We start from the raw sequence: 144,179 nt of genomic DNA, 5'->3' as shown, positions 1-144,179 counted from the left end.
GTGGACAGGCACAGGCTGGGCTCTGAGGCTGCAGTCCCGTCCTCACTGCCCTGGGAGGAAGCCCCACTGACTGTCCTGGGACTGGCTTCTGAGCGGACAGGCACAGGCTGGGCTCTGAGGCTGCAGTCCCGTCCACACTGCCCTGGGAGGAAGCCCCACTGACTGTCCTGGGACTGGCTTCTGAGTAGACAGGCACAGGGTGGGCTCTGAGGCTGCAGTCCCGTCCTCACTGCCATGGGAGGAAGCCCCTCTGACTCTCATGGGACTGGCTTCTAAGGAGACAGGCACTGACTGGGCTCTGAGGCTGCAGTCCTGTCCTCACTGCCCTGGGAGGCTGAAATCCCATCCTCGCTGCCCTGGGAGGAAGCCCCACTGACTGTCCTGGACTGGCTTCTGAGTGGACAGGCACAGGCTGGGCTCTGAGGCTGCAGTCCCTTCCACACTGCCCTGGGAGGAAGCCCCACTGACTGTCCTTGGACTGGCTTCTGAGTGGACAGGCACAGGCTGGGCTCTGAGGCTGCAGTCCCTTCCTCACTGCCCTGGGAGGAAGCCCCACTGACTGTCCTGGGACTGGCTTCTGAGTGGACAGGCACAGGCTGGGCTCTGAGGCTCCAGGTTCATCCTCACTGCCCTGGGAGGAAGCCCCACTGACTGTCCTGGGACTGGCTTCTGAGTGGACAGGCACAGGCTGGGCTCTGAGGCTGCAGTCCCATCCTCACTGCCCTGGGAGGAAGCCCCACTGACTGTCCTGGGACTGGCTTCTGAGTGGACAGGCACAGGCTGGGCTCTGAGGCTGCAGTCCCGTCCTCACTGCCCTGGGAGGAAGCCCCACTGACTGTCCTGGGACTGGCTTCTGAGTGGACAGGCACAGGCTGGGCTCTGAGGCTGCAGTCCCGTCCTCACTGCCCTGGGAGGAAGCCCCACTGACTGTCCTGGGACTGGCTTCTGAGTGGACAGGCACAGGCTGGGCTCTGAGGCTGCAGTCCCGTCCTCACTGCCCTGGGAGGAAGCCCCACTGACTGTCCTGGGACTGGCTTCTGAGTGGACAGGCACAGGCTGGGCTCTGAGGCTGCAGTCCCTTCCTCACTGCCCTGGGAGGAAGCCCCACTGACTGTCCTGGGACTGGCTTCTGAGTGGACAGGCACAGGCTGGGCTCTGAGGCTCCAGGTTCATCCTCACTGCCCTGGGAGGAAGCCCCACTGACTGTCCTGGGACTGGCTTCTGAGTGGACAGGCACAGGCTGGGCTCTGAGGCTGCAGTACCTTCCTCACTGCCCTGGGAGGAAGCCCCACTGACTGTCCTGGGACTGGCTTCTGAGTGGACAGGCACAGGCTGGGCTCTGAGGCTGCAGTCCCTTCCTCACTGCCATGGGAGGAAGCCCCACTGACTGTCCTGGGACTGGCTTCTGAGTGGACAGGCACAGGCTGGGCTCTGAGGCTGCAGTCCCGTCCTCACTGCCATGGGAGGAAGCCCCTCTGACTCTCATGGGACTGGCTTCTAAGGAGACAGGCACTGACTGGGCTCTGAGGCTGCAGTCCTGTCCTCACTGCCCTGGGAGGCTGAAATCCCATCCTCGCTGCCCTGGGAGGAAGCCCCACTGACTGTCCTGGGACTGGCTTCTGAGTAGACAGGCACAGGGTGGGCTCTGAGGCTGCAGTCCCGTCCTCACTGCCATGGGAGGAAGCCCCTCTGACTCTCATGGGACTGGCTTCTAAGGAGACAGGCACTGACTGGGCTCTGAGGCTGCAGTCCTGTCCTCACTGCCCTGGGAGGCTGAAATCCCATCCTCGCTGCCCTGGGAGGAAGCCCCACTGACTGTCCTGGGACTGGCTTCTGAGTGGACAGGCACAGGCTGGGCTCTGAGGCTGCAGTCCCGTCCTCACTGCCCTGGGAGGAAGCCCCACTGACTGTCCTGGGACTGGCTTCTGAGTGGACAGGCACAGGCTGGGCTCTGAGGCTGCAGTCCCGTCCTCACTGCCCTGGGAGGAAGCCCCACTGACTGTCCTGGGACTGGCTTCTGAGTGGACAGGCACAGGCTGGGCTCTGAGGCTGCAGTCCCGTCCTCACTGCCCTGGGAGGAAGCCCCACTGACTGTCCTGGGACTGGCTTCTGAGCGGACAGGCACAGGCTGGGCTCTGAGGCTGCAGTCCCGTCCACACTGCCCTGGGAGGAAGCCCCACTGACAGTCCTGGGACTGGCTTCTGAGTGGACAGGCACAGGCTGGGCTCTGAGGCTCCAGGTTCATCCTCACTGCCCTGGGAGGAAGCCCCACTGACTGTCCTGGGACTGGCTTCTGAGTGGACAGGCACAGGCCGGGCTCTGAGGCTCCAGGTTCATCCTCACTGCCCTGGGAGGAAGCCCCACTGACTGTCCTGGGACTGGCTTCTGAGTGGACAGGCACAGGCTGGGCTCTGAGGCTGCAGTCCCGTCCTCACTGCCCTGGGAGGAAGCCCCACTGACTGTCCTGGGACTGGCTTCTGAGTGGACAGGCACAGGCTGGGCTCTGAGGCTGCAGTCCCGTCCTCACTGCCCTGGGAGGAAGCCCCACTGACTGTCCTGGGACTGGCTTCTGAGCGGACAGGCACAGGCTGGGCTCTGAGGCTGCAGTCCCGTCCACACTGCCCTGGGAGGAAGCCCCACTGACAGTCCTGGGACTGGCTTCTGAGTGGACAGGCACAGGCTGGGCTCTGAGGCTCCAGGTTCATCCTCACTGCCCTGGGAGGAAGCCCCACTGACTGTCCTGGGACTGGCTTCTGAGTGGACAGGCACAGGCCGGGCTCTGAGGCTCCAGGTTCATCCTCACTGCCCTGGGAGGAAGCCCCACTGACTGTCCTGGGACTGGCTTCTGAGTGGACAGCACAGGCTGGGCTCTGAGGCTGCAGTCCCTTCCTCACTGCCCTGGGAGGAAGCCCCACTGACTGTCCTGGGACTGGCTTCTTAGCGGACAGGCACAGGCTGGGCTCTGAGCCTGCAGTCCCGTCCTCACTGCCCTGGGAGGAAGCCCCACTGACTGTCCTGGGACTGGCTTCTGAGTGGACAGGCACAGGCTGGGCTCTGAGGCTCCAGGTTCATCCTCACTGCCCTGGGAGGAAGCCCCACTGACTGTCCTGGGACTGGCTTCTGAGTGGACAGCACAGGCTGGGCTCTGAGGCTGCAGTCCCTTCCTCACTGCCATGGCAGGAAGCCCCACTGACTGTCCTGGGACTGGCTTCTGAGTGGACAGGCACAGGCTGGGCTCTGAGGCTGCAGTCCCTTCCTCACTGCCCTGGGAGGAAGCCCCACTGACTGTCCTGGGACTGGCTTCTGAGTAGACAGGCACAGGCTGGGCTCTGAGGCTGCAGTCCCTTCCTCACTGCCCTGGGAGGAAGCCCCACTGACTGTCCTGGGACTGGCTTCTGAGTGGACAGGCACAGGCTGGGCTCTGAGGCTCCAGGTTCATCCTCACTGCCCTGGGAGGAAGCCCACTGACTGTCCTGGGACTGGCTTCTGAGTGGACAGGCACATGCCGGGCTCTGAGGCTGCAGTCCCTTCCTCACTGCCACGGCAGGAAGCCCCACTGACTGTCCTGGGACTGGCTTCTGAGTGGACAGGCACAGGCTGGGCTCTGAGGCTCCAGGCTCATCCTCACTGCCCTGGGAGGAAGCCCCACTGACTGTCCTGGGACTGGCTTCTGAGTGGACAGGCACAGGCTGGGCTCTGAGGCTGCAGTCCCATCCACACTGCCATGGCAGGAAGCCCCACTGACTGTCCTGGGACTGGCTTCTGAGTGGACAGGCACAGGCTGGGCTCTGAGGCTGCAGTACCTTCCTCACTGCCCTGGGAGGAAGCCCCACTGACTGTCCTGGGACTGGCTTCTGAGTGGACAGGCACAGGCTGGGCTCTGAGGCTGCAGTACCTTCCTCACTGCCATGGGAGGAAGCCCCACTGACTGTCCTGGGACTGGCTTCTGAGTAGACAGGCACAGGGTGGGCTCTGAGGCTGCAGTCCCGTCCTCACTGCCATGGGAGGAAGCCCCACTGACTGTCCTGGGACTGGCTTCTGAGTAGACAGGCACAGGCTGGGCTCTGAGGCTGCAGTCCCTTCCTCACTGCCATGGGAGGAAGCCCCACTGACTGTCCTGGGACTGGCTTCTGAGTGGACAGGCACAGGCTGGGCTCTGAGGCTGCAGTACCTTCCTCACTGCCCTGGGAGGAAGCCCCACTGACTGTCCTGGGACTGGCTTCTGAGTGGACAGGCACAGGCTGGGCTCTGAGGCTGCAGTCCCGTCCTCAATGCCATGGGAGGAAGCCCCACTGACTGTCCTGGGACTGGCTTCTGAGTGGACAGGCACAGGCTGGGCTCTGAGCCTGCAGTCCCGTCCTCACTGCCCTGGGAGGAAGCACCACTGACTGTCCTGGGACTGGCTTCTGAGTGGACAGGCACAGGCTGGGCTCTGAGGCTGCAGTCCCGTCCTCACTGCCCTGGGAGGAAGCCCCACTGACTGTCCTGGGACTGGCTTCTGAGTGAACAGGCACAGGCTGGGCTCTGAGGCTGCAGTCCCATCCTCACTGCCCTGGGAGGAAGCCCCACTGACTCTCCTGGGACTGGCTTCTGAGTGGACAGGCACAGGCTGGGCTCTGAGGCTGCAGTCCCATCCTCACTGCCCTGGGAGGAAGCCCCACTGACTGTCCTGGGACTGGCTTCTGAGTGAACAGGCACAGGCTGGGCTCTGAGGCTGCAGTCCCATCCTCACTGCCCTGGGAGGAAGCCCCACTGACTCTCCTGGGACTGGCTTCTGAGTGGACAGGCACAGGCTGGGCTCTGAGGCTGCAGTCCCATCCTCACTGCCCTGGGAGGAAGCCCCACTGACTCTCCTGGGACTGGCTTCTGAGTGGACAGGCACAGGCTGGGCTCTGAGGCTGCAGTCCCGTCCACACTGCCCTGGGATGAAGCCCCACTGACTGTCCTGGGACTGGCTTCTGAGTGGACAGGCACAGGCTGGGCTCTGAGGCTGCAGTCCCGTCCACACTGCCCTGGGAGGAAGCCCCACTGACTGTCCGGGGACTGGCTTCTGAGTGGACAGGCACAGGCTGGGCTCTGAGGCTGCAGTCCCGTCCTCACTGCCCTGGGAGGAAGCCCCACTGACTGTCCTGGGACTGGCTTCTGAGCGGACAGGCACAGGCTGGGCTCTGAGGCTGCAGTCCCGTCCACACTGCCCTGGGAGGAAGCCCCACTGACTGTCCTGGGACTGGCTTCTGAGTAGACAGGCACAGGGTGGGCTCTGAGGCTGCAGTCCCGTCCTCACTGCCATGGGAGGAAGCCCCTCTGACTCTCATGGGACTGGCTTCTAAGGAGACAGGCACTGACTGGGCTCTGAGGCTGCAGTCCTGTCCTCACTGCCCTGGGAGGCTGAAATCCCATCCTCGCTGCCCTGGGAGGAAGCCCCACTGACTGTCCTGGGACTGGCTTCTGAGTGGACAGGCACAGGCTGGGCTCTGAGGCTGCAGTCCCTTCCACACTGCCCTGGGAGGAAGCCCCACTGACTGTCCTTGGACTGGCTTCTGAGTGGACAGGCACAGGCTGGGCTCTGAGGCTGCAGTCCCTTCCTCACTGCCCTGGGAGGAAGCCCCACTGACTGTCCTGGGACTGGCTTCTGAGTGGACAGGCACAGGCTGGGCTCTGAGGCTCCAGGTTCATCCTCACTGCCCTGGGAGGAAGCCCCACTGACTGTCCTGGGACTGGCTTCTGAGTGGACAGGCACAGGCTGGGCTCTGAGGCTGCAGTCCCATCCTCACTGCCCTGGGAGGAAGCCCCACTGACTGTCCTGGGACTGGCTTCTGAGTGGACAGGCACAGGCTGGGCTCTGAGGCTGCAGTCCCGTCCTCACTGCCCTGGGAGGAAGCCCCACTGACTGTCCTGGGACTGGCTTCTGAGTGGACAGGCACAGGCTGGGCTCTGAGGCTGCAGTCCCGTCCTCACTGCCCTGGGAGGAAGCCCCACTGACTGTCCTGGGACTGGCTTCTGAGTGGACAGGCACAGGCTGGGCTCTGAGGCTGCAGTCCCGTCCTCACTGCCCTGGGAGGAAGCCCCACTGACTGTCCTGGGACTGGCTTCTGAGTGGACAGGCACAGGCTGGGCTCTGAGGCTGCAGTCCCGTCCTCACTGCCCTGGGAGGAAGCCCCACTGACTGTCCTGGGACTGGCTTCTGAGCGGACAGGCACAGGCTGGGCTCTGAGGCTGCAGTCCCGTCCACACTGCCCTGGGAGGAAGCCCCACTGACAGTCCTGGGACTGGCTTCTGAGTGGACAGGCACAGGCTGGGCTCTGAGGCTCCAGGTTCATCCTCACTGCCCTGGGAGGAAGCCCCACTGACTGTCCTGGGACTGGCTTCTGAGTGGACAGGCACAGGCTGGGCTCTGAGGCTGCAGTCCCTTCCTCACTGCCCTGGGAGGAAGCCCCACTGACTGTCCTGGGACTGGCTTCTGAGTGGACAGGCACAGGCTGGGCTCTGAGGCTCCAGGTTCATCCTCACTGCCCTGGGAGGAAGCCCCACTGACTGTCCTGGGACTGGCTTCTGAGTGGACAGCACAGGCTGGGCTCTGAGGCTGCAGTCCCTTCCTCACTGCCATGGCAGGAAGCCCCACTGACTGTCCTGGGACTGGCTTCTGAGTGGACAGGCACAGGCTGGGCTCTGAGGCTCCAGGCTCATCCTCACTGCCCTGGGAGGAAGCCCCACTGACTGTCCTGGGACTGGCTTCTGAGTGGACAGGCACAGGCTGGGCTCTGAGGCTCCAGGCTCATCCTCACTGCCCTGGGAGGAAGCCCCACTGACTGTCCTGGGACTGGCTTCTGAGTAGACAGGCACAGGGTGGGCTCTGAGGCTGCAGTCCCGTCCTCACTGCCATGGGAGGAAGCCCCACTGACTGTCCTGGGACTGGCTTCTGAGTAGACAGGCACAGGGTGGGCTCTGAGGCTGCAGTCCCGTCCTCACTGCCCTGGGAGGAAGCCCCACTGACTGTCCTGGGACTGGCTTCTGAGTAGACAGGCACAGGGTGGGCTCTGAGGCTGCAGTTCCGTCCTCACTGCCATGGGAGGAAGCCCCACTGACTGTCCTGGGACTGGCTTCTGAGTGGACAGGCACAGGCTGGGCTCTGAGGCTGCAGTCCCTTCCTCACTGCCATGGGAGGAAGCCCCACTGACTGTCCTGGGACTGGCTTCTGAGTGGACAGGCACAGACTGGGCTCTGAGGCTGCAGTCCCGTCCTCACTGCCATGGGAGGAAGCCCCACTGACTGTCCTGGGACTGGCTTCTGAGTGGACAGGCACAGGCTGGGCTCTGAGGCTGCAGTCCCATCCACACTGCCATGGCAGGAAGCCCCACTGACTGTCCTGGGACTGGCTTCTGAGTGGACAGGCACAGGCTGGGCTCTGAGGCTGCAGTACCTTCCTCACTGCCCTGGGAGGAAGCCCCACTGACTGTCCTGGGACTGGCTTCTGAGTGGACAGGCACAGGCTGGGCTCTGAGGCTGCAGTCCCTTCCTCACTGCCATGGGAGGAAGCCCCACTGACTGTCCTGGGACTGGCTTCTGAGTGGACAGGCACAGGCTGGGCTCTGAGGCTGCAGTCCCGTCCTCACTGCCATGGGAGGAAGCCCCTCTGACTCTCATGGGACTGGCTTCTAAGGAGACAGGCACTGACTGGGCTCTGAGGCTGCAGTCCTGTCCTCACTGCCCTGGGAGGCTGAAATCCCATCCTCGCTGCCCTGGGAGGAAGCCCCACTGACTGTCCTGGGACTGGCTTCTGAGTAGACAGGCACAGGGTGGGCTCTGAGGCTGCAGTCCCGTCCTCACTGCCATGGGAGGAAGCCCCTCTGACTCTCATGGGACTGGCTTCTAAGGAGACAGGCACTGACTGGGCTCTGAGGCTGCAGTCCTGTCCTCACTGCCCTGGGAGGCTGAAATCCCATCCTCGCTGCCCTGGGAGGAAGCCCCACTGACTGTCCTGGGACTGGCTTCTGAGTGGACAGGCACAGGCTGGGCTCTGAGGCTGCAGTCCCGTCCTCACTGCCCTGGGAGGAAGCCCCACTGACTGTCCTGGGACTGGCTTCTGAGTGGACAGGCACAGGCTGGGCTCTGAGGCTGCAGTCCCGTCCTCACTGCCCTGGGAGGAAGCCCCACTGACTGTCCTGGGACTGGCTTCTGAGTGGACAGGCACAGGCTGGGCTCTGAGGCTGCAGTCCCGTCCTCACTGCCCTGGGAGGAAGCCCCACTGACTGTCCTGGGACTGGCTTCTGAGCGGACAGGCACAGGCTGGGCTCTGAGGCTGCAGTCCCGTCCACACTGCCCTGGGAGGAAGCCCCACTGACAGTCCTGGGACTGGCTTCTGAGTGGACAGGCACAGGCTGGGCTCTGAGGCTCCAGGTTCATCCTCACTGCCCTGGGAGGAAGCCCCACTGACTGTCCTGGGACTGGCTTCTGAGTGGACAGGCACAGGCCGGGCTCTGAGGCTCCAGGTTCATCCTCACTGCCCTGGGAGGAAGCCCCACTGACTGTCCTGGGACTGGCTTCTGAGTGGACAGGCACAGGCTGGGCTCTGAGGCTGCAGTCCCGTCCTCACTGCCCTGGGAGGAAGCCCCACTGACTGTCCTGGGACTGGCTTCTGAGTGGACAGGCACAGGCTGGGCTCTGAGGCTGCAGTCCCGTCCTCACTGCCCTGGGAGGAAGCCCCACTGACTGTCCTGGGACTGGCTTCTGAGCGGACAGGCACAGGCTGGGCTCTGAGGCTGCAGTCCCGTCCACACTGCCCTGGGAGGAAGCCCCACTGACAGTCCTGGGACTGGCTTCTGAGTGGACAGGCACAGGCTGGGCTCTGAGGCTCCAGGTTCATCCTCACTGCCCTGGGAGGAAGCCCCACTGACTGTCCTGGGACTGGCTTCTGAGTGGACAGGCACAGGCCGGGCTCTGAGGCTCCAGGTTCATCCTCACTGCCCTGGGAGGAAGCCCCACTGACTGTCCTGGGACTGGCTTCTGAGTGGACAGCACAGGCTGGGCTCTGAGGCTGCAGTCCCTTCCTCACTGCCCTGGGAGGAAGCCCCACTGACTGTCCTGGGACTGGCTTCTTAGCGGACAGGCACAGGCTGGGCTCTGAGCCTGCAGTCCCGTCCTCACTGCCCTGGGAGGAAGCCCCACTGACTGTCCTGGGACTGGCTTCTGAGTGGACAGGCACAGGCTGGGCTCTGAGGCTCCAGGTTCATCCTCACTGCCCTGGGAGGAAGCCCCACTGACTGTCCTGGGACTGGCTTCTGAGTGGACAGCACAGGCTGGGCTCTGAGGCTGCAGTCCCTTCCTCACTGCCATGGCAGGAAGCCCCACTGACTGTCCTGGGACTGGCTTCTGAGTGGACAGGCACAGGCTGGGCTCTGAGGCTGCAGTCCCTTCCTCACTGCCCTGGGAGGAAGCCCCACTGACTGTCCTGGGACTGGCTTCTGAGTAGACAGGCACAGGCTGGGCTCTGAGGCTGCAGTCCCTTCCTCACTGCCCTGGGAGGAAGCCCCACTGACTGTCCTGGGACTGGCTTCTGAGTGGACAGGCACAGGCTGGGCTCTGAGGCTCCAGGTTCATCCTCACTGCCCTGGGAGGAAGCCCCACTGACTGTCCTGGGACTGGCTTCTGAGTGGACAGGCACATGCCGGGCTCTGAGGCTGCAGTCCCTTCCTCACTGCCACGGCAGGAAGCCCCACTGACTGTCCTGGGACTGGCTTCTGAGTGGACAGGCACAGGCTGGGCTCTGAGGCTCCAGGCTCATCCTCACTGCCCTGGGAGGAAGCCCCACTGACTGTCCTGGGACTGGCTTCTGAGTGGACAGGCACAGGCTGGGCTCTGAGGCTGCAGTCCCATCCACACTGCCATGGCAGGAAGCCCCACTGACTGTCCTGGGACTGGCTTCTGAGTGGACAGGCACAGGCTGGGCTCTGAGGCTGCAGTACCTTCCTCACTGCCCTGGGAGGAAGCCCCACTGACTGTCCTGGGACTGGCTTCTGAGTGGACAGGCACAGGCTGGGCTCTGAGGCTGCAGTACCTTCCTCACTGCCATGGGAGGAAGCCCCACTGACTGTCCTGGGACTGGCTTCTGAGTAGACAGGCACAGGGTGGGCTCTGAGGCTGCAGTCCCGTCCTCACTGCCATGGGAGGAAGCCCCACTGACTGTCCTGGGACTGGCTTCTGAGTAGACAGGCACAGGCTGGGCTCTGAGGCTGCAGTCCCTTCCTCACTGCCATGGGAGGAAGCCCCACTGACTGTCCTGGGACTGGCTTCTGAGTGGACAGGCACAGGCTGGGCTCTGAGGCTGCAGTACCTTCCTCACTGCCCTGGGAGGAAGCCCCACTGACTGTCCTGGGACTGGCTTCTGAGTGGACAGGCACAGGCTGGGCTCTGAGGCTGCAGTCCCGTCCTCAATGCCATGGGAGGAAGCCCCACTGACTGTCCTGGGACTGGCTTCTGAGTGGACAGGCACAGGCTGGGCTCTGAGCCTGCAGTCCCGTCCTCACTGCCCTGGGAGGAAGCACCACTGACTGTCCTGGGACTGGCTTCTGAGTGGACAGGCACAGGCTGGGCTCTGAGGCTGCAGTCCCGTCCTCACTGCCCTGGGAGGAAGCCCCACTGACTGTCCTGGGACTGGCTTCTGAGTGAACAGGCACAGGCTGGGCTCTGAGGCTGCAGTCCCATCCTCACTGCCCTGGGAGGAAGCCCCACTGACTCTCCTGGGACTGGCTTCTGAGTGGACAGGCACAGGCTGGGCTCTGAGGCTGCAGTCCCATCCTCACTGCCCTGGGAGGAAGCCCCACTGACTGTCCTGGGACTGGCTTCTGAGTGAACAGGCACAGGCTGGGCTCTGAGGCTGCAGTCCCATCCTCACTGCCCTGGGAGGAAGCCCCACTGACTCTCCTGGGACTGGCTTCTGAGTGGACAGGCACAGGCTGGGCTCTGAGGCTGCAGTCCCATCCTCACTGCCCTGGGAGGAAGCCCCACTGACTCTCCTGGGACTGGCTTCTGAGTGGACAGGCACAGGCTGGGCTCTGAGGCTGCAGTCCCGTCCACACTGCCCTGGGATGAAGCCCCACTGACTGTCCTGGGACTGGCTTCTGAGTGGACAGGCACAGGCTGGGCTCTGAGGCTGCAGTCCCGTCCACACTGCCCTGGGAGGAAGCCCCACTGACTGTCCGGGGACTGGCTTCTGAGTGGACAGGCACAGGCTGGGCTCTGAGGCTGCAGTCCCGTCCTCACTGCCCTGGGAGGAAGCCCCACTGACTGTCCTGGGACTGGCTTCTGAGCGGACAGGCACAGGCTGGGCTCTGAGGCTGCAGTCCCGTCCACACTGCCCTGGGAGGAAGCCCCACTGACTGTCCTGGGACTGGCTTCTGAGTAGACAGGCACAGGGTGGGCTCTGAGGCTGCAGTCCCGTCCTCACTGCCATGGGAGGAAGCCCCTCTGACTCTCATGGGACTGGCTTCTAAGGAGACAGGCACTGACTGGGCTCTGAGGCTGCAGTCCTGTCCTCACTGCCCTGGGAGGCTGAAATCCCATCCTCGCTGCCCTGGGAGGAAGCCCCACTGACTGTCCTGGGACTGGCTTCTGAGTGGACAGGCACAGGCTGGGCTCTGAGGCTGCAGTCCCTTCCACACTGCCCTGGGAGGAAGCCCCACTGACTGTCCTTGGACTGGCTTCTGAGTGGACAGGCACAGGCTGGGCTCTGAGGCTGCAGTCCCTTCCTCACTGCCCTGGGAGGAAGCCCCACTGACTGTCCTGGGACTGGCTTCTGAGTGGACAGGCACAGGCTGGGCTCTGAGGCTCCAGGTTCATCCTCACTGCCCTGGGAGGAAGCCCCACTGACTGTCCTGGGACTGGCTTCTGAGTGGACAGGCACAGGCTGGGCTCTGAGGCTGCAGTCCCATCCTCACTGCCCTGGGAGGAAGCCCCACTGACTGTCCTGGGACTGGCTTCTGAGTGGACAGGCACAGGCTGGGCTCTGAGGCTGCAGTCCCGTCCTCACTGCCCTGGGAGGAAGCCCCACTGACTGTCCTGGGACTGGCTTCTGAGTGGACAGGCACAGGCTGGGCTCTGAGGCTGCAGTCCCGTCCTCACTGCCCTGGGAGGAAGCCCCACTGACTGTCCTGGGACTGGCTTCTGAGTGGACAGGCACAGGCTGGGCTCTGAGGCTGCAGTCCCGTCCTCACTGCCCTGGGAGGAAGCCCCACTGACTGTCCTGGGACTGGCTTCTGAGTGGACAGGCACAGGCTGGGCTCTGAGGCTGCAGTCCCGTCCTCACTGCCCTGGGAGGAAGCCCCACTGACTGTCCTGGGACTGGCTTCTGAGCGGACAGGCACAGGCTGGGCTCTGAGGCTGCAGTCCCGTCCACACTGCCCTGGGAGGAAGCCCCACTGACAGTCCTGGGACTGGCTTCTGAGTGGACAGGCACAGGCTGGGCTCTGAGGCTCCAGGTTCATCCTCACTGCCCTGGGAGGAAGCCCCACTGACTGTCCTGGGACTGGCTTCTGAGTGGACAGGCACAGGCTGGGCTCTGAGGCTGCAGTCCCTTCCTCACTGCCCTGGGAGGAAGCCCCACTGACTGTCCTGGGACTGGCTTCTGAGTGGACAGGCACAGGCTGGGCTCTGAGGCTCCAGGTTCATCCTCACTGCCCTGGGAGGAAGCCCCACTGACTGTCCTGGGACTGGCTTCTGAGTGGACAGCACAGGCTGGGCTCTGAGGCTGCAGTCCCTTCCTCACTACCATGGCAGGAAGCCCCACTGACTGTCCTGGGACTGGCTTCTGAGTGGACAGGCACAGGCTGGGCTCTGAGGCTCCAGGCTCATCCTCACTGCCCTGGGAGGAAGCCCCACTGACTGTCCTGGGACTGGCTTCTGAGTGGACAGGCACAGGCTGGGCTCTGAGGCTCCAGGCTCATCCTCACTGCCCTGGGAGGAAGCCCCACTGACTGTCCTGGGACTGGCTTCTGAGTAGACAGGCACAGGGTGGGCTCTGAGGCTGCAGTCCCGTCCTCACTGCCATGGGAGGAAGCCCCACTGACTGTCCTGGGACTGGCTTCTGAGTAGACAGGCACAGGGTGGGCTCTGAGGCTGCAGTCCCGTCCTCACTGCCCTGGGAGGAAGCCCCACTGACTGTCCTGGGACTGGCTTCTGAGTAGACAGGCACAGGGTGGGCTCTGAGGCTGCAGTTCCGTCCTCACTGCCATGGGAGGAAGCCCCACTGACTGTCCTGGGACTGGCTTCTGAGTGGACAGGCACAGGCTGGGCTCTGAGGCTGCAGTCCCTTCCTCACTGCCATGGGAGGAAGCCCCACTGACTGTCCTGGGACTGGCTTCTGAGTGGACAGGCACAGACTGGGCTCTGAGGCTGCAGTCCCGTCCTCACTGCCATGGGAGGAAGCCCCACTGACTGTCCTGGGACTGGCTTCTGAGTGGACAGGCACAGGCTGGGCTCTGAGGCTGCAGTCCCTTCCTAACTGCCCTGGGAGGAAGCCCCACTGACTGTCCTGGGACTGGCTTCTGAGTGGACAGGCACAGGCTGGGCTCTGAGGCTGCAGTCCCGTCCTCACTGCCATGGGAGGAAGCCCCACTGACTGTCCTGGGACTGGCTTCTGAGTGGACAGGCACAGGCTGGGCTCTGAGGCTCCAGGCTCATCCTCACTGCCCTGGGAGGAAGCCCCACTGACTGTCCTGGGACTGGCTTCTGAGTGGACAGGCACAGGGTGGGCTCTGAGGCTCCAGGCTCATCCTCACTGCCCTGGGAGGAAGCCCCACTGACTGTCCTGGGACTGGCTTCTGAGTAGACAGGCACAGGGTGGGCTCTGAGGCTGCAGTCCCTTCCTCACTGCCCTGGGAGGAAGCCCCACTGACTGTCCTGGGACTGGCTTCTGAGTGGACAGGCACAGGCTGGGCTCTGAGGCTCCAGGCTCATCCTCACTGCCCTGGGAGGAAGCCCCACTGACTGTCCTGGGACTGGCTTCTGAGTAGACAGGCACAGGGTGGGCTCTGAGGCTGCAGTCCCGTCCTCACTGCCCTGGGAGGAAGCCCCACTGACTGTCCTGGGACTGGCTTCTGAGTAGACAGGCACATGGTGGGCTCTGAGGCTGCAGTCCCGTCCTCACTGCCATGGGAGGAAGCCCCACTGACTGTCCTGGGACTGGCTTCTGAGTGGACAGGCACAGGCTGGGCTCTGAGGCTGCAGTCCCTTCCTCACTGCCATGGGAGGAAGCCCCACTGACTGTCCTGGGACTGGCTTCTGAGTGGACAGGCACAGGCTGGGCTCTGAGGCTGCAGTCCCGTCCTCACTGCCATGGGAGGAAGCCCCACTGACTGTCCTGGGACTGGCTTCTGAGTGGACAGGCACAGGCTGGGCTCTGAGGCTGCAGTCCCTTCCTCACTGCCCTGGGAGGAAGCCCCACTGACTGTCCTGGGACTGGCTTCTGAGTGGACAGGCACAGGCTGGGCTCTGAGGCTGCAGTCCCGTCCTCACTGCCATGGGAGGAAGCCCCACTGACTGTCCTGGGACTGGCTTCTGAGTGGACAGGCACAGGCTGGGCTCTGAGGCTCCAGGCTCATCCTCACTGCCCTGGGAGGAAGCCCCACTGACTGTCCTGGGACTGGCTTCTGAGTGGACAGGCACAGGCTGGGCTCTGAGGCTGCAGTCCCTTCCTCACTGCCCTGGGAGGAAGCCCCACTGACTGTCCTGGGACTGGCTTCTGAGTAGACAGGCACAGGGTGGGCTCTGAGGCTGCAGTCCCGTCCTCACTGCCATGGGAGGAAGCCCCACTGACTGTCCTGGGACTGGCTTCTGAGTAGACAGGCACAGGGTGGGCTCTGAGGCTGCAGTCCCGTCCTCACTGCCATGGGAGGAAGCCCCTCTGACTCTCATGGGACTGGCTTCTAAGGAGACAGGCACTGACTGGGCTCTGAGGCTGCAGTCCCTTCCTCACTGCCCTGGGAGGAAGCCCCACTGACTGTCCTGGGACTGGCTTCTGAGTGGACAGGCACAGGCTGGGCTCTGAGGCTGCAGTCCCTTCCTCACTGCCCTGGGAGGAAGCCCAACTGACTGTCCTGGGACTGGCTTCTGAGTAGACAGGCACAGGGTGGGCTCTGAGGCTGCAGTCCCGTCCTCACTGCCATGGGAGGAAGCCCCTCTGACTCTCATGGGACTGGCTTCTAAGGAGACAGGCACTGACTGGGCTCTGAGGCTGCAGTCCTGTCCTCACTGCCCTGGGAGGCTGAAATCCCATCCTCGCTGCCCTGGGAGGAAGCCCCACTGACTGTCCTGGGACTGGCTTCTGAGTGGACAGGCACAGGCTGGGCTCTGAGGCTGCAGTCCCTTCCTCACTGCCCTGGGAGGAAGCCCCACTGACTGTCCTGGGACTGGCTTCTGAGTGGACAGGCACAGGCTGGGCTCTGAGGCTGCAGTCCCATCCTCACTGCCCTGGGAGGAAGCCCCACTGACTGTCCTGGGACTGGCTTCTGAGTGGACAGGCACAGGCTGGGCTCTGAGGCTGCAGTCCCTTCCTCACTGCCCTGGGAGGAAGCCCCACTGACTGTCCTGGGACTGGCTTCTGAGTGGACAGGCACAGGCTAGGCTCTGAGGCTCCAGGTTCATCCTCACTGCCCTGGGAGGAAGCCCCACTGACTGTCCTGGGACTGGCTTCTGAGTGGACAGGCACAGGCTGGGCTCTGAGGCTGCAGTCCCATCCTCACTGCCCTGGGAGGAAGCCCCACTGACTGTCCTGGGACTGGCTTCTGAGTGAACAGGCACAGGCTGGGCTCTGAGGCTGCAGTCCCGTCTTCACTGCCCTGGGAGGAAGCCCCACTGACTGTCCTGGGACTGGCTTCTGAGTGGACAGGCACAGGCTGGGCTCTGAGGCTGCAGTCCCGTCCTCACTGCCATGGGAGGAAGCCCCACTGACTGTCCTGGGACTGGCTTCTTAGTGAACAGGCACAGGCTGGGCTCTGAGGCTGCAGTCCCTTCCTCACTGCCCTGGGAGGAAGCCCCACTGAATGTCCGGGGACTGGCTTCTGAGTGGACAGGCACAGGCTGGGCTCTGAGGCTGCAGTCCCATCCTCACTGCCCTGGGAGGAAGCCCCACTGACTGTCCTGGGACTGGCTTCTGAGTGAACAGGCACAGGCTGGGCTCTGAGGCTGCAGTCCCGTCCTCACTGCCATGGGAGGAAGCCCCTCTGACACTCATGGGACTGGCTTCTAAGGAGACAGGCACTGACTGGGCTCTGAGGCTGCAGTCCTGTCCTCACTGCCCTGGGAGGCTGAAATCCCATCCTCGCTGCCCTGGGAGGAAGCCCCACTGACTGTCCTGGGACTGGCTTCTGAGTGGACAGGCACAGGCTGGGCTCTGAGGCTGCAGTCCCATCCTCACTGCCCTGGGAGGAAGCCCCACTGACTGTCCTGGGACTGGCTTCTGAGTGGACAGGCACAGGCTGGGCTCTGAGGCTCCAGGTTCATCCTCACTGCCCTGGGAGGAAGCCCCACTGACTGTCCTGGGACTGGCTTCTGAGTGGACAGGCACAGGCTGGGCTCTGAGGCTGCAGTCCCATCCACACTGCCATGGCAGGAAGCCCCACTGACTGTCCTGGGACTGGCTTCTGAGTGGACAGGCACAGGCTGGGCTCTGAGGCTGCAGTACCTTCCTCACTGCCCTGGGAGGAAGCCCCACTGACTGTCCTGGGACTGGCTTCTGAGTGGACAGGCACAGGCTGGGCTCTGAGGCTGCAGTCCCGTCCTCACTGCCATGGGAGGAAGCCCCACTGACTGTCCTGGGACTGGCTTCTGAGTGGACAGGCACAGGCTGGGCTCTGAGGCTGCAGTCCCGTCCTCACTGCCATGGGAGGAAGCCCCTCTGACTCTCATGGGACTGGCTTCTAAGGAGACAGGCACTGACTGGGCTCTGAGGCTGCAGTCCTGTCCTCACTGCCCTGGGAGGCTGAAATCCCATCCTCGCTGCCCTGGGAGGAAGCCCCACTGACTGTCCTGGGACTGGCTTCTGAGTAGACAGGCACAGGGTGGGCTCTGAGGCTGCAGTCCCGTCCTCACTGCCATGGGAGGAAGCCCCTCTGACTCTCATGGGACTGGCTTCTAAGGAGACAGGCACTGACTGGGCTCTGAGGCTGCAGTCCTGTCCTCACTGCCCTGGGAGGCTGAAATCCCATCCTCGCTGCCCTGGGAGGAAGCCCCACTGACTGTCCTGGGACTGGCTTCTGAGTGGACAGGCACAGGCTGGGCTCTGAGGCTGCAGTCCCGTCCTCACTGCCCTGGGAGGAAGCCCCACTGACTGTCCTGGGACTGGCTTCTGAGCGGACAGGCACAGGCTGGGCTCTGAGGCTGCAGTCCCGTCCACACTGCCCTGGGAGGAAGCCCCACTGACAGTCCTGGGACTGGCTTCTGAGTGGACAGGCACAGGCTGGGCTCTGAGGCTCCAGGTTCATCCTCACTGCCCTGGGAGGAAGCCCCACTGACTGTCCTGGGACTGGCTTCTGAGTGGACAGGCACAGGCCGGGCTCTGAGGCTCCAGGTTCATCCTCACTGCCCTGGGAGGAAGCCCCACTGACTGTCCTGGGACTGGCTTCTGAGTGGACAGGCACAGGCTGGGCTCTGAGGCTGCAGTCCCGTCCTCACTGCCCTGGGAGGAAGCCCCACTGACTGTCCTGGGACTGGCTTCTGAGTGGACAGGCACAGGCTGGGCACTGAGGCTGCAGTCCCGTCCTCACTGCCCTGGGAGGAAGCCCCACTGACTGTCCTGGGACTGGCTTCTGAGCGGGCAGGCACAGGCTGGGCTCTGAGGCTGCAGTCCCGTCCACACTGCCCTGGGAGGAAGCCCCACTGACAGTCCTGGGACTGGCTTCTGAGTGGACAGGCACAGGCTGGGCTCTGAGGCTCCAGGTTCATCCTCACTGCCCTGGGAGGAAGCCCCACTGACTGTCCTGGGACTGGCTTCTGAGTGGACAGGCACAGGCCGGGCTCTGAGGCTCCAGGTTCATCCTCACTGCCCTGGGAGGAAGCCCCACTGACTGTCCTGGGACTGGCTTCTGAGTGGACAGCACAGGCTGGGCTCTGAGGCTGCAGTCCCTTCCTCACTGCCCTGGGAGGAAGCCCCACTGACTGTCCTGGGACTGGCTTCTTAGCGGACAGGCACAGGCTGGGCTCTGAGCCTGCAGTCCCGTCCTCACTGCCCTGGGAGGAAGCCCCACTGACTGTCCTGGGACTGGCTTCTGAGTGGACAGGCACAGGCTGGGCTCTGAGGCTCCAGGTTCATCCTCACTGCCCTGGGAGGAAGCCCCACTGACTGTCCTGGGACTGGCTTCTGAGTGGACAGCACAGGCTGGGCTCTGAGGCTGCAGTCCCTTCCTCACTGCCATGGCAGGAAGCCCCACTGACTGTCCTGGGACTGGCTTCTGAGTGGACAGGCACAGGCTGGGCTCTGAGGCTGCAGTCCCTTCCTCACTGCCCTGGGAGGAAGCCCCACTGACTGTCCTGGGACTGGCTTCTGAGTAGACAGGCACAGGCTGGGCTCTGAGGCTGCAGTCCCTTCCTCACTGCCCTGGGAGGAAGCCCCACTGACTGTCCTGGGACTGGCTTCTGAGTGGACAGGCACAGGCTGGGCTCTGAGGCTCCAGGTTCATCCTCACTGCCCTGGGAGGAAGCCCCACTGACTGTCCTGGGACTGGCTTCTGAGTGGACAGGCACAGGCCGGGCTCTGAGGCTCCAGGTTCATCCTCACTGCCCTGGGAGGAAGCCCCACTGACTGTCCTGGGACTGGCTTCTGAGTGGACAGCACAGGCTGGGCTCTGAGGCTGCAGTCCCTTCCTCACTGCCCTGGGAGGAAGCCCCACTGACTGTCCTGGGACTGGCTTCTTAGCGGACAGGCACAGGCTGGGCTCTGAGCCTGCAGTCCCGTCCTCACTGCCCTGGGAGGAAGCCCCACTGACTGTCCTGGGACTGGCTTCTGAGTGGACAGGCACAGGCTGGGCTCTGAGGCTCCAGGTTCATCCTCACTGCCCTGGGAGGAAGCCCCACTGACTGTCCTGGGACTGGCTTCTGAGTGGACAGCACAGGCTGGGCTCTGAGGCTGCAGTCCCTTCCTCACTGCCATGGCAGGAAGCCCCACTGACTGTCCTGGGACTGGCTTCTGAGTGGACAGGCACAGGCTGGGCTCTGAGGCTGCAGTCCCTTCCTCACTGCCCTGGGAGGAAGCCCCACTGACTGTCCTGGGACTGGCTTCTGAGTAGACAGGCACAGGCTGGGCTCTGAGGCTGCAGTCCCTTCCTCACTGCCCTGGGAGGAAGCCCCACTGACTGTCCTGGGACTGGCTTCTGAGTGGACAGGCACAGGCTGGGCTCTGAGGCTCCAGGTTCATCCTCACTGCCCTGGGAGGAAGCCCCACTGACTGTCCTGGGACTGGCTTCTGAGTGGACAGGCACATGCCGGGCTCTGAGGCTGCAGTCCCTTCCTCACTGCCACGGCAGGAAGCCCCACTGACTGTCCTGGGACTGGCTTCTGAGTGGACAGGCACAGGCTGGGCTCTGAGGCTCCAGGCTCATCCTCACTGCCCTGGGAGGAAGCCCCACTGACTGTCCTGGGACTGGCTTCTGAGTGGACAGGCACAGGCTGGGCTCTGAGGCTGCAGTCCCATCCACACTGCCATGGCAGGAAGCCCCACTGACTGTCCTGGGACTGGCTTCTGAGTGGACAGGCACAGGCTGGGCTCTGAGGCTGCAGTACCTTCCTCACTGCCCTGGGAGGAAGCCCCACTGACTGTCCTGGGACTGGCTTCTGAGTGGACAGGCACAGGCTGGGCTCTGAGGCTGCAGTACCTTCCTCACTGCCATGGGAGGAAGCCCCACTGACTGTCCTGGGACTGGCTTCTGAGTAGACAGGCACAGGGTGGGCTCTGAGGCTGCAGTCCCGTCCTCACTGCCATGGGAGGAAGCCCCACTGACTGTCCTGGGACTGGCTTCTGAGTGGACAGGCACAGGCTGGGCTCTGAGGCTGCAGTCCCGTCCTCACTGCCCTGGGAGGAAGCCCCACTGACTGTCCTGGGACTGGCTTCTGAGTGGACAGGCACAGGCTGGGCACTGAGGCTGCAGTCCCGTCCTCACTGCCCTGGGAGGAAGCCCCACTGACTGTCCTGGGACTGGCTTCTGAGCGGACAGGCACAGGCTGGGCTCTGAGGCTGCAGTCCCGTCCACACTGCCCTGGGAGGAAGCCCCACTGACAGTCCTGGGACTGGCTTCTGAGTGGACAGGCACAGGCTGGGCTCTGAGGCTCCAGGTTCATCCTCACTGCCCTGGGAGGAAGCCCCACTGACTGTCCTGGGACTGGCTTCTGAGTGGACAGGCACAGGCCGGGCTCTGAGGCTCCAGGTTCATCCTCACTGCCCTGGGAGGAAGCCCCACTGACTGTCCTGGGACTGGCTTCTGAGTGGACAGCACAGGCTGGGCTCTGAGGCTGCAGTCCCTTCCTCACTGCCCTGGGAGGAAGCCCCACTGACTGTCCTGGGACTGGCTTCTTAGCGGACAGGCACAGGCTGGGCTCTGAGCCTGCAGTCCCGTCCTCACTGCCCTGGGAGGAAGCCCCACTGACTGTCCTGGGACTGGCTTCTGAGTGGACAGGCACAGGCTGGGCTCTGAGGCTCCAGGTTCATCCTCACTGCCCTGGGAGGAAGCCCCACTGACTGTCCTGGGACTGGCTTCTGAGTGGACAGCACAGGCTGGGCTCTGAGGCTGCAGTCCCTTCCTCACTGCCATGGCAGGAAGCCCCACTGACTGTCCTGGGACTGGCTTCTGAGTGGACAGGCACAGGCTGGGCTCTGAGGCTGCAGTCCCTTCCTCACTGCCCTGGGAGGAAGCCCCACTGACTGTCCTGGGACTGGCTTCTGAGTAGACAGGCACAGGCTGGGCTCTGAGGCTGCAGTCCCTTCCTCACTGCCCTGGGAGGAAGCCCCACTGACTGTCCTGGGACTGGCTTCTGAGTGGACAGGCACAGGCTGGGCTCTGAGGCTCCAGGTTCATCCTCACTGCCCTGGGAGGAAGCCCCACTGACTGTCCTGGGACTGGCTTCTGAGTGGACAGGCACAGGCCGGGCTCTGAGGCTCCAGGTTCATCCTCACTGCCCTGGGAGGAAGCCCCACTGACTGTCCTGGGACTGGCTTCTGAGTGGACAGCACAGGCTGGGCTCTGAGGCTGCAGTCCCTTCCTCACTGCCCTGGGAGGAAGCCCCACTGACTGTCCTGGGACTGGCTTCTTAGCGGACAGGCACAGGCTGGGCTCTGAGCCTGCAGTCCCGTCCTCACTGCCCTGGGAGGAAGCCCCACTGACTGTCCTGGGACTGGCTTCTGAGTGGACAGGCACAGGCTGGGCTCTGAGGCTCCAGGTTCATCCTCACTGCCCTGGGAGGAAGCCCCACTGACTGTCCTGGGACTGGCTTCTGAGTGGACAGCACAGGCTGGGCTCTGAGGCTGCAGTCCCTTCCTCACTGCCATGGCAGGAAGCCCCACTGACTGTCCTGGGACTGGCTTCTGAGTGGACAGGCACAGGCTGGGCTCTGAGGCTGCAGTCCCTTCCTCACTGCCCTGGGAGGAAGCCCCACTGACTGTCCTGGGACTGGCTTCTGAGTAGACAGGCACAGGCTGGGCTCTGAGGCTGCAGTCCCTTCCTCACTGCCCTGGGAGGAAGCCCCACTGACTGTCCTGGGACTGGCTTCTGAGTGGACAGGCACAGGCTGGGCTCTGAGGCTCCAGGTTCATCCTCACTGCCCTGGGAGGAAGCCCCACTGACTGTCCTGGGACTGGCTTCTGAGTGGACAGGCACATGCCGGGCTCTGAGGCTGCAGTCCCTTCCTCACTGCCACGGCAGGAAGCCCCACTGACTGTCCTGGGACTGGCTTCTGAGTGGACAGGCACAGGCTGGGCTCTGAGGCTCCAGGCTCATCCTCACTGCCCTGGGAGGAAGCCCCACTGACTGTCCTGGGACTGGCTTCTGAGTGGACAGGCACAGGCTGGGCTCTGAGGCTGCAGTCCCATCCACACTGCCATGGCAGGAAGCCCCACTGACTGTCCTGGGACTGGCTTCTGAGTGGACAGGCACAGGCTGGGCTCTGAGGCTGCAGTACCTTCCTCACTGCCCTGGGAGGAAGCCCCACTGACTGTCCTGGGACTGGCTTCTGAGTGGACAGGCACAGGCTGGGCTCTGAGGCTGCAGTACCTTCCTCACTGCCATGGGAGGAAGCCCCACTGACTGTCCTGGGACTGGCTTCTGAGTAGACAGGCACAGGGTGGGCTCTGAGGCTGCAGTCCCGTCCTCACTGCCATGGGAGGAAGCCCCACTGACTGTCCTGGGACTGGCTTCTGAGTAGACAGGCACAGGCTGGGCTCTGAGGCTGCAGTCCCTTCCTCACTGCCATGGGAGGAAGCCCCACTGACTGTCCTGGGACTGGCTTCTGAGTGGACAGGCACAGGCTGGGCTCTGAGGCTGCAGTACCTTCCTCACTGCCCTGGGAGGAAGCCCCACTGACTGTCCTGGGACTGGCTTCTGAGTGGACAGGCACAGGCTGGGCTCTGAGGCTGCAGTCCCGTCCTCACTGCCATGGGAGGAAGCCCCACTGACTGTCCTGGGACTGGCTTCTGAGTGGACAGGCACAGGCTGGGCTCTGAGGCTGCAGTCCCGTCCTCACTGCCATGGGAGGAAGCCCCACTGACTGTCCTGGGACTGGCTTCTGAGTGGACAGGCACAGGCTGGGCTCTGAGGCTGCAGTCCCGTCCTCACTGCCCTGGGAGGAAGCCCCACTGACTGTCCTGGGACTGGCTTCTGAGTAGACAGGCACAGGCTGGGCTCTGAGGCTGCAGTCCCTTCCTCACTGCCATGGGAGGAAGCCCCACTGACTGTCCTGGGACTGGCTTCTGAGTAGACAGGCACAGGGTGGGCTCTGAGGCTGCAGTCCCGTCCTCACTGCCATGGGAGGAAGCCCCTCTGACTCTCATGGGACTGGCTTCTAAGGAGACAGGCACTGACTGGGCTCTGAGGCTGCAGTCCCGTCCTCACTGCCATGGGAGGAAGCCCCTCTGACTCTCATGGGACTGGCTTCTAAGGAGACAGGCACAGGCTGGGCTCTGAGGCTGCAGTCCCTTCCTCACTGCCATGGGAGGAAGCCCCTCTGACTCTCATGGGACTGGCTTCTAAGGAGACAGGCACAGGCTGGGCTCTGAGGCTGCAGTCCCTTCCTCACTGCCATGGGAGGAAGCCCCACTGACTGTCCTGGGACTGGCTTCTGAGTAGACAGGCACAGGGTGGGCTCTGAGGCTGCAGTCCCGTCCTCACTGCCATGGGAGGAAGCCCCTCTGACTCTCATGGGACTGGCTTCTAAGGAGACAGGCACTGACTGGGCTCTGAGGCTGCAGTCCTGTCCTCACTTCCCTGGGAGGCTGAAATCCCATCCTCGCTGCCCTGGGAGGAAGCCCCACTGACTGTCCTGGGACTGGCTTCTGAGGGGACAGGCACAGGCTGGGCTCTGAGGCTGCAGTCCCATCCACACTGCCATGGCAGGAAGTCCCACTGACTGTCCTGGGACTGGCTTCTGAGTGGACAGGCACAGGCTGGGCTCTGAGGCTGCAGTACCTTCCTCACTGCCCTGGGAGGAAGCCCCACTGACTGTCCTGGGACTGGCTTCTGAGTAGACAGGCACAGGGTGGGCTCTGAGGCTGCAGTCCCGTCCTCACTGCCATGGGAGGAAGCCCCTCTGACTCTCATGGGACTGGCTTCTAAGGAGACAGGCACAGGCTGGGCTCTGAGGCTGCAGTCCCTTCCTCACTGCCCTGGGAGGAAGCCCCACTGACTGTCCTGGGACTGGCTTCTGAGTAGACAGGCACAGGGTGGGCTCTGAGGCTGCAGTCCCGTCCTCACTGCCATGGGAGGAAGCCCCTCTGACTCTCATGGGACTGGCTTCTAAGGAGACAGGCACAGGCTGGGCTCTGAGGCTGCAGTTCCTTCCTCACTGCCCTGGGAGGAAGCCCCACTGACTGTCCTGGGACTGGCTTCTGAGTAGACAGGCACAGGGTGGGCTCTGAGGCTGCAGTTCCTTCCTCACTGCCCTGGGAGGAAGCCCCACTGACTCTCATGGGACTGGCTTCTAAGGAGACAGGCACTGACTGGGCTCTGAGGCTGCAGTCCTGTCCTCACTGCCCTGGGAGGCTGAAATCCCATCCTCGCTGCCCTGGGAGGAAGCCCCACTGACAGTCCTGGGACTGGCTTCTGAGCGGACAGGCACAGGCTGGGCTCTGAGGCTGCAGTCCCGTCCTCACTGCCATGGGAGGAAGCCCCACTGACTGTCCTGGGACTGGCTTCTGAGTGGACAGGCACAGGCTGGGCTCTGAGGCTGCAGTCCCGTCCTCACTGCCATGGGAGGAAGCCCCACTGACTGTCCTGGGACTGGCTTCTGAGTGGACAGGCACAGGCTGGGCTCTGAGGCTACAGTCCCATCCTCACTGCCCTGGGAGGAAGCCCCACTGACTGTCCTGGGACTGGCTTCTGAGTGGACAGGCACAGGCTGGGCTCTGAGGCTGCAGTCCCATCCTCACTGCCCTGGGAGGAAGCCCCACTGACTGTCCTGGGACTGGCTTCTGAGTGGACAGGCACAGGCTGGGCTCGGAGGCTGCAGTCCCATCCTCACTGCCCTGGGAGGAAGCCCCACTGACTGTCCTGGGACTGGCTTCTGAGTGGACAGGCACAGGCTGGGCTCTGAGGCTGCAGTCCCATCCTCACTGCCCTGGGAGGAAGCCCCACTGACTGTCCTGGGACTGGCTTCTGAGTGGACAGGCACAGGCTGGGCTCTGAGGCTGCAGTCCCTTCCTCACTGCCCTGGGAGGAAGCCCCACTGACTGTCCTGGGACTGGCTTCTGAGTGGACAGGCACAGGCTGGGCTCTGAGGCTCCAGGTTCATCCTCACTGCCCTGGGAGGAAGCCCCACTGACTGTCCTGGGACTGGCTTCTGAGTGGACAGGCACAGGCTGGGCTCTGAGGCTGCAGTCCCATCCTCACTGCCCTGGGAGGAAGTCCCACTGACTGTCCTGGGACTGGCTTCTGAGTGAACAGGCACAGGCTGGGCTCTGAGGCTGCAGTCCCGTCTTCACTGCCCTGGGAGGAAGCCCCACTGACTGTCCTGGGACTGGCTTCTGAGTGGACAGGCACAGGCTGGGCTCTGAGGCTGCAGTCCCGTCCTCACTGCCATGGGAGGAAGCCCCACTGACTGTCCTGGGACTGGCTTCTGAGTGAACAGGCACAGGCTGGGCTCTGAGGCTGAAGTCCCTTCCTCACTGCCCTGGGAGGAAGCCCCACTGACTGTCCGGGGACTGGCTTCTGAGTGGACAGGCACAGGCTGGGCTCTGAGGCTGCAGTCCCATCCTCACTGCCCTGGGAGGAAGCCCCACTGACTGTCCTGGGACTGGCTTCTGAGTGAACAGGCACAGGCTGGGCTCTGAGCCTGCAGTCCCGTCCTCACTGCCCTGGGAGGAAGCCCCACTGACTGTCCTGGGACTGGCTTCTGAGTGGACAGGCACAGGCTGGGCTCTGAGGCTGCAGTCCCGTCCTCACTGCCCTGGGAGGAAGCCCCACTGACTGTCCTGGGACTGGCTTCTGAGTGGACAGGCACAGGCTGGGCTCTGAGGCTGCAGTCCCGTCCTCACTGCCCTGGGAGGAAGCCCCACTGACTGTCCTGGGACTGGCTTCTTAGCGGACAGGCACAGGCTGGGCTCTGAGGCTGCAGTCCCGTCCACACTGCCCTGGGAGGAAGCCCCACTGACAGTCCTGGGACTGGCTTCTGAGTGGACAGGCACAGGCTGGGCTCTGAGGCTGCAGTCCCGTCCTCACTGCCCTGGGAGTAAGCCCCACTGACTGTCCTGGGACTGGCTTCTTAGCGGACAGGCACAGGCTGGGCTCTGAGCCTGCAGTCCCGTCCTCACTGCCCTGGGAGGAAGCCCCACTGACTGTCCTGGGACTGGCTTCTGAGTGGACAGGCACAGGCTGGGCTCTGAGGCTCCAGGTTCATCCTCACTGCCCTGGGAGGAAGCCCCACTGACTGTCCTGGGACTGGCTTCTGAGTGAACAGGCACAGGCTGGGCTCTGAGGCTGCAGTCCCGTCTTCACTGCCCTGGGAGGAAGCCCCACTGACTGTCCTGGGACTGGCTTCTGAGTGGACTGGCACAGGCTGGGCTCTGAGGCTGCAGTCCCGTCCTCACTGCCATGGGAGGAAGCCCCACTGACTGTCCTGGGACTGGCTTCTGAGTGAACAGGCACAGGCTGGGCTCTGAGGCTGCAGTCCCTTCCTCACTGCCCTGGGAGGAAGCCCCACTGACTGTCCGGGGACTGGCTTCTGAGTGGACAGGCACAGGCTGGGCTCTGAGGCTGCAGTCCCATCCTCACTGCCCTGGGAGGAAGCCCCACTGACTGTCCTGGGACTGGCTTCTGAGTGAACAGGCACAGGCTGGGCTCTGAGCCTGCAGTCCCGTCCTCACTGCCCTGGGAGGAAGCCCCACTGACTGTCCTGGGACTGGCTTCTGAGTGGACAGGCACAGGCTGGGCTCTGAGGCTGCAGTCCCGTCCTCACTGCCCTGGGAGGAAGCCCCACTGACTGTCCTGGGACTGGCTTCTGAGTGAACAGGCACAGGCTGGGCTCTGAGGCTGCAGTCCCATCCTCACTGCCCTGGGAGGAAGCCCCACTGACTCTCCTGGGACTGGCTTCTGAGTGGACAGGCACAGGCTGGGCTCTGAGGCTGCAGTCCCATCCTCACTGCCCTGGGAGGAAGCCCCACTGACTGTCCTGGGACTGGCTTCTGAGTGAACAGGCACAGGCTGGGCTCTGAGGCTGCAGTCCCATCCTCACTGCCCTGGGAGGAAGCCCCACTGACTCTCCTGGGACTGGCTTCTGAGTGGACAGGCACAGGCTGGGCTCTGAGGCTGCAGTCCCATCCTCACTGCCCTGGGAGGAAGCCCCACTGACTCTCCTGGGACTGGCTTCTGAGTGGACAGGCACAGGCTGGGCTCTGAGGCTGCAGTCCCGTCCACACTGCCCTGGGAGGAAGCCCCACTGACAGTCCTGGGACTGGCTTCTGAGTGGACAGGCACAGGCTAGGCTCTGAGGCTGCAGTCCCATCCTCACTGCCCTGGGAGGAAGCCCCACTGACTGTCCGGGGACTGGCTTCTGAGTGGACAGGCACAGGCTGGGCTCTGAGGCTGCAGTCCCATCCACACTGCCATGGCAGGAAGCCCCACTGACTGTCCTGGGACTGGCTTCTGAGTGGACAAGCACAGGCTGGGCTCTGAGGCTTCAGTCCCGTCCTCACTGCCCTGGGAGGAAGCCCCACTGACTGTCCTGGGACTGGCTTCTGAGTGAACAGGCACAGGCTGGGCTCTGAGGCTGCAGTCCCATCCACACTGCCACAGGAGGAAGCCCCACTGACTGTCATGGGACTGGCTGAGTGGACAGGCACAGGCTGGGGCTCCAAGGCTTAACTCCTGTCCACACTTATTTGAGAGTAAGCCCCATTGACCATAATGGCACTTACTTCTGAGTAGACATACACAGGCTGGCTCCAAGGCTTAAATCCTATCAACACTTATCTGGGATTAAGCCCCATTGACTCTAATGGAACTTCTGAGTAGACAGGCATAGGCTTTGGCCCTCAGAAAAACATCAAAGCATTAAATCATTAATTTTAACCTTAAACACTAAAATATTAAAAAGAAAACAGATATCATTTAGCCATTGGGGGGAACAAATTAGTCCATGAAAGCAGTCAAGAACAGCAGTATTGCAGAGCCTCAGAGGGCAAATATCCACCTATCAACCTGATGAAATAGGTATGTTTTGAGTTGAAAAGCCCTGAGGGAGTGAGTATTTCTTAATTCCCCTGATAGGGAATTCTATACTTGTGGCACAGCTATAGAGAAGGCTTGCCACCCCATGCTGCCACCCCTCTCACTTGGGACAGAAGCAGCACTTGTAGAAGAGTCCCCTCAGATGACCTAAGAGGGTGGGCTGGAGTGTATATAAAACTGGAGGAAGACAAAAACATTGTGCCTAACTAACAATAAAAGCAACAGTGTTGTTTTCAGTTGTACCTTATGATGCAAGGAAACTGGAAAGTATATCATATGCAAGACAATATTCAATTCACTTACTGCTCTTAATGTTTGTTGAGATCAGGTGTCATGCAATAATATGTGCATGGCACATATTACAATGTAGACACTCAAAGATTGGAACCACAAATGTCCATGCAAACTATGACTATTAAAGGCAAATCATGACATTTCTATGAAGCTATATATACCACAAATATCATATTTGAGCATAAGAAAATTGGTATAGAAGTCTTTTAAATATAAATATATGATCACCTGATGTAAATCTTGTACAGGTTGAATTTCCCTTATTTGAACTGCTTGGGATTGGAAGATGTTTGGATTTCAGAATAATTGCTTATGTATAATGAGAAGTTTGCTCTTTTCACTGTTACCTGTACAGTGTCTGCTGGCTTCTTTGACATTTTTCAATCATGTCTGTACAGGTACACACCACTTAGCAGAAAACAGAACTTACAGCCTGTTCCTGCACTGTACATGGCAATGAGCACAAGATCTTCTAGTGTTCACAGTACAGAAAGTTTTTTTTTAAAGACAAAAATGTCCTAATTTTAGAATAGTCTGGATTTTCGATAGGCAGATAATCTACCTGTAGTAGATAAAAAGGGACAGCATAAAATCAGGCTGTTAACTTATTTTTCTGGCAGAGCCTCTTGTGCCTTTAACCAAAAAAGAAATGCAACAGATGTAGAATTTTAGTTTCCCCCCCCCCCCCTTCAAACAATGGGGAAAACACCACCTGGCCACTTTGTCATTTAGCTCTTAAAGGCACAGGAAACCTGCCAGAAAAAAGTAGCAATCCTTATATAGTATTGCTTTTATACTGTAAAGTCTGTTGTCATTTTTTGAAAGCTAAACAAATCAAAAGGCAAGATTCTTTTCTTGTCTGTTTCAAAAAGCCTGGAATTGCCACCCACTTTAGAATTTAGAGAAACAGAAAATGTAAGACTCTTTTTACAACAATAGCAAATTGCATAGTCATGCTAGTCTATTCCAGAAAAACAATAAAGATTTTTACAGCAGCTTAACAACTGACAGATTTGTTGTTGCATAAACATTTGTAAACTAAAACCCATTTTATCATACATGAAGTGTTAATCTAAGATAGCAGTTAAACTGATATAGTGAGGAAAAATGCACATAGACCATGGGGCCAAATAGCCTTGAAATACAAGGGAGGTTTGCACAAATAGAGATCTTCTCTACCTCTTATATTTCAGAGATTTTGCATTTGATGAAGTGGAATGTATTTAATAAAAGATTATCCTACAATAATTCATTAGACTTTAAGATGTCACAAGATTCTCTTTTGAATAGTCCAATTTAAAAAAGTCCAGGCCTGAAGACCCTAGTCCAACAGACTACCTAGTCACTCCATCTGTGGAGGGCATTCTCAAAGTTTCCATGATCCAAAGATCACCATCATTCCATTCACCCTCCCTAGAAGAAATCAGAGTTTGTCCTACAGATTGCTAGGCATGTATTTTCAATTAGAGCACCTAAGCATTAGGTTTTCTATTTGCCAGACAACCAGTCACTTGCTATCATGGGCTGTTAAAGTGGAAGTACAGCCTTCTTTTTCCTTGCTCTTTCTTTGTTAAAGTGACAGCACCATTTTCTCTCACCTTTGGCTCCTTTTCTTTTATATAACCCCTGATGTTTGTGTTCTTAAGGGCCAGGCATACTGATACTTAGTAGTTTTTGCCTTTCTATTCATGTTTTAGCTATACTTTTGTATTTCTATTGTTTCTCAATAGATGTGAGTCTGATGATGGTTTTCTGTAGATAACACCTGAGTCTGGTGGAACTTCATCTCATTTCCAGTTAGAAAATGCTCCACCACTGCCAATTTCTCTGCCTGCTGCAATTAGCAATGTCTCTTGGGCCCTTTAATCCTCTTGTCCATGCTCCTCTTGTCGAGCCTATATACACCTTGCCACAACTGCAGGGTTGAGGGTTAACTGTTTGTTGAGTTTATTGTGCAAGTACAATATAACAATTCAGGTTCTTATGCCTGAAAGTTTGTAGGTATACAACCTACATTTAATTTAAGACATCTCTCTCATTGTATTCATCAGCTCTTCTTTAATTTCTCAGTAATTAGCATTGTAGTTGCCTTATTATGTTAGTAAGATGTGAAAATATGTATCATAAAAATGTTCATTGTTAACAAACCAGCTTTACAGTGAGGATTTGACTTTTATAAGTAAATACCATTTAATTGACTGCAACATCCATCTTCAAAAAATATATATCTGATGCCTCTGCTTTGCTCTCGCCATTGGGAATGGCTCCAGCGGCAAGGTGGAGGGGCAGCTTACACGTAGGTGCCCTGCAAAATGTAGTGCTATACTCCCCCTGTAGCTATGCTACTGGGTTTATCTTTTCCCATTAAAAAGAAAAAAAATAGAAGCAGACTTCCACTTTTCATCCTCCCTGCTCCTATCTAAATTTGACCCCACACCTGCTCCCTCAGCACACTGGACATTTCTATGTGTTTTATAGAGCTAAGGCTACAATTCTGTCCATGCTTTCCTGGGAGTAAGCCCCATTAGCCATAATGGGACTTACTTCTCAGTAGACATTCATAGGATTGGACTTGTAATCACAGTGATAAATGTGCATAAGATTAAGGGCCCAATCCTAACCAGCGTGCACAGGCTTACCACCAGTGCACACTGTCACAAATGTAGCGTAAGGCACGTCTGTGAGCCCTCAGCATTGGTGAAAGGCCAGTGTTCTGCTGCTCGGCGGTCACCTGAACTGCAGAGAGGGAGGTGGGGGTGACTGGGGAGGCAGGAAGGAGGCATTCCAGTGCGGGGGGGGGAGGTGGAGGGACGACAGGGTGAGGGCATGGCGGGGGGGGGAGAGAGTGGGGCGGGAGGGAGACGGGAGCTCTACTCCACTGGATCCTGAACCTCTGTAGAATCAAGTAGCCCCATTGTGGGGCTACTCGCCTTACCCAGGAGAAGGGGACAAAAGTCCCCTTTTCCCAAGGAGCTGCCGGCACTGCCCAGATAGCACTCAGGATGCAACAGCAGCCATTTTCAGCACTGTTGCAGTCCCACGCGCCGGCCAGCTCAGGATTGGTCTGTAAGGCTGCAGCCACAGAAAAGATGCCATGGCCTCCACCAGTTAGATACGGCAGGGTCTCTTAGGAAAGGAAACCCTCTTGCTGTCCAGCTAAAAAAACAACTTGGTCCCTTAGAGACCAACACAGAGATAGATCTGGACCACAGTAGTCCAAAACATTGCAGCCTTTATTGGTACTTTCTGCCTTCCTTTCTATTTCTATTCTATTTCTACTTTCTATTCTAACTTCCAATACGCAAAACAGGGGGGTTTCATGATAGAGATGCTAAGGAAGAGACACAACTTTGCACCAAAGAAAACTATCACCAAAGGCAACTTCCCGAGTTTTGACTTGTATGTGACTGGAATCTTTTCCTGTCTCTAACACGAACTTTTTCTTAAAAGCAATTTCTATTATCTCTTATGCCTTTTGCTTATGTCAGTCTTTTCTTGTGTCACTGTCAGCCAAGCTCCCACATTACAACCCCTTCTGTAGTGCCTGCAAATTGAAGGTTCTCCACTAGAGGGCCTTAATGACAAATGAGGCTCCACCTTCCACTGGTTTCTATGGAAATTTTACCCGTTAATAAGATATTTTGCAGCTCTATGTATCATGCATGCGCCTTTAATTTCTGAAGAATAACTCTCACTGAGGATGGTAATTGAGGTCTGTTTCTCAACAGACTTATAAAAAACTTGGATGGTGGAGTGGAAGGCAGCGATTAAAACTTGTCAAAGGTTGAGATCCTATGCTGTTTTTACTCTGTTTTGTCTGTTTTTAAAGTTTTACTTGTATTTTAGCGCCTTTTGGTTTTTTGCTCTGTTGTTAGCCGCCTTGGGTGCCCTTCGGGGAGAAAGGCAGAGTACAAATCAATCAATCAAATACATTCTGACCCAGATGTCAAAACAGCTTCCATTTTAGATGTGGGGTGGCTTTGGAGTGTTTGCTATTTTTGCTTTTTAAAATTTGTCTCCGAAAGACACAGTGAGGACAAGTTTCCTATAGAAAATAACAGGATTGCCCTCTTTTCTTTGGGGGGGGGCCTTGATCAGGTGCAATGGAGGACAGAGCGCTTGTACCTTTAACCATTGTATGGAAGAGGGAATTTTGGCAGGTGCAGCTGAACGTGGAAGGGTTTTAAAAGCTGTGCCTGCGACAACTGCCTCTTCTGTACAGCGGTAAAGGTATAGGCACTCTGTTCTCCATTGCATCTGGTCACCCCGTATGGTGGAGGGGGAGGGGAGGCTCCCTAGCAAGAATGAATGACAAACACATAGACACAACAAAACAGACCACAATAAATCTATTGGCTGTTTTGCGAAGCCACACAAGCAGAGTGACCAGATGCAATGGAGGACAGGGTGCCTGTATAACCATAGTATGGAAGAGGGAATTTGGGTGGGTGCAGCTCAGCATGGAAGGTTTAAAAAGCTGCACCTGCCCAAATTCTATCCAATGGTTAAAGGTAAAGGCACGCTGTTCTCCCCCCCCCCAAAAAAAAAAAAAAAAAATCTGGTCATCCTCTCCTTAATGGCCGCCTAGAACAGGAGCCTCAACTGCAGGAGCCTTGCAGTTCCTGGCGAGCAGTTAAACAAGACTCGCAGGTTCCAGTGAGTCTGGCTTTTCTTATGTCTAGCGGCGCTAGTTCGTCTTCAAGAGCGCGCAAGCGCTCAGCGGTATTGCCTTACCATTCTTACCAGCCTGTACTCGGGAGAGTCTGCGTTGATTTTTGCGAAATGGCTTTCGGGAACTGTAGTCCGAAGGGATAGGCGCTGCAGTCTGTGAATGGGTAGAGAAACTATTTCTCCCGACAGCCTCCGCGCCCGACGGTTTCTTCGTCATCAAGGCGCTCTGCTGCAGTGGGAAGCGTGTGTGCTTCTGGCTTGGTGGCCGTCAGCATGCCGAAAGTGAAGACGAAGCCGCGTTCTCGGGAGCAGCGCCGGGAGGGGAAAGCACTAGGTGGGACTTCAGCTGGGGAGGATGTTTGGGGGCGAGGAGGAACAGGCTCAGGGGTCTGAGCCCAGACCTGTCTACTCAGAAGTAAGCCCTATGATAGTCAGTGGGGCTTCCTCCCAGGAAAGTGTGGATGGGATGGCAGCCTCAGAGCCCATCCTACGCCTGTCTACTCAGAAGCAAGTCCCACTATAGTCAGTGGGGCTTCCTCCCAGGAAAGTGTGGATAGTATAGCAGCCTCAGAGCCCCATTCTAGGTATGTCTACTCAGAAGCAAGTCCCATTGTAGCCAATGGGGCTTACTCCCAGGAGAGTGTGCAAAGCATTTCAGCCTTAGAGCCCAATCCTGTGCCTTTCTACTCAGAGGTAAGAGCTTTCATTTGATGCTATCAGCTCCCCAGTCAGTCCAGGTTAGGGTATGGGGGTGGGGGCGGGGGCTGTCTGCTTTGACAACAGTGACTCCATGCTTAGAGACAAAACTAAATGCTTACAAACCTTTTGCCTCCTAAGCCTTTATCTCCTGGCCCAATTCCCCCGTGCCTTCATCCTTGAGACTAGGTAGGGCCAGGGCTGCATAAGCACCCTCTTATCTTGTAAGAGCAGCAAAATGTGTCCAGAGGAAGGACACCATTATCAAAAGGAGGGGTAGAGGGAAGCTTCGGTGAAGCAGGAGTGGAAATTTACTGAACTTTTGCTTGTTGAATCATAATGCTTTGACCTGAGACTGGCTGTATCCAGCTGAACTTTGCACATGACCTGAGATAGGTCTCCTTCTACCTTGCTTAGTTAACCTGCAATAAATTGCTGTTTCTGCAGCTTCCACTGGGTGTGTTATTGGAATCACAGCACACCGGGCATGAACCCACCATGTCCTCAGGTTTGGGGGGAAGCAACGCATTGTAAGGGTGAAATACACTCTTTGAAGAGCTGCTCCTTATATCAGTCCTGAGTCCACAAATCCAAGTCTAGGGATATTTGGATGTGATGGTCTTTTCTTTTGGCACGTATGCTATTTTGCCTTTGCTGCAGGTATCCGGTTCAACACTGGACTTGGTCAGCATATTTTGAAAAACCCTCTCATTGTTAACAGCATTATAGAAAAGGTATGTGATGTTCTCAATAATTTTTATTATAACTACAATTATTCTCCTTCCCCATCATTAATAGAATGCATCCTCCACTAAAAACAAAAAAAAAAAATCAACATGTAAGAACATACAAAGAGCCCTGCTGGATCAGGCCATGGTTCCATCTAGTCCAGTTTCCTGTATCTCACAGCGACCCACCAGATGTCTTGGGGAGCACACAAGGCAACAAGTTACCTGCATCCTGGTGCTCTCCCTTTCATCTGGCCTTCTGAGGTAGCCTACTTCTAAAACCTGGAGGTTGCACATACCCATACCCACAGAATTCCAGCTCATGTTGATATCCCTTTCAGATTTCTTTTATCTTTTAAAAATTGTTTTTGATAGTGATCATTTTTTAAACAGTTTTGTAACTGTTATGAAAGATGGGAACTCTAGATGTATAAGAGGTTCATTTATGGAGTAATTAAAAGTAATGGCTAAGCAGACAGCATCTCATGACTGTATTTGCATCTCAAGACATCAGTGCTTGGAACTAATGATCTAACAAAGAAATAATAGGTTTCTATCAAAAATTCTAAGTACACTTACCTGTACACTTACATCTGTTCAGCACCATAGAATTTACTTTGGCATAAACATTCATAGGCTTGCTCTGCATATTTTTATTATTATTAAGAATATGTATACTGCTTTTTAATAAAAAGTAGTTAACTTTTAATAAAAAGTTTACATTGCAAAATAAATCAGTAAATGGTTTCCTGTCCCCACGGGACTCACAGTCAAAAAAGAGGTGCAGAAAAGACACCAGCCACTTGAAAAATTGCAATGCTGGGGTGAACAGAGACAGTTGCTCTCCCCTACTAAATATAAGAGTAGCACCATTTTAAAAGGTGCCTATTTGCCCAGTTAGCAGGTATTAAAATGGTGGGATTTAAGTTTGCCAGAACTAAAAGCAGAATCCTAGGCTTAACTACTCAGAAGTCCCATTGAGTTTAATAGGGCTTTGTCAGATAGCAGCTGTGTTGTATACATTTCAGTCATTTGAAACAAAATATGTTCAAATAATTAAAATCTATATGGTTCTTTAAATAAGACCCCATGCAGTTTTGTTATAGGCAATATAAATAAATAGCAGTAAAACTGTCCACAGCTGAAAGAGGTATCAGCATCTGGCTACTAAAAGTAATGACAGAAAAGTTTGTCATTGAAAGATCTTAAGAGGCAGAAACAAATGAAAATACTGAACAAAAATGCAGATACGTACTATAAATAAATACACAGTTGTTACTAAATTAAAAAACATTCAGTTTAAAATTATTTTTCTGTTTGTAAGGGCTATATTAGCAATGGCTACTCATGCAGTTTCCTGTCTCCATGAGGTTTCATGGTTGAATCATAGCCAAGAGAAATAACTCTATCCTCTTTTAGCACTTAATGCACTACTGCAATAAGCTGTCTTATATCAAGCAGGTTAGATTGGCAAGTTCTTATTATCTTTCATTTAATTCAAACTTTATTCATTTTTAGGCTGCTTTACGCCCTACCGATGTTGTTCTAGAAGTTGGCCCTGGCACTGGTAACATGACAGTAAAAATGTTAGAAAAAGTGAAAAAGGTAAAACTTTGTTAAGAAAAAATGAATGTCCCACCCCCTTTTTGTTTTAAGTTGAAAGAGCTAAAAACAAAATCCCAGAAGATCACTCGTACGTTATTTCGCCCAGTGGGAGAGGGGGAAGACCTTCCTTGACCCCTGCTCCAGCTTTTTTAGCCTGTTTCTATACACAAGCATCCCTAGATTGTATCTTGAGTCTCAGCAGATCAAAGTAGTGTTTTCTGAGCACATTACCATGGCATAGATTCAAAATTTTCTTCTTCTGCTTAGCTTTGAGCAAATTGGTATTCTGAAGGGCTTTCTCAGGCCTCCAAATGCCTTATAAGGCGAAAAAACGTCACTTTTGGTTTCCTAAGGAAGCTGGAAGTTGTGTCTTTTCAGCCAAAATGGCCATTCTGAGCCTCTGCAGAGGAAAGCCTCTGGAGGTGACGGGAGCACCTTGGCTTCAGAGGCTTTCCTGAGCTCTGCAGAGGCTTCAGAGGCTTTGCTTAACGTCAAGCCTTGCTTGATGATGGGGCAGGAGGGTGTGTGGGAATGCATCCCTGTCATTAAGCGACACATGGCTGTGCTTGGTATTTGTGAAGGAAGGCTCTCGACACTGTTTTTTCAATCCTAACTGGGTTTCATATGTACTGTGGATTATGAGAGAAGGGGTTAATAAACCTTAGTCATCCAACTGGCTTCATCAGCATGAACCTATGCCATTGGCACTAGTTCCCTCCCCACCCCCCCGAAACTTTCCTTCCCTTCTTTGTATAATGCACGGCAAGCTGCATTGTCTTCTGAGAGGGCAAGAACTCTTGCACTGTCCAGCATCCTATGAGAGTTCCTGCGCCATGGATGGAGATGCTGGCTGCATCTCTTATTACCATGGCAACAAGCCATCTCATTGACATCATCTTCTGTGCTGGAGGTCGGACATTGCACCTGAGAGTGGTGGTCTCCTCTTGCCCCTCCCACATTTTAGCCATTCAGAAGGATGCTTGCTTCCAGGACACCAATTTCCTCTGGTGAGTTGGGTGGCAATGCAACATGGTACAGTACTTATTTATGTGAAAAAAGTTTGATTTTATAACAATGTAATATTATGATCATTCTGAGAGTCATTTGATATATGTAATTCTTTTTTAGGTAGTTGCTTGTGAAGTGGATGTCAAGCTTGCTGGTGAACTTCAGAAGAGAGTCCAGGGCACGTAAGTGTTTATAGTGACAACACTGTCACTTTTTTAAGTACACAACCTGTTTTGTAAATGTATTAATGAGAGAATGCTATTTTTATTCCAGGCCACTGGCCAACAAGCTTGAAGTAAAGATTGGAGATGTATTGAAAAGTGATCTACCATTCTTTGATGCTTGTGTGGCTAACTTGCCTTATCAGGTAAGGGCAAAAACCCCATCCTGTTGAATAAAGGGCCAGGATAACTCCAGATTTACAGTAATCATCATCCTGGGAAGCCAATACTTTTGTTGTTTCTTCCAGATTTCTTCACCTTTTGTTTTTAAGCTATTGCTGCATCGGCCATTTTTCAGGTATGTAGAACGACAGTATCTAAAATGTTGTAGATCAGTGGTTTCCAAACTCCGACACGGGAGTTGGGAACCTGATACGTCCTGGTGGGGGCAAGGTGGGGGCCAGCGAAGTGGGCTCCAGAAATTGCACATGGGCTCTGATCACTGATCGGAGCTATTTGCAGCAAAGGGGGCTGCAAGCCTGTTGCACCCTGCTGGAGGCCAGCACGACCCCCAGGTAGGTTTAAAAGCCCCTTGGTCCTGGTGCTGCTGCTGCAGCACCATCAGGGCACTCATTTCTGGGCTACTCCCCTTAAGGGCGAATGACTTTTCCATTTCCCAAACCCACCAGTTTGGGAACCACTGTTGTAGATGCTTTTATTTATTTAAATGTTCTATGCAGCCAGTTGGACTAGAAAAAAGGCAATTAGCAAACTAGCATTCTAAAAACATTTGGAGATTTCAAATTGATCATTACAATTAAGGGAATTAGAGGACAGGTCCTCTCCTGGATTGAGAAATGGTTGGAGGCCAGGAAGCAGAGAGTGGGTGTCAATGGGCAATTTTCACAATGGAGAGAGGTGAAAAGCGGTGTGCCCCAAGGATCTGTCCTGGGACCGGTGCTTTTCAACCTCTTCATAAATGACCTGGAGACAGGGTTGAGCAGTGAAGTGGCTAAGTTTGCAGATGACACCAAACTTTTCCGAGTGGTAAAGACCAGAAGTGATTGTGAGGAGCTCCAGAAGGATCTCTCCAGACTGGCAGAATGGGCAGCAAAATGGCAGATGCGCTTCAATGTCAGTAAGTGTAAAGTCATGCACATTGGGGCAAAAATTCAAAACTTTAGATATAGGCTGATGGGTTCTGAGCTGTCTGTGACAGATCAGGAGAGAGATCTTGGGGTGGTGGTGGACAGGTCGATGAAAGTGTCGACCCAATGTGTGGCGGCAGTGAAGAAGGCCAATTCTATGCTTGGGATCATTAGGAAGGGTATTGAGAACAAAACGGTTAGTATTATAATGCCGTTGTACAAATCTATGGTAAGGCCACACCTGGAGTATTGTGTCCAGTTCTGGTCGCCGCATCTCAAAAAAGACATAGTGGAAATGGAAAAGGTGCAAAAGAGAGCGACTAAGATGATTACGGGGCTGGGGCACCTTCCTTATGAGGAAAGGCTACGGCGTTTGGGCCTCTTCAGCCTAGAAAAGAGACGCTTGAGGGGGGACATGATTGAGACATACAAAATTATGCAGGGGATGGACAGAGTGGATAGGGAGATGCTCTTTACACTCTCACATAATACCAGAACCAGGGGACATCCACTAAAATTGAATGTTGGGCGGGTTAGGACAGACAAAAGAAAATATTTCTTTACTCAGCGCGTGGTCGGTCTGTGGAACTCCTTGCCACAGGATGTGGTGCTGGCGTCTAGCCTAGACGCCTTTAAAAGGGGATTGGACGAGTTTCTGGAGGAAAAATCCATTATGGGGTACAAGCCATGATGTGTATGCGCAACCTCCTGATTTTAGGAATGGGCTAAGTCAGAATGCCAGATGTAGGGGAGAGCACCAGGATGAGGTCTCTTGTTATCTGGTGTGCTCCCTGGGGCATTTGGTGGGCCGCTGTGAGATACAGGAAGCTGGACTAGATGGGCCTATGGCCTGATCCAGTGGGGCTGTTCTTATGTTCTTATGTTCTTATGTTCTTAAGGTCAGGTAAATTCCTGGCAGTATCTGTGGATCATGCAAAGCTCTTGTACGAAAGAGTTGCTTATTGAAATAAATGGCAAGGAGATATTATAACTGGTGAAAGCCTAAATCTAGAGAAGTACCAGTATGCTTCCAGCCTCAAGATGTTTAGGAATAGCCTTTCAATGGACAAAGATTGTTGCAGGTTCAGATCCCAGCAGCTTTTAAGCTGTTGAACCAGTACAGAAGCTTCTGGTGGATTAGAAGTGACCAAAAATAGAGGAAGAAAACGGAGCATTCATCACATCAATATACATGTTTTTCAGAAAATAAATTTACATTGCAATCCTATGCATTTTTCTTAGAAATAAATCTCATCAACATCTATGCAACTGACACTTAGTCCAGTTTGTATAGGATGGTAGCCTTTGGATGTTGACACAAGAAACATAGTTGGATCACTAAATAGCACATATATTGAACACCAGGAAACAGAGAGTGGGTGTCAATGGGCGATTTTTACAATGGAGGGAGGTGAAAAGCGGTGTGCCCCAAGGATCTGTCCTGGGACCGGTGCTTTTCAACCTCTTCATAAATGACCTGGAGACAGGGGTGAGCAGTGAGGTTGCAAAGTTTGCAGACAACACCAAACTTTTCCGAGTGGTGAAGACCAGAAGTGATTGTGAGGAGCTCCAGAAGGATCTCTCCAGACTGGCAGAATGGGCAGCAAAATGGCAAATGCGCTTCAATGTCAGTAAGTGTAATGTCATGCACATTGGGGCAAAAAATCAAAATTTAGATATAGGCTGATGGGTTCTGAGCTGTCTGTGACAGATCAGGAGAGAGATTTTGGGGGGGGGGGTGGACAGGTCGATGAAAGTGTCGACCCAATGTGCGGCAGCAGTGAAGAAGGCCAATTCTATGCTTGGGATCATTAGAAAAGGTATTGAGAACAAAACAGCTAATATTATAATGCTGTTGTACAAACCAATGGTAAGGCCACACATGGAATATTGTGTCCAGCTCTGGTCGCTGCATCTCAAAAAGGATATAGTGGAAATGGAAAAGGTGCAAAAGAGAGCAACTAAGATGATTGCTGGGCTGGGGCACCTTCCTTACGAGGAAAGGCTATGGCATTTGGGCCTCTTCAGCCTAGAAAAGAGACGCCTGAGGGGGGGTCATGATTGAGACATACAAAATTATGCCTGGGAAGGATAAAGTGGATAGAGAGATGCTCTTTACACTCTCACATAACACCAGAACCAGGGGACATCCACTAAAATTGAGGGTTGGGAGAGTTAGGACAGACAAAAGAAAATATTTCTTTACTCAGCGTGTGGTTGGTCTGTGGAACTCCTTGCCACAGGATGTGGTGATGGCATCTGGCCTGGATGCCTTTAAAAGGGGATTGGACAAGTTTCTGGAGGAAAAATCCATTATGGGGTACAAGCCATGATATGTATGTGCAACCTCCTGATTTTAGAAATGGGCTATGTCAGAATGCCAGTGCAAGGGAGGGCACCAGGATGCAGGCCTCTTGTTATCAGGTGTGCTCCCTGGGGCATTTGGTGGGGCCGCTGTGAGATACAGGAAGCTGGACTAGATGGGCCAGCGGGGCTGTTCTTATGTTCTTAATGATGTGCACAAGCAAATGAAGATTATACCTGAAAAATACAGTAAAATCAATCTCTTTTCAGCAAGATACTAACTTCTCTATTTTTTTCTTGCTGCCTTTTTTGTCACAAGGTTATAAATAAAATGAAATAAAGTGAGATAAACTATAAATAAAATAACTTGAAGAGCTGAGGTTCAAACAAACATGTGAAACATCATTTTGGGATTTATTGGAGCTTAGATAGTGTTATTAGCTACATCCTCTTTATATCCATAATGGGCTACTTTGAATATTGATACAGTTGTCTGCTGCCTGGGCTTACTGTTTGTCTATCCCAGTCTGTGAATCTAGATTAGGTCTATAGAGGTAAACTGTTCTAGACATATGAACTAAACAGGATAGAGTTGTTGGCCCTTTTAGGAAGGTATCTGATTCAGTCTGATTTGTATGACTCAAAGCTTTCGTCTCATTTTTAACTTACAGGTGTGCAGTACTTATGTTTCAGAGAGAATTTGCTCTTCGTTTGGTTGCAAAACCAAGTTCCCCCCTATATTGCAGGCTGTCTGTTAATACTCAGTTATTAGCTCGTGTTGATCATCTGATGAAAGTAAGTGAAATATAAGGTAGCTAAAGTGGTTTGTGGAAATTCAGATTAAGGTGTGGTGCGGTACAGGGAGGTCTGTGCAGGATGCCTGTGTGTTTGCAAACTAACCTTAGAATGTTTGACAGGTTGGGAAAAATAACTTTAAGCCACCCCCCAAAGTTGAATCCAGTGTTGTGAGGATAGAACCAAGAAACCCTCCACCACCAATCAACTTTCAGGTGAGATTCATCAATGTTAATTATAAAAATCATTTTGTGCATTTTATTGTGAAAGGTCCAAGTGTGTGTTTGGTATGTCCTTCCCAATAATTCTATTAAAAAATAGTTAAGCAGTCAGTACTTTGCTAACAATACCTTACTTCTCAAGCTGACAAACTATACCTTGTTAACATCAAGCAGCAGTTAAGGTAACTCAGAATTGAATAAGCAGGGGAACCTTCAATGCTTTTTGACTCTCTGGGCATCACTTGATTGAGGAAAAGCAAGGTGTAGCTGTAGTGCAACTGAAAAGCTAAGCTTGGGGAATGATCATATGATTTTGTCTGGAGGGGAGGGAAGCACTGTGTTTTTCATTCTCCCTGTCAAAATTCATCCTAACCACAGTAATAGAACTCTAAATAATGACTATCCATGTAGAGATCCTACAAAATATACTTTTTTAAAAAAAAAAAAAATAAAGATGGTATTTGGGATAACTCAGTGAAAACTCACATGGTGACTTTTGGGAAAACTGGAAGCTGAGTGAGACTTTCTGCTTTCAATGGACTGGCTTCACCTAATAGCAGAAAAATCTGTTGGTATGATGCCCTACAAATAGGAGAAGCAGAGATCAAACACATGGAGAAGCTTCAAATTAGGGAAGGGACAGTTTGGAGAGCCTGAAAGGAAACAGATAACGTGACAATTGCTGGATAGCAAAATGCTCTAGGAACTTTGCTAACTTTTTAAAAAATTGTTAACTGCATTGCTAAAAATGTGTTGTACATGTATATTTCTTCTTTTTTTTCCTTAGGAGTGGGATGGTCTATTAAGAATAGTCTTTGTCAGAAAAAACAAGACTCTAGCTGCAGTTTTTAAGTAAGTTATTCATTTTGGAGGAAATATTCTGTTTGTAGCTATCCAGAGGACTTCTTTCTACAAGAGCCCACTGCTGTTCCCATTCTGAATTTATTTATCAAATTTTTATGCTGCCCTTCCTCCAAGGATCTTAGGGTTGTGTACGTGGCTCCTTCCCTCCTGTTTGTCCTCAAAACAGTGTGAGGTTTGTAAGGCTGAGAGATCATTACTGGCCCAAGGTCACCAACGTACTTCATGACTCAGCTGGGATTTGAACTTGGATCATCCAAGTACATCATCCTGACCCTCGTTTCTAGTTATGCTGGCTACTGTGGTTACTCTTGTGTTCTAGCCACGTATCTCCTTTTATGTGTTTTATTTTTTCCAGTTCAAATGCTATGAAGCGGCTGCTGGAGCAGAATTACCGGATTCACTGTTCACAAAATAACTTGGTAAACTTCTTGTGTTGTGTCTGCTTTTTTACAAATCTTTATATTATCCACATATGCACTGATAAATACTTTACATTGACAGGAAATTCCTGAAAATTTCAGTATTGGAAACCTTATACAGGGAATCCTCAAAGACACTGGTTACTCAGAAAAACGTGCCCGAGTCATGGATATTGATGATTTTATCAGGTAAAGCTGTGTGTGTTTCTTTCAAACCTAAGTGCCTTACATGTTCCTTGTTTAAATATTTCATAGCACACCACCCACCACCCTGTATTGGGTGCTTGTACTTGGGGTTAAAACCAGGGAGCAAGCCTGACTGAACACAATGGACTTACATTTAGTAGACATGCATAGGATTGTGCTTTCAAGTCACAAGGGTAATAACAGAGGGCAGGGGAGGAAAGTGGATGGAGGCAAAGACTAAGTATGTGGTTGGGTACCAGATAGAAGCAGACCTGACTACCTAATGCTTCTGGTATGGAGAAAATTATGCAAGAAGAGAATTTTAGGTAGAGGAACTGAACGTTTTAGAGCTCTGAGATTTTGGAAACTGGGAAGAGTCACTTGGAATCTTCTCCTGGGACCATGGGAGAAAATACTTTTTGTCACAGGCTCCTATGTCCAGATTTCAAAGGCAAGATGCACAATAGGGCAGTGGCGTTCTGAATTGGACATGAAGAGCTAGTGTAATAAAAACTGAATGTTTTGTTTTCCAGTGTTCTGCATGGGTTCAATGCTAAAGGGATCCATTTTTCCTGAAGAGGTCTACAAGTAGAAGATAAACATGAGCTACATAATGATTTTAATGATGTACTTCTCAGCAACTTTAAATTACACTGGATTATGTGAAAATGCAGGAAAAAACATTGGTCATCTTACAGTGGTACTTCTCAGGTGTTTGAATAGTACAGCCTGGCTAGAATCAATTGTGAAAATGGGTCCTGGAGTATACAAGCCAGCCATCATAATTTCATCCAGCTCTCTGTTCTTTTTGTCCTTTGGCAGGCTGATATAGAGAATAATCATGCTAGTCACTTTAAGAGGCCTTGAACTGCACCTTTTATTTTCCTCTTGTATTGGCCACACCACATTCTACCAACAAAAGCCACCATATTTGTGCTCCAGGTAGTTGGCCTGTAATATCCCTGTTGCTTATCAAAAAATTCATAGATTTAAGAATGTTTTTTTTACTTGCCAGACCTGATCTTTAGAGGGTTTGATAATGTATATATGTTGGGCATACCATATTGTAATGCACACATTGAAATAACTATTTTGTATGAGATTGTCAAACTGTTTTTCATGGGTGAAAGCCCTTGTATCCCCACCTGTTTGTGTGCCAAATTCTTTCTACTTCAGTAAAAAAAACTAAGATGTAAGCAGTGGAGTAAAGAAATTCAAAACAAGCAGCAGGTACTCTGTCAATGAACAGTTAAAGAAATTTGAGATTACAGGATCTAACTGTTTTGCATCTATGACTGAGGTAGTGAGTCCAAACTTAAGTCTCCTATAAGGTAGAAATAGGCTCATTTTAAAGTCTGAGATTTTCATACAATATACTTTGGGATCCAGTTTAGGGGGAGATTAATACTCAGCATTCTAGAAGCTGCTATATTTTTATACTGTAACCTCAAAAGGAATAGTCAAAGTCAATTTCTGAAAATGTGTATCTAATTACTATTTTTAAAGTTGCAAACCAATAGCAAATGCAGAGAAATGACAGCTTCGAGCCATGATATATCCATTAACTGCAGCAGTCTTCAACTGGGAGGCTTATGACCAGTACTCCATAACCCATTTCTCTGCAGAATAGTGTTAACCAAGCCTTTATTAGATATTCTCTTACACAAAGCTTCTACCCTATTATGATGCAGCAGCAAGCAGATCACCGAGTTCCTTAGAAAATCTTCACAGAAGGGGGGAATTTAGCAGAAGCCATTATCCCTCAATGAGTGATGGGAAAATAGTAGGGCCCAGAAAAGCTTTCAGCTTTCTACCCGTCAGGTTGAACAGGCCTTGTAGTGAATCAGCTCACTGGTGCAGGCATGGGTCTTCCTTGGCCTTACCCACAGATGCCAGGAATTGGGTTTGCTTGTCTGCATTTTAGTTACATTGCTGCTGATACACAACCTCATCCCCAAATGGTAAAGGAACAGGTAATACTATAAAAAGTGAACAGCAAGACTACTGCTGCTGTTTAATAAAAGTTATAACAAAGCTTGATAAAGTCCCGTAAACAGTGCTGGAATCATCTGTGGCCAAAAAGGACAATCACACATATTCTAGTCTTAAGGCATTATTGAGGCACTATTTGACAACCTGAGAAGTAATTGGAGTCAGTTCAGTCATATTGATGCAAGACATTTCTAGATCCATTTTCAGTAAGATTTCCTTTGGCCGGTTCTTATGAACTGGGTTTTAATCATTACCCCTTTCTACTAGCCTGCATTAGGAGAGGGTAAGTAATATTTCAACCTGTGTCTTCTCTGGAGTGTCTTAAAAAATCTGTTTAAAAAAATAGGTAGCCATAGATGCCTCTAAATCCAGGTAATTGTCAGCTATGCTCTTTCAGCTACATACATGTAACCCTTGAATAGAGGTAACAGCTGATAGCAGGTCTCAAGGAGGAATATATAGCAGGCTTGAGTTTCCTTCCATAAATGAGAAAGCAAGTCAACATAATTGGTATACTTGCATGTGGATACTCTGTTTTGTGAGGGAGTTCTTGTGAAATCTGTGATACCAGCAAGCTGTTTAGCTGATGTTTAGTCATCAGCATCTGCTGTGAATGAAAATATTTGACTAGAACAATAGTTTTTTAGCATAAGATTGGCTTTTCATGGAGCACTACTTTGTCATGGTACCTATCAGACAGTCAAAACAGCAACAACTTTATAATTAATATCTACCATGTGGTAAGATAGCACTGTCTTTTGGTAATGCATATTTATCCCAAACAGCTTGTTCTAGGCAAACTAAATGTGTTCTTTTTTCCACCTAACGAGATAGAAAGCTTCCTTCTCCCCACTTAGGGCCACTCCAAGCAGAGATGGGATAGGGGAGGTATAAGATTTTCTTTTTCAGTTAAGTACTAGGGTGGTGCTTAAGGCTGCTAGAAGCACAGATCATGACTTCAGCTCAGACATACATTTCCTAGCTTTCATTTTTAATATTCACCAATATACTGTAAAAAAATATCCCCATCTGCCACACTGCTTTAGAAGGCAAAACAATCTTGCTGGAAGAGTTATAGGGTTGTATCTTAAGAAGCATGTATATAAGTAAGGTGTCTCTTTATGCTGTTCCAAATGCAGTTGCGCAAGTCGTTTAGAAGAAGTCACACAACAGCAAGATACTGCCAACATTGTGTTAGGCATCTGCAGTATATTGCACAAGTATAGTCACATCAGGATTCCATTGGATTTCAGTACACAAGAATCTTGAGTTATCACATGTGTGCAAACCCCCTTTTACTTGAGAATAGGTAGATACACTCCAGCATTTGATATAAGGCAAATCTAAATTGAATTGTCATTTTGTGATGTAAAGATTTCCCAAACATCTGTTCTAAGATCTTTCTCAGTTCAGATGGTTGAGCTAAAAAGAAAGCATTTTATGTAGTTGTATAGAAGTAAAATTCTCATTTCTAATTTATATTTCATAGTTAAATTTATTAAACATGTTGTGTAAAATCTACATCACTGTTTCAGTTTCCATGTTTAACAGATAGGCGCTTTGTCACCATGATATGACAAGGGACTTTCACAGCCTACCTTACTATGGGATTTATGTTGAACACTGAGACACTCTGGCTCATTTATGCTCTCTTCTCATTACTTTCCCTTTATTTCCCTCAGCCACAGCACAAAATAGGCTTATGTTCCAGAACTAAAATATGAAACACCCAAGGAATGTCCGTTGATATGAGCACCTGGAATCTTGGAAACAGGGAGAGCTCCTAGAGAGGTCTAAAATTCATCTGACAAAAAATACATAAAAGGGTAATTTCTTTTGGATATCAATTTGCAAAATAACTGAAGTGCCATCATCTTAAAAAGTGCTTGGATACATAGTGCCATTTGTGACATTTTCAAGCTTCACTGCAGAATTTCTCTATCAGACAAGTTTTGTGGGAGTTATTGTACCAATCCTCAAATGGAACAAAGTCACCCCACTTTTCAACTGATGGCACTATACAAAGGGAAAATATGTATTAGCTACTTTCTTTTAAAGCAATAGTACTAGCTACCTGTAAACTACAGTTAATGCACATGTAAACTGTCATGCATCAGAAGCCAATTTCAATAGTACATGAAAGGGTTACTTTGATATCCTATTCACTGAATACCTCTTACCCTTATGTAGTAATCAGATTGCACCTTTATTCAAACATCATCACACTAGCACACATACTGTATTATCCTAAGATACAACTCTCCTTCATAATCAGTTACTGTTTATCATACATCCACTAATTTATAGGTTTGTTTTTGTTTTACAAAGAAAGTGTTAGACTCTTTATGGTACTGAAATAAATCATGATCTCAAATTTTTACAGGGAAAAATGGAATGGCTTGCTGTCAACTGACAGATCTTTAATTCCAGATCAATGATATGGCACATACTGTGAAATAAAAAACTAGTCACACACACACACAAAAATCCAACGCACATTGAAATGTACACACAATGAAAGTAATTTACATTGACAAATAAGGAATGTCATTTATTAAGGCTGTGCTTTAGATAGGACGTTTAGGGGCAAGTCGCCTTGGTCAAGGCACAGATTGGGAAGAGGTGAGCACAGCTGTCTAGAACAGGAGGTATGTACAATCACTGATGAGGTGGGCACGCATGCAAATACAAAACTGCACAGCTGTTCTTTTCAACAAAACTTGACGTAAGTGAAACCAAATACTGTGAAGTTTTTACAAGTCCACCATTTTACTTCATTCTTTAAAAAAAATTGGCAAAGATTTCAAAAACATAAGATTCACAATTGGAGTAAGTTAAAACATTTGAAACAAAAGTGCTTCCCAGCTCCAAAAGCTGCCTGGTTGTGCTACCTGGTCTAGAAGCATTTTGCAGACATTTTAAGACTGTTCCACACAACTGAAATGTAGGCTGGGAAAGAAAAAAAGGGGGACATTTCCAGACACGTTAAAAGTTTTTAGATCTTTCAAGTAGTTGACTTCTTACAGCCTCATTTCCAACCAACTGCATGGTACAGTAATGAAGACTCAGGCATCTGTTAGCAGCAGGGGTTTGCCTCAAAGGGCACGTGGTCTCTTCGGATTAATCTGTTTACTGGCCTGTTCCTCCTCTTGTAGTGCTGAACGGAAGGATTTCACTTTATCTTTAAAAAAAAAAAAGTACCATTTGAATACTTTCCATATGGCTTTTATACTCAGGTCTAGACATAGTACATACAACAAATATTACACAATGCCTTGAGGATGGCGGGTAGAAAGGCAACTTATATATAAATAAAAAGTGAGTTGATTTCAAATCCTTTGTTCTGCTCACACTGTCTAGCAATCATGTAAGGGGAGGAGGGATGCATGTAATTTTCTCCAATTCCCCCTTCCTTCTTCAATCCCCTTGTAACCCCCATAAATCTGGGCCTGAGATATACGGGATTTTCAGGAACATTTCAGGAAGAGTAGGGAGCTTGGAAAGAGATGGGGGAAATAGGCAAAAATGTGTCAGTGCCCCTCATCAAATGCTAGATAGCACACAGAAGACAAGGTTGACTATAACCCCACAGGTGGTGTCACACAACACAAAAGTTGTTCCACTCTGAACTACTTCACAGAGACAGCAGGAACACTGTCCCCCGTTTACATCAAGGACTGCACCAAACAGAAATGGTTTAGAATGGTCTTTCGGCTGTTATTTTAATGCTTGCAAAATAAATATTAAGCCTGAATTAGAAAATGTTTGTCAGAACCAACTATGTAATGACAAGCGACAGATGCACATTGAAGAATTTTGTTCAATGGACATTTAACAAGGAACTAGAAAAGTATGTGTCAAGAAGTATCCCTTGAAGATTCAGTTGGCAGTAACACATGAATGGGCTGTCTCAGAGGTGGCCCCCCAAATGTGGAATTCTCTGCCTCGTATTGTATGGCTCTTCCCCTTTCTGCCAGTATTTCACAAAAAGCTGAAGACCTGGCTTTTTAAACAGGCCTTTTCCAAGTTTGACTTTTCTTCCCCCCTCTCTATTAGTCACTGCTGTGTCTCTCTCTTTTTTACATCAACATTGAGTCCTCTAAAAGGGAAAAAAAGGACTATATAACTGCAAAGTGCAGTTCCAGAGATTTAGGACCCAATCCTATCCAACTTTCCAGCACTGCTGCAATGCAGCCCCAAAGTAAGGGGCTGTTTGTTCCCTGACCTTGAGGAGGGCTCTACTGTCCCATCCCCCGCACTGCAACATGCAGTGCAAGCCATGTTAGCACAATCAAGAGTGGAGCAGCTTCATCTCAGAGATCTCTGTTGAGCAGTCCACTCATTTGGGTTATCCTAATTAAATCTGCTGAGCTTCTGGTTAGATTGGGTGGTAAGGCACTATGAGTATGTCCTCAGATGAGGAAATGTCCCCAGGAGAGGGCACTGCAAGTAATGAGCAGGCAGTGCTGACTTCCTCCCTTAAAAGACAAGTAAAGGACATGTTTAGGAAATGATGAAGGAGGTGGGGAGAAGGCAACTGCTGAAAGTACAAACTCAGAAACTTTGGTAGGTGAGCCTGTCCCCCTCTGCTAGTTCTAACTCCTCGCCATCTTCCTTCAGGGGATTCGCAGGTTCCAGCACACCAAAGCTAGAGGCAGACCATCATTAGGTCAGAAAGTGCATAAGTAGGGAGCTGAGGAGCCCCAAGACTGTTCAATAGCAAAGACCATCTCTGGGATGATCTTAAGGAGAACGGTCACCTTTCTGGTCCTTAGAAAGTTGCCTTTTTTCCTTGGTTGTGCTTTAGAATGCTGAATGTAACAGTCACCTCTGCTATGGGTTATTGTGGCAGTTGGTTTTAACTGTTATCTGTGTTTATTAACTGTGGGTAAAAAAGACAACTATGGTTTCTGATCATTCTGAGCCTATGTCTGAAATAGAACAAACATCTAGATCTTCAGATTACCAGAGTTTCTCTTTTGCTCCTCAGTCATGGTTGGAGAAGCAGTTTAAAGCCCATATGTAACAGTGGAGGCAGGGGGCTTTTGAGGAGACAGTTGTCTTACATCTATGGCAAAATGCTGGTTTTCCTAAGAGGCAGAAGGTTTCCAGTCATGGGTATAAAGGACAGGGTAAAGTGGTAGCTGAATGCCAACGTGCACCTAGTCCTTGCCACAGTCATCTTCCCCAGAGCTTATAGGCTTCTAAGCCTCAGAACAGCCTGTAGCCTTCCTCTACCAGGGAACATTACTTTCAAGAGGCCTCCATGACTGCCCCCCAATTGCAGGGTAAAGTGCACACCATGTTAGCACAGCTGCATCACTGCTGGCAAGTTGGATGGGATTGGACTCGTAGTTTCCATACTACTGAATTTGACTTCCCCTTTACTCTTCATATTAAATCTACACTTTTTCCCCATTTTGAAGCTATGTACTGAGGGATGGCGTGACAAAAAACAGAGCAGCTTTCAGTTACCCACCACATTCTAAACAAAAGCCTATTATAAAATTCTCAAATATACAAAAAGTTTTTCCAAAAAGGTATAAAGAAATTCCTACCTCGAAGTTCAGTTAAAATGTAAATTTTTTGTTCTAGGATTGCTTCAAGTTGTGTAGCGTATGAATCCACATCATAATCTACTTCTTCTGTCATTTCCAGGAGTGCTTTTTCATCTTCTAACCACCTAATAGATTCCTAATAAGGCCACAAGACAAAGGAGACAGAAATGCAAACATCCATTTGAAGGAAGACCAACTACTGGGGACAAAGCTGGGGACCAACTTTGTCCCCTCCTCAAAATTATCAGATAGTTTAAATCAAGAAAAACATCACTAGACTGCAGCAGAATTCATTTTAAAAGCTTATACCAAGATACACATCTTGATCAATAAGTAAATGGACAAAAGAGCACATCAGTTTTATAAACAACAATATCAACATAGGGATAGGTGGGATGACAGAAAAGGAAAATGGTATAAGCCCGGAGTGCCAAACTCCTTTCACCCAGTGGCCCTAAAAGCATTCATGGCACCTCTTGAGAGCCAGAAGTGATGTCAGCAAGCAACAAGTGATGCCATTTAGTAGATGGCCAGAGCCCTTTGTTCTCACATTAGCTGCAAATGACTGAAGAGAAAATATGCAAATCTTGATCATATTTTCCAGATATGGGAGAGCCCAATTATCACACAGACTGCCCATTCAGCAGCGCCACTTCTGCCAAGGCGCTGCCACTTTTGCAGCTCAGCTGCTGAGAGGTGTTCTGTGAAGGGACACCTCAGCAGAAGTGGCATTGCTGAATGGGGGTCAGCATAATTGGGCTCTCTCAGCACCTCGGCAGCATCTCCCTTCCTCTCACCCCTCTTGGCCTACCCCTTCCCCTGTACCATTCCTTGCCTTCTGAGTCCTCCTCCTCTCTCTTCCCAGAGCCTTGACAGAAGCAGCACTGTTGAAAGGCTGCTGCTGAGAGAGCCCAATTATCAGATAAAGCACTTCTGTGGGCCATATCCGCCAGTGGGCCTTATGTTTGGCACCCCTAGTATCATTTGTTTAGGAGTCTAAAATGCTCTGAATGAAGTCACACAACCTATTTCTGGTTCAGTACTTAAGACTTTGAATTTATACCAGCAGCTTCACAAAGGGGCTAACAACTGTTGAACAAGTCTTTAACAGAAAAACCTGTGCTGGAACCTCTTTAGAATTAAGTGCTGAAAACAAAACTTCATGCCAAAAGTAAATGCAAGAAGCTTCACTGTCACTGAAATACCAAATTAGGGATGGGGCACATTCTACAATTGTGCTGCACCGCAAGAATGCTGAGCTGAAAGCTGTATGTCAGAATTTAGAACACTACACAGAAGCCTGTAGTTTCTAATTGATTCAGAAACTTCTTTTCTGCAACAGACTCCTATACAGAAACACAACAGCTGCTTCTCAGAGTCTCTTAATATGAGGGAAAATGCTGCATAACAAAAGCAAGCCCCAGTTGTACATGGCTGCACAGAACCAATTATGTGGTTCTTTGAATTCTGGCCTTTATACTGCCCAGGCTTCCTCATGATTGTCACCTGGAAGACAGCTCTATGGTCTTCTACTACTTGTTCTTCCATCTCCACCATCTGGGACACAGCTTCATGGAAAGTAAACAACTGTGGTGAAACTTCCTCCTCCTTGAAAAACAAACAAGGCACAATATAAACATATACCAAGAATTCTGAAATGTAGAAAGAAGCATTTTGCAAAGGACACACTTGAATAACAAGAAAGTTGCATTTTTAGCCTCTGTTCAGTTTCCCTTCACCCTATGCTAATATCAAAGGTCCCACACAGAGTTTTTTGGAAGCTTCCATAAAGAGGAGAGGGTGAGAAAAATGCTTGTGTTAAAACACTCTTGAGTCAGCACTATGCTCTGGGTACCATTCTGGGTATTGTTCTGGTTACCACAGGTCAAGAAGATGATCGTAGAGCTGAAAGTACAGAAAAGGAGAACTAGAAGTATCAAGGAGTTGGGATAATCTTAATGAGTAAAAGCATGCTAAACGGGTTTTTTAAGCTTAGGAGAAAGGTGCTGAGTAGGAAAGAATGGAGGTTTGACAAAATTATAAATGAAATTGAGAGACTGAATATTTGTTTTATATAGTTCATTACCTAAGGGTTCTCTACAGCCATGTTGACAGACATACAGGCATGCCCCCATATCAACAGGGGTTCTGTTGTGGAACCCCCAGTGGATAACTGAATCTGCAGGTATGAGGGGACACCCTCACTCTCTGGAAGCGAGGGCAGCTATGCTCCCCTTGTCTCCAGAGGGTGTTCTGAGTTCTGAAGAGGCTGCACATGTCCACCCACAGCTTCTGTGGGCCTCAGAATGACAGAGAGGAAAAAGTTGCATCTGGTTTTATTATAAAACTGGAAATGACTTTTTATTGCCTAATAAGGCATTCTGAGGTCTAGGGAAGCCTGGAAGGGGTGCGCAGGGCGCCGCAGTTAACTGAAACTGCAGATACGGGATAAGGGGGCCCCTGTATATCCCCCCCAAAAGTAAAGAGACATTCAGTCAACACACTAGAATCCAGGATAATTGACTAAAACTAATTAGCAGTTCTCACTAGCAGAAGGAAGAATGGGTGCAATGCGTGGTTTATATATATTAATATTTATTTATACAAATTGGTCCAACTTTTGCTCCACTAAGACCCACTGCAAAATGAGATACTCACATTTTGTTCACAAAGCAGTTTAAGATCATCTCTCTGAGGTGAGCTCCCGACACCCCACTGTGCCTCCAAGTCATCAATTTGATTTGGAGCATGATGCATGATTGGACGGATATCACCGGCAGCACTGGGATCAACTGTCAGTTCCTTTACTCTACAGTTGTAAAATAGGTGTTCATTTTTAAATTAGTAACACTCAGAGTAGGAAAAATCCACACACACTCCAACTCACAAATAAATCACAGAAACAATGGTAAAGTCAACTTCATAAATGTCTGCACTCTCAATAAGGGGTTGTTCATAATATACTTGATTGCAGGATTAAAGCTTTGCAGTCATGCAAGAGTTTGAATCGCATTATAATTATTTTACACACTTTTTAAAAAATAAACCAATATCCTACTTCAATTATTCAGATGCAGTACTACTATCAAGGTGACATCACCATTGCTTACACATAAGGGGAAACAACAAGCCTGGGCATGAAATGTTTGAAAAAGAAAAGATGGATAATAATTGGGAAGATGATTTGCAGGCCATGCAGTGCCACCACCTGTCAAACAGAATGAAAACAAAAAGGAGGTGATGGCTCAAGGCAGAGGAACTGAATGTTTGTCTGTAAAATTACACAGCTGGATAGAAAAAAGAAACTAAAAAATTAAGTTTCCATGTAAAGAATGAAGTAGACCTGGTGATCGAAGGAGAAAAGTCGTCATACTCATAGGAAGGAGAGAGATCAGAGCGACTGCCACTACCCTGTGAGAAGGGAATGTCCGAAGGACTAATTCCAAATTCCTTTACTCTGCAGCAGCAAGATACAGCAGCAAATTAAAAGAAAGTGTTCTTGTAAAGACAATGAAAATCACATTGTTACTGTTACTTTAATGCATAATTTAGAAAGTACTTTTGCTACTGCACACAGTGCTTCACGATCCATCTCTCAATATTTAACCCTCTTGGCAACTTTTTGAGAAAAATTCGTTATTGCAACTGGCAGTCAAAAGAGGGTGGCCATAAAACACTGCCACTACTTGGCCATTCTATTGGCATTTAAGCACCGTGTCCAAAGCTGAACCAATTGCTATCATTTTAATGGCCCAGATTTTAGTGTCATTTAAATTACATGTTACACAAACATGGTGATGCAGGTCATAAGAGTCTAGCAGTATTTATTTACTGATGCATAGAAGGTGTACTAAAATAACAAAACCTGGCCACTAAAGTGAAATGATGCTAAAAGCAGAGTTCCAGAAAAATATGCTAGACGTCCATACTATCATACCAAGGGAACCAATACTCCTACATAAGCTCAGAGTCGTGATGCAACACCACAATGAACATCTACCATGGTAGCTGTCTACCCACTGCTGCCAGCCTGCTTCAGAATTCCAAATAAAGGCAAGTCATTAGATGATTAATTCAGAATAACTCCTTTTTTCAGAGATTACATTCTGGGGGAAAAACTGAGGCTCAAGTGCTCACTGCTGCCTTACAGAAAGGCACGCAGAAGATTAATTAATGATACAGAAGTGTATCATTAATTAAATTGAAGCCTAAACAGCTCAGAAGAGCCAACATTGTTAGGGAGAACACAATGTATCATTGTGAACGTAGAGTTTTTCATAGTTTGGATCAGCTTTTTCCAAGCTATGGCCCACAGGCTGAATCAGTGTTTGGCGAGAGCCCCCCACCTCTACCCTGCAAGCAGTGCTTACTGTTCCACTGTGCTGTAGCTTCTTTCATCATCCAATCTGGGCACAAGGGCGCTCTGAGCAGTCACATCTGACCAGACATCCTGAGGCAAAGCCTGCTGGGACGTTAAGCAATAACTGAGACTGCCCAGAGCATCCCTGTGCCCAGATCAGGTGAAGAAAGAAGCTGTAGTGCAGCAGAACAATAAGGGTTTTTTTTTTTTTCAGAGAACAGCAGTCACCAGTTTGGAGACCACTAGTTTGGATCAAAACCTAAGTCTGGATTTTTATTAGCGGCATATAAATAGGCTTTAATACAGTAAGGCACCAAAGCACCACAGGAAGACTTTGTAAATGCCCTAAAAACTGAATAAAAACAAAATCTTCTCATACCTGTTTGCATATCTTAGTGTGTTTAGGGTGTTTTCACAAGATGCCATTCCTGGAGAAATGGTGGCAATCTGTGAGGGAACAAAAAATGCCACGAGTTAAATAATTTTCTTCATGACAAACAAAAGTTAAGAACTCGACATACATACAAATTAGGGTTCTTATTTTAAGAAGGGAATATTTATAAATTAAAAAATCTAGTTTATCAAAAATACTTGAGATCCAAGCATACCATATAAATAATCTATCACCACCACATACTCAGTTTCAACCGAATCCACATTTTAGAGCACCTCGTCTATAAAACACCAGAGTTCTAGCCCACTGTACATTCAATCTGTCACATATTCATTAGGAAGATCTGCTTTTTAGTAGGAATATATATCAATACTAACATTTCCACTTCCATCATTTTAATTATTAATGCACTACCTCTTCATTTCTTCACCTCTAAAACAATTATAACTGGAGCCTCTTCTGAGGAGAAAGTTCCCACCCTGGTATGAACTCGAAATTTAACCGTTACAATTTAATGCTCTCATCTACATTTCCCCCATCAGAATCAAAATAATGAGGAAGAAGGTAGGGACACCAACTTGAAGTAAAAATAAGCTCTGTCTAGTTTGTCTCAGCTGTAGTACAGCAGAATTTCAGTATGGGGCCTAGTACCATAAACAAGGCAGTGAACAAACTGTAAAAATAAGAACTTCAGATGATCAAGTTAACACATTTCTTCAGAGTAATCTTGGCACTTTTTGCTGCAGCAGACAAATCAGAAACCATTGTTTTTGTAGTCTCAGTCTTTATCTGCAGGTAGATACTCAAATTTTGCTAGCGGGGCCAGTATTCAGCTCCACCACCCCTAAGGTAGGAAGCAGTGATACAGGTTTTCCCAAAAAATTTCCAATGCTTATCAAGTGAGATGTGACTTGAAAATGAATAAAAACTTTACAGCACAATCTAAGCTGATATTAAGTTTTCTATTATGAAAATCCGGAAATGAAAATTATGGAAATTTTCATGCTATGTTAATTGGTTTTAAAATTTGCACCAGCCATCTTTAGAAATAAGACATTGAAATATGTAGAGAAGGATGAAGTTCATGGTTATCACCACAAAGCAATGTTTAGAAATACTTCCAGTAACATTCATTTAAAACAGCGGAAGGCATCTGCTGAAATCTAAACAGCATTAATGCTCCATAGAAGCAACTTATGCAATTCTGACATGTAGTCTTTGTACCTATGCTGAAACTTGATCATAGTGCACCAGGCAACTGTCTTCAAATTGGCCAAAACAGAGAGATGGCCCTAGAATTAGATATCTTAGTCTATTTTTAAAATTCAGCTTGTGCAGCTGACAGACAACAGCAAGAAAAGTATCAGGGAAGGACCCATGAAGGAGTATGGTTGTGATGCAATAAACTCCTGGCCCTAGACCGCTGTCTAACGAACACAGCAACACTTCTGATAAGCACTGGAATCTGATAAGCACTGGATCACTGCTGTGATCTCCAGTTTGCCATTCCTGCTGTATGGAATCTACAGTAAAGCTGATTACAACTACATACTAAAGATCCGCAACAGACTAAGTTTACAGCAGCACAAAGCATTACAGCATACTTACCATACAGGTGCGAGAATTTTCTCCTATGAATGAATCTCTTAGGACCTGAGTAAGTTTACTAGCTCTGAATGGAGTATGAGGTTTATTTCGGCCTAAGGCTCTGATGCACTCCTGGAAAAGTAAAACATTTTTAAAATTTTTTTCCTCCTCTGGACATACACAAAAATTAGTTTTGATACAACTCAACTCAACAAGCAGGAAAAACAAACATTTGGTTATATATTGCCCTCTTCTAAGCTAAATATTAAAACATTACAAGTCAGCTTTCAGTATAACTAAGAAATGAGTGCTCTGATTTTAAACCTCAAGGCTATCGTATCTTTGTAATTATATATTGCAAGAGCTTGAATTTTAAGTCTGGACAGAATATTAAACTCTAAATTCTGGCAATACAGAGCTACAGGCAGATATTTTTAATTGCTACTGTTCTTCATAACTTCCACAGCACCTTGCCCTAAAGCACTAGACAAGCCATTCAATTCAGAGATAGAAGAAAGCAAGTACTTCACAACATCACTTATTACTGCAGGTGCTGTAAGATGCTGTGTACAAAGTTTATCTAGGATAGATTCAAAAGCAGATTAGAAAGAAAGTAGAAAAATCCTTCAGGCTAATCTTTTCTTTGTGCACAAAATGGGAACCAATGAAAATTAGTATCTACTATCCCATAAAGGTTGTTCCTTCTAAATTAGATTGTTGTGGGCCCTTCTCTATTACTGCATAGTTAATACAGAAATAAACCATAAGAGTCTGCAATTTGAATATTTTAATACTATAAAAAGTAATATTTGTATTTTTGATTGCGTTTATCATAAACAGCTTTGAACTTTTCTTAGAAATATTTAAAAAAATAAAACTTGCATGAACATGGAAGGTGCCACATGAGGCTTGTGTCAAGGCTCAAACTTTTCACAAAGGGATCTAACAGAATCTTATTATCCATCAGGACTTGACTTCACTCTCACCCCAACCAAGGAAATTACTCCTTTAACTCCAAGTTTCTGTTCTTCAGCAGGCAGCCCTGAGTTATATCATGCCCACCAAACCTCTCTAATTAGCTTTTCTTTACATTCACATGTTTTCCTGCTTATATCAGTGCCTGAGAACTGTCAAGTTCTGGTTACTATGATGCTTAAAATACTTCAACCAACATGCTCATGTTGACTATACAGGTGGAACCTGATTATCCACAGATACATCTGCAGATCTGGCTCAACGCAGGTCCCCCAGACCCACATTGGATCAGACTCTGCCCCACTTGTATCCTCCGAGGGGAACTGAAGCTGTGCTTTTGCCCTCCGGAGGACAAAAGGGTCCAAAAATTAAGAACATCTACGATTTTCTGTATCCACAGGGGTGCTAGAACAGATCCCCAGGCCCCACCTGTAATATTAAAAAAATGAAGGCTGGAATTTGGGTGATAACAGCAACAGAGTAAGCAGGCCATCTGCATGGGCAGCCACCCCAATGACAGTAGAAAATGGGTGGGTTTGTCTGGGTCTCAATTTCATCAAAAAATGCAAGTCTTATCTACTCCAAGAGTCAGCAAGGGGTATATAGCTGCATAATGCATAGTTGCTGTAATTTCCATCATAACCTATTTCAGCCAATGTTACATTCCAGTCTTTTTTGAATATAACTCACAGTATCCATTTTTTCCTTCTTTTTCATAGCACTCATTTTTGAATTGGAGCAGTTCTGGAGAGGAAATAGGAAGCTCTTTTTCTTGCTTTCTCTTATTTACAGGTTCTCTCTTATTTATTGAGACCTGTGCTAGTCCTAAACAAGTGACATATTTGCTCACCACTCAGGACTGTATAGGATTGTAGCCCTAAGGAGCAGCCACAGCCAACAGCGCAGTAGATCAAGGGAGACACCAGTCAAAAAAATTTGGGAACCACTGGACTAGGATATTATACAGGCTAGGCTTCAATGAGGCCTTCCAGCAGCAATATCATTCCTCTTCCTCACCTCCCTTCCTTTCTATTTCATTTTTGCCTCATATCAAGCCTTAGGAATTGTTCCCTGAAACCCAAAAGCTAAATCACTGCAGTGTAATTTTTAGCGGGTCCTAATAAATGTCTCATGCAAAACAGCCATATTACCAAAATATGCACAATAGTTGCCTAAGTCTTAGACTTGCTTTCAGAAAAACATATTTAAACATCTTTGAAAAAATGGGATGAAGAGAGATACCTAGAGGTGGGGAAAAGCAATGATAAAATAAAAACACTTATCACCACTTTTTGTTAAAAAAACAAAATCCATGAAAAAACAAAACCATTTTAATTGGTTTTTATTTATTATTGAATGGGGTGCATGGGTAATGACTGTGGCTGCATCTACTATATTCACTGGCGTCGCTAGGGGGGTGCGGGCAGAATGCAATGAAACAAGCCACATTGATATATCTGTGTTATAACAAAAGGTACAGCCAAAAAACCGGTGGGGTTGGGGCAGTGGTACATCACCACGTCCACCTGGGGCGTTGCCCCGCCCACTACATGGGGTGACGCACAGGCCTCCTGCACCGGGTGACTCGAATCCTAGTGACACCACTGACTATATCAGCTACCTAGTATACTTCTAAAGTGATTATACTTGACAATTATTTACAATGCCACTTTCTGCACTTCTCACTTTTAGAAAACACTGAGATCCGCAAAAAAATAAAGCAGTTTTGTCCCACCTCTAGAGATACCAAATTCAGGCAAGGGTGTTTCACCACACATATGAAAGTGACCAAACCTAAAATGTAAAATGTGAATTTATAACAAAAATTGTACTGAAATAGTGACATTAATTCAACTAATCCTTCTGCTGCTAACTCAAGTGTACTGGTATCTTTCAAAATCATCTAGACACAGCTGGATCTAGAAACAGTGGTACGGTCTACAGCAGGGGTCTCCAAACTTTTTGCCCAGATTGCTGCATCAAATATCTTGCGTGGTGTTGAGGGCCGGAAAAAAATTTAAATATAAATTTTAAAGAAATAAGAGATGGAACTTAGATGAGTGAATAAATGAGTGGATGGGTTCATTCATTCAACTTCTCTGGCCCTCAGAACACCCTCCAGACACAACCAGAGCACAGCTCTGGTCATGTTCAGTTGAGTGGGCAAGAGGCTTTCAGGGGACAAGAGGCTGGCTGTGAGCCAGATAGAGGCTTGCCGCGGGCCGCATCTGGTCCCCAGGCCGGGGTTTGGAGACCCGTGGTCTACAGAATAGAACTCCTTAAAAGCACCACACCCACAAAGCAACACTGCAAGAATGTAAATCAAGAGTTCTATTCTTTTTCTACTGCCAGTCCACTACAGATGGTGCTATATAAACAATACTTGATGGTGCTATATAAACAATACTTAAATAGTACAGAGAAATGCAGAATGTTTGAAACAGTTCTCTGTGTGTGTGTGTGTCTGTGTGTGTGTCTGTGTGTGTGTCTGTGTCTCCGTCCAGTGGTTTCATAGAAATGTCACCCTTAGGATTTGATTTTTCACTTACTCAAGGCTCTTCACACAAAATAAGACAAGAGTATAGTCTAAAGAGAATACTTAGTCTAAAGAGAATACTGGCAGAATGGGCAGCAAAATGGCAGATGCGCTTCAATGTCAGTAAGTGTAAAGTCATGCACATTGGGGCAAAAAATCAAAACTTTAGATATAGGCTGATGGGTTCTGAGCTGTCTGTGACAGATCAGGAGAGAGATCTTGGGGTGGTGGTGGACAGGTCGATGAAAGTGTCGACCCAATGTGCGGCGGCAGTGAAGAAGGCCAATTCTATGCTTGGGATCATTAGGAAGGGTATTGAGAACAAAACGGCTAATATTATAATGCCGTTGTAGAAATCAATGGTAAGGCCACACCTGGAGTATTGCGTCCAGTTCTGGTCGCCGCATCTCAAAAAAGACATAGTGGAAATGGAAAAGGTGCAAAAGAGAGCAACTAAGATGATTACGGGGCTGGGGCACCTTCCTTATGAGGAAAGGCTACGGCGTTTGGGCCTCTTCAGCCTAGAAAAGAGACGCCTGAGAGGGGACATGATTGAGACATACAAAATTATGCAGGGGATGGACAGAGTGGATAGGGAGATGCTCTTTACACTCTCACATAATACCAGAACCAGGGGACATCCACTAAAATTGAGTGTTGGGCGGGTTAGGACAGACAAAAGAAAATATTTCTTTACTCAGTGCGTGGTCGGTCTGTGGAACTCTTTGCCACAGGATGTGGTGATGGCGTCTAGCCTAGACGTCTTTAAAAGGGGATTGGACAAGTTTCTGGAGGAAATATCCATTACGGGGTACAAGCCATGCTGTGTATGCACAACCTCCTGATTTTAGAAATGGGTTATGTCAGAATGCCAGATGCAAGGGAGGGCACCAGGATGAGGTCTCTTGTTATCAGGTGTGCTCCCTGGGGCATTCGGTGGCCCGCTGTGAGATACAGGAAGCTGGACTAGATGGGCCTATGGCCTGATCCAGTGGGGCTTGTTCTTATGTTCTTAGTATTTATGGATTTGACTATACAACTCTCCTGTGATTGCACCACTAACAGATTTTTAAATATTTAAATAATGATAAATACGTTTCAGACCACTTCAAGTAAGAAAAACTCCATATTCCATAAGCATTTAATACACTGAACAATGTACTTAAAGAATTTGTCATTAACTAAACTCCCATTTCTTGTAATTTTTATCATGGTACAAAAAGTTGAAAAATGGAGAATGACGATTAAGCAGTTCAGTTAGAAACATCCCACTTACTCCCACAATAGTAATTTGGAACATCTGTAGCTGCTTACTTGTTCTTAATCCTCTCTATATAATTAATGGTATTCAGAAGATGACAAACAAAGCAGGGCAACAACACACAAATTCACTGCAGTTAGGTGAGAACACCAGAACTTTAATACTGGGCACATAGTAAGCTGGCAATGCACATAAATCTAAATACAAAATAGGCACATTGTGGATATTTACAGTACAATTTATTTTGAAAGAAAGTTAAACAAAACAGCTAAATTTTATGTCAGCTAAGTAACTATCTTATACCCTTTCCTAAGGAATTCAGTAAAACTAACATTTAGAAGAACCAACAACCTGGATATGAATATAAAGTTAAAGCAAATGATTTAAGGTGTAAGGCAGTGGTTTTCAAACTCTCCTGGAGAGTTTGAGCCACTGTAAGTGCTTGCAGGGGTGGGAGGCAGCAGGGGCGGGGGGAGGCAGTGGCACAATCCCCAGGATCACGCTGCTCAGGGGGCTGCAGGGGCTTGGGTGCACTTACCCAAGCCTCCTGCAGCTTCCCAGAGGTGCGGGGAGCCCAGTGGGACCTTCAGCAGGGCTCCTTGCAGCAGTGAAAGTGAAAGCGGGGCAATCACGCTCCACTTCCGCTTTAGCCTGCCTCCAGGCTGCCCCCGCCCCTTAAGGGGGCAGAGACCAGGGCCCACAGGCTGGGGCGTCGTGATGCCCCAGTTTGAAAAGCCCTGGTGTAAGGCATTATCTCCCAGAAAGGTCTAATATGAAAGCCCCATCATTAACTTAAAGAGAGGTGAAACAAAGGATATAAATAGACTTGGAAAAATCAAAAACAGTGTAATTAATGTTGGCAAGTCTCAGAGGAAAATACAAGGTCTATATTTTGCTTAGTCACAAGCATGGTTATAAAAATTCATTTTCATAATATTCATGCACTGTAATTCTTTTCTTAGTACTTAATTTGTGTAGTTTCCATTTCATCCTTTAGTGAGTTGGCTATGTAGGCCTGTCTGAAGGCAGCCATGTTATTATGGAGGTTGCAGTAGGAACTGTCAGGACTTATAGGCCATGGTCTACGAAGATTTTCATTTCTTAACATGTCACCCACAACTACAGTGGGCATTTTCAAAGGACAAGAAGTGAGAACCACAGATCGTTCATCTCACCCAGAGCAACAGACCATAACTGTCCACTTAACCTGTTCACCATGTGCTCCTTAAAGGACTATGAACTTTCTTTCCACAGTCCAGTTCTTCTCCTGTTCCAAACCTGTGGATCCGAGTATTTCTAGGGGCTGGTAGCCAAGCACTGCTGATGCTCAGACTCCTCCTTTCTGTTCATATTGTTATGGTGTTTTTGTATCTCTATCACTTTCCTGTAAATTCGAGTGTGGTATTGAGTAGTAATAGACAATACTTGTGCATACTGGAATGCATATTATGTATTACAGTGAACACACAACAAACTAATGGGGGAAGAATGTCTGTTGGTGCAAAGAGTCTGTTACATCTGGACATAACAGCCCAATCCTATGTAACTCTCCATGTAGTACGAGTATTACAGCAGAAATCGCAATAGCAGTGCTGCATCTCATTTGTTCCCTTCCTCCACAGTAAGCCCCAGCAGCCATCATGGGTCAACTTGGACCTGCACCAGCTCTATGGATCAGGCCCAAAAAGTAGGTTAGGATTCGGTGGGCACCGCTGCCACCAAACCCACTCCCTTCCCAAGCCCAATCTGTCCACTTCTCTGCCCTGTCACCTCCCCGTGTATGTGTAAAGAATCAATTAACAGTTCAAGGAATTTCTATAGAGAAAGCTGGCCCTTCAGTATATCATCCCCAATTGCTGATAGACCACTGCAGTTATAACAGCTTCTCTGATTTCAGAACCTGGTCTTCTTGCAACCAGCTTAAACTGCTTTGGTTTCCTGCCATTACTGGGAAAACTATACAACTCTGAAGTTTTGCTTGTATCTGATCACTACAGTAGTAGGAAGTGGGAGTCAAGATGTAACAATGATTTACAAATGGTTCTTCAAACTCTAGTAACGAAATCACCAATAATAAAATAGTATAGGCAGAAGTCTACAAAATTATTGAAGACCAAGCAAAGAAAGTTCATAAGTGACCCGGAGACAGGGTTAAGCAGTGAGGTGGCGAAGTTTGCAGACAACACAAAACTTTTTCGAGTGGTACATACGACTTGAAGGAGCTCCAAAAGGTGAGGAGCTCCAAAAGGATCTCTCCAAACTGAGAAAATAGGCAGCAAAATGGCGGGTGTGTTTCAATGTAAGTAAGTACAGGTTGAGTCTCCTTATTTGCAAGGGTTTCGTGGATGGCAAAAACTGCATTAAAGCAAAGCCATTTAAAAATGTCCCTATGCAAGGTGATTTAAAAACAGCCTTGCTGACTTTTGTGATGAAAGACAGAGTCATTAGACAGACAATCCTTCAATCAGTCTCTTTCCAGATGATTAGAAAGGCTTCACTCCGAGCCAGTGACCCTTCCTTTCACCCAAAGCAAAGTGATTGTCTTTTATGTGCTCAGGGGAAAGGAAAGGTTCTAAGTGCCCTAAGAGAGAATGATTGATGGATTGTCAGCCAGCTGCCCTCTCAAGCATTAATGAGGCTATTGTTAAGACTTTTTTCCTTTAATTGAAAGGGCCTCTCTCATCGAACTGAGATAAAATTAGGTAAAAAAATCCATGGATAATTAGGTTATACCTGTAATGCACATTGGGGCAAAAAATGAAAACTTCACATATAGACTAATGGGTTCTGAGCTGTCTGTGATGGATCAGGAGAGAGGTCTTGGGGTGCTGGTGGACAGCTTGATGGAAGAGTTGACCCAATGTACGGCAGCAGTGAAAAAGGCTTGGGATCATTAGAAAAGGTATTGAGAAAAAAACAGCTAGTATTATAATGCCATTGTACAAATCAATGGTAAGGCCTCATCTGGAGCATTCAGTTCTGGTCGCCACATCTCAAAAAGGATATCATGGAAAAGGTGCAAAAAAGAGTGATTAAAATGATGACTGGTTTGGGGCACCTTCCTTATGAGGAAAGGCCACAGCATTTGGAGCTCTTCAGTCTACAAAAAGTCACCTGAAGGGGGAAATGATTAAGACATACAAAATTATGCAGGAGGTGGATAGAGAGATGCTCTATTTCCTCTCACATGACTCTAGAACCAGGGGACATTCCCTAAAACTGAGTGTTGGGAGAGTTAGGACAGGCAAAAGAAAATATTTTTTACTCAGCCTGTACTTAGTTTGTGGAACACCTTGCCACATGATGTGGTGATAGCATCTGGCCTGGATGCCTTTAAAAGGGGATTGGACAAATTTCTGGAGGAAAAGTCCATCACGGGTTACAAGCCGTGATGTGTATGTGCAACTTCCTGATTTTAGCAGCAGGTTACCTCAGAATGCCAGATGCAAGGAATGGCATAAGGATGCAGGTCTCTTGTTGTCTTGTGTGCTCCCTGAGGCATTTGGTGGGCCGCTCTGAGATACAAGAAACTGGACTAGATAAGCCTATGGCCTGATCCATAAGAACAGCAGGGCTGTTCTTAAAGTTCAGGAGTTTGACAAGGGAGACTCGGATTTAAATCGAAGCTTAGATAGGAAGCGAATTGGGTGAGTGGCCCTGAGTAAATCATTATTCTACAGCCTCTTAATTCAGGAAGATAAAATGCTGCTCTTGAGTTCCTTGAAGGAAGGGTGGACTATAAAAACAAAAATACATTCCATACATGTTTACACTCTCTATATTACTTGTAATACTGCATTATGTATTAACTGCTTACATGTATGCATTTAAAAGGAAAATGAGCATCTGTACTAAATCAGGAATGCAAATATCACCTTCAAAAGTGCTTATATTTGAAATCCAGAGAAGTTTCATTAGTTCAAATACAATGCGAGTCATTTCATTTACCTTGAGTGCTAAAAGGCTCTTGTTAATTTCAGCACCTTCCAGCCGTGTTTGCCTGTCTGCACTGGAAGTGTCAGCTCCTCTTTCATTTCCAGCCAAATCAATCAACGAAAATTTACCATGGAGTTTCCCTTTCCTCCTGAGGATGATCTGAAACACTGCATGGCTCCGAGATGAGTGTGCATTTGCAGATGTCTGACCAGATGTTCTTTAATGGAGAGGGAATAAGGAGAGAAACTGGATAAATTGCTATTGAGCCACACATTATTACCAAGGATAGTGTCTTCAACGTAGTTCATCAGGATTAAGGCTGCAGTCCTATACACACCAACCTGGGAGAACTCAAATGGGACTTATTTCTAGTAAACATGCACAGGATTGTGCTGTAAGCCTATCTTTCTGTTAAGCCTATCTTTTGGTTGACGGTATGATCCTTACTCTAGTGAACTGATTCTCAAACTGGTGGGTTGTGACCCACCAGCCAGGGAAGCATTTACTTCTGTCCGTTTAAGGAGCTGGGAGGGGGGGAAGGCAGCAATGCAATCCCCAGGATCAAGGTGCTGAGGGGGGAGGGTTCAACTTACCTGAGTGCCGGCCTTTGAGAGGGATGTGGGGAACTTTGCAGGACTCCCCAAGCCTCCAAAACAGTTTTTTTAAAAAGCTATCAAAACCAGAAGTGGTTTTTGATTGCTTTTATTAAAAAACTGTTTAGGAGGCTTGGGGAACCCTGCAGAGGTATCTGCAGGGCTTCCCACACCCTCTGGAGACCAGCACTCCCCTTAGCAGCAGCATGATCCTGGGGACCTCTCTCTCTCTCACACTCACACACACACACACACACACACAGTGCACCCAACTCCCTTGTAGGACTTTGGCAAGCACTGCTCTAGTGCAATCCTAAATGCAGTTACCTGAGACTAAGCACCATTGAACAAAATGGGACTGAATAAATATGTATAGCAGTGTTTCTCAAACTGTGGGTCGGAACCCACTAGGTGGGTCGCGAGCCAATTTCAGGTGGGTCCCCATCATTTCAATATTTTATTTTTAATATATTAGATATATTAACCATGGTATGTGACTACATTTGGGGAAATGTTACAGACCTGTACTTTTAACAAGCTACTATGTATATTCTTTTAACAATGATAGTCAATGGGACTTACTCCGGGGTAAGTGTGGGTAGGATTGTACCCTAGGGTTGTGAAACATTTTCCCTGTCTGATGATGTCACTTCCGGTCATGACATCACGTCTGGTGGGTCCTGGTGCTAAATATGTGAAAACCACTGATGTACAGGATCATGCTGTAGATTCCATCAAGCACAAATTAAGACATCCATTTGTTGTACACACATGCCAATTATAATATAGACTGAGATACAGCAGCCCCTGTGTTTTCCTCTTATTTCATCAATTATCCTGAACCCTGCCCTTCGCTACTCATGCAGGGATCACCATTGTCAGGCCTCTCCAACCTGTGAGATTTCACATGCAATCTATTGATGGCCACATGCAACAGAGGTGGGGCTTGGCTTATATAGCTGGCTGAGCCTCATGCAGAGGCCATTCTTAGCAAGATTTTGGATCAAACGCATGTGCTTAAATTATATTAAGAACATTTTTATGAATTAGTTTTCAAATGATTCTTGATTCTACTTTAAGTCTGAATTTTAATGTTTAACATTACAAGTTGGCTTTCCAACTTAAAACGTGGCAATATTTCAAGGAATTAGCAATATGTTATGTAAACAGTATGACATAAGTGAACACTGCTCTTAATACAAAGAAACACAGTCATTCTATTTTCCTCAGTAAGTATTATGAAAAAACAACAGATGCAGCCAATATTTAGGCAACTCCCATATATCACTGCAGTGCATCTCCCAGAAAGTTTGTATTTCAAGATGCTCAAAATATTTAAGACTGTTTCCTCATTTATCTATAACCAACACTGAAAGAGACAAAAATATACCTGCAACTGTTGCCTATCTCAATAAGCTTTAGTACATCTTCAACACATTTAACCTCTCGCTCCTGTAATCCCACCACCTGGACTTGCTGTTTACCATCTTCTAAAACTCTTAACTTAGTCTTCCTGTTCAGTAAGTCGAAAACCTTAGGAAGCAGGGGAAAGATGGAAAAGAGATGTGTGTGTTAGTAAGGGATCTTTGGAATAGTGCTCTGACAAAACAATTCAAGCAAACAGAAAAGAGCTGAAAATAGCAGTAACTCAAATCTCCACATGAGCTCTGCTACCAAGACCATGATCTCTCTCTCTCTCTCTCACACACACACACACACACACACAATTAATTACATACCTTTCCACTATAAATCTCAAAAAATGTTGCATATACTTGAAGTTCTAATTTCTTATAGTTTGGTTTCTTCAGCATTAAAAAGACATCTCTAGCTGTGAATATATTAAAAATAGAAGAACTGAGCAGCAGCAGCAAAAAAAATTTAAATGGTTACTTGTCCACCTGCTTACAATTTTGGTTCCATGTTTTTGTGACCAAGCTGTAAATATTATATTTAGCAGTTATAGTACTTTAGTGTTTAACACACAATATATATATTATTTTATAAGCATTACAACTTCTCTTATTAGCTCTGACTTTTAAATTTAAAGAGTCGATATTCAGTTAGTAGCAAAGCTGGTGAAAAGTAAATGGACACAGAGTGAAAGCTAATGTAATAATACAGAAGGCAAACAGTGGCAGCCTTTAATATGGAAAACACAAATTCAACATCCACCTTAACCACAGGTTTACTGATTAGCATTAGAGAAAGCATTTCTTCTCAGCCTCTGCTATCCAGTGGTCATTACCACGTATCATAAAGAATACAATTATGTGTATAGGGCACAGATTATTTTACACAAGGCCCAAAAAGCACACTTGCCTGCTAGTGCATAAATTCCTTTTGAACAGTCTTGGTTCTTTCCTGAAAAGTCACCACCCATTGTCTAAAGGCAAAATTAAATAAAATTAACAGCATGAAAATAGCAAGTGTCAAGCTTCACATGTTCATTTTAAGCATTTAGTTAAGGCTGAACAACCGTTTTCACTGAACAGACCCAATGAAATCGATGCATAGCTACCAAAATAATATCTGACCTTGTATCCTTATGGTTCTACCTATTATTGCAATTTTACAGTGACAGGAATAGTAACGTTTTCAAAGAACTGCATAAAAATCAAAATTTTTATGATTTTTGAAGTTTGGAGACAGTCTTTAAAGTTCTTAATATATTGCACTATTAGTATATTGAAATATCTGACAACTGGTTAGGCTTTTATAAAAGCATTTATTGTACATCCCATGAGAAATACTTACATGGGTTTTTCCACTGCCTGTCTGACCATAAGCAAAACATGTAGCCATTCCTCTTTCAAATATGGTTTCCACCAATGGCCTTGCAGTAAACCTTTAAAAAGAAGAAGAGTTCTTACATGCTAGTACTTAGCTCATTTAAGTTTTTAAAACACTTCATTTCCCCATCTTTTTAACATAGCTGGTGTTTGGCAGATTTCACTATGTAAATCAAAACTTATTCTTTGTGATAAGATATGATTTTTTAAAAAGCATCTCCTTAATAAGTTCTCTAAGGGCCCAATCCTATCCAACTTTCCAATGCTGATAAAGCCATACCAGTGGTGTGTGCACTGCATTCTGTGGTGGTGTGGCAGTCATGGAGGCCTCTTCAATGCAAGGAAACGTTTGTTACCTCTGGGTCTGCATTGTAGCTACATAGGCATTTGGAAGCTGGATAGGATTGGGTCCTAAGACAGACTTAGAAATAAAAACTGGTTAATAACCCATCTAAAAAAATATGAAATTCTTTGAAACAGTCTATTGCAGTTAGACAAAAAGACAGGAGCAGAGTGATTTGACACAAATAATGTTCAACTTTAGATGCAGCAGCAGTCAGATCAAATTTTCTGCCTTCTAAACAATGTTTTAGTAAAGAAAAATCAATTTTTTTCTGTTCCATACCCCAAGCAATTTTCCACATTTGAACTCAAATTTTCATGGCAAAGAGACTCAAACAGAACTACTGCAAACAAAACACCCCAACCACCATTTAAGCAGATAGGATCAGATCCTAAGTGCTCGTATACGTATACAAACTGAAAAACATAGAAAGATATTTAGGATCAGGAAGGAAAGCACTTGCATATGAGAAGTTTCCACATTTGGGGGAGAGTTATTAGAGATGAGACAACTTAGAAGAAAGAAGACAACTAATTTGAAAAAAAGGACAAGCTTGCATTCTACTCAAGCAGAGATGCAGGATCAGAAGTCAAATCACCCTGACCTAAGAGGCTGCTGAAACCAAACAGAGGGGGCCAGAATATTTATAGGCTTGAGATACAACACCATGATACCAAGTAACTATGTGTCTGGAAGATGATTGATAAGGCTCTCTCTTCTGGTAAAAAAAGACCTTTATAACTGATATACTAACTGTAGACAGATATTGCCATTACCTTGCTCCCCTCAAAATATGCTGGTGTGGGAAGACAGCTAACTCTTGTCTTCTTAGCTGGCTTGGGGATCAGTGCCATTGTAACTAGTCATCACACAATCTGAGCATAAGGCTGCAATTCTATGCACACTGACTCAGAAGTAAGTCTAACTTTGCTGAATTGAGCTTAGGTAAGTGTGCATAGGATTGTGTTTTCAGTCCAGCTTTCCTACTTCTCCACAAGATTAGAGGGACACAAACAATGCCTAACATGCTAAATGGTATATGCACATCTAGCTAAAGCCACTGAGCTGGCCAGATGCTTCCAAATGTACCTATGTCCAACATGAGAAAGTCATGTAACACCAATCAGAGCTGGGACCTCCAAAACACAGCTGTAGCTCCACCTCAAACTGCATTAATGCCCTTGCAGAATGCTCTTGTATTGGTATTAGTATTGGCAACCTTCAGTCTCGAAAGACTATGGTATCGCGCTCTGAAAGGTGGTTCTGGCACAGCGTCTAGTGTGGCTGAAAAGGCCAATCCGGGAGTGACAATCCCTTCCACACCGGGAGCAAGTGCAGTCTGTCCCTGGTCTGTCTCCCTGGCTATGGGCCTTCCTTCTTTGCCTCTTAGCCTCAGACTGTTGGCAAAGTGTCTCTTCAAACTGGGAAAGGCCATGCTGCACAGCCTGCCTCCAAGCGGGCCGCTCAGAGGCCAGGGTTTCCCACTTGTTGAGGTCCATCCCTAAGGCCTTCAGATCCCTCTTGCAGATGCCCTTGCAGAATGCTCTTGTAAGGAACACAGAAATAGGAATAACAGTAAAGTGACAAAAAAAAGACCAGTCACACATGGTACAACCACTCCAGTAAGTTCTCGGCAGTTGTGAAATTACAGATCTCATTTTTTCTTCATTTGGCTCCACAGTGACAATGATAATGCAGACTCAGGAACAGAGGTTACGCTAAGTTCCCTAATATGCACCAGTTCTGTTCCTGAGGTCTGTATTGAAGATGGAATATACATAGGTTGGAATAGCAGGTTCTTGCTAGCCCAGGGCTATTACATCTGCACAAAAGCACCACAACGCAAGTATTGCAATGGTACAAAAATGCCAACGCAGCTGTCCATAACTCAGCCATCTGTAATTTGAGGAGCAGTGTATAAAAAGAGGCAAAAGAAGATTACTGACAGACAAGAGCAGCAAATTGCAAAATGAACTCCTACCTGTAGACCATTTCATTAGGAGCGCTGTCATCAAAGGCATAATCAAAGCGAAAAGTTTGGTTTTCCAAGTACCTTGTTAAATCCACTTTTTGTTTGGGTTCATGTACCATCACAACATCTTTGCTAGGAATTGTTATTACATCAAGATCTTTCATTACAGTTTCTATAAAAGAAATTACATTTTCTTACAATATGTTTAATAAATTTTATTCACCACTCTACTAGACATTCAAGGCACATTCCCACAACAAAATTAAAACAATACCAACATATATGAAATAAGGGCATGATATCCATGATAATTAAAATATAAAGACAGTGATATCTTACACTGGACTAGTTTCATTACAGGGGGCCCCCATACCCATGGATACTATATTCGTGTTTTCAGTTAACTGCGGATTGGGTCCGCAGGCCCCCTCCCCACCAAAGGGTGGATATAGAGCACACATGTACATTTAAATGAAACTTCTACCAGAGAATCTGATCACAACCTCCTTTTTGAACAAATTCTTACCTGAAGTAAAATGATGCTAAATTATTTGTTGAGAACACAATTGTTACCACTTGGCAGGTATCCCAGCTGCTTGCTTTTATATAATATTTACAAATAGATTTTAAAAGATTCTTGCTTACTATATTACTATCAAGCTAAATTCAGATGTATAAAATTGAATTCAGAATTCCAGTGTGAATCAATCCTATTCACTATATTAATAACCAGAAGAGTGCTTAAATAGTATGTTGCAAGAAAACTGGACATAAAGAATACTGCCTATCTTTAGACTTACAAAAGATATCCAACCTGATTTCATCAGTTTGTGCACTAATTAATAGCTACTGTTAATTGTAGGAAATGTCTGAATCAGCAACAACATACACAAAGCCCAATGTTCCAAGACAAACAAAGGTGCTTTGTAGTTGCACTAAAATACATTCATGTGTCCTATTTCTGGGGGGAAAGAAATTCCTCTCAGCATAAAACTGAACATATTGAAGTTTTACTCTCACACAAAGAGCTCTGCATTAAAACTCAATGATTCTATGGAAATAAGTGTTCCATTTCTGACCTTTCAATTGCAGTGGAAAGAGGAAGTTAACCAAAGTTTAACTTTAAGCGTGTGTGTTTTGTAACTGTGCTACTGAAAAATAAAGTGGGCATTTCTGTCCTAAGTGAAACACTAAAGGAAAATATAGACAGAAGTAAATGCTTGTAAATAAGTGCTAGTTTTGACTTTTAAAGCCCTATACAGCTCGGGTTCAGGGTATTTGAGGGATCACCTCCTTCTACACAATTCAACCTGTCCTCCAAGGTCATCAGAGGGGGCCTTCTAACTGTGCCACCACAAGCGAAGATGAGGGGGATGGCGGGAAGAAAAAGGTTTTCTCAGTGGTGATTCCCCATCTGCGGAATTCCCTCCCCCTGGAACTGAGACAGCTCCCTCTTTAGAGTCCTTTCGGTGGGGTCTTAAGAACTTTTTGTTGAGGAAAGCCTTTTTATGCTGACACCAGGTAGCAAGGCGCTTTTATATGAACGTATTTTAATCAGGATCCAGTATGGGGATACAGTTTTAGTATTGTTTTATTTGTAAGCTGCCTTGAGTACCCTTCGTTGAGATAGAAAGGCAGGAAATAAATCCTAAAAATAAATAAATTTTAAAACAGGGTCTACCTCAAAAACCATAAGAAAATTATCCCTGAAAGACAGAAAGACAGAAAAATACAAGCATCTTCATCCCATTTTTGCATTCTATGTAGCATTTTGACAATACTCCCGGGAAACCAGTTTTTCTCTTTAAATTTTTTAAACTACTTTTTCTTATAGTAGCAGGAACAGGTTGCAATTCATTTCCTAAGCAGATAATTGCCCTTGACGTAAAGCACTATTTTTATTAAAAATATGAACATGGAGGATAGCCTCAAAAATTCAATCAAAAACAATTTCTAAACTGTCACTCAAACCATCAGAATAAAATTGAAACTTCAAATCTTATAATCACAGAGTGAATTAAACTCTTAGGTTCAGAAAATAAAGATTGAAAACATGGTTTAAAAAAACAACAGCGCTTGACCCATGGTTTCAACAGACACCTACATATTGTGTTTCAATGGTTCTCCCCACAATGCCAGAAAACGGATTCTCAGAAAAATGTATAGAAGTTAGCCATCTCAAGAACAAATATGACGATCCAAAACTTGAGAAATGCTGAATGAGAACGTGACCTTTTGACAGTGCTGTAGCTGTTCAATGAATATTATGCTTCTCCATTAACTAGATCAGGGGTGCCCAAACCCTGGCCTTGGGGCCACTTGCGGCCCTCGAGGCCTCTCAATGCGGCCCTCAGGGAGCCCCCAGTCTCCAATGAGCCTTTGGCCCTCCGGAGATTTGTTGGAGCCCACATTGACCTGATGCAACTGCTCTCAGCCTGAGGGAGACAGTTTGACCTCTCATGTGAGCTGTGGGATGAGGGCTCCCTCCACTGCTTGTTTCACGTCTGTGATGCAGTAGCGGCAGCAAAGGAAAGGCCAGCCTCACTTTGTGCAAGGCCTTTTATAGGCCTTCAGCTATTGCAAGACCTTCATTCATTTATATAAGTTCATCTTTAATATATTCATTTATGTTAACTTATGTAAATTTATTCAAATTTTAAATGTAAATTAATTTTTTTCCGCTGCCTCCGACACAGTGTCTGAGAGACGACATGGCCCTCCTGCCAAAAACTTTGGACACCCCTGAACTAGATGATAGATTATATGATCTCCATTGTTCTTAAAATGACATGTAATGGAAACAACTGAATGTCCATGACAGTGTTTCCCAACTTGAGAAAACCCCCAGGGCAGGCATGCACATTTTTTGGGTGATGCTACCCCTTGAGGATAGCGACCCAACAGGTGGTCCGTAGCTGCCACTAATACAGTACTTCCAGGTTTCTTTGCCACTGCCAAACACTGGTAATTAAAAAGGGGTTTTTGTTGTTGTTGTTTTTTAACAACTCTCTCACACTTATACCAGAATTAGCCATATAGCATGGGAACATCAGAAGCCTCTAGGTAAACAAATGTTTGAACAAAGTGTTATTTATGTAAAACCAGGCTTTCAGGGTCTGGATACGAAGGATATGGATACAGTAATCAGCACACTAAATATTAGTGCAACTATTTTATCAATCTATTTTTGGTACAAATATTGAATTTAGAAAATTCAAATAATCTAGGATTGCCTCTAGCCATTTCCAAGAGCCTTTAGTTGTTAAAACTCATTATATGTACCCCTCCACCTCCTCTCACAAGGGCAACTCCACAACCAACAAGCAGTAGTAAGGTGTGAGGGAGTCCATCTCTGCTTCCAAGGAAAAACATGCAACACTGTGGAACACTGCAGGACAGGTTTATTTCAAGCAGAATTCACGCCTTCCAATTTGTGCTGGCTCTTCTTCTAACACTTTGTGCTCTAGTTGCAATTACTGGAACCCCAGCAGTGAGCCCATCTACCAACCTCATTCAGGTCAAAGATCAGGAGTTGCTTAGAAGGACTGGTTGGGTTATAACGGGGCTGAGAGGTTGGTCAGGAGGAGGCTCTCTGATCCTGCAAGGATGGCATTATTATGACCAGGATTCTGGGATGGCAGGTCTTCCCCAAGCAGCGTTTCCCCACCCCTAGTCCTCTGTTTTCTGGTCCCTTGGTGCATGTTCAGGGTATCAGCCCTTTCTGCTCCCCTTTCTTCATCCCCCTAATTCAGAGGTTCCCAAACTGGAATGTCATGGCACCCCAGCCAGGGAATCTGTCACTGCCCCATTAAGGGGTGGGGTGACAGCACAATTACCATAATTGCGCCATCACCAGGGTCAAAAGGTTTTTAAAGTTTACCTAGCAGCCTGCAACCTCCTCTGCAGGCTTCCTTGCATATTCAAACTGCTGTAATCAGTGGGAAAAAAGCCACTTTCACTTGAACCAGAATGGCTTTTTTCACTGTTTACAGCAGTTTGGAGGAGCAGGGAAGTGTAAAAGGGGTTGCAGGCTCCCCAGATCTATTCAGAGAGCCATAGCAAACTGCAGGTAAGTTTAAAAATACTCTTTTGTCCCAGGTGCCTCAGAGACAAAAGCCAAAATGGTGTCACATAGCTTGTGCCATACATAAGCTCACATACAGTTACCTCACAGTTACCTCACATACACACACATCCAGGAATAAACTGGTGAAGAAACTAGATATAACCTATTCTCTTCCAATTCATGTCTGAAAGCTCAGAGAAATGATATTCAGATGTAGCAAGAGGATCAGTGACCGATTTTGGAGAGACAGAAGCTTCAACCAGTTGAAGCACTCTTCCTCAAAGGCTGTGGAATAGGTTGATTCACTCATCCTTAGAACTACATTTTAAGGAAAGCTCTTCACCCATCCCATAAAATAAGCAATGATGATTACAATAAAAGCATCCGTTTCCAAATGCCATTAATTTGGTCTCAGGTTTCTACTGGAGCTTTACATAGATGTCCCTATTCTAATGTTACATCCTTCCTCACTGTGGTACACTGAACAATAAGGGAAACTATTGATGTCAACCATGTCCATCAAGTTGGGAAAAGAACCTTACTAACTGGCAAGTCTATTTCTACACATTCAGATATCACACATATTTGGCTATATCAGAATCTACAATGGATTCACAATAAATCAGAAAAAAAGCTACAAGTGAAAACAAGCCTTACTGTAATGATGCTGCCATACATGTCCAGAAAGTCTTTTAGACACCAATTCTTTTGGCAAAAGGTAATCTCAGCTGCTAACACTGTAGAAAAATGGAAACCTACTAGCACTTCACCAATCTTAACTATTTATATTGCAAATGAAAAGGCTTGAAGGAACAGTCCTTAATTTGTGGTTACGTCACATATCTATAGTAAAAAGTAAAATATTGTTCAGCTGTGAGCTTAGTCATAAGACTTCCACAATGTACAATAAGTTATCCAACTCCCAAATTATGCAGATAAGGAAACAGTCCACAAAAATACTAAATAATCATACCTTTTTTATTGAGTGGTCGTTTTCGAACACATACACATATCCTGTGCTCATCAATCTTCAAAGAAAGACACAAAGTCAATAACTTTGGAAATTCAAAACCAAATCTGAAATTAAACCTAACAAGCAGGTCATTCTCAAATGTATAAAATCTGAAATAATCATAATTTCAGAAAGGCAGCAGTGTTACAATATATATAAATTTAGGAAAGCCCTGAATATCAGCTTCAGCATCATGAATCCATCGTAGCCCTCCATAAAGCTGAACACATAAGAGAAGACACATTCCTTGTAGCTTTTCAGAGACATGCCATAAATCAAGATACAGTTTATAGTTAAACTTGACTAGGCTAATCTCTTGCCACTTTTGAACATCTCACCCAAAACTGGCAGAACAGTTCACACATTAGGTTCTGATATAATTTAACATTCAGTTGAAAAATTAAACACCTAGCCGTGTTTGTCACTAACAACAGCAGGCTTCTCAAGAAAGCTAGGCTTTTGCCATTGCACTTACAGCTACCTTTAATCTCAAATGTACATTTTAAGAGCCTCTGAGATCACTGGTTGTTATGACTGAGACCTGCAAGTTCCCAGCTCAAAAAAAGTAGATTATACCCATGAGAGACAAAAGGAGTCTAAAGTGACATCAGAATGAATACAGGCATTACTGCAGAAGAGAAATGTCAAGTGGAATGCCACAGGGCACTCCTATTCTGTTCAATATATTTATAAGTGATGTGGTTGAGGGGATAGATGAAAGATTTATCAAATTTGCAGATGACATGAACTGGGGAGGGGATAGCCAACAACATGGAAGACTAAATTAGAATTCAACACTTTCTTGACAGGCTCAATCATCGGGCCAATAGCAAGAAGACGACGTTCAATGGAAACCAATGTAAAAGTCCAGCACATCAGTACACACACAAAAACACAGTTTCTGGATGGGGGAAGCAGTACATGTGAAAAGGATCTAGGTGACTTAAGGTCCAATCCTATCCAACAGGCCAGTGCCAATGCAGCAAGGTCAATGGTGTGTGTGCTGCATCCTGTGGTATGGAGGCAGTCACAGAGAACTCCACAAACCAAGAGAATGTTTGTTCCCTTACCTCAGCGCTGCATTGCAGCTGCATCAGTGCTGGAAAGTCGGATAGGATGGGGGCCTTAAAGGACCAAAAGTTGAACATGAGCCAGCAATGTGACACAGTTGCAAAAAAGCTGCACTGACAGACACAGAGTCCAGATCATAAGCTTCATTTCCACTAGTCAGACCTCACTTGAAATATTACATCTAATTTTAGGCATCATGTTTTAAGAAGAGCACTGATAAACTGGAATGGGTCCAGAGAAGAATAACTATGACAACAAGAGATATGGATACCAGGTCTGTAAAGAACAGATAAGAGTTTGCACATTTCGCCTGGAGACGAGAAAACTAAGGGGAAGATAGCCACCTTCAAGTACAGGCGTCCTTCCATATCCATGGGGGTTCTGTTCCTCCTCCCCCCCCCCGCAAATGTAGGGAAACTCTATATTGAGGTGCCCAAACCCCGGCCCTGGGGCCACTTGCAGCACTCGAGGGCTCCCAATGCGGCCCTCAGGGAGACCCCAGCCTCCAAAGAGCCTCTGGTCTTCTGGAAACTTGCTGGAGCCCGCACTGGCCCAACGCAACTGCTCTCAGCATGAGGGCGACTGTTTGACCTCTCTCGTTAGCTGTGGGATGAGGGTTTCCTCCACCGCTTGCTGTTTCACGGTGCTGTTTCACCGCTTGCAGTAGTGGCAGCAAAGAAAAGGCCAGCCTTGCTTTGTGCAAGGCCTTTTATAGGCCTTGAGCTATTGCAAGACCTTCATTCATTCATATAAGTTCCACCTCTAGTATATTAGTTTATGTAAACTTATGTAAATTTATTCAAATTTTAAATGTAAATTATTTCTTTCTTTCCCCAGCCCCCAACACAGTGTCAGAGAGATGATGTAGCCCTCCCGCCAAAAACTTTGGACACCCCTGCTCTATATAAATAGCAGCCCCCCCCCAATATCCATTACCTTTATTTTCTTTAATAGCGATTGAAGCACAGGTGTTTCTTGCTTAACAAGGAACATTCTTGATGAATTGATAAGCATGACATGCAGGCAACCAGCCTGCACACTACTGGGAGAAGACTAACCAAACATTAACAGAAAGCAGGACAGTTTCTGTTTCCTGTTAACATTCAGTTAGTCTCCTACCTGTAGTATGCAGGTTAGTTGTCTGCACACCACATTTTTCAGTTCAGCAAGAATGTTCCTTTGTTAAGCAAGAAACACCTGAGCTGCAACTATTACTAAAAGAACAAAGGGGCGCAGGGGATGTAGGGGCATGTGCGGAGAACCGCAGATCTGCAAATACAGAGGGACACCTGTATCTAAATAATATAAAGCTATTATTGATATTAAGGATAAATGATTAATTCTGATTAGGTTTTCCTCAATAGACTGTAAGATAACCATCAAATAGTAAAAAACCAAAATGGGTAGTTGTATATCAGTTTCAGGCTCTTAAGGTGAATTATCATACTTTGTCAGTACCAATACCACTAAAATTGATTGTCTTGTAACTGCTGAACCCGCTCAAGCTTCGATGAACACCATCACATATTTATTATTTGGCCACACCATACTGTCATCTATAATTTATCTTCACCTTCTCCCATGTTAAAACAAAACTTACAGGATCTGCAGTTGTCAGAGGTCTATAATCCAAACTTCCCCTGAAGTCTCTGATCATACACATAATTTCATAATTTGGATTTGTTGCATCAACATCCTAAAAGAAAAACAAAATGTCTGCTATAATATACAGGTAAGAAGATAAGAAAAGTTCTGTTGATCAGCCCATAGTCATCCACCAGCTTCCTCTAGGAAGGGCACAAGCAAGACAGAAAGACTTCTCTTCTGCCACTGCTCCCCTGAAATTGGTATTCAGTGTTCTCATCATTTACACAAGGACTCAACAGTTACAAAATCCAAAATAAGAATATACATTAATGTGTGTAAAATATTCAATTTCTCTTAAAACATCTATGGTGAATCATGATAAGGTCACAACCCAAAAGGGTTGTTTACAAGCACAGAAGACAAACGTGCATGTGACCAGATCTTTATTATTTGTCATATGTATTCCATACTTCTTTCAAGTAGACCAGGGGTGCCCAAACCCCGGCCCTGGGGTCACATGCGCCCCTCAAGGCGTCTCAATGCGGCCCTCAGGAAGCCCCCAGTCTCCAATGAGCCTCTGGCCCTGCAGAGATTTGCTGGAGCCCGCACTGGCCCAACGCAACTGCTCGCAGTGTGAGGACGACTGTTTGACCTCTCATGTGAGCTGTGGGATGAGGGCTCCCTCCACTTCTTGCTGTTTCACGTCTGTGATGCAGTAGCGGCAGCAAAGGAAAGGCCAGCCTTGCTTTGTGCAAGGCCTTTTATGGGCCCTGAGCTATTGGAAGACCTTCATTCATTCATATGAGTTCGTCTTTAATATATTCATTTATGTAAACTTATGTAAATTTATTCAAATTTTAAATGTGAATTAATTCTTTTTTTCTCCAGCCCCCCGACACAGTGTCAGAGAGCTGATGTGGCCCTCCTGCCAAAAACTTTGGGCACCCCTGAAGTAGACTCACAATAACTGTTAGATCAGACTAAGCAACATAAGCCCAGTTTAGACCTCAACAAAGGAACTTCTTGTGGTGGTGATGGGGTGCACCTCCTGTACCACACTTATAAAGTAACGTACACATTCCACGAATTCCGCCCATATGCAATGAGGCCTGAAATTGTTTAAGGAAGTATCACATCTGAATCATCCCTCTCTGCAAACACACTGGTATCAGTTTGGAACACACAAATCTTATCTCATGAGACTCAAGGAGTAGAGCATGCCTACCTGCTAATTCAGCACAGAGCTGAATCTTCTGACAGGAGTAATGGCTCAATCCACCAGGGCCACAACACTGGTCTAGCACACACTGCCATGAAGATGGCAGTCACAAAAGTGCTGGAAAGTACTTCGCGACAGCTGAGCAGTAGGAGACACTGGTGTGGAGTCCTATGAGAGCAAGTGGTGGCCTCTCATGCCAGTGGGAGAGCTGCAGGAAGCAGTATGTGCAGTGCTAGGCTGGGGAGGAGATGTAATGGGCTCGGTGGCGGGGGTGGGCAGACCAAGACTGGGCAGAGATAACAGCAGGAACTCTCGCTGGATCCTATTCTCTTTCTCAGGCCCAAACTGCAACATGGGGCTGCTCAGGCCTACACCAGCAATTTTGCTGGTGTTTCTTTACTTTAGGAAGAACTCCAGCAGAATGTCTCCTTACTTCAGGAAGATCTTCAGCAGCCCTGTTGCTGGAACTGGATGACAGTGGTAGCCATTTTGGCACCAATGCATCGCAGCACAGGTAGTTTGATTAGGATTGGGCTGTAAGTTTCTGAACTATGCTAGTGACTTATTTACAGTCACCCAGTAAACAGGAATTTGAATCTGAATTCCCCATAATTCTTGCCATTCAACTGAATATGTGCTCATTTCCAGAAACTTTTCACTCAACTTTGTAACACTGCCCTTTACCAAAAATTAATAGTTGCAAGTAGTTCAAATTTTATTCCCACAAATTACTCACATTCCCTCTTTTACAAACTCTTATTTTCTGCACCATCTGGACATACAAACTAAAAACTTCTGAAGTATAGGGTTTGGTTGATTTACAAGTCAAATTGTCTTCTGTTGTATAGCAAAACTAAAATACGTTATAAACTACTTTTCTTAGAACACATGGTTTCATGGGATGAAGAACTTCTATGAGAATAATACAACTGACTGATGTTCTTAACATGAAAATTAAAATGAATGTGCAACTGGAAGAAATTATACTATTAAGGCTATTTCAGATATCTAATTGTAGAATGCAAAAATAAGCTTTAGAGGAAGCAAATTAGTGTCAAATATAATACGGGTTGGAAAATGTTACAGCTTCTAAATACACAAGGATAGCCTTTGACCATCACCATCAACAATCACCACCATTATTTAAGCATGTCCATAAGCAAATCTACTCATGACTGAAGTCCATGGAGAAGCTCACTCACACAAAAGATCCTGTTTGCATCAGAGCACACAGAATGCAGTTCAAATTCCACTGTTTGGTGAATCACAAATGAGCAAAGAAAGAATAAATAGATCTATATATTCCTTCCTCTTCTTACACACCCAACTAAATGAAAAGATCCTGATTTGTTAAGCCACTGTTTCCTGCAACATCTGAACTGTTGTTAAGCAATTCCTACCAAACCAGGATATCAGACGAGAAGAAAAGGGGAACATAAGGGTACATTACACCTTCTTTGCTTTTTCATGATACAAAACACGATCATCAAAACAAAACAGGATTTTTTGGATTATCTGGTTACAGATAATTACAATGGTTATAATGGTTACGGATAACCTGGTTAAAACAGGTTACTGGATCATCTGGACCAAACCTATACTGAAGTTCTTATAATCAAGGAACTGTGAGCCCTTGCTAATTCCTGACAACTGGACAAAGAAAAAGCTTCAGACACTTTAGCAGCTTATGACCATCAGCACAACAGTCAAAGTTGCTTAAGCACCAATACTGCTTTTTACATCAGGAGGAGGCTAAAGTCTCACTTTAGTCAAGCGAACATAGCATGCAAGCCTGCCAACAGGATTATGTCTCCCAGTCTACTAAAATGTCAGCTTTGTGACAGAACTCATTAATATTAAAAGGGATTTTCTTCAAAGATTAGCACCTTTAAAAAAAATTAAGATTGCAGCAATGTGTTCCTTTTCTGCTCAACTACGCTCAGATGCTTGCACTTATTTCAAACACCACTTCTTAAATCTCAAGTTCTTGAAATGACATGGTTACCACAGGAGCATAGTAATAGTTTTAATCCACAATTTCTTAGAAGCAATAGTTATCACCTGAACTGAACTTTTACAAACTCAGGAAACAATGGCTTCTATCTTGGACAGTACACACAGACACATAGTAGCATTTTGTGCTGTGTTGAAGAAATTGCACAACGATGTACTGACAATTTTAATATGCAACGTGTTGTGAAAGCACAAAACCAAGTTGGTAAAAACTTAATGCTATGACTTTCACATGCAGAAGCCCCATTATGCAAGCAGAGGGATACCTTAGAATACAACCTTTTAAGGTTTGTTGAAGTAATTGCCAGAACATTACAAAAATGCTTATGAATAAAAATGAAATAAGATACAAACCTGAGCTCGCTTCTCTCTAAGTTCCTGCTGTTGCAATCTTCTTTTCTCACGTTTTTCTTGCAATTTTTCAACCTCTTTCACACAGTTAGATTTTCTACGTGCTTAAAGAGGAAGAAATAATTTAATTTCAGCATGCATATTATATATTATTAGCATATTACCCCTGCTAATTGGGTAAGAGGCACTTTTTCAAGTGGGTGCTCCTTTTTTTTAGCAGGGGGAGAGTAACTGGCCCACCTCACCCCAGCACTGTCTGTTCTAGTGGCTGTCTGCTGGTATTCATTGAATACCAGCAATTTGCATCTTTTTAGATTGTGAGCCCTTTGGGGACAGGGAGCCATTTAGTTATTTGATTTTTCTCTGTAAACCGCTTTGTGAACTTTTAGTTGAAAAGCGGTATATAAATACTGTTAATAATAATAATAATAATAATATATTGAAAAATTTAAACAATATCACAAAGACTGAAACTTTCCTTAATTAACTATGCAGTTCAGCATAAACTGAGATCAACCAACACACTTTGATTATAGTTTTACAAAATATATTCAAGGGATATGGATAATGAAAAGTGACAACACAGAACACCAGTGACCCTTAATAAACACACTGACTTGTACATGTTATTCTCTTGGTTTGATCTCATTAAAAGGTCTGGTCAATCTCAATCCATTATTTTAGGACAACTAAAGCTTTATAGATATTCTGTTAACAACAGGACTATGGAAGAACAATCACACTGTGATTCTCAAGGAGACAACACTGGTACAGACCATTCACTACTTATGGATTATATAATATCCAAGAGAGTGTACATGTAATGCCTAAAATGAATGAATCCTTGATACATGATTTACATACAAGGGGGTCCAAATTCCTTTTTTGCAGCTTGAACTGGAGATATATCTGAAACACTACCATTCTGTTGTGTCAAAGAAGACTGTTCAGGAAGTTGTGTAGGTCGTGCACGTGCAGAACCAACCACTGCAAATTGAAAAAAGGAATTCTTTAGTGTTGTATCATAAAATGTCCTTCCCCAAGTGAAAGTTTCCAGAGGAGCTAACAAAGTAATACACAACACAGATTCAATTTAAAACCCAATGATAAGAATACAGCAGCAGCAAAACAGTGGTAGAAGTAAAAATAAAAAATTTTTTAAAAAGGAAGAATGAAGATTTGTTAAAAGCCTGGAAGAATAAATTTATGGTTAAGCGGAACTACAGATGCACTTTTGAGGTACATTATGGGAACAGGTTGTGAGACAAACATTCAGAATTAAGCATACACAATCTATTATCAGTCTTTGCATTAAAGATTGCACTTCAAGCCTCAAGACAGAATATCATTAAAGGCAAGCTCAGTTTCAAGACCAAAAGACCAGAAGCAAGTCTATTTTATGCCAGTCCAACCAACAAAAAGCAGCTGAGTTTTAAAAATAATTGTTGAGACACACTGAAAGTGTGGTGGTGGAAGGTTGCTCACATGTTGCATGAGTCACCACTGATGAACTGGCTGAGCCCCATGATCTGCATAATAGTGCAGGGATTCACACCCTAGTCTGGAATACATATTTCTACTGATACAGAGGCTGATCTACCAAAGAGATAGAAACAAAAGAGCATATTATCAAATTCTCTGGCTGGTATGGCAGCTCAGTGAAAGAGCTAAGAGGTCAGGAAAGAGCACTACCTAAAGATTTCCTCCTTCTCAGACCTGCAACTCATCCCTTCTACTACAAGAACTGGCCGCAGAAGCGAAAAGGCTTAGCTGTATTGCACATTCTCAAAGCCACCCACTCCAAATGACTGGATTACATGCAAGAAGCAAAACTTACACAAAGGGATGAAAGGACAAGCTGCTTACTCTGTAATCAATGTTATTCAAGGGATCATCTATGCAACCCCACAACTGGGTACTGCCAGAGCACAGAACAACCTTAGGACCTTCTAGACTAGAGCTCCAAGGAACAGCAGCAGCACTGTTTCCCCACCATCACGCTGAACAGCATCTCCTGTGATGGGCAAGACTAGAGTCTTTCCACTCAGTTCTTCTACCCTGCTGTAGAGGTTAGGAGGAGTGGGCAAACCTTCAACTTTAGGGATCCTGAACCTTTAAAAATGGTATAGAAGAGGGAATTCTGAAATTCTCTCTCCTATACAATTGTTAAAGGTCCAGGATCCCTAAAGTTGCGAGTATGCCCACCCCTGGATTAAAGGTTAAAACACTAAATAGAGAATAGACCTCAGCAGTGTTGAAGGAGGGCAGATTTATGTGACTGCAGACAAATTTGAGCAAATTTGACAAATCAGTTACTGATGAGCAACCTGTTCTCCATCTTCATTGTCTCTGAAATCCATCAACTGGGAGACTGGAAAAACAGACATACCAGTACCTGCCAGTGGGGGCTGAAGTTATCTTTGGAAAATGATTTGCAGAACCACTCTCCCAAATACAACTTCAGCACAAGCATTTCAAATCCAGTGCATGAATACTTTATAAATGTGGACAGCATAGTCTAGTCTACTCAGCACATATGGGAACACTCCTCAGAAAAAGGTTGAAGAAGTAGAAACTCCCTGGTTGAGTGGCCTTTAAATGCATTAGAAAGAGGTTACTTTACATTAAGGTACTTTCAATGAGCATTTGACCCTATGGAGAGACACTAACACACAAAACAGATGCTTGTCTTTTCAAAATTTCTTAGTTCTAGGACTATAGAATGCGATGGCTCTCCAGATATCTGCGGCATACTAGCCACATTCCCATCAAACTTTAAGGTTTACGAAAAATATACCATACACAACACAAACTAGTCAATATTCTGAGTTGGTTGAAAAAGGGAGACTAAGAAGAAAGACAATGACAGGCACAAATATTAACCTGTCTACTAGTACTCAAATTTCTATGAGGTTAACCATAACCAAGAGCCGACAACTCACTAGTCTGCATGGAAAAATAATGGCTATAAAAATCCATTTTAGAGAAAAGGAGATGAATGTATGAAGAAATGAAGTTCAAAGGGTTTACCCACAAGGTGAACTAGCCCCAAGGAGAGATTTTAAGCCAGGATCAAGGAGGGCATCCATATACGGTATACCTATTAGTAAGACAATAGTTTCATAAGAAAATAGTGTCCAATCAGGATGGTGAACAGAGCTCCTCAAAAAATGATCTAAAGTGAGAAGGATAAGAGTATCCTCCCTGCTGTAGACATAGGGCATAACTTAGGATATTCAATAGATAGCAGGAACAAGGACCCAAACACTGCGAATAATGAAAATGCAAAAATCTAACCCATTTCATGCTACAGGAACACCTCATGAATGGTTTTTATGCATGTCTATCATTACTTGAACCTTGGGAAAGATAAATTCAGATGTATCCTACATATGAAGTACCATAGAGTGTTTGACTATTGTAGTGGTGGATTCACTTTTGATCTTGAGAGGAGATATCAGGATGCTGGAAGGTGGCTAAAACATCTTCGGTACAGATACAGTAACTTTGTGAAACACAGTTACTATGGTCAAGAGAGTAATAGAATGTGGTGTTGTCAGTTTGTGACCTCTTTGGGCACAAAAGAGAAAAAATTCATTCCTTCATGAATATGCTCCCCAACAGACCTTTGTCTATCCTGGAAGACAACATTCCACATTTAATGTTGTAATAGTCTATCTATATGAGATACTCTCCAAGTGCAAAATAATTATGGATGCAGTGTCCAAACAAGTCCACTTGTAAACGTCTCCCCCAATCCAAGTATGTTAATGAGTTGTTACTTCTGATAATGTGTATAGCTCCACACACATAATTCTGGCTATACAATCATAAAGACTTTTAGTTTGTACGCACAGAGACCTTGAGGTTATGCCATTCTGTTTGGTCACACAGCATTTGGTTGTGCTGTTGTCCTTGGCTGCCTGTACAGTTCTGATCTTCAGGAAAGTTATAAGCATCCAGTGAGCTTATACTGTTATAAGCTATACTGTGAGCTCAACTGAGTTGACAAACACTATTCATTCCACAGCAGTCCATAACTTAACTAAGAGAGTGACCCTGACAAAACATCCTTCATTCCCACAGGGATGAGTCGGTGATAACAGAAAAACACTGATCTGAAATATAGAATGGTACATCCCAAAGCAGATTGGAGATCATGTGACAAAAAATTCAAGTGTTCCCTAAGTTTAGACTATTTTCAGTCCCTCAGTGGCTTTAGATCACAGTATTCTAAAAGCAGCCAAGACATCTCCCTGCAGTAGGTCCTGTCCCATCGGAATGCAGGGACATTACCAAAGAACCACATATCAGAAACTGGATTCGCTGTCTTCATGACTGGATGATGGATGCCAGTTAATCCTCTTGCTGTGATTGGCATGAGTGTACTGTTTGGGCAGCCAAGTCCATCTGGCTAGGTAAAGAGATGGAATGAAATATCCAGAAGATTCTCACTCCTCCAATTGGACACCACAAGTAGACCTAGGTTTCTAAGCTCCATCAAGGAGATGCTCTGGGTCAGTGCCATGTACCACTGTTGAAAACACCAGATGTTTTAGAAATGATGCATCCATTCACTTTGCTACATTGTAAAAAGAGGATTCCTATTCCTGAAAGAACAGGACAAAGTACTCAGAAATTTGCATTGGTAATTGTTTGTTTTATTTGCCTTTAACCTCTGGGTCAATTTTTGTGGACTGTCATCTCCCCCTTTTTTCATTCCTTTGTTGCATTTAGGCTCTTTGTGGTTTTCCCCATCTCTTGTTGTATTCTTTTAATCCTTTTAATAAACTCCTTCTATTGTTCTTTATTGCTGCTGGTCTCATTTCATCAAACAGCACATTGGTCAGGATCTCCCATATCACTCAGACCTCAATACCACTTGATTTTAAGTCAATCCCTTCAGATCATGGACCCCCTTTTCCAACTTCCTTCTATAAAATTGTATCTAGTGACCCCCATTCCTGCAACCAATGCCAGTATTGTGTATGCTACTCCAGGTATTTCATGATACCCAAGAAAAATGGTAAACTCTAAGACATGTTCTGACATCTATGTGATGTCAACATCTTCATTCAAGAAGTTCTAGATTTGTCTCTTGCTGACGTTATCTCAATGACATTTCAAGCACCACTTACGTAGATTTTGAGGTTGCCTATTTCTGCATAACAAGATAGTTACTCAGAAATGTGGGAGTGACATGAAATTTGACAGCACAGCCTACCATAATAGTTAATACTTAATGATCAGATATAATCAGTTCCCATACAGTCAAAGAAGTGATACCAAACAATTAATTGGAGAGAATAACAGCCATTGAAATGGTAAAACCAAGGCTGACCTTGGACTACTTAACTACTTGAATCCCGAGAACTGATTCACAGAGATTTACCCTAGGCTTCCAAAATCTCCTACATGATGAGTAGAACTAGAGCTTCCTTTGCTGCGATGGAAAAGATAGAAGACTATATCCTTTGGTTTGAAAACTGATGGGATGTCACCCAAGGTTCTAATGGCTGACATAGTGCATCATTGGTTTAGGGTACAGAACTATTTCTCTTCAATGAATGGATGGTCCTTGATGAGCATCTCATTTTCAGGATGCAGGACAGTCAATTTAGCCCATCAAGTCTACAAAGAAGCATCACTTTTATTTGCTGTTTCACTAGTCAAAAGACTTTAGTCTAGAACAGTTTTTTGAGTTTGTTTACTGAAGCATGGTAAAATCTTCTCCCAAAGACGATACGGGTACAGTGTCATAGAGACAATAGTTTGAAGCATATGAGACAAGGGCAGTTGAAGAATATAATTTCCTGGCTATTACATCAGTTTTCTACAGTCTTCATCAGCAGATGCCAAATAGCAGAAGTACACACACAGGGCAGGAACCAAACCCAAGACATTCAAATTTGGGACATGTAAAGCAAAAGGAACAATCCTCCTCTTCTACCTTGTATGAGTTCTCCAGTGGGCAGGGAGTTGAGGAGGCAGACAGGGATTTGTCCCAGAAATCCCTGGCCACCTGCATCAATGCTGTGAGCATTGGGAAGGTGACTGGACCACTGGAACCTGAAGAGACAAATGGAATACAGGTTCTTTAATTGAAGGTGTTAGTTGTTGAGCCTCATGTCTGATTGTTCCGAGTAGATAAGCAGAACAAGATGCCATACTGTATCATCAGCAATACCATCAAAAGGTTTCAGTATGCTAGATTTATCATAATGAGGACAAGGATCTGCTTCAAATAAAATTTGTTGTGAACCATTTTGAAAACTATTACAGTTGAAAAGCAGTATACAGTACAGCAGTTGTAAAACACATATATGATCCTTGAGCTGGTCTTCAGCACTTCAAAACAAAGTTTGCTTTGATGGTATGCTCAGACTTTGTAGATAGAGCCAAGATTTCCGAAGTCATAGTGCACCAATATTGGAAGCAGAAGAGAAGGATAATGGAACCAAAGCCGACCTTATGTCAAAAAAGAGACCCCCATTTAGTGGAGGAGGCTCAAGATCACATCCAAAGAAGTAACTTGTAAGATCTTCTTTCAAAGTAAAGCTGGCAGCCCATACAAATACTTTTTGCATGCTTGTTGAACTTCCTGCGGTGAGCATCAATTATCTACATTGTCCTGTTCTCCAAGGCAAATGACACAGTGGCCATGCCTGACCTGATGCAGACATCTTTCTGTTACACGTCCAAAATTTCTCAGGTAACTCACTATACAGGCATGCACCACTTAACAACCTTCGATTTAACAATGGACTGCATATACGACAGTGGTCAAAGCACAACAAAGAGGCTCTTAAGCCGTTTCTGCTCAATGTTACATATAAGCAGGGCTTTTTTTGTAATGGAACGCACCCGAACGGCGTTCCGGCACCTTTTTTCCCCCTCCTCTCTGCCCCCACCTTTTTTCCCCCGCCTGCACCGCCCCGCCCCCTTTTTTCCCCTCCTCCTTGCCCCCACCTTTTTTCCCCTGCCTGCACCACCCTGCTCCACACTGCTGGCTAGGGAGGGATTCGAACCTCCAACCTTGTGCTCCACAGCCCAGCACTCTCTCCATTGGGCTATAGGAAAACCTATTGTTAAAGTGTTCAGAACTAATATATAAGGTCTTGAGCCCAGCTGGTGGCCATCAGTGCCTCAAGTATTAGTTCCAAACACTTTGAGCCTAAGAGCTCTGGTGGCTCAATGGCTAAACTGCAGGTCTGTGGAGCCAGAGGCTTGGGGTTCAAATCCCTATGAGGAATAATTTTTTTTAGGTGGGAAGGTGCTCCATGGCTGCAAAATATAAAGGTTGGTTGCTAGTTGCCAAAAGGGGGGCCAGTTGAGGCTGCAAAACTCCTCAAAGTTCAGTCCCAGGCAGGCTCTTTTTTGACCTTTTTTTTTTTTTTTAAGTTCCAGTTAGGACTTAACCCACAGTTAAGCTCCTGGAGTGAGCCCCCTGCTGGAGGCTGTGGGTTAAGTCCTACCTGGGACTTAAAAAAAAAAAGTTCAAAAAAGAGCCTGCCTGGGACTGAACTTTGAGGAGTTTTGCAGCCTCAACTGGCCCCCCTTTTGGCAACTAGCAACCAACCTTTATATTTTGCAGCCATGGAGCACCTTCCCACCTAAAAAAAATTATTCCTCATAGGGATTTGAACCCCAAGCCTCTGGCTCCACAGACCTGCAGTTTAGCCATTGGGCCACCAGAGCTCTTAGGCTCAAAGTGTTTGGAACTAATACTTGAGGCACTGATGGCCACCAGCTGGGCTCAAGACCTTATATATTTGTTCTGAACACTTTAACTACTGCATAGGCTTTCCTATAGCCCAATGGAGAGAGTTTCCTATAGCCCAATGGAGCACCTCCCCACCTAAAAAAAATGGGGTGTTTCACTCCAGCTGTGGCAGGAGTGCTTTTGCTATCAGGGAGCTCACACGGGATGGACGTGTGTGTGCGCGTGCGTGTATAAAAATGGCTTAAAAATAAATAAATAAATAAATAAATAAATAAATAAATAATTGTGAGTTCCTGCACCTATTTTTTTTTTTTTACAAAAAAAGCACTGCATATAAGCAACAAGGACCAAATGTGTACACCTGTGGGCTGGGTAGAAATGGGTTAATGAAGCGATCAAGACTCCCACAGCCTACAGCAGAGTGACTGTTTACACAGCAAAAGAGGCTCTTAATACAAAGAAGCAATCTATCTCCAGAAGACTGTGCAGCCAGTTAGGTTATGGCATGGAGAGACTGTTTACACCACAAAGGCACTAGATTGGGCTGAATGTTCGCTTAACAACCTAACAACAGGGATTGAGAACGTATCCCCATCATTAAGAGGCGCACACCTGTATACTAAAGGCATATGAATAATCAGTAAAAAATTATGAAGGTACAAAATGAAATATATATCAAAACCACCAAGGATTCCCTAGCTATCAGAACAACACAGAGTTATGTGAAACAAAAGCTCAGAAAAGGTTCTCAATGATGTTATCGTGGTAGTTAGAGGAGAACTGAGCAGGAAAACATTTGCCCTACCCAGCAGAGCAGGCACAGAGAGTTTCTCTTTTCAATGGGAGTGGCAAAAATACCTCCTTGCTAGCTGCAACGTAAAAGGTTTCAACAACGCTCTGCTTAGTGGACATAAAATCCAATTGTGAAACTGTATAGAGAGCACAAAGAAAGGTCCTTGTTTTCCTACTGGTTTCACTACAGAACTAAGTCAATAACAAAAAAAGCGATTGAAACTACATTGCCAGTCATTTTAACAGATGAAATGCAGGTCAAAAAGAAGAACAGAACTACTGGACAACATTCTTATGGGGATGCAAGGAACAGAAAGAATGTTTTTGCATTCTTTGGCAACCAAACAAGACAATGAAATAGCATATACCACCTTACTTTTTGCATTTTCAAACACAAGTGAATTGATTTATTAACATACCTCTGTTGTCTCTAGTAGGAGCTTCAACTTTAGAAGGAGCCACAGTCCTTCGATTCTAAAGAAAAACAGACATTCTATAAATAAAACTTGTCTAATTTGCTACCTACTCTATTGTCTGTTTTTTCAAACTAGTCTGAATATCAAAACCCTTTCAGTAACTGAGAAGAAATAGTAAATACGTTAATACTCATAATTTCAGAAGGTGCCTATGCCCTCTCTCAAGAATGACAAGTTCACATTACAACTTCTAATGATACAGAACTGCCAACGAAGTGGCAGTTCTATGTTTCTGTTGCTTCATCTCTCCCCCCCCAACTCAACTATTAACCTATTTGGAATATGAAATCAAATGCTTCCAGCTAAAAGTGCCTTTCCGCTAGAGGAAAGTGAAACTCTCCAACTCAGAAAAAAAACACTTCTGGCAGAAGAGTACTGTATTGCATGAGAAAAACGACCCCAAGTCTAAGAAGTTCATTAATTGTGCAAATTAAATTGCATAAGCTCTTTTGACAACCCACTAGCTCATATACTACAGCATTTATTTATTTATTTATTTATTTATTTATTTATTTATTTATTTAAACATTTATATCCCGCCTTCTCCATGCTGATGCAAATGCCCAAAGCTTACAAAATTCTATCAAAACAATAAACTTAAAATATATATAAAGCAATAAATAAAATTATTAATAAAAACTATAAAAACAACCAGGGTTTGCCTATTAGACCAAAGGCTTTCATCACTGGCAACTTATGTTGTCAATAAAACCCAGTTACCGACAATTTCCCCTTCTCATTGCAGTCCTCTACATTTTAATCAACTCTATTCCAGAGAATCCTTGATGCTCAAGCATGGGTTTTCAAATGAGGGAGAAGAGGAGGAAAGTTATGTTACAAAAGAAACAGATATCAACCTCCCGAATCAAATACCAAGCTTGGCTGTAGTCTGCGTATAGACATGCTATTGTAGCTGCCAACTCTACTGAATAAGAGCATAGTCACAGATTCAGAATGTCAACCCTCCCTTGTAAGTGATTATTTTATAAAATGTCAACTTTTATTCAAGGAGAAGGGGTCCCTTCCCTTCCCCTCCACCCCAGAAATTGACTCAGAAGCACCTGCCACAACTGGTGATTCCAAGTTAAGAACAACAGTGTCAGAAGAACAGCCAACTTACAGCCAAATCCTATTCGTCCCAGCACTATAGGCTACAGAGGAACCAAAATGGCCACATTTGTATCCTATGGGGCCGGGGCAGATGCCAGTGGTCTCCTCAGGGGAAGGGGCAATTGCTCCCTTAATCCGGGTGTCAGGGCCACTGCTCCAATGGGTCTCCTTGGATCTGCACCTGTTATTGAGTGAGCACATACTTAAGGAAGCCCATGTCAGGCTGCCAGCCAGGAAGGGGGGAATAGGATATGGTGGCAGATTCTGCCATCATCTCCACCCCCTCCCAGGCCTAATCCTCCCCTTCCCCATCCAGTTCCGACTTCCCCCCACCCTGGGAAGCTTCACTGCCACCCAGTAGTGATATCTCTGGCAACTCCTTCTCAGTGTCCACCTGGCACTGGCCCAGCGTCAGTCATCCCTCCTCACCGGGTGCTGCAAACAAGCTTTTCAGCGTGTTTGCAACACCCAGAGCCAGCAGTACATGCCTACCACCAGCACGGGCAAATATATGATTGGACCCTTTATCACATAAAGCCTTCAAACCAACTCAACTAATAATTTAATCAGAGATCAAAAGTTATTTGTAATTAAGATCTACTGAATTCAAGTTCAGATTACACACACACACTTTTACTGAGCCACATTTTCTCCAAATAAAAAGATTAATTGATTTAGCCTTCTGGATGCTGCAAATGCTTAAAAATTCTGTTTATAGTTTATTTTAAGAGACCAAAGTGAACTTTCATATTAAAATCTACTACAAAATCTACTACAATCTACTACTGCATCTCCTAGTAGAGCAATTAATATGTCTACATCAGTGATTCCCAACCTCTAGGAGCTCAGGGACAACTAAGGCAAAATTTGGAAACAGCGGGGACCACATGCAACCCCCCCACCCTCGCACACAAAAAATACAATTAAATTTGCAATACATAATAAGATTATTTAATAATTAATGTGATGGTTGTGCTTGTATTTGCTTCACTAGCTGTGAAATACTGCAGATAAAAGTCACCCTGTTGAGTATCTTGACAGTTACGAATGAATCATTGCTATAAATTTTAGCTACTTTACTATTATCTATCCATCTAAGACAGTGTTTCTCAAACTGTGGGTTGGAAACCACTAGGTGGGTTGTGAGTCAATTTCAGATGGGTCCCCATTCATTTCAATTTTTTATTTTTAATATGTTACACTTGATAATACTATGGAATGTGACTGCATCTGGGGAATGTTACAGACCTGTACTTTTAACAGGCTACTATGTATATTCTTTTAACAATGATGGTAAATGGGACTTACTCCTGGGTAAGTATGGATAGGACTGCAGCCTAGAGTTGTTAAAAATTTTCCTGCTTGATGATGTCACTTCCAGTCATGACATCACTTCCATTGGGACCTGACAGATTCTAATTCTAAAAAGTGTGTCTCAGTGCTAAATGAGAGAGCCACTGATCTAAGATAAGACAACAATGCTCCATAACAAAGTTGATTAATGGCTGCAAACAAAGTGTCCCACTTTGCTCTATCAAATGTCTTTTCAACACTGTGGAATACTAACATCAAATTCATCTTCATTGCACTATCGATAATGTAGTTCATTTGACAACATTTACACTAGAATTCTTAAAGAACATCACATGTCAAAGTCCACTGCCTGTTGGTAACTTAAACTAAACAGCACTGAATCAAAGCACCAACCTTCGCAATTTTGTTTACTTTAGCTGAAGGTGTAGGAGGTGGTGGGGTCTCTGGACTAGGATCATCATCCTCAGGAGCGAGGTCTGGGTTAAGTGAAAAAATACTCTCCAAGTCAATCTGCATAAAAGAGAAACTGATCATTCACAAAAATTGATCACACACAAAATACTTCTTGAATTTTTATTTTAAACGATTGTGACTTGTTTAAAGATGTCTGCCAAGGCACTTCTTGCATCCTCAGCTGATGATGGCATTTTAACCCTTTCATCTTCAGGGTGCATTAAAAAAACCAGTTGAACAGTTTCACTTGGACATTCAATACAATGCATTTGATTCACACTAGTGGTTCCCAAACGTTTTTTACTAGCAGCTCCCTTGACCTACTAGGCTATTGGCTGCAGCTCCCCATTAGGCATACAATCCTATACGTTGTATAGGGCAATGGGTTTTTCAAGAAGATTCCTCAGCTCCCTAGCTGGTTTCTATAGCACCCCGGGGAGCCAAGGCTCACAGTTTGGGAACCACTGCATTAAAGCATAGACCAACTGAGAAAAAAGTTTCAGAACATATTTTTTAGATAGCTAAAGTGGAGACGCTATACCTCTTTTCCTTTAGTATCACCATTTTCAATCCATTCAACTGTAACACTCTCATTATCTTCATTTAAAGATGTTACCATAGCTTCATGTATTCGTCCTGAAAAGAAAACACAAACACTCTTTCGTTTCCTCTGAAACTATTTTCATTATTCTATCTGGAGGTGAATTACAGGGTTTGTTGCACAAATGCTTTTATTCTTATACCACTGAATTATTGAATTGCATTAATCATCCCCCCACCTTTACTTGTTCCCCCATTATGAGGAGATTATATGCAAAATGTCAGAAGACACTCTATCAAGAAAATGGATCTCAGAAGCACCAACCAGGCATCTCAGGATACACATGGAGGCCTGGAACCAACGAGCTACCACAGCAACACCAGGGTTGGGAACAACTAAAAATCAACAGACAAGCCCACAGACATTCTGGAAACCTAAAGAAGCCATTTCATGTGCACAGCTAGGAACCACAGCTGGAGTTTGTATGTTTCACAGCTACAGTTCCCACAGCTGATAAGGAAAGGTGCTGTTCAGTTTTTAAAAGTGGATTGCTCCATGGAAGTTGCAAATGTGAAATTACAAAGAAAGCTCTGATGGAGCACAGCATCCCCTTGCCAATATCTCCTTTGGAAGAGATTACAGTCCCTATGTGCAACCTTGTAAATAAATCCATGAAACTTACTATCCTACCTTACCACACTTAAGTTAAACATTGAGACAAAAAATGGATGACTTGAAAAGACAACCCAAAAAACCATTTTTTCCCATTTACACAGGTGTTCTTGCTTGATCAAATGCATAAGTTCTTATCCAACGGGTACACTGATGTTTATAAGCTTGCCTCAATACATAAGAATATTTGGCCCTGGTCAACGTCTTAAGGTTGAAAGAGATGACAGGACGAAAAAGGAATGTCACTGAAGTGTAAGTTTAAGAAAAGAGTTCTAAAGAAAAACTCAGAGAAATTTGTATATAGTTTAGGATAATATAATTCTGCACATCTAATCAGCCATTTTAAAAAGCAGTCAGAGGTAATGTAACAAACATACACTTAAAACACTGCATATGGATGTAGTGTATCAGCACTTAATGAGCATAGGTATCATGCTATTTAGCCCATTTACAATGAAATTCAGTTTGCAATATGCTGTATTACACAGTGGCTACCCTTCTGTAGAAGCAACTTTTACTAACAGCATTCTATTCCAAAACATAAAATACTTTGTGGCTCATGTTTTAAGAAGTAGAAAAGAAAAAAATACTGATTATGCCCAGTATATTGATTCTGCCCTTTAGACTGCATGACACATCAAGGCAACACCCAAATCAGACAATCCAGCATTAACTTCTTATTTATAATATAAGCAATTCTTTTCCTTCCTGGGTGTCTCCCCACTCTGCAGCTGAGGTGTGCATCATAGCTTTATCTAGAAAGAAGCTGAGAAAGCCAGGCTCATTTAACTCTTCTCAGGTTCAGTTTTTTTCCCTACTTCTCTGATTCCATTTCAGTTTATATTTGAACAAATGTGATTTTAAAAAAACATAAGTTGTGCTCCTCTGCACCAATATGGAACTAATACAGCTCCTTCAATTACTCAAGACAGATTTTAGTGAGAGACAAAGTTAACTTCTGCAAATGACAGAACTGAGCGGACCACGAGGAAGCAGTGGGAAGCAATCTCTTCCAGATAGTGACTTACTTTAGAATAAAAAAGGCACGAAAAAGATCACAAGACATGTAAAGAAGGTTGCACCACAAACACATTTAAGTTTGACAATTAGCCGTTTTCTTCTGTCTCAAGTCCAATTCCTACCATGGAAAAAGCATACACAGTTTGGCTGTGTAATATCACCCCACAGCCCATTCAGAGAGATGCATCTAGATGGCTTTTAGACCTGGCTGCAAGGATAAGCTAGGAGATCTAAGAGAATACAAAAGTTTTTGCTTCCAATGGTTGAGGAATTAAGCAAAAGTATAGGCCTGATCCAGCTCTAGTCAAGGGCAACAAATCTTAAACAACCTGAAGTCCTAGATGGACATTCACACAGGCATTACACACACGCTCTCACACTCAGTTCAACAGGAACCACCTGAGCACCAAACTGTTGATGAGCACCAAATGTGGATGAAAAGGCACATTTAGAGGTACACAGCAGAATCGGTATGTCTCAGTTTACAGCTCTCTCATATGATTAGAACAATTATGTCTAACATTAAGTTAGACTTAATTGTTCTAATCAGTATGAGAGAGCTCTAAACTGACTTCTTCTGACTTTGCTCTCCCGCCCAGTAAGAAAGTAAGCTGAGGATCATACAATGCATGTGCATGTAAGCTGAAGACTTGGAAACGCATTTTTACCCTCACACCAAGATCAACAAAGACAGTCATATAGCTGGGGTGTTTTACAGTTGGCTGCATTTGAAGTATTGGTGAAATCCAAGAGTGACCTGTTCTTGCCCAAAGGGACCGAGTCACAACCAGGAAGATTTTTAATCCTCAAAGTCAGTTTCTCAAAACATGAATTTTCCTATTGAGGCTAGATGTCACTTTAAGATGAGAAGACATTTTTTAAAAATGAATGAGCGATTAATATATGATGGCAGCATAAATCTGTTCTTTACAAACACTGCAGCACCCTCTTTATCTAAACCCTAGTTCAAGAAGGCTTTTGTTGAAAATTCGCACTTCAAAATTTGACTTCTACGAGGAAAAATCTAAAGAACCCCAAAATAAAATTATTTGTTGTTCTAACATGTAGCAGACATGTAGAGGTTTTTGTTTCTGGTGAGTAAGATAGGATTACATCCTAAGTCTTACTGAATGCAGTGGGCTTACTTCTGAGTGAAATAAATTAACGTCATTTTCAAACCCCTCTAGATATAATACACAATCAGGGTTGCACTAACCTTGCTAAACTTACGAGATTCAATTTCAAATATTGTTAAAAAGAAAACTTAAATGACTCTCCTGAGAATGAATAAAAGATACCAGATATTCCAGACTACATTCTTATATGTCTGTATTTAAAATGTTAGTTAAACAATAGCCTCACATCTTACAAATACTATATTTGTGCAAATTCAAGTATTTTGCTTGGCAAAAAAAAAGAGAGAGAGAGAACACTTTAAATATTGCAAACAATCCTGCCTGCCATTCTGCTTACTCAGTATATGCCCTGGAGTGAGCCTGAAATGGAAGAATGAAGTTGCTGTTCCTCAGTCATCCCAGTTAGTGTGTATTTCCCATAATGTGATTTTAGTTGTTAGATTGCACGTATTTCTTGAATTTAAGGAAGTTTGAACTATACATGATTTTGGCTTTATACATCAACCTTGGAATGTAACACTTGCATAAGATGCAGATCGACTGTATATCTATGGTTACAATCCTATATAAACCTACCTAGAAGTAAGTCCCACTCAATTGGGATAACTTCTAGGTAGATATGTATAGAATTATGCTGTAAAAGTAATTAGGAGGTTATGAATCCTTTGGAAACAGAGAATAAAGATTAAAACTTCTCCCACAGAATTGTTCAGAAAGAAAAGAGTTACTTTATAGTTTATGCTGATATAGAATTTCAAACATACAGGTCCAGCCTTGTTATACACAGATTTGACTCAACACAAATGACCCCTGCAAATGGGAAGAATGTGCTGATCCCCGGAGAAGGGAAAAATGCACCCTTTTAAAACCAGTTTAAAAAACTGCTTTTTATTGTTGCAGAGAGACAGTCATACAAGTGATTACAGGTATAACCTAAGTATCCACAAAGCTTATCTCAAAGTTGATGAAAAGGGTCCTTTAAATTAAAGGAAAACAGTGGTTTAATAATGCTGGAGACGGCAGCCAGCTGACAATCCATCAATCATTCTCTATGCAGGCTTCATTCTTCCCTTCCCCCTGAGCAAGCGAAAGAAGGCTAAATGGCAGCGATTATCACTTTCTCCATTCTTTCCCCCTAGCTGTGGCTCCTGGTGAAGGGAGGGATTGCTGCTTTCTAGTGAAGCCTAAGTGCCTGGAGAGAGACTGATTGCCTCTGTGTGCATTATGAAGGTCATCAAGGCTGTTTTTAAATCACCAGTGCAAAGAAACTTTGTTTTTTAAATTGATTTGCTATATTGCGTTTTTTGCCATCCACGTGAGTTCTTGGAAGGGAACCCTCGAGAATAATGAGACTCAACCTGTACTGCTACTTCCATTTAATCTTCACTCAACTGAAGTAAGGATTTAAAGGTAAGCAGCAGCTTTCAGAATTAAGACACAATACACTTTAAAAAAATTACAGCACATTAAGAACATACCATATTGACTTCATACTCTTTCATTCTCTTTTATGCCTGTAACTTTCTTCCCAAAACACTTGCCACCTGTCCAACTAGCTTCTAATCCTTCTCCAAAGTACACTTTTCCAAAAAGCCTTCAACCTAACCTCCTAATCTTCATCTCCTATGTATCTAAACCTAACAAAATGGTTCTGTTGTGTAAATTTGGGGGGCTTACTTCACAATACACACATGCTGGGTCTCACTGAAGTCTTCAATACTGAATAGGTAGCCTAACTTTTTCAAATATTTCTGTTCTTTCTTCTTTCTGTATTCCCAATTTCTTCCCCCCTCTTCCCACACTGTCTCCAAAACATTCTGCCTTCAAGTGTTCACCTGCACAGGATTACCAAATGGAGCCCATCTCAGATACTTCCAAAGTCTTGTCAAGCATTCTGCCTCTGCTCTAAAGTGAGGGAGATCCCCACACACCTCAAGAGACTAGCCAATCCCTCCAACTCTTTGAAGACCACCCCCAAGTTCAAACTGAAATATCTGAACAGAGACCTGCAGAGAACACAGTTGACTGGGTCATGTGTCTGCACAGGAGATCACTTAAAAGAACCAGAGTTTCAGGAAAACAATCTGTGCTGCCCCTTGATGGCCTCTGCCTAGTCAGACCAATCAAAGGCCAGTTAGCTTTCTCTTTAGGTCATGTTGGTGCAAGTTGATTCAGGGAAGGTGATCAGTGGAACAAAATGCCCAACCAAGGCATCACATCTTAATCTTGGCTGCAGGGCATAGTGCTTAATAAAAGTCAATGGCATAGACCACATTACTGTCCTGCAAAACTCTGGAAGCAAAATAGTCCTCACATTTTCATGTACTCCCAGCAGTGGGTGAAAACACTCTGGTTGAGTGTGCTTTCAAGATAGCTGTTGGGTCTCTCCTAGTCAATCTGTAAGCTAGGAAGTTAGTTATGCGGGCAAAAACATGTGAATACTTGTGGGGCTCCAGTAACAGACAGCCTTTTATTCACCTTAAACAATGCAGTTCTGAACACAGAAGAAAAAAACTTGCTTAACATCCACAGCTCTCTTTCTGAAGTCAGGCTTTGAAAGAACCAAGCACTGTCAAGTCTCAGTGTGAAAGAGTACAACCACCTTAGGTAAGAAGATAATTTCAGTCTCAACACAACTGTCAGGATCAAATAGGATGAATGAAGGATCAGAGCAAAATGCACTGTCCCTCCTTACTGAAGTAATGACTATCAGAAACACCATCTTGAAAGTGAGTGAGCGTAGATCTGCTGCAGACAGTGGTTCAGACTCCTTGCCCAGTAGGGACAGGATTTAAATCTAAACTCCACAATGGAACTGGATATTTGACAAGTAGGTACAGGTTAGATAGAGCTTTGAAGAACCTTTTGCTTAGTCTACTACTGGATGGAAAGGAGAAACTGTGGCAAAATGAATTCTAAGTGAAAAGGTAGCTAGTCAAACCCACAGACTTAAGGCAAATAACATATTTTATGATGTTCTGAATAGATACATTCCTTGGATGAAAGTAGCTAGCTTCTACAGAAGCATATCAAATTCGCTAGGTAGGTTTTGCAGGCTGAGGCTTTCTTCAAGTGAGCCAAGACATTCTTTAGCTCCCCCTTAACACCAACGAAAGTCAAACTCTCAAAAGCATTGGCTTCAAATTTTGGTGAGGTATTCCATCTAAGGCAATTTAGGGTTGCTTCAAGGCTCCATTTGTAGACAACCACTTTGTCTTCCACTTTGCTAAGAGATTTGATAATCAGTGGATACCCCAAATGCTATAGGAAGGAACACTCTGAAGTCAGTTATCAGCTCTAGAAAATTGATGTAAGCTTTCATCTGTTGAGGTGACCAAGTTCTATTGATTCTGACTGAGCTGCAGTGAGCTCCCCGTCCCTACATCAACATGTTAATGGTTATTATTATGGATAGTGTGTCAGAACAGAAGCTGACACCCTCAAAGAGATTGGCTGAGAGAGCCCCCTATTGAAGGGAATACAGGATTTGGTCCAGAATGATTAGATGGTAGATGCTACACGATCAAAAATCATTGGATCTGATGTGCAGGTTAGGGTGGTGATCTTTGAAAATCAGTGATGCATAGTCTGATCCCTTAATTCCAGGAGATAGGCATGATCGTGCATAGAGTTCAGCAAGGCAGTAGCAGCAACTGTTACCCTGCACATGCCCGATCTCATCTGATCTCGGAAGTTAAGCAGGGTCAGGCCTGGTCAGTACTTGGATGGGAGACCTCCTGGGAATACCAGGTGCTGTAGGCTTATACCTAGGGTCGGCAACCTGCCATTCTGGAGCCGCAAGCGGCTCTTTCAGCCTTTTGCTGCGGCTCCTGCGGGCCAACCCGTCTGAGGGGGGCTCGCCCCTCCCGCGACGCAGCCGCCGCTCACCAGCCCGAGCACACGAGCGCAGCTCCCACGCGTCCTGCGGCTGTGCCCCATAGGAGAGGGCGCGAACGGGCTGGCGGAGCAGCTCCTGCCCAAAGAGCCCGCACCGCCGCTGAGGGTGAGCCCCCGCTGCACGTTCCCTCCTGCCCGAGCCACAGCGCAAAAGCAAGCAATTGAGTGCAGCTGCTCTGTCCTCCTCCCAAGCTCAGAGCACAATCCTGTGTGTGTCTTCTCGGAAGTAAGTCCCATTGTGCTTACTCCCCGGAAAGTGTGCACAGGATTACAGCCTTCAAGCTCCCCACTCAGCATTCCCCTGTCACTCACTCACACTCTCACTGCTCCATTTCCTTCACTTGGAAACTTGAAAGGGGTTTGGAGACCCCTGCACCAGATGGTATTCTGTATATGTTTGTATACTGTATGTGTAACATACTGTATATGTAGCACCAAAGCATATTTCATTGTTGGGAAGTAATCACTGTTAGTATGCCTTTTATTTTATGCAGTTTTGAACTCTTAGCTTGTTTGTTCAGGAGCACTTTTGTGAACAGTGTTAAGTAGTACTAAGTGGTCTTGTTCAGAGGTAGTATTGTGTGTAAAGGCATTTACAAAAGTACAGAAGTAAATGACTGTAAAGAATGACAGTATCCTTCACAAGCAGTTCACCTGTGCACAATCTAAAACAGTTGTTCTCCAACTGTGGGTCTGGACCTGATTTTTAGTGGGACCTATAAGAGGGGAGTGTATTATATAACTGTGACCTACAAGAGGGGAGTGTATTATATAACTGGGACCTATAAGAGGGGAGCGCAAACTATATATGCAGTGTTATCTTCATTTTAGATGTCAAAAGGGTTTTGTGGCTCCCAAGGTTTTCTTTTTTCCGGAAAACGGGTCCAAATGGCTCTTTGAGTGTTTAAGGTTGCCGGTCCCTGGCTTATACCATAGGCTTTCGAGACTGAAGGTTGCCAACCAACCAATGGTTCTCAAGAGTCCAGTAGGATTCCTATGAACCAAATACACTGAATTTGTTCCAATCAAGATTTCTTATGTTTGACATAAAGGTCTACAGAAGTTAACAAGCTCAGAACGAACTCTGGGGTGTTTTAGAAGTTCTTAGATTCTGCCACAATAAGCCAATTGTCCAGGTAAGCAAATCATTATCCCTAGACACCAAAGGACATCATGAACACAGTCATACATTTGGTAAACATCCTTGATGCCAAGGAAATGCAGAAATGAAACATTTGATATTGAAAAATTTCAGTGTTGACAGCAAAGAGTAAATACTTCTGATGCTGTGAACATACAGTACTGCATTATAGAAATATGCATCTTAAGTTTATGGCTGTGAATCAGGTACATCTGTAGAGAAGCATCAGATTACTGGTTGTCAATACCATATACTGTATATACTAATCTATAAATCGAAAAATGTATGCCTTAAAATTGAGCCTGAAACCCTGGGTCAACTTATACTCGGGTCAATACAGTAAATGAAGCAGGAGTATCTGGGAAGCTTAGCAGCTGTCTGGAGAAGTGGGGGGGTGGGACTGGGCTGAGAAGCAGAACACGGGTGGAGGAAAAAGGATAATTTTTACTAGTAATTACAGTATTCAGAGACAGTCATTTTAGCTCTTCTCCAAAGAGGAATAGAAGTGAAGGTGCTTATGGGAATTATAGTCTGTATGAGGGCTGCTGCTATGGAAGTGTAGCACTGTACTCCTCACAAAGCCTATAGAGGTCCCATAAGCCCCTTCATCTCATTTCTAGTTTATCGAAGAAGGTAAAATGCCTCCTTTTTTTGTTTTTTGCTGCTGTCTCAGAACAGTTCCTGGCAAGTCATTTCCAAAGAGTTTCACACCCCCTCAGTTTAGGGGACTGTTTCCTTTAAATACCAGGATGTAATCCTCATTTCCATCTGAAACGAAGTCAGAGGCTACAATTCAGTTCACCATTACTTAAGAATAACACCCATGGAAAGAAATGGGACTACTTTTGAGTAAATAGGGTGTAAACTATGTGCTCACTTGGTCATGCTCAGTCCTTGTTGCTTGTCTCTCCACTTTGCACACTCCCAGTTATGTGTTATATGTTGAGCCTCTGATTTAGCACACCAGGCACCTTAAAGAAGGGTTTGATTAATGTTTCTACTGGTATGTTGTTTGCAGTGCACTTTCTATGATCGAGTTCACAAAAAGGTTGTAAAGGTCAGAATTTAAAAAGTTAATGAATAAAATGAATAAAAGTGTCTTAGGATCTTTAACTAAATTTTTAATAGACATGGTACAGTTCTTGGGTAACAATTACTGGTATGTTATTTTTCAGGATCTGGCCTTGGGTAAAATCAAACAAAGCTACAGTCAGACACCCCCCCTATGTTTAACCCCTGACCTATCTGAGGGTCATAGAAAATTCCATTATTTTTGCTCAAACCCTGCCCTCAACATATCTGTGAGATTGACTTATTGGGGGGGGGGGGTTGTAGTGAATTACTTGATTTGGATGAAAATGCCGACATCGTACAGATCTCATAAGACGCAGACCACTGTTTCTCTTTGGTACAGTGCAGTATCTTGAAGTCCTGAAGTGTTTTGGGTGCAAATCTGAGATAAACAATCATACTGAGATGAAGTAAAATGCTCCATTCTCAGAAAACTGATTATCAGACTTTTTTAAAAAAATTATACTAAATCAATACTAGCTTCAGATTATGAAGTCTGAATACTGTTCATATGGTGAGCAGTATGTATGCAAATATTGATAGGTACCAACATCAGAGTTGAGGCTCTAAGCTTGAACGCCATATATGAACAGAAAAGGTATTAAGATCTGTGAAATACTGAGGTTTCAAGTTACTGAACAAATTGAGAATAGGTACTGAAATATGCTAGGGTCAGAGATTGTATCTTGGTAGCTAAGTTCAGACAATCTGTAAACAGAGAAGTATATACCCAGTCTTAAGTGAGATATTGAAACACTTAAGTGTGCATTCAGTGGAGCACAGGCATCAACTGTAGCTTGATAACAAGATTTTTATCGTCTGCAAATTAACAGCCAGCTACAGAGGATTAACTGCCAAAGTGTTAAACTGTCCATGCCAAACAAGCTCAGTATGGAGGCTGCAAGACAGTATCAGAGCTTGAACATAAGAGCAGTTCCACTGGATCAGGCCATAGGCCCATCTAGTTCAGCTTCCTGTATCTCACAGTGGCCCACCAAATGCCCCATGGAGCACACAAGACAAAGGATCTGTGTCCAGGTGCCATTCCTTGCATCTGGCATTCTAAGGTAACCCACTGATAAAATCAGGAGGTTGCACATACACATCATGGTTTGCAACCCGTGATGGATTTTTTCTACAGAAATTGGTCCAATCCCCTTTTAAGAGGCATCTAGGCCAGATGCCATCACCACATCCTGTGGCAAGGAGATCCACAGATTAACTACACGCTGAATAAAGAAATATTTTCTTTTGTCTATCCTAACACTCCCAATACTCAATTTTAGTGGATGTCCTCTGGTTCTGGTGTTGTATGACAGGGAGAAGAGTATCTCTCTATCCACTCTATCCTTCCTGTGCATAATTTTGTATGTCTCAATCATGTCTCCCCTCAGGCGCCTCTTTTCTAGGCTGAAGAGGCCCAAATGCTATAGCCTTTCCTCATAAGGAAGACGCCCCAACTTGGAATGATTCCAACATGTGAAGTAAATACTGAGGTATCAGCAAGAATGATACTGAAATTCTGAGCTGCCCATATGAAGAAGGCTCAGTATGGAAACCACTGCTGAGAATACTCATGAGTCAAACAAAACACCATGTTTAAAATCATGTATTGGACCAAGTATTGGACTATCTCTACAAAAGAGTTCAACATGAATGATAATTTGGTAAAAAAGCCTGGGTTGCTTATAACTCAAGATGTAGATGCCGAGGTATGAGCTAGCTGTCCATAACAAGGAAGCTGTCCATAACAAGGAAGCTGAGTAAAATATTGCTCAGCACCCAAGGTTGAAAGTGCCTCTGTCAAAAGCTAGATACCAAATTTAGAGCTAATTACCAAATGTTGAACCATCCATATTGAAAAGGTCAGATACAGAGACCGTAGCTTGGTACCAAAGCATTGGAGTGCTCATAAAATTAGGCTTTTTGTAAGCATCAGTTTCTACCTCAACAACATACCGATTTTTAAGTAGCCAGTTAATTAGGTCATGGTAGGCTTAGTCATGGTGATGAAAGCTGACTGCTACCATGATGACCAAGTGCAACAGCCCAAATCCTTCCAAAATGCAGCCCCTTTAAGTGGCCCCAATATAGAAAATTTATACCCAAGGACTTATGTTTCTAAGTTCTGCCAGCAACCAGAGACCCCATTTTGGCTAGTGGTTCTATCAGCACAGGAATGGGGACTTTAGAAATGGAGGCAGGGTAAATGGGGGAGGAATTATTCCCTCCATTTTCCTCCTCTTCTCTGGTTGTTCCCCAGCTCCACACCTGGGAAAATTTTGATTTCAAAACTAGACTGAAATCCTGACCTACCACCAGATCCAAGGAAACCTGTAGTGAGTTTTCCTCTCCAAAGTCTACGAATTCCAAACCCACATCCATCCTCCCTAGATTCAAGCTTCAGTTTGTTCTATCTCAACTGCCAAAAATTAGCATCCATGATCTGGCCAAGAACCAAAACTGCTGCAGGAGGGTCAGACACTACAGAAAAATATAACTGTGTGTCTTCAGCATATGGATGACATTTCATCATCATTCAATTACCAGTTAACTGCCAAGGAACATTCACTAGCAAGGATATTACTTGCAGAGTTCTAAAATTTAGGACATCTTAAAATACCAAAAAGGAAGAAGTCCAAAACTGAGCCCTCATGGTCAGTATGGTAGTCATAATCCAACTCTGCAGTGCCACATGAAAAACTAAAGGAAATTCTACAAATCCAGTACTCCATTCCACATGTCTAGGCTCAGGTGAAAAAACATATAGTGACAGTCACTACAGATAAACAATGGCAAACTACTGAAAAACAGTCACCTTCCCCACCTTGCAAGACAAGTCACTTAATACAAAAACCAGTGTGCTATAGTAGTGTTGTACCTGTTGCGGGTAGTTGCTGCACACCTTAGAAAAGGCAGGATAAAAATGTCAAAAAATTAATGATAAATAAGAGATGGCTACACCAAGGCAGCTGGACTGCAATCACAATGCTATTACAATGTTCTCTAATCAAGTCATAACTTCAACAGAGTTTCAAATAACGCTATGAAAAAACATCCATTGAAGCAAGATTACAGGAAAGATTTAAACTCTAATGCTGGCAATTACTGTCCTCCAACAAAATTACAATCACTGCTATAATACTGATCACTGATATAGCAAACTATTTTCCAAATTTTAAGAGCCTTATTGATTCACTCCTAATCTATCTTGCAATAAAACAACAATTTTACAAGTGTTAATCATGGACACTCCTTGTCCTTGCCTCCAAAACAGAGAATAAGTTACTAAAAACAATTTAAATGCTGCACAACAAAGCCCTGTATGAGGCAAATTGGTAAAAGAAAGGTAGACATGATACCCGTAATATTTAGAAATGCTTCAGTGTGAATCCTGAATATTTAGCAAGTCTATTTTTAACTTTACTCCAATAATGAGGCTTCAAATGGCTGCTTTCATATTCTTCACCACTTTCATCTACAAAATGTTTTCTTGTCTAGTCAAATCTTCCTTCATGCAATTTCATACCTGTATAACTTGTTATTTTTTGTCACATCTATGTGAACATTTTTTTCCCATTTTTCTTATTGATACTTTTGAGTTATTTGCAGTAGGCTAAGCCACATGTTCTCCAGCAAACATCTTCCACATAAAAATGTAGCTCTCAGGGGCAACATCGGTTCCCTCCCAAAATGTTCCCTCCCCAAACCCCACAAAATACTACATTTTTGGACTGGTTCACTGAGATGTACAACTTCCACCAGCTGTAGCTCTGGTGCCATTTTTTGTCTGAAAATAGCCTTTCCTCCTAGCAACAGTGAAGTCAAACACCCAATCAGATTTGGCTACATTGCGTCACTGAAGGTAAGAATTTAGAGGGAGGGCAACTTTTTGAATCAGACAGAAGGTGACACCAAAGCTGCAGCTGATCAAGACTGCAAGAGACGTTCACAATGGAGTATTGCTGCAACTGCCTCATTGTCAAGTATAGGGAGGTATGGGGTGCCTGAATGTGTCTGGGTGCATATGCTCTCTCTGGGGCACCCTACTGTAAGAAACAACCAAAAAGCACACACAAAAAGTGGTCCTTTCAAAGAATGCAAAGCGGGGAGCATACTTTTCACAGGGAGAAAACATGTTTGCAAAATGTACCATCATTAAGCTCAGCCCAAATTTGAAGACCTCTTAATACTGTACTTCTATTGTCCACCTCAAGTTTGACATACTATAGTATTCATTTATTATAAACACTCCAACACAGATATAAACACAGATTCAGTTCTGTGAATTGTAAACACCAATGGCATGAACCATTACTAAAACACACACCTCACTAATTGAACATTTAGGAACATGCAGCAAGTTGCTGCATTGCAAGTCTGTGTAGTGGTCTCCTTCTGCCAATGCTCCCTCACTTGAAGTGAAGTCTATGCCCCCAAAAAACTAAGCTACTCCACAACAAATATTGTGTTATGTCTAAGAGAAGCATAGCAAATAAGACTTCAAGGATTGGGCATCTATTCCCCTATCTCTTGTCTGACCTTCCCACCACAATCCTTTTTTCCCCCCCTCAACCCATAGTTTGCTCCTCCCCTAACTCCTAGAGGACAAGCAGTTCTACACTTCAGCACTAATTATGTCCCATGCTCTGCTATTAGAGAAGCTGCAGATGGGACACTGCCTTCCTTCCACACTTGGAAACTGATAAATCTAAGCCTGGAAAGAAGACACCCAAGAAGAAGGCCCATTCATACATTTCAGAATTCACTGAGCTGTTTCTTCCTTTTAACCAGAGATACAAACTCTAATGAAGGAAAAAAATTCTAGGGCACACCTCCCAGAATGTAGCTTTGTATAACACAAGGTTACATTACAAGGTTGTTCCTTGTCAACTCATCAAGAATGTTTCCTAACATTAACTCACTCATCGTATGAAACTAAACCAAGTTAGACTACTGATAAGTATAGTCCAATATTACTTCCAGCATAGCCCAGTACTTCTCCCTAATTCCTTCAGAGCCCTGGCACCCACGTTATTGGGGATTGAACTTGGAAACTTTTACATGCAAAGCAGTGTTCTCTTCCAGAGCAATAGCCTCCCCTACTCTCCTCCCACAGGCAACTCCCTTCCTGTCCCACATGTCTGATTTTGTTCAGGTCATCCTCTTTGGACCTTCCTGCTACCTTCATTTTTTCAGACACAACTATGCCTACTTTGAATGTGCATTTTTGCCAACCTGCAACACAGGATGCTGCATTTCTTTTCATAGATACAATCAAGGCACCTGTAGCTACTTTGCAGGATTGAATAATTCTACAAAGCAGATAAAAAAGCAAGGGGTAGCTTTCAAATCACATGACAAGGGCAAAAAAAGGAGGAAACAAACACATCAATAACCTACCACCACAGGAATGTGGTTGTGGGGGGGGGGGCAGGGGGGAGGAGAAGGAAATAAGCAACATGAAGTTGCCCTGTGTCTGTAAGATTAATTCCTGACACCTAAGCTGCTGCCTTTTTTTCTTATGCTAGCTACCTCACATCATTTAGCAAGAGGAAGACGCAGTCCTGCAATGCTCTCGAGCCTGGTTATTGCTGCAGCTATGTCTGACCCTGAGATAGGTCAGGAGGTGAGGAAATAGGAAACCAGTTCAATAGTACCTTTGCTTTTTGTACTTCCCCTCCCAGGGAAAAACCAAGTGTTCAAGAGAGGGGCTGTAATTCAGTAACTGAACACATGTTGCGCATGCAGAAAACTGCATGCTCAGTCCTTATCTCCCAGTAGAGCAGAGAAAGGTTACCATCAAATTCTGGAAAGTGATTTTCATTGTCAACAATACTGAGCTTGATGAACCAATGATCTGACACAAAATAAGACAGTTTCCTATGTTTTTAGATATTGCATACAGACATGAACTTTTTGAAAAAACAGAAAATGATCATAGGGATGATCAAGACCAGAGAAGTGGTAGAGTGAGAGCAATTTAACTTTTTCTCATCCATATTTATCAACTCCAAATCATACAACCCATGACCTTCACTCCCCATCATGCAAACAAAGACACATGAAACTCCATAGGAGGGGAAGCCATGGGGGGGGGGGTGCAACCTAGTGCAAGAAAACAGCAGAAAGGGAAAGTGTTAAATTACTCCCCTCCTCACATCATATAATCACAATAATTCCTCTGGAAGTGGCTTTTCCTGTTTAAAAGGATCATCAGTGAAAAATTCCACCAATTCACATGTACAATTTTGCCTGAAGTCTCCTTGGTATAATGTTTTAAGACCAGGATGCATAGTAAGGGCTGTTCTATTTCTCTGAGCTGCATTTTGCTATTTGGTAGAATTGCTACCTACTGCAAGTGAACAGGTAAGCTGCAAACTGCATTCTTGTAATAATGCAAGCACCTTGCAGTCCAGCACACGCAGTCCAGCACATGCATGCATCCAGAAAAACTGGCTAGCCGAAGAGAAGAATGCAGATGAGATGTTCTTTACCCAAACCCTCACCATAAGGGTCTGGCTTCAGTGTCACTGATATTGCTGGGAAAGGGCAAGACTGAAGCAGTCCTTGCCCAATCCCTCACCATGCTGGCCTGACTATAGTCCTCAACATATGTGACACTGTACCAAAGTTACCATTAATATTAATCCAAAGGATATTACAGTTTTCCCATGTTTTCAAAGCATATTTACATTATTTTGCAATTGGCACAGCTACACTGGCACAACATACATCAGTCTTAAGCATGGTCACATGCTTCATTTTTAATATTCATGTGAATAATAGGGGCAACAGGTATAGATTGAGGATTTAGGGCACAATCCTAACCCGTTATGTCAGTGCTTTCCAGCACTGGCATAGCAGTGCCAATAGCACATGTGCTGCACCCTGCAGTTGGGTGTCACTCACAGAGGCCTCCTCAAAGTAAAGGAATGTTTGTTCCCTTACCTCAGAGCTGCATTGCCATTAAGTCAGTGCTGGAAAGCACTGACATAAGGGGTTTGGATTGCACCCTTAATGAAGCAGGATCTGAAGAATACTTATTCAAGATCAGAATGCTCCTTCCAATGTCAATACTCTTTTCAATGAACCTTGACACAATACCCAACAGTAACCTCTCTGGAAGGTGAGCAATAATTATGCATATTACACCTAGATTATTGTCTAGTTTTAAAAATGGTCAGAAGCAACTTGACACAAAATGCAAAAAACCCTCAAAAGCTGTTACTCTATATCCTGTGTACAAAAAATATTTACAACTATCACTCATTTCCTTTAGTATAATAGATTGTGGGCTCAATCCTATGCAACTTTCCAGCACTAATGCAGCCACAATGTACCCCAGAGGTAAGGTAACAAACATTCCCTTACTTTGAGGAGGCCTCCATGACTTCTCCCCCCACCGCAGGAAACAGTGAATGCCATGTTGGTATTGCTGCATCAGCACTGGAAAGTTGGTTAGGATTGGGGCCCTGTATTCCAAAAACATCTGTAGCGCTAGGAATTGGTCAGCCTATGCTGTTTTTCTTCATATAATCTGTCTCACACTTGTTTCTGCCATTTTCACAAAAGTGAGAAGTTTACAGTAATTTTCTTTTTAAATGTTAATTTCACGGTCTTCCACTAACTCCTGTAAATTCCCTCTATACTCATTCTATATATCTCAATATCACAACTATTATTCAGCACTTTAATAAACATAAATACCCAACTTTCATGCCTATGATCTACACCCTATATCATTTTTATTAAACAATTTAAATTTTTAAATGCTTTTATGTACTGCTAGCATTTCATTAAGTTTGCAACAACACTGTGAATTTATAAATGTGTCTTATACTACTCTTTAGCTGCATTATATATCTTACAAAATTGTCAAATAATGTCTGAAAAGTTGCAGGTCACAATTTAACAGTACTGTACCTATATTTTCCTCTCCAAGCTAATCAACTCTCCTGTATCAACGAAGTGCCATTTCACACTAAACTCACTTGCACCTATGAAAATCCACAGCAAATCATTGTGTCAGGAAACACTAGGTTAAAAAAAAGAAAAGAAAAACTAAATCAGAGTTTGCATACAAGACCACCTGGAAAGTCTAATCTAATTAATTTAAAAAGCACTATATTAAAATAAAAAACACGACTCATTCAGTAGGATGAATGCTGTTATGGAGATTACAGTTTTCACAGGCATCGAATCTCTATCCTGCCTTATGTAATTGGTAGAAATATTACCCTCTTGGGATTATAGAAGTCAATATCTGCTTTCTGCTTGAATTTGAAAAGCATTTATTACTCTAATTGTACTGTGTTATAGAATGCTAGCAAGTATATTGGGGGGCTACTCTGGCCAGAACCAAGATCCAAGGGGGCTTTAGACTTGCTTTCTTCCAAAAGCAGTCATCCTGTCCAGACTCTGGCAAAGTTCCCTTTGAAATAGAGAATTGTAAAAGCAGTTGGTGATATAGTATAGGGGTCAGCTGATCAAAGGAAAAAAGTCAAGTTCTCTGTTGGGGTAGTGCATGTCTAAGCAGTCCTTCAGAGCCCAACCACCTATTTTTCCACTAACAAAATGTTTTTATACAGCAGCACAGTACTTGCAAGACAAGCCCACAGGACTATGACAGACTGAGCAGCAGTCCGATTCGAAACATAAGAACAGCCCCACTGGATCAGGCCATAGGCCCATCTAGTCCAGCTTCCTGTATCTCACAGCGGCCCACCAAATGCCACAGGGAGCACACCAGATAACAAGAGACCTGCATCCTGGTGCCCTCCCTCGCACTGGCATTCTGACATAGCCCATTTCTAAAATCAGGACGTTGCACATACACATCATGGCTTGTAACCCATAATGGATTTTTCCTCCAGAAACTTGTCCAATCCCCTTTTAAAGGTATCCAGGCCAGATGCCATCACCACATCCTGAGGCAAGGAGTTCCACAGACCAACCACATGCCAAGTAAAGAAATATTTTCTTTTGTCTGTCCTAACCCTCCCAACACTCAATTTTAGTGGATGTCCCCTGGTTCTGGTGTTATGTGAGAGTGTAAAGAGCATCTCTCTATTCACTTTATCCTTCCCATGCATAATTTTGTATATCTCAATCATGTCCCCCCTCAGGCATCTCTTTTCTAGGCTGAAGAGGCCCAAACGCCATAACCTTTCCTCATAAGGAAGGTGCCCCAGCCCAGTAATCATCTTAGTCACTCTCTTTTGCACCTTTTCCATTTCCAGTATGTCCTTTTTGAGATACGTCGACCAGAACTGGACACAATACTCCAGGTGTGGCCTTACCATCGATTTGTACACATTTGAAACACATCTGTACAATTAGGTTGTTGATTTCAATGGAATTTACCTCCAGCTAAATTTGCTTAAGATCATGGTGTGAATATTGTAAATCCCAGTACAATGTTAACTGGGTTGTGATTATTACACACTGACTGGCCATGGACAAAAATATTGACTTGCCAAAAATATTCCACACTTGATTCATATGATTTTTACTGAATATTAACTGACTGGCAACAGTCTTCTTAAAGTTTTACAGCATTCTTCTGTCTTAGATTGCTGCCTCACCAATGACAGACACTCAGATCTGAATTCCCTCCTGACTTTGCAAGCTGAATCCAAAGGAAGACATAGTAGCAAAATATCTGGAGCTGACTTGTAGAAAGGATTATAACCAATGGGTGGACTATTAAATTACTTGATGGGTCACACTCCAGTTTTTAAATATAGGAATAAGCTAGCCTGTTTCCCCCAATATTAACTTGACATGGGAGCGTAGCTTTATTAATAGTAGCCTGTATCCACCAGGCCAGAGTACCATGAAATGTGGACATTTCATAAAGGTAACAGGCCCATGCCACTAAATCCCACCACACCTTTCTGGTACTGCTAACTACAGGAAAGGATACAAATCACTCACTAGGTCACTAATAATGATTAGAAATTTAATTTTGTTGACTAGCAGGGAAAGCAACATAAGAGAAAGTCATTTTTTTTAAACTGCTGTCAATACAAGAAGGCAGAGAGTGCCTCATTTGAAAATGGTACCAGATTGCATCTTGTGTTAGGATGCACCATCAGTGTCATGAATAGAAAGGGAGAAACTGCCCCACACACTCTCCATCTGTTGCTCCTCCATGGTAAAAAAAAAAAATCATCTCAGGGCAGTAGTCCCAAATGGAACATACTAATTTTGTCTCTGCAGAGCAGAAGTGAGCAGGTTTCATTAGCTACTAGAAAAATAGCTGGCTACTAAATGGACCACCTCAGGCTGGTCCACTACGCACAACCAGCAGACCCACTGTGTAGCAGGCACAGCTCAACCAAACAGCAAATGAACAATCACTAAACACTTAAAGGAGTTCAGACATTAATTAGTTTTGTTTTTAGTAACCACACATAGCTATTAACACTAAGATCTATACTATATAGAAGTAGGAAAGAGCTTTTGAACCTATTCAAGTAGGAATGTGGAATTCAGGGCTTATTTTCCTTCATCTGTAGCTGTAGCAAGCATGCCAGAGTTTTGCTTGCTAGGGCAAACATAAGGGAAGAGTTAGTGAGGACAAGGGAACCAGGGTAGAAACTATTTTTGGTCAGTAAGGAAAACACCATTCTCCTGCCCTGTTCATTCTATCACCTCTATTGTAAGTAGCTAGCAGGCTTACCATCCTTAACCTCTAATAGTCTGACTCATTTTATAGCTGAGCAATTTTTTTCTCTCCCTGCTTAAACTCCACAGCTGACCAATGAGTAGCTTCAACACACACTCATGCATGCATGCACACATGCTCATTATTAAGAAAGCACTTGCAGCTGTAGTGCTATAATAACAATGCAGTCCTTGGAGTATAAGTAGGAAAAAGGAAAGCACCTTTAGCAGGTTTGGCTCTTTTTGGTATCTCAGTAATAGGAAACTTAACCATCACAAATATCTGATGTCTTCCTCCATGTCCCCAAGTACTTGGTACCCCAGATGAGTGATGTTCCAGAAAGAATCCCATGCTGACCCCACCCTACCATTAGTGAGGCCAGCTGACAAAACCCCCATTACAGAGCAACACTGATTCACCCTACTTGCAGCCTCTATAGACAACACTGAATTCACAGTATGGAAGGGTAATTCACTCCAAAGCCTCCCATGCCTACAAACTTCATCTGCATCTATAGAAAGCACTGCACACATGCAGCTGTCAGGAAAGAGTGGGCAAAAATGGGAAACACACTGAATCAACACAAGCACCTCATCCGTGTTGGAAAAAACAGGGGGTGGGGTGCAATATAAACATCCCGTGCCAAGAAGAAGAATGGGAATTCTATGGAATTGAGCATATCATGGCAAGGCTTCTGTTAAATGATGGCACAGAGGATCATCTCTACACATTTGACTGTTATAAATATAAGGATGATGGCAATTTGTACTTCACAAGCCCAGGGCATGGGGTAGGAGGAGTGATGAGGTAAGAGAAGCACAACACATTTCATTGCACATTGCTCAGGGCATTTGATGGAGAACAACAATCCGCCCCTCCTTTTGCTTTCATAGGCAGTCCAGGCAGCCCCTTTCCCCCTCCTCATTCAGTTCACCCTTCCTTCTAACCACATCCCACCTCCATCCCCTACCCTGTTCCCAAGACCTCTCCCCACCCTGACTTTTCCCTTCCTGCCTTCCCACTGAGAGCCCAATGGGAGCATAGGATAGGATGGCAGCCTCAGAGCCTATGCCTGTCTACTCAGAAGCAAGTCCCATTATAGTTCAGTGGGGCTTAATCCCAGGAAAGTGTGGAGAGGAGGGCAGTTTCAGAGCCCCATCCTATGCATGTCTACTCAGTGGTCAGTCCCAGTATAGTCAGTGGGGCTTACACCCAGGAAAGTGTGGATAGAACCGAAGCCTGAGGCTCCTGCCACCCCCACTGTGGCCCCCCTTGGCACGCCCTTCCCCACTGGCTCCCCTCTATCCTTCTGCTAGCAATTCCCATCTCCCTCCAGGAGGCTGACCCTCAGCCTCTGGGAAAACAGGCCCTTCTCTCCACCCCTTCCCCACAGCACCGCAGCAGCCTCCCCGCCTGCCATCCCCAACTGCGAAGGGGCAGGTCCGCCTCCACACTTTCCTGGGAGGAACCCCACTGACTCTGAGTAGACCGGCATAGGCTGAGGCTCTAAGGCTGCAGTCCTGTCCACGCTTACCTGGGAGTAAGCCCCATTGACTACAATGGGACTGACTTCTGAGTAGACAGGTGCAGGATGGGCTCTGAGGCTGCCATCCCTCCACACTTTCCTGGGAGGAAGCCCCACTGACTGCAATGGGACTTACCTCTGAGTAGAGACGGCCAGGCTCGGGCGGCGAGTCCCTCGCAACCAGCCTCCCTCCCGGCGACGCCGCCACAGGAGGCGACAAAAAAGCTCCCTCGCAGCCGCCACAGGCCCGCGCCCTGTGCGTGGGGGGCGCGCCGGGCCCCTCAGCCTGCCCCCGCAGTGGGGGGAGCCAAGCGGGGGGGCGCTGTGCCGCCCCCATCCCCCCACCCCGCGCTGCCGCCGCCCCTCCCCCTCCGCGCCTCACCATCGCTGCGCTTGATCTCCACATAGATCCCTATCTGGATCTTGCCAAAGTTGGCCGTTGCCATCGCGTCATAGAGGGGGGCGGTGGGGGAGGGGAGGAGACGGGCTGGGCTCGGCTCGGCTCTGCTGGGGCGCCGCCGGCGGGCGGAAGGGAAGGGGCTCGGCGCGGCAACGGCTTCCACGGGGAGGGGGAGGGAGGAGGAGGAGGAGAAGAAAAAGGCGCCGGCCGGATACAACAGTCGCCGGGAACCGCTGCGGCTGCGCACACAATGGAGGCGTCACGGCAGCCGGTCGGGGGTGGGAGGAGCGCCTCTCCTCCCCTCCTTCCCGCGCGGAGACTGCTCAGGAGGAGGCGCTGCGGAGCCCTCCCAGCAGCGGAGCCGCCGGGTGTGGTCAGGGCGGAGCCCGGCTCCTGCACCTCACAGCGGCCCCGCCTCAGCGACACGCGAGGGACCTGCAGCCGGCGCCGCCCTCAGCTGGCCAGGAGGCTGCGCAGACCCACCACGGCCCGTCCCCTGTGGTGGCCTTTCCTCTTACAGGCATCCAGGCCAGGTGCCGTCGCCACACCCTGTGGCAAGGAGTTCCGCAAGCTAACTGTCATGGGTGAAGAAACATTTCCTTGGAGGAAGGTCCTTTGAGAAGCACTGCCGCCTTCATAAGAAGAGCCCCCCTGGATCAGGCCAAAGGCACATCTAGTCCAGTCTCCTCTAGCTCAGGGAGCACACAAGGGACCTGCAACCCTTGCACCTGGCCTCCTCCATTAGCCTAGCTCTGAGGTAGCCAGGAGGCTGCACAGACCCATCATGGCTTGTCACCTGCGATGGACTTTTCCTCCATAAACCTCTCTTACAGGCAGCCAGGCCAGGCACCGTCGCCACATCCTGTGGCAAGGAATTCCAAAGACTAACCACATGTTGGGTATAAGAGGAGCCCCGCTGGATCAGGCCAAAGGCACATCTAGTCCAGCCTCCTCTGTCTCACAGTGGCCCACCAGGTGCCTCAGGGAGCACATGAGGAACCTGCAACCTGGTGCCCTCCCTTGCATCTGGCCAAAAGCCCATTTAGTTCAGCCTCCTCTGTCTCACAGTGGCCCACCAGGTGCCTCACAGCCCAATCCTATGCATGTCTACTCAGAAGTAAAAACCATTAGTGTTAATGGGGCTGACTCCCAGGAAAGTGTAGATAGGGTTGGACTGTCAGAGAGCACACAAGATAACAAGAGACCCACAACCTGGTGCTCTCCCTCACATCTGACCTTCTAAGGTAGCCCACTTGTAAAGCCAAGAGGTTACACAGACCCATCATGGCTTGTCAGCTGTGATTGACTTTTCCTCTATCAATCTGTCCAATCATCTCTTACTGGCATCCAGGCCAGGTACTGTCACCACATGCTGTGGCAAGGAGTTCCACAGACTAATCACACACTGGGTAACTAAATATTTCCTTTGAGAAAGGTCCTTTGAGATGTACTGCCACCTTCATAAGAAGAGCTCTGCTGGATCAGGCCAAAGGCCCATTTACTCCAGCTTCCTGCATCTCACAGTGGCCTACCAGATGCCCCAGAGAGCAACCAAGACAACAAGAGACCTGCATCCGGGTGCCCTCTCTTGAATCTGACCTTCTGAGGTAGCCTAAAACCAGGAGGCTGCATATGGCTTGTCAGCAGTGATGGATGTTCCTTCCAAAAATCAATCTAATCCCCTTTTAAAGGCATCTAGACCCTCTCCCCCAGCTGATTGTTTCTTGCCAACAGAGAGGCTCTAATACCCTGTTTGGTTCTCCCACAGTGCTGCATGGTCAAGGATATGCTGCACTTTCATGCATTATCTCTGTTTTCCAGGCCTCCAGGAGATGAGTTGCACCTCTTATTCCTTCTCTACAGTGAGTCACAGGACCTCAGAGATAAGGATTCAATCCTATCCAACTTTCCAGCTCGGTGTAGCCGCAATGCAGCCCCATGGTAAGGGTACACATGTTCCTATACCTTGAGAAGGCCCCAGTGACTACCCCTCCACCACAGGATGCAGCACATACCCCATTGTCACAATTGCACCAGCACTGGAAAATTGGATAGGATTGGGCCCTAAGTGATTTGCTCAAGGCCACCACATGAAATCACATCCAAGGTGCAATTTGAACTCAGTCCACCATACTGCTCAAGCATGTTTACTCAGAGATAAATTCCATTGTGTTCAATAGTGCACTTTAGGATTAGTCCACATACTTACCTCAGAGTAAGCCCTTTTGAACTCAAGGAGTCTTACATCTGATATGCATAGGATTGTGTTCTATTGATCATGAAACATCAGTTTGTTGTTCCTTAATTGTGGCATCCTTTAGCCAGCCCTCCATAATATTTATATATAGCTTGCATCCTCTTGCTTCCAAGGTGTGTAAAACATAACCTTCTTGTTAAAACCTGGCAACTTTAGGCTGCAATCCTCTTCAGCAATTTTCAATCTTTTTTATCTCATGGCACACTGAGAAGGCACTAAAATTGTCAAGGTAAACAATCAGTTTTTTGACAATTGACAAGGCACACTTTACCAGAGGCGTAGCTAAGGAGGGGGGTGTCTTAGAGTCCTCAGAAAGACACTTCCAGTTTTCACTGAAAACCAGAAATGCCTTCCAGAGGCATTTTTGTATGGAGGGGGGTGTTAAAAATTTTGTGCCTCCCAGAGCTAGATGCCTTAGCTGCACCACTGTGCTGCCAGCCGGGGGCTTGCATCTCCCAATGGCCCTACGATGACCCTCCCTCAAACTCCCACAGGACAGCTGAAGACCATTTGTGGCACACCAATGTATCACAACAAAGTTATTGAAAAGCACTGTTGTACATACTTATCTGTGAGTAAGCCCCCTCGAGCTCAGTGGAAGTTACTTCTGTATAGACATGCATAGGATTGTACTATTTGTCAAATGCTCTGTAGCACACCTAGGGTCCAATCCTAACCAACATTCTAGTTTGATGCAGCCATGCCAAAAGGGTATACAATGCATCCTGTGGTGGAGGGGCAGTCATGGAGGCCTCCTCAAGGTAAGGGAACAAATGTTCCTTCCCTTACCCCAGGGCTGCATTGTGCTGCATCAGCACTGGAAAGTTGGATAGGACTGAGCCCCTAACCACTAAACCCTATAATCCTGTGCCCCCATATACAAGGTTATGCACTTGTACTTCACAGTTGCTAGTCTGGATTAACAATCTTCATTCTGATTTTCAAGTCATGATTAACATGGATTAGAATTGCATCTTTATTCATTAGGATTCATTACAAGAATAGAGATAATCTACTGTTTACTCCTCTGACCTCTATATTTGTGCGTAAAATACAGATAACAAATCTCAGCTAAATTATCTCCAATATAAACCTATGTATTTTGTGCTTCACTACTCTGTAGGGGTAAAACTAAACTGTTGGCACAATCCTATATACCCCTTACAAGAACAGGTGCACAGTGCACAGCTTGAGAATTCTCCTGGACTCTCAGCTCTCTCTGGAGAACACGGTGACAGCAGTTGCTAGAAGTGTGTTCACCCAGCTTAGGCTGATGTGCCAAATGAGACCATACTTAAGCCATTTGGACCTAGCTACAGTGACTCATGCTTTAGTAACTTCAAGACTGGACCACTGCAATGTGCTTTATGTGAAGCTACCCTCTAAAACAGTTTGGAAACTGCAATTAGTGAAGAATACAGCAGCTTGAGTGGTTACAGGTGCCAGATTATATGACTCGGCTGGACCACTGCTGCCATAGCTACACTGGCTGCCTATTTGGTTCCAATTCAAGGTGCTAGTTCTAACCTTTAAGGCCCTCCATGATTTGGGTCCAAGCTATCTGAAAGACCATGTCCTTCCATACATTCCAGCCTGCCCTCTTAGGTCATCTGAGGGGTCTCTTCTACAAGGGCCTTCATCCCAAGTGAGAGGGGTGGCACCACAACCATGGAATTCCCTCCCAGGGGAATTGAGAACTACTCCCTCTCTCATGGCTTTTTGGCGAGGGCTCAAGCATTTGGCTGCTGAGTGGATATTTGCCTTCTAGGCCTCTGAAATACTACTGTGACTTGACTGCCTCCCTGGATGTACTTTAACTGTTAGTTTTTAATCTGTTTTGTTTATGTTCCACTACGTAATGTGAAAATTTAATGTTTAGTGCCTTATTTGATGTTTCTACTTGTTGCTATACTTTGTACTTGTTTATAATCTTTGTTCACCACCTTGGGCATTTGATTTGGCATGGGATATAAATTTCTTAAACAAATAAGTAAGAGAAACCAGTTCAGGAGATAAGAAATCCTTTCCCAGTGCTCCAGTCTGCGGTGTTATGATGCCCCAGTCAAAGAAGCCACATCTCTTCCTCCTTAAGGGCTCCCCAAGCCTCCAAACTGCTGAAAATACAGGTTGACAACCCAATCCTATGCATGTCTACTCAGAAGTAAACCCATTACAGTCAATGGGGCTTACTCCCAGGAACGTGTGGATAGGATTGGGCTTTGAGTCTCATCCAAGAACTCACAAAAAAATTTTGCAGCAAAAAAGGCACTATAGCAAATCAATTTAAAAAACAAAGCCTCTTTGCTCTGGTGATTTAAAACAGCCTTGCTGACCTTTTGAAATGCACACAGAGGCAATCAGTCTGTCTCCAAGCACTTAGGCTTCACTAGGAGACAGCTATCTCTCTCTTCACCAGGAGCCCCAGCAAGGGGGAAAGAATGGAGAAGGTGATAATCGCTGCCATTTAGCCTTCTTTCACTTGCTCAGGGGGAAGGGAAGAGTGAAGCCTGCAGAGAGAATGATTGATGGATTGTCAGCCCTCTCTGGCATTATTAAATGACTGTTTTCCTTTAATTTAAAGGACTCTTTAATTTAAAGGACTCTTCTCATCAGCTTTGAGATAGAAAAATCTGTGGTTACTTACGGTTGTACCTATAATCACTTGTATGACTGTCTCTCTGCAACAGTAAAAAGAGTTTTTTAAACTGGTTTTAAAGGGGTGCATTTTTCCCCTTCTCCAGGGATCAGTACATTCCTTCTCATTTGCAGGGGTCATTTGTGTTGAGTCAAATCCATGTATAAAAAAATCAGTGTATAACAAGGCTGGACCTGTAGTAGGAAATAGCTACTTCCTGTTTTGCTACAAAAACCAGAAGTTGCTGTTTTCTACTATTCTCAGCAATTTGGAGGCTTGGAGAGCCCTGCAGAGGAGTACACAGGCTCTCTGGATCCTCGAGGAGGCCAGCACTGCCTTAGGTAAGTAAAACAAAAACAAAAACTCTTTTGCCCCTGGCAGTGACACAATCATAGCAATCATATCATTGCCTTCACTCCTCCCCCACAGGAACCTACAGTGGTTTCCAAACTTCCTGAGAGTTTGGGAACCACTGGCCTCAGAGCTTGAAGCAATTAGTTATCTGATCTTGTATTTACATTTGAGGCTCTGCTCAGGCTTCACAACCTATCACAATTCAGGTCACAACCCACAGTGGGTCACGAACCAAAGTTTAGGAAATGCTGGGTTAGGGTTGTGAAGTACTAGATATTTTTATAGAGCTTATTCAAATATTGTTATTATCTACAAAGTTCTTATGAATTCATCCACAACTAATGCTAGGGGCCTATCCCACCTTTCTACCTTTGGGCCACAGTCCTCCGTACTGTTTATCTCTGGGCACACAGGCAAAGCTAAGCTGCTCAAAACTGTGCTAAAGCATCCCTTTTTCAGCAACTATAGTAAAACCAACTCAATAAAACTAATTGCTTGTATTTATGCCCATTCCCACCTGAACAATTTCATGTTGTTAAAACAGAAATTTGTGCTAATTAACCAAAATATCGTTACTCAGTGCAGATTTGTGAACCCACTTTTCTCTCCCAATTTTTCCAGATTGAGAACTTGTTCGTATAAGGTCAAATAAGGATGCACATAGTTTATTTCTCATTAGAATGACAAAACAGTCTTGCATATGACAGGTGTACACTAAACAGTCACTGGTGAATACTATAAGCTACATTATTAGGAATCCCTTCTTGGCTACTGTTACTTCTGAGCATGCTATCTGAAAAAACTAATGCACGCTCAGTGCAATTATACTTTTGGAAAATGATAACTTTGAATAGAAAACACGTGGTTTCATGACAATGATCTGGCCACATTCATTCATGCCTTGGTCACAACTTTAATATCACCTACATGGAGCTCCTTTTGAAAAGTATTTGGAAACTGCAACTTGTACAGAATGTTGCAGACAGATTACTGGGAGACCTGCGGGGCAGGGGCACATGTATCACTCCCATCCTTCAGGAACTACACTGGCTTCTCATCTGTTTCCAGGTCCAATTCAAGGTGCTGGTTGTTGACTTTAAAGCCCAATATGTCTTAAGGCCCTCAATACCTTAACGATCACCTTATGCTCTACAAATCTATCTATTAAGATCTTTGGAGTAGGTGTTGCTCCACATGCCATCACTGAGTGAGGCTCAACTGGCATGAATGCAAGATGGAGACTTCTCTTTGGTGCCCCCCCCCCAGTTGTGGAACTCCCTTCCTCAGGGAGTTTGAAGCTTTTGAAAAGGTATGTTGGGCCTACCTGTTCTGCCAAGCTTTATACTTGTGAGTTGTTGCTGAAGTACACTAAGCCCTCTGTATCCATTGCGTGTTGGTTCCAGGACTCCACTCAAGTGTATACTGTATATGGTGTATACTGTATATGGTGGACCATCTGCAAGGGAAATAAGGAAGGGGAGAGGCAGGTTAGCAAAGGATGCCTCCGCCCCTGACAAGACTCACCACCTTCCAACTGTGTTGGGCAGCTACAGAGGGAATAGCTGTAGGAGCTGAGACAGTGCTGCTACTTCCTCTCCAGCCTTTCTAATGGCCAGCTTCATGGCAGTAACAGCCACGGGACCTCAGCCCAGCCAGCTGTGGAACCAGTGGTGTCGCATGGGGGGGGGGGTGCAGGCAGCACCAGGTGACACACCTGGTCCTAAAAATTGCAGTTTTAGGAGCAACCCTGTCATGTCATATACTGTTGGATGCGGAATTTCCAGCGGAATGCAATGCAGAAAACCAGAGTGAAATAGCATCTTCAAAAGTTATGGCCAAAAAACCAGAGATCAAAAAAATGCATGGAGCCCTATGGAAAGTGAGCCGTATCGCATGTTTACTCATGAGTAGGCAAACTTGCCTTAGTGCGTTGGAAAGGGCAGGCTGAGATGAATCCAATAACATTAGAATGGTCCTGATCCAATGAATGCAGCCCCCCCAAAACACCCAAGGAGGTCCCTCCCTCCCTGCCAGCTGCGAATGTATTGAGCTCTATGGAAAGCCACATGGTAGCGTTTACTCACAAGTAGGCAGACATGCCTTGGCTTGTGATCAGGCCAGGCAAAGGGGAATGTGAGGACACCAGAATGGTCCCAATCCAATGAAACTGGAGCGCAACAAATGCTCCAGAAGGCAGCCTTTAGCCTCTTCCTACTAAAAAGACTTCAACTGGTAAGGGGAATGTTTTCTATTTTGCACTTGAAAACCAGGTGGGTCTTTATCTTGATATGCTTGAAATAGAAGAACTTTAAACTGGGCACTGGGGAGGGCTGGAAATCTCATTTTTGGGGGGTGTTATTGCAGGCAGACTACAGAGAAAATTCACTTGGTGGAACAGGACTGGCTCCCCCTTATTTAATTATGCTCTGCTCCCCTGCTGGCACCCTCTGCCTTCCTGCTCACCTGCCTGACAGGCCTTCTCTTCAGGATGGCAGAGCCATTCCAATTCAGTTGGAAGCCAATGAGTCTTATTGGGGTGCTGCCCTGTGGGTTGAAAGAATACTGTATTTGGAGAAAAAAAAATTGTAAAGAAAGCAAAGACTAGGCAAAATTTTTTTATCTGCAGTTGGTCAGATCTATAGATATGAAGGTCCACTATACAGTATTTTATTTTATTTATGTCTTCTTTTTAATACCTATCTTACATTTGATTTTATTATAATAATTAAAGTATTATAATATTTTTATAATTTTGTTAGCTGCCTTCTGGCTAATTATGAAAAGTGGGATTAAAATGAATAAATAAAAATGACAATTGACTATCTCAACTGTCAGTCAAAATGGACAATTTTGTTGCCCAATACTGCAGTTCTTTTGAAGCAGCAATAGCAGCTGAGCTCTCTTCCAATCCCCTCCCTCCTACCCAACCCACTTTTAAGCATATGGTATGCCTTTTTAAAGCCACCCCCAGCTGGGTATAGCACTTCATGAATAACAGCATTAGGAAACAATTTGCACCACAAAGTAGTGCAAATACAAGAACTGCTACATCAATGCAGACATAAGCCTTTAAATATTTATTCTTGCTGTACTGAACTCAAAATTTGTCTTGGTGCAAGAGGCATCTCACCCCCACAAAAAGATAACTATGGTATTCCATTTCCATAGTTCTGTTCTGTTAGCAAAGAATTTTGACACAGATATGTAATGGATTATTTCCCCATCTTTTGCTGTAGCACTGATCTCTTCCCTTTCCCATACAGCTGATCTCACAAACACATTTACAATTGTTTACTCCAGAGAGAGAAAATCACATATATCTTTACCATAGTTATTTGGCATTGAAACAATATTTATATTTAGGTGCATTAGTTTAAATTTCAACCTAGTGAAATTTAGTATGCTCTTAGTATACTAAGCATGAGCTTAGTATTCAATAATCATAAGGCTTTTGTAGCATTCAGCTTGCCCTGAAGACACCCTCATTTCTGTATACACTTATTTGAAAAGTTCATACGTAGTCCTTAGTGCCAATTCTTGGTGGATATGTTTGTACTTTGATGCCACTTCACGGGCCAGTTCCATCTCAAACATACACCAGTGCACAACTTAGAGAGTGTGAACTGTTGTGCAAATCCTAGATATCTAATCACGACTCTGTGTTTGCAGTGGATCTGAGTTATTTCCATGCCATACCATGCCACACCACTTCTCATTGCTCCCAGATTTGCGTTGACAGTGCCAACAATATAGACAAGTTGCTACAGCTAAGACAAATGGGTGAAGAAGTCTTAAAGGTCTGATTTGAGATACGGCATTTATTTAAGAGTTAATAATGGTTTCATTTTAAGTAGAACACCACCAAATTATTTGGCATGTTCAAGGTAGCAGGCCACATAACAAGACCCTTTATTCATTTCAACCCCAAATTCGTTAATTACAGGCAGGTGTGCACAAATGCAGTTGTCAATTCTTCAGTAGTGACTGCGAGGCATGTGCCCTTGGTTGTCCAGCAGAAAATGAAAGACTCCCCCCCCTTGCCCACATTGTCTGCACATTGCATAAAACTCAGAAGCTGGAGTGGTCTCTAATTTTGTGTTACACGGGAGAGATAGACCCTGCTCATCTAAATCAGGACATATGCCTTTGTGACACTGATGAATTTGAGGATTTGCCTTCCTATGTGTTCTGATATGCTATAAATGCAAGTTTCCGGGCACTTATCCTGTTTCATTGAAAAGCAACCACTTTTAGTCCACCTGGGAATACCAGGTGCTGTAGGCTTATACCATTGTCTTTCGAGACTGAAGGTTGCCAACCAACCATTGCAAACAATAGAATAGAAGTTGGCTACTTTTGCATTAGCACTGTCCAATATGCAACTGAAACTTGTTAATTCCTACATACTTGACTGTCTTCTGAATCAATATGAGGCTACTGTATCTGATGACTTCTGCAGTGGATGATTGCTCTGTATTGATTAAATGCTCTTATTCTGATTAAATATGTATATGGCATTATTATTGCACAAGTATGAGAACATCCCTTTTTCCGGTTGTACTGGTCACATTTATGTTTATGCTTACTAATTTATTATGGCTTATGTCTGACACAAATAAATTGAACTGAAATGGATCGTAGTGTCAGGTATGGGACATTGATTAAAAAAATCCTTCTCAAAGAGAAGGATTTAAAGCAATATGTTTAAAGCAATATAAAGCACCTGTTTAAAGCAATATAATGTTATATTAATTAATCACAGTATTCTTGGATATAGCTACAATATACAGCTTGGATATAGTTACAATGCTTGTAACTATACAAAAGCATGTCAAATATTAAAGTATTTCAATGTGTGGTAAGTATTAATATTTTTCCTTTTTCCTTTTAATTGCATTCAGATGGCAAACAATTTAATGTTCTGTACCTTTTCTGGCTCTTGGAAACACTACATTTCCCTCCCTCAATTAGCTTTCAATTATGCGTAACTGAACACATTTACTGAAGGAAATTTAAGCTGGGTTTCTTTTCAGAAGATAGCAGAAGTCCACTGGGTCTGATAAGAACAGAAGAAGAGCCCTACTGGATCAGGCCACAGGCCCATCTAGTCCAGCTTCCTATGTCTCACAGTGACTCACCAATGCCTCAGGAAGCACACAAGACAACAAGAAATCTGCTTCCTGGTGCCCTCCCTTGCATCTGGCATTCTTAGGAGCAGTCCCAAGGCTAGATGTTTTAACAATTGAGTTGAATCAAAAGAACTTTATGACAAGTTCCATATGCCCAAGGCCAGCAGTTCCCAAACATACCATAATCATGGTGCCCTTCCTTCACAGAGGCTTCTTCCTGGCTCTCCTGGGCACCACCATCTTGGATTGTACGAGATGTTGCATGATCCAAAATGGCAGTGTCCAGGAGACCCAGGAAGAAGAGACTACAAGCATCATCCCATCGTGCCCCTGTGAGTTTGCCATGACACCCTTAGGCACTGCGGTGCACAGTTTGGGAATTATGTATGTATGTATGGCCTGATCCAGTGGGGCTGTTCTTATGTTCTTAATTGCTGTCCTAGACCTAGGGAAATTCCTTGAACATCCACCCATCATGTTACATGGCAAATGTCTCTTAAAACAGAAAATTTTAAAAAGCAGTTTTTGATGTGGCTTGGGGATGTGCCAGTCAAAAGGAAGAAGTTAAAGATTCTACTGGACATGCCCAATCTTGGGCATGCCTAAGTAGCTCTTTGGAGCCAAGCCATTATATTTATTACAATTTCTTGTCTCTATTACTGAGTCAAAGAAATGTGTTCCTTCATTATCACCTTCCTTAATGGAACATTTAATGGATTGGCTAAGTCAGAAAATGTTAGGTATCTATTTTCAGAATGAAAAAGAAAAACTTATCTTATTTGAGAAGAAATGCATTTAAAATGACTTGTAGTACAATCCTATCCTAAAGTTATGCCACCTGGACATGTGCAGGATTTCTGCTAATCCCTTTTACCAGCATAATGTGGAGTTATGCCAGCTTGGTGGTTTCATTACATCTTTATAATTTGTAACCTTAAAGCAGTGTAACTGATAGACCATTGCAACTAGAGCAGCATAATGGAGAAGAAATGGGCCAGTGTTGGGAGAAGATTCGAGGAATGGCCAGTATTCGAGTATATACTCTGCCAAGGCTCAGTTGCATCCCATCCCCCACTAGCATAAAGAAGTATTAGCAAAATGTTGTAACAAAATATATGTACACACCTTGGAGTCACAAAAGAGGCTAGGACAAATGTTCTTCCATTTTCACCCCCTCCCCCTTTGTCAGCAGCAATATAGAATTTCAATTTAGACCACATCATCATATTAAAGCAGAGTGATGTGGTAAGCTGGGGTGGCAGAATCCTGAATGGCTTCTTTGTGCAAAAACAAAAGAAAGCAACCTTCATTGGGATGTAGAAATAGCACAGTGAAGGAAAGATTTAGCACAGACCACTTCCTGACTTGGTAGTTTATTATGTGCAGGATATGTTTTTATGAAGGAGGATTTTAAAATATGATTCCTCACTAGTAGTCTGAAGTGGTTTAATCCAGAATTTGACCACCTCAGTTTACCATCTTATGCTACCATCCTATCAGGGTCTTATGGTGGTGGATCTTGTGATGGTGGCAGTTTGTGGAAGGATCAGGTTGAAATATGGTGAGGGTGCCCAGGCTGAGGAGAGGATCTTGGCAGCAGCCACACTTGTCAAGATCCTTCCCCCCCTTCCTACCCTGGAACCACCCTCTTCTTGGACTTACACCCACTAAATAGCTGCATAGGTCTGAAAAGACCCATGGGCAGCCCGCAGGTCTAAGGAGAGGTAAGCAAGGAAAATCTTTGCTTACCTCTCCACAACCATCTTCCTTGAGCATCATTTATTTCAAGTTACCGGGAGAAAGAAATATTTAATAGTCTGGGCATTCATATGCTGCTTCCACCTCCTAAGAGGCCTTCAAGGTGGCTCACATTCTATTAGATCAAAATATAATCAAAATATTATAAAACAAATTTTACAAAATGCAAAAGCAAACTTTTATCAACAAAAGAGGGGTGAATGCACACAAACGTTTGTGTAAACAAACAAAAATCTTCACCAAGTGGTGGAAGGATGCCACTGAGGGGGCAAACTGAGCCTCAAGGGAAGAGTGTTCCAATGCCTGAGGGCTGTGATCATGCGTTCCTGCCAATCCTACCTCCAAAGGAGGGGTAACATGGAGTAGGACCCCTGTTGAGGGCCAAAGTGATCATGAGGGAAGAGGAAGTTCCGTGTTGCTTAGGGCTTTAAAGGTCATGCCCAACACGTTAAACCAGTGGTCTTCAAACTTTTTGGGAGATTTACTCCCACAGGAAGTCTTTGTGGGGGAGGAGAGCGGCAACAACACGATCCCTAGGATCACGTCGCTAAGGGGAGCAAGTGGGGTGCTTGTACGTACGAAGTGCCTGGGCAAGCAGCAGGAGATGCACATAGCCCTGAGCAGCCTTCTGCAGGGCTCTCTGAGGCTTGGATTGCTGAGAAAAAAGTGAGCGCAAACCACCTCCTGGTTGCATTGTGCTCATTTTTTAAAAATATTCAAAGTCTTGGGGAGTCCTGCGAAGGGCTGCGTGGGGCTCCCTGCACCTCCTGCTGCTTGCCCAGGCACTTTGTAAGTGCAAGTACTCTCCCTCGCCCCCACTTAGAGATGTGATCCTGGGGATCGTGTGGCTGCCTCTCCCCTCCCCTGTCCCTTAAAGAGACGGGAGAACCTTTACACGAACTGGTGGGTTGCAACCCATCAGTTTGAGAACAACTGCCTTAAGCTGAAACTAGAAGCACAGTGGCAACCAGTGAAGCTAATGTAGGATGGGAGTGATATGTTCCCATGCACAGGTCCCTACTGCGACCTGTTTCAGCATTCTGTACTAGCTGTAACTTCCAGGTGCTCTTGTAGGATCGGACTATGTAGATCATAATGCAATAACCCTGTCTGGGTGTTACTAGCAAATGTGTTAAGCTGACCAGATCTGCCTTCTTCAGAAAGGGGTGTGTCTGGTACATCAGCTGAAGCTTTCAAAGAACTCCTTGGGCAATGGCTGCCAACTCCTTATTCAGGAGCAGGGCTATGTTCAGTTGTACTATGAAACTGTGAACAAGATCTCTCAAAAGGAGTGCTATTAGTAACAGCCTATTACATAAAGAACAGGCTGGACACCCAACTCCAAGTCAGCTTTCCTGTTGACCAACAATTCTATCTTGTCTGGATTCTGTCTCAGTTGAATCTTGGCACTTCTCCAGGGAATGGACTATAGCTCAGTGGAAAACCTTTGAAGGCAGGTCTCAACTTCAGTCTCCAGTTATGGGAGAGCAAAATTCCTGTCTGAAAACTTGAAGAGTCTCCCCTTCAAAGTCAACAATACTGAGTTAGATAGACCACTGGTCTGACTCAATGTAAGTCTGTTTCTTAAGTTCCAGAAATATTTTTGCACCTTGCCAAATGGAACAGCTGACAAGTCCAAGCTAGCGATGTTCTCAAATCACTAGGGTAATAAAATTAGACTTTAATGTTAAGCATTACATATTAGTCAAATACACTAAAAAGTGATTATGGGTAAGGCGGATAACAAATATGACAACAGTGGCTAGAAGCTGAGATCTGTTTTGAATATTCTTGTGCCCTAGATTCTTTCTAAGCATACCAAATGACTTTTGAGATTCAGTGCCCGTTCCTTTTCTTTTTCACTTGCAGCAGAGATACATCTGTTTGATTAAATAGTCTCCTAGAAGCAATTTTTGAATCTTGCCAAATGACAGTGCAAGAAAAAACCATTAAAATGCAGGATAGAGTTGTTTTGTATTGTTGCATAATATTGATTTCCCTTTCAAGAAATGTTATTGGGGACATTCGGACGCCATTCTTCTGTTGCTCTCTCAAAAGGTATGACTAAGAGAAGAACTTGTTTGTACTTAGTCATACTTGTTGGTCCATCTAGCCCAGTACTGTCTATTTTAACTAATTCTCCAAGGTGAAGGGCAGTCTAGACGGTGAAAATCTCTGATTGTTTCCTATTTTTTTCTGATTTAACCCTATATTTAAACCTTTCCCATTCCTCAGAGGCTTCTGTGATGTCTGCATCCTGAAGAAGGCCACTGAGGGCCCAATCCTATCCAGTTTTCCAGTGCTGGAACAGCCGTGCCAATGGGGGATGCACTGCATCCTGTGGTGGGGAAGCAGTCACAGAGGCCTCCTCAAGATATGGGAACACTTGTTCCCTTAAATCTGGGCTGCGTTGTGGTTGCACTGTTGCTGGAAAGTTGGATAGGATGGGGCCTGAGACACCCTGCTGCAAGAGTCATTGATTTGGAATGTTTTCCTGAGACTCTGGGCAGGGGTGTCCAAACCTTTTGGCACAAGGGCCACATCTTATATCTGACATGAGGTCCAGGGCCAGAAAAATAAATAAGTTGAAATTTAAAATTTAAATAAATTTAAATAAATAAGTAATGATTGATTTTTAATGCTATGCCTCCTGTTAAATGCTGGTGACTCAGAGCCCAATCCTGAGCTCTGTGTGCTGGCTTACCACTGGCGCGCACTGTCACAAATGTGCCATAAGGCACATTTGCGAGGCTTAGCACTGGCCCTTTGCCAGAGCTAACCCAGCCCGAGTTTGCACTGGTGGCTGGTGGAAAGCCAGTGCTCTGCCCCTGCGCGGTCACCAGAACCCAAGGTCACCCAACGCCTCCTTGGGGCAGGAGAACATGTTGGCACCACTGCATCACTGTGTGGGGATCTGCATTGGACTGGGTTGTTCTCCTTCTCAATTTAGACATTTTTACTAAAACAACTCAAAAATGGAAAACACTAAATGTTCTTTTCAGAGATTGTTTGAAAAAGCCCTGAAACATGCTATAACTCTGGTTAAACTCTCCAGCTATGGTATGTGATTCTGGGAATTGTGGAATGGAAAAGAAACAACAGATAGGATGAGAAATTATTTTCTTATTGGAATCAGTATTCATTATCCTGAAATAGATATACCAACCAAAGTGTTGCACCAGAACTATTGTTATTTTGATGTTGACAGTAACTGTATTATTGTTCACTTAATACTTACAATTTTTTTTAAACATTTTTCTTCTTGTGCATGATTCTTCTTTAATTTTGTGAATCAGTTTTATATTATTAAAAAAACTACAAAATTTTTTAAAATAGGCATTTTGTCAAACAGAACCCCAGGAACAACAAAAATTTGCAAAAATTAGTAATAATATGATTTATGACCATACCTTTGGAAGATGGGTCTACATTTGTTGGCACAGTATGTGAATGTCTGAGAAGAGATATGGTAAAAAAAGTTCAGCCAGACTTGCATGCAATCATCGGGGGCCTCGTGTTCTGAGTTAAATGTTTTCCTTTGAATTTATGAATTTAGACATCCCACTGTGGACAGTCCCAGTCACTATATTTTGCACTCCATACAACTAGATCAGAAAGGCAGATAATGTTCTTTTTTTACTGTGCCTATTTTTAACAACCTGCCATACAGATAATTAACAGATGATGCTTTGTCTGAAATAAGTGAATGGAAATAAATGATGGAGACAACTTTACTTGCGTGTCATGCAACTTGTAGAATCTTAGCAGCAACAATAGTGAAAAAAGTGGCAGCCTTCATGCAAACATGATTGTCTTATATGTACACAGTGAAGAAGAAATAACTGTTGGCAATATTGTGTTTTATGTTTCAGCTGTGTAAATTCAAGGGAACTGTAATTGTGTGTGATTAACTGATTCTGCACAGTGCAGATTAATAGAGTAAAGGTGACCAAGAGTCTGGCTGTTTCTTAATTGAAGAGCTAATAAGAAAAGACTCGGATGCTACCAAGCTTAATTCTCTTAAATCTTTGAAGCATGCATTATAGTGTTTCAAGCTGTTACAGTTTTTCTGAGAAAAATGAGGGGAAAGGATACTGTGGCAAGTAATGTAAGCTGGACAGAGAACATTGGCTCTGGTAGCGCCACAAAATGTTTGCTGTCCTAACAAAGTACAGTATGTAGGGCTTTCTCTTATCAGTTCTGCAATTAGAAGCGCTTTTGCCGAATAGAGTTAAGAGTCTGGATTCTGACACTCATTTGTAAGACAAGCCACAAAAGACTTCTTTGATGTTTGGAGTGCAAAGCAAGATCACAGCCAATGATCAGACACATGTGACAATCTTCCTTAAATGTACAGCTCAGTAAGGTTGCTATATTTCAAGCTATTTCTCTTGAATAAATATCTCTCTTCTCATTTATTTTTTATATTTTGGCAGGCGACATTTCAAAGGAAAGTATAGGAAAATATTTAGGTCATCACCCTTTCTTTTCCATGAACCATTATTTAACTTGTTTTGTGTTTTTTTTTAATGGGAAGGCGAAACACAATTACATCCTCATAAACAAATATGAACACAATGATTTATGTTTATTTTTTAAAATAACATTTTTCTAGATATTTGGGCATTAGTGAAAGGATAAAATATGTAAGGGAGAATATTAATTACGACTGCCAAAGGTAAAAAAAACTGGGCCTTTTCTTATGCTTTTATCAGAAATTTTAGCAGTAGAAATCAACATGCGGAGCTTTTCAGAGCACACAGAAACATTATCATCTGCAAAAGTTTGAAGAGTGTTGCTCAACACCTACGTACGTGTATGCATGTATGTAGTTCTGAGCACACATGATCCATGCAAGTCTTATGTTGTCGTTGAGCAGGTTGATGCCGTAGGAGCATAGCAAAAGGCAAACTTTGATTTCTCCCCTACTGGGTTTGGACAAGCTTCTAGAAAAATTCCATAAGAGGCCACACCTTGCCCTGCCAGTCTACTCAGCCTTGCAAACAACACCACAATCTAGGGAACTTTTTGACTTTAAGATAAACAAGACCCTTTGGGGTCACAAGAGAGCCTCTGGCAACAGCCTTCCCCTCACTGACTTCATTGACAAATCAATCACAGTCCTGTGCTAACTGAAGCACAGATCTGAGTAATCATCTGGGGGGGCCCTTTTGACTGTGCCGCTACCAAGAGATGTGAGAGGGGCGATGGCCAGGAAGAGGGCCTTCTCGGTGGTGGCCCCCGAACTTTGAAATACCCTCCTCTTAGAATTGAGAACTGCTCCCTCGTTGCTAATATTTCGATGTGGACTGAAGACCTTTTTATTTCAAAAAGCTTTTAACTGTTGACAGGCTGGCTGGCTTTCCTTTCCTTCTTTTTTTTATATTAGAATCCACAGGGTTTGTTTTAGATTTTTTTTAATTATTTGTAAACTGTTTTAAGTATTGTTCTTAATTGCTAATTGTGTATTTTTAATTGTTGTAGGCCGCCTTGTGTGCCCATGGGGCAAAAAGGCAGGATATAAATCAATAAAATAATAAATAATAATAAATAATCAAGAAGCACCAATATTGTACAAAGCTTTGTTCAATGGGACATGGCCATCTCTGCTGGGAATGGGTGATAGAAACCTGCCAAAGACCATCTCCAAACAAAAGTGTGACCCAGGAGAAGCACATCCCACAAATGACTATGTTGGTCTATGACCAAAAGCACTACATGAAGTCTGGCCATAGATCACCTAAGTGGGCATTTCTCCTCTCATCTACCCTTGGTGTGTCTGAGATTTGACCTGTTGGTGCTGTATCATGCATACCCTCTTATCAAGCTGCCCCAGAACCTTGTGCCAACCTCAGTACTGACAAGAACAATCAATCCTTTTCCTCATCCTTTGCCCCCCCTTCTCCTTGCTTTCTTCTCCACACATCCCCCCTCAAACCCAGGCAAATCACAATTCAGAGCCAATTGAGCAGTTTTGCTGATCTTCACTGCCTTCCTCCCAAAGTGCCTTGGTTTCTTTGCTTTCTCCTTTTTGCGTCCCACTTTTCCCCTTCTGAACCCATCCTGAGCCCCCACTTGAAGCTCACAGGTCTTGGCTAGCGAGGCCCAAGGCTTTCTGCACAGACAAAGCATCACACCAGAGAAGCATACTTGGCTGCAAAGTGCTTTCGGAGCTGTCCTTCAGGTTTCCCTTTATATAAACCCCACAACCCATTTATAGCAAGACCTCTGAGTACTCTATACTGTTCTGTGGCCTTTGCCTGCATGTGAGAAAACCAATCCTGTTCTCAAAGGGACTGGTACTGTTTCTCCATTAAGATTGTTATACAGCAGTGAGCAAGCTCCCCACCGTGGAGAACGTTTGGCAGACTTAATTGGGTCTGTGCCACTCTCTGTGACCTGCCTCTTAAATTACAGAGAGCCCCACTGGAGCCATGTCTTCACATCTCAGTCCAGTTTTTCCCTTTCTTGTAATTTAGCCCTAAGCCCTCCATTCTTCTTCGTGCTTCGTGCTGGCGCATAACATTAAAAAGGTGGCAGAGCAGCTTTTAAACTGATCCCTGGGGGAAGGCAGACAGGAGCCGAGGGGCATCCGGTTCGGGACTCCTCATCCCTATGGGATGAGGATGGGGAGGTTAGAGAACAACAAGACAAAGGCAGAGTAGGAGAAGAAATTGGGAAAGGTAGTGTGATGGGATGTGATAGACGGTTTGGCACAATGAGAGGATGCGGGGACAAAGGAGCGAATAAGCAGCCCATCCTGGGGCATTCCGTGTACAAATGCTTTTATGCGAATGCCTGAAGTCTATGAGCAAAGGTGGGAGAACTGGAATGTCTGGTGACAAGGGAAAATATTGACATAGTGGGCATAACGGAAACCTAGTGGATTGTGGAGAATCAGTGGGATACCGCAATCCCGGGCTATAAATTCTACAGGAGGGACAGGCAGGGGCATGTTGGAGGTGGGGTGGCCCTTTATGTTAAGGAAGGGATAGAATCCAGCAAAGTAGAGATTAAAGGTGGGTCCGACTCCACCGTAGAATCTCTGTGGGTTAAATTACCAGGCTTGTGCAGCGATGTAATACTGGGGGCGTGCTATCGTCCTCCAGACCAGAAATCGGATGGGGACCTTGAAATGAGGAAACAGATCAGGGGGGTGACAAGGGGGGGCAGGGTTGTAATCATGGGGGACTTCAATTATCCTCATATTGACTGGGTCAATTTGTGTTCTGGTCACGATAAGGAAACCGGATTTCTTGACGTGCTAAATGACTGTGGCTTAGATCAGCTAGTCATGGAGCCCACCAGAGGATAGGTGACTCTGGATTTAATATTGTGCGGTACGCAGGACCTGGTTAGAGATGTAAATGTTACTGAGCCATTGGGGAACAGTGATCATGCTGCGATCCGTTTTGACATGCACGTTGGGGGAAGAATACCAGGCAAATCTCTAACAAAAACCCTTGACTTCTGACGGGCGGACTTCCCTCAAATGAGGAGGCTGGTTAGAAGGAGGTTGAAAGGGAGGGTAAAAAGAGTCCAATCTCTCCAGAGTGCATGGAGGCTACTTAAAACAACAGTAATAGAGGCCCAGCAGAGGTGTATACCGCAAAGAAAGAAGGGTTCCACTAAATCCAGGAGGGTGCCCGCATGGCTAACCAGCCAAGTTAGAGAGGCTGTGAAGGGCAAGGAAGCTTCCTTCCGTAAATGGAAGTCTTGCCCTAATGAGGAGAATAAAAAGGAACATAAACTGTGGCAAAAGAAATGTAAGAAGGTGTTACTGGAGGCCAAGCGAGACTATGAGGAACGCATGGCCAGCAACATTAAGGGCAATAATAAAAGCTTCTTCAAATATGTAAGAAGCAGGAAACCCGTCAGAGAAGCGGTTGGCCCTCTGGATGGTGAGGGAGGGAAAGGGGAGATAAAAGGAGACTTATAGATGGCAGAGAAATTAAATGAGTTCTTTGCATCTGTCTTCACGGCAGAAGACCTCGGGCAGATACCACTGCCCGAACGGCCCCTCTGACCGAGGAGTTAAGTCAGATAGAGGTTAAAAGAGAAGATGTTTCAGACCTCATTGATCAATTAAAGATCAATAAGTCACCGGGCCCTGATGGCATCCACCCAAGAGTTATTAAGGAATTGAAGAAAGAAGTTGCAGACCTCTTGACTAAGGTATGCAACTTGTCCCTCAAAACGGCCATGGTGCCAGAAGATTGGAGGATAGCAAATGTCACGCCTATTTTTAAAAAGGGAAAGAGGGGGGACCCGGGAAACTATAGGCCGGTCAGCCTAACATCCATACCGGGTAAGATGGTGGAATGCCTCATCAAAGATAGGATCTCAAAACACATAGACGAACAGGTCTTGCTGAGGGAGAGTCAGCATGGCTTCTGTAAGGGAAAGTCTTGCCTCACGAACCTTATAGAATTCTTTGAAAAGGTCAACAGGCATGCGGATGCGGGAGAACCCGTGGACATTATATATCTGGACTTTCAGAAGGCGTTTGACACGGTCCCTCACCAAAGACTACTGAAAAAACTCCACAGTCAGGGAATTAGAGGACAGGTCCTCTCGTGGATTGAGAACTGGTTGGAGGCCAGGAAGCAGAGAGTGGGTGTCAATGGGCAATTTTCACAATGGAGAGAGGTGAAAAGCGGTGTGCCCCAAGGATCTGTCCTGGGACCGGTGCTTTTCAACCTCTTCATAAATGACCTGGAGACAGGGATGAGCAGTGAGGTGGCTATGTTTGCAGACGACACCAAACTTTTCCGAGTGGTGAAGACCAGAAGTGATTGTGAAAATCTCCAGAAGGATCTCTCCAAACTGGCAGAATGGGCAGCAAAATGGCAGATGCGCTTCAATGTAAGTAAGTGTAAAGTCATGCACATTGGGGCAAAAAATCAAAACTTCACATATGGGCTGATGGGTTCTGAGCTGTCTGTGACAGATCAGGAGAGAGATCTTGGGGTAGTGGTGGACAGGTCGATGAAAGTGTCGACCCAATGTGCGGCGGCAGTAAAGAAGGCCAATTCTATGCTTGGGATCATTAGGAAGGGTATTGAGAACAAAACGGCTAATATTATAATGCCGTTGTACAAATCTATGGTAAGGCCACACCTGGAGTATTGCGTCCAGTTCTGGTCGCCGCATCTCAAAAAAGACATAGTGGAAATGGAAAAGGTGCAAAAGAGAGTGACTAAGATGATTACGGGGCTGGGGCACCTTCCTTGTGAGGAAAGGCTACGGCGTTTGGGCCTCTTCAACCTAGAAAAGAGACGCCTGAGGGGGGACATGATTGAGACATACAAAATTATGCAGGGGATGGACAGAGTGGATAGGGAGATGCTCTTTACACTCTCACATAATACCAGAACCAGGGGACATCCACTAAAATTGAGTGTTGGGCGGGTTAGGACAGACAAAAGAAAACATTTCTTTACTCAGCGTGTGGTCGGTCTATGGAACTCTTTGCCACAGGATGTGGTGATGGCGTCTAGCCTAGACGCCTTTAAAAGGGGATTGGACAAGTTTCTGGAGGAAATATCCATTACGGGGTACAAGCCATGCTGTGTATGCACAACCTCCTGATTTTAGAAATGGGTTATGTCAGAATGCCAGATGCAGGGGAGGGCACCAGGATGAGGTCTCTTGTTATCTGGTGTGCTCCCTGGGGCATTCGGTGGCCCGCTGTGAGATACAGGAAGCTGGACTAGATGGGCCTATGGCCTGATCCAGTGGGGCTGTTCTTATGTTCTTATGTTCTTATGTGCTTGCCCTCTTCCCCCTTGTCCCTCCCCACCCTCCATTTTATGTGTTTCTCTTCCCCTCTTCTTCACAAAGTTAGCCATTTTCTTTAATCTGCCTAGCAACCAAGTTACAGACAGTACTGCATTTGACAGTTGATTTCAACCCCTTCTTACTGTGTCTTTATCCCCAGGACAAATATTTCTGTTTTGCATCTGTACTTCTGTCTATCTCATCCTTGTTAAACACCAAACCCTTGGGGTTTGTCATGAGCCAATTGCAAAAGGCTCCTACAATGAGTGATGTAGCTAGAGGGGGTGCAAAGCACTAAATTTCACAGAAAGCCTCACAGCAGCATGCAGGGGTCCCCTTTTCCTCCACTTCGGAGCCATTCCAGGCGGTGGAGAGTAAAACAGAGGTATATGCCTTGTCTTGCTTTTATCCTTTTCATCTCCTCTCTTATACTGCAGTGGTACTCAAACTAGTGGGTTGAGACCCACCAGCTCCTGTAAAGCTTCCTCTGTCCCTTTAAGGGGTGGGGGAAGGGGAGAGGCAGCAGCAGATCCCCTGGGGTCATGGGGGTGTGTGAAGAGATTGAGGCCACCCCAGCTCTCTTTGCTGCTTGCCCACGCAAGCCCTTGGGTCCTTCTGAGCCATCCAATCCACCTTTGACCACATATTCACCAGAATAGAAGTAAAAAGTCCTTTATTGTAACTGATATTAGTAACTTAGGCCGCAGCCACCCAACATTATGGGCTCCTCGAGGGCCGCTGGAAATGTCAGTACATACATAGCTACAGAGAAAATAACAAAGCTAAACTAGTTCTATTCTACACATGCCTATTTACACTTACATCTTCATTCCATTACAGTATTCCAAAACGCAGAGTTTTTTCTTGGCCTTCGCCAACCCCAGAGGGACCTAGAGCACAGGCTTGGCGCAACTTTATTTTTCCCATCCACCAATCAACCTTTTACAATGTTGCTGAGTCATACTCATCCCACTTGTCTAATTAACCAATCATATCTTGGGTCCGCTTTTCCCCTGCACATACTTCTCTGTCCTGGCGTGATCTCATCCTCTGTAACTGTGTGTTCAATTTGCACCTTGGTGTTATCTTCCCTATTCCTCAAGGCCATCTGCTTTCTGTCTTTTTTACTCTCTACTTCAAAGTTAACTCTTCTCCCCCTTTGCCTAATCCTACTTTAGAACAACTTCAAAGGTTCTTCCTTTCCCATGTTTGCCCTCTATGTTAAGTACTCCTCCCATACACCTCTTTCTGTTTTGCACCTGTGCTTCTGTCTATCTCATCCTTGTTAAACACCGAACTCCTTGGGGTTTGTCATGAGCCAATTGCAAAAGGCTCCTACAATGAGTGGTGTAGCTAGAGGGGGTGCAAAGCACTAAATTTCACAAGAAGCCTCACAGCAGCATGCAGGGGGCCCCTTTCCCTCCCCTTTGGAGCCATTCCAGGCGGTGGAGAGCAAAACAGAGATATATGCCTTGCCTTGCTTTTATCCTTTTCATCCCATCTCTTATACTGCAGTGGTACTCAAACTAGTGGGTTGAGACCCACCAGCTCATGTAAAGCTGTCCCTTTAAGGGGTGGGGGAAGGGGAGAGGCAGTGGCAGATCCCCTGGGGTCATGGGGGGATGAAGGGAGGGTGTTTGTACTTACTAAGGGCTGGCATAAGGTCCAGGAGTTGCAGGGAACCTCGCGCCAACTTCCGCAGGGCTCCCGAGTCTTAAAATGTTGGGGAAAAAAAGCAATCAGAAACCACTTCCAGTTTTGTGATTGCAACTACGAAGTGGTTCCAATCACGTTTTTTCCAACATTCTAAGACTTGGGGAGCCCTGTGAAGGTCAGCACAAGGCTCCCTGCAACTCCTGGACCTTGTGCCAGCCCTTAGTACGTACAAACATCACCCCTTAGCGATGCCATCCTGGGGATTGTGTCACTGCCCTTGCCCCTTCTTCTGCAAAGACGTACCTCAGGAGTTTTACTCCTGAGAAATTTGAAAACCACTGTATTCATGGTTTTCATATGTACATTGTGGACATATGAAAGCCTCTGCCCATAAAGAAAGAGGTGTGCTGGTAATAGCTCTGGAGTGAGGCTGCAGCATATAATTTGGTTGTTCTAGTCCCACTTGTAGGTCAGCAAGTCCAAAAGTTGCTTTACCTGTCTGATCAGTCCTATGTGATAAGAGTTGTGTGTGCTCCCTTCAAAATTCAAAGAAATTTGTTTCATTTCATCAACCAGGGTGATTGTTCAAATCAGCCCTCTACACACACTGATAAATTGAAAGGGTAAAGTATCATCCAAAGAAGCCCAGTCAATACCTCGGAGCAGTTTAGAGTGACAAGTATGAGAACTTTTCAAAGCCGTCTCTAGTCCATTGGGAACCAAAGGGAAAACTTTTGTAATACAATCCATTTTAAACAGTGTTCTTAGCAGGGCTGAGCCAAGACCACCTGATGCCTGAAGTGGCACTCAGAATTTTAGCTCAGCATTACTCTCCCCTGCACATTTCGTCTTCCTCTCTGTCCCCTTCTTCCTTTTCCATTCCAGGGAGTGGAAGGAGGAGCAGCAGCAGTGCAAGCAAGTAGGTGGATGGGTGCCCCACCAATGGGTGCCCTACCGATTTGGAGAAATCTGACGACCAAGAAAGGCGGTATATAAATACCTGTATCATCATCATCATCATCATCATCATCATCATCATCATTTGATAGGTGCTCCCCAATTTCTGACTGAGGCAACCACATCAATTAACCTCATGGATAGTGTCCATTTATACCTCATTTATAGTGTCACTTCTCAAAATGCCCTCAGACTGCAAATTACCCACAAGGGCAGGAGCCCAGCTGGCAAATTAAGTTTCACAAAACAAAATGAGCCAATTGTTTCATAGTTACAGACCCACTCATCACATTTCCTCATGGAATTCTTGACATAGGCTGCAATCCTGAGCACTTACTTGGAATTAAGGCCCTCTCCATACAAACATCAAATCACATGTTCATGGACCACATGACTTTCAATCTGCAGGTGGATTACAAATAATAATAATAATAATAATAATAATAATAATAATAATAATAATACATCCTTCAAGTAAAAATCCAACATATCAGGGCACAACTCCCTGTAGTACAACAAAGGCTACAGCTTTGCTTCTTGATAGCTTCATGAAGGGAGGTTCTGTGGTCTTTTTTTTTAAAAAGTGAATAAAAAAATACTGTTTTTTTTTCAACACCAGGATGGGATCCTCCTTTCCATTTGAAACAAAGTCCCAGGCTACAATTCAATGCATAATTATTGAAGAATAACACCCATGGAAAGCAGTGGGTCTACTTCTGAGTAAAAAGGGTTGCAAATATCTCATCTCTCTGCTGTGAATTGAATTGCACACTCTCAGTTATGTATTATGAGTTGTATGTTGTATGTAGAGCTTCTGGCTTAACACACCAGATGCCTTAAAGGTGGATTTGATTCATGGATCTCCTGCAGTGGTTCCCAACCTTTTTCACTTGCATATCCCTTGCCAGCCCATTTCCATAAATTATACCCTTCATATTCGCAAAATGTTTGTGATTAATAATACAAGCCCTCATCTCCTCTATATGAAAGCCCAGACTTCATGTATTTATCACAGTGTTTTCTCTTTTTATCTGTCTGAAGAACAGAAAATTCTGCCTTTGTACTGTTTTGCACCAGAAGTGTGCTGAGAAATTCTGGGTGATTGACCACTTTCCATATTATGTTTCAGCTTTTTACTGTGCTGGTTTTCAATCACTGGTTCATAGATGAATTGATGACCAAAAACTAGCTATTGGTGGGGCTTTCACAGCCAACTAGCTACCTGCCTTCCTGCCTTGCTGGTCCTTACAAGGCATTCTGAAGCACAACCTGCCTTTTTCTGCCATTATTCCATTCTTTTTCAAGTACCCCTAAAGGTCCTGTTGAGTGTCCCTGGGAGTACATGAATACCAGGTTGGAAACCACAGTTTTACTGGTATGTAGTTTACAGTACACTTACTCTGATAGTGTTTACAAAAAGGTGGTGAAGAACAGAATTTAAAAAGAATAAAAATGTATCTTATGATCTTTTACTATGTTTTTAAAAAATTAGAGACTACAGTTCTTAGGTAACAATTAGTGGTAGGTTATTTTTCAGGATCTGGCCTTGGGTAAAATCAGACAAAACTATAGTCAGACACCCCCTGAAGTTTAACCCCTGACTTATCTGAGGGTCATAGAAAATCCTATGATTCCCTCGACTTATCTGTGGGATCAACTTATAGGCAGGTGTCTATGGTGAATGTCATAGATGAGTCCTATGTATTTGAAAACACAAGGAACACAGATAAAAAATACACACTGAAATGTCCTGAAAGACACGGGCAGCCCAATTCTAAGCTTCCCTGGCGCCGTGAGGAACTGCGGTGCCAAAATGGCCGCTGCTGTATCCTGCGGGGCCAAAGAAGCTGCCAGAGGTCTCCTCAGGATAAACGAACATCAATTCCCTTATCCTGGGTAGAGTGTGGTTGCCCCAATGGGTCTCCTCTGAGTGTGCCAGCTCCTCTTGAGCTGGCACAGAACTGAGGAGGCCCATGCCAGGCAGATTGGCTTAGGAGGGGATATAGGATACAGCAGCAGCCTCTGCTGCTGTCCCCATCCTCTACCAGGCCCGATCTGCCCACCGACCCCCCTCCCGCCTGCTCTGTAGTCACATGGGAAACACACAGTATGAGCCCCAAGATATAGAGGAGAATATCTATAGGCTTAGGCTGCGATTGTGATATCATAGTGAATCCCTTGCTAAATCTTTGTTAAAGAAGCTGACATGTTCTGCAGTTACCCTGACCTTTCAGTAGCATGGATATTTAGCGCTAAGTGGAAACAGAGGATGAGGAAAGGGGGTAGTGGCCAGCGCTTGGGCTACTCCTGTCCAGATTCAATTTCTCCAGGTAGGAGTGGAAAACCCCCCACCAAAAACCCTGGAGAGTTTCTGCTAGTCAGCACAGACCAGGGATGTCCAAAGTTTTTGGCAGGAGGGCCACATCATCTCTCTGACACTGTGTCGGGGGCCGGAGGGAAAAAAAGAATTAATTTACATTTACAAATTTAATTAATTAGAATAAATTTACATGTTTACATAAATGAATATATGAATGAATGAAGGTCTTGCAATAGCTCAATGCTTATAAAAGGCCTTGCACAAAGCAAGGCTGGCCTTTCCTTTGCTGCCGCTGCTGCATCAAAGACGTGAAACAGCAAGTAGTGGAGGGAGCCCTCATCCCATAGCTCACACGAGAGGTCAAACAGTCGCCCTCATGCTGAGAGCAGTTGTGTTGGGCCAGTGCGGGCTCCAACAAATCTCCGGAGCGCCAGAGGCTCATTGGAGACTGGGGGCTCCCTGAGGGCCGCACTGAGAGACCTCGAGGGCCGCAAGTGGCCCCAGGGCCAGGATTTGGGCACCCCTGGCATAGACAATAATGAGCTAGACGGGTTTGTTCTGACTCAGTAAAAAAGCATTATAACATAATACGCCCCATACACTCTCACATGCTATTGAAAATACCATATTTTAGGACGTTTTGTGGTGACTTGAAAAATGACAGCTTTTGCTCATCACAGATGGTTCAGATCACCTTCTTGCTAGGGGAAGACAGCTGTCAGAAACAATGGCTAGCACACGAATATGCTTTTCCTCTACAG

General features: G+C 45.9%; 2 protein-coding genes and 1 pseudogene across 4 annotated transcripts; 2 read left to right on the top strand and 1 right to left on the bottom strand.

Moving 5' to 3' along the window:
- The first annotated feature begins 33,113 nt into the window (after positions 1 to 33,113).
- Positions 33,114 to 44,165, top strand: DIMT1 (DIM1 rRNA methyltransferase and ribosome maturation factor). The gene is made up of 12 exons (XM_066618397.1): positions 33,114 to 33,210; positions 34,233 to 34,306; positions 35,819 to 35,905; positions 37,034 to 37,095; positions 37,187 to 37,280; positions 37,383 to 37,432; positions 41,198 to 41,321; positions 41,444 to 41,536; positions 42,330 to 42,394; positions 42,762 to 42,825; positions 42,908 to 43,014; positions 43,545 to 44,165. The coding sequence occupies exons 1-12, from the start codon at positions 33,150 to 33,152 to the stop codon at positions 43,585 to 43,587; spliced, it is 924 nt and encodes a 307-aa protein (XP_066474494.1). The 5' UTR covers positions 33,114 to 33,149; the 3' UTR covers positions 43,588 to 44,165.
- Positions 44,166 to 46,478: 2,313 nt separating this feature from the next.
- Positions 46,479 to 116,715, bottom strand: KIF2A (kinesin family member 2A). Of its 3 annotated transcripts, XM_066618399.1 has the most exons (21): positions 116,555 to 116,715; positions 95,039 to 95,133; positions 94,438 to 94,554; positions 91,564 to 91,618; positions 83,494 to 83,616; positions 82,633 to 82,733; positions 79,060 to 79,155; positions 76,350 to 76,404; positions 71,320 to 71,482; positions 68,961 to 69,051; positions 68,526 to 68,589; positions 67,943 to 68,034; positions 67,594 to 67,736; positions 65,623 to 65,827; positions 56,924 to 57,034; positions 55,301 to 55,368; positions 53,905 to 54,018; positions 53,220 to 53,370; positions 52,068 to 52,169; positions 50,562 to 50,697; positions 46,479 to 48,184 (listed from the first exon to the last, which is right to left on the bottom strand). In XM_066618399.1, exons 1-21 carry the CDS (start codon positions 116,616 to 116,618, stop codon positions 48,099 to 48,101), a joined length of 2,232 nt encoding a protein of 743 aa, XP_066474496.1. In that variant the 5' UTR covers positions 116,619 to 116,715; the 3' UTR covers positions 46,479 to 48,098. The 3 variants fall into 3 exon arrangements, with proteins under 3 accessions (XP_066474496.1, XP_066474497.1, XP_066474498.1); XM_066618400.1 differs by lacking the exon at positions 53,905 to 54,018; XM_066618401.1 differs by lacking the exon at positions 53,905 to 54,018 and having other exon boundaries at positions 83,551 to 83,616.
- On the top strand, positions 101,509 to 101,628 carry LOC136642267 (5S ribosomal RNA; annotated as a pseudogene).
- Positions 116,716 to 144,179: the final 27,464 nt, after the last annotated feature.

The sequence above is a fragment of the Tiliqua scincoides genome, chromosome 2 (assembly GCF_035046505.1).
Source record: "Tiliqua scincoides isolate rTilSci1 chromosome 2, rTilSci1.hap2, whole genome shotgun sequence".
NCBI lineage: Eukaryota > Metazoa > Chordata > Lepidosauria > Squamata > Scincidae > Tiliqua > Tiliqua scincoides.
This window is presented reverse-complemented; position numbering and strand designations above follow the sequence as displayed.

Excerpts from the sequence above, each read along its gene's own strand:
- DIMT1 (XM_066618397.1), top strand. The coding sequence starts at position 33,150 with ATGCCGAAAGTGAAGACGAAGCCGCGTTCTCGGGAGCAGCGCCGGGAG. Across the intron at positions 33,211-34,232 it reads CCGGGAGGGGAAAGCACTAG|GTATCCGGTTCAACACTGGA; the intron begins GTGGGACTTCAG and ends CCTTTGCTGCAG. Across the intron at positions 37,096-37,186 it reads CAGAAGAGAGTCCAGGGCAC|GCCACTGGCCAACAAGCTTG; the intron begins GTAAGTGTTTAT and ends TTTTTATTCCAG.
- KIF2A (XM_066618399.1), bottom strand. The coding sequence starts at position 116,618 with ATGGCAACGGCCAACTTTGGCAAGATCCAGATAGGGATCTATGTGGAG. Across the intron at positions 95,134-116,554 it reads GGAGATCAAGCGCAGCGATG|GACGAATACATGAAGCTATG; the intron begins GTGAGGCGCGGA and ends TTTTCTTTTCAG. Across the intron at positions 67,737-67,942 it reads TTGAGATTTATAGTGGAAAG|GTTTTCGACTTACTGAACAG; the intron begins GTATGTAATTAA and ends CTGCTTCCTAAG.